This window comes from Pholcus phalangioides, unplaced genomic scaffold (genome assembly GCF_987345545.1).
Source record: "Pholcus phalangioides strain wild (caught in Gottingen) unplaced genomic scaffold, Ppha-v1.0 ptg000042l_1, whole genome shotgun sequence".
Taxonomy (NCBI): Eukaryota; Metazoa; Arthropoda; class Arachnida; order Araneae; family Pholcidae; genus Pholcus; species Pholcus phalangioides.
The window spans coordinates 30,077,987-30,222,165 of NW_028301628.1; the positions used below are offsets into that span (position 1 = coordinate 30,077,987).

General features: G+C 34.9%; 4 protein-coding genes and 1 pseudogene across 9 annotated transcripts; 2 read left to right on the forward strand and 3 right to left on the reverse strand.

Annotated features, from left to right (window-relative positions):
- Nucleotides 1–4,226: 4,226 nt before the first annotated feature.
- Nucleotides 4,227–29,517, reverse strand: LOC149064785 (ER degradation-enhancing alpha-mannosidase-like protein 1). Its single transcript, XM_089254913.1, has 13 exons — nt 29,444–29,517; nt 25,022–25,403; nt 24,751–24,823; nt 20,736–20,839; nt 17,576–17,747; nt 17,122–17,305; nt 14,902–14,993; nt 14,395–14,477; nt 13,316–13,436; nt 7,506–7,750; nt 6,992–7,088; nt 4,967–5,146; nt 4,227–4,512 (listed from the first exon to the last, which is right to left on the reverse strand). Exons 2-13 carry the CDS (start codon nt 25,360–25,362, stop codon nt 4,420–4,422), a joined length of 1,785 nt encoding a protein of 594 aa, XP_089111039.1. The 5' UTR covers nt 25,363–25,403; nt 29,444–29,517; the 3' UTR covers nt 4,227–4,419.
- A 220-nt stretch (nt 29,518–29,737) lies between these two features.
- LOC149064786 (putative ATP-dependent DNA helicase HFM1) lies at nt 29,738–84,237 on the forward strand. Of its 4 annotated transcripts, XM_089255276.1 has the most exons (36): nt 29,738–29,961; nt 32,342–32,442; nt 32,780–32,857; nt 34,810–34,877; nt 36,711–36,852; nt 37,632–37,783; nt 38,047–38,127; nt 38,328–38,489; nt 39,066–39,112; nt 39,200–39,353; nt 41,075–41,207; nt 41,403–41,504; nt 41,634–41,779; nt 46,167–46,214; nt 46,302–46,348; nt 46,463–46,596; nt 50,141–50,188; nt 50,951–51,031; nt 51,147–51,238; nt 51,336–51,439; nt 53,170–53,217; nt 53,774–53,871; nt 58,179–58,310; nt 59,583–59,668; nt 60,410–60,493; nt 61,598–61,752; nt 62,430–62,533; nt 63,115–63,194; nt 66,721–66,787; nt 67,254–67,531; nt 67,745–67,955; nt 71,042–71,219; nt 73,809–73,902; nt 80,689–80,810; nt 82,676–82,821; nt 83,070–84,237. In XM_089255276.1, exons 1-35 carry the CDS (start codon nt 29,906–29,908, stop codon nt 82,785–82,787), a joined length of 3,825 nt encoding a protein of 1,274 aa, XP_089111402.1. In that variant the 5' UTR covers nt 29,738–29,905; the 3' UTR covers nt 82,788–82,821; nt 83,070–84,237. The 4 variants fall into 4 exon arrangements, 3 of the variants coding, with proteins under 3 accessions (XP_089111402.1, XP_089111403.1, XP_089111404.1); XR_016195741.1 differs by lacking the exons at nt 73,809–73,902; nt 83,070–84,237 and having other exon boundaries at nt 82,676–82,726; XM_089255277.1 differs by lacking the exons at nt 73,809–73,902; nt 82,676–82,821; nt 83,070–84,237 and having other exon boundaries at nt 80,689–81,380.
- A 9,470-nt stretch (nt 84,238–93,707) lies between these two features.
- On the forward strand, nt 93,708–114,680 carry LOC149064787 (cyclin-dependent kinase 1-like). Its single transcript, XM_089255009.1, has 7 exons — nt 93,708–93,840; nt 97,299–97,347; nt 99,429–99,585; nt 101,571–101,694; nt 105,799–106,133; nt 112,885–113,026; nt 114,230–114,680. The coding sequence occupies exons 2-7, from the start codon at nt 97,311–97,313 to the stop codon at nt 114,344–114,346; spliced, it is 912 nt and encodes a 303-aa protein (XP_089111135.1). The 5' UTR covers nt 93,708–93,840; nt 97,299–97,310; the 3' UTR covers nt 114,347–114,680.
- Nucleotides 114,681–116,033: 1,353 nt separating this feature from the next.
- On the reverse strand, nt 116,034–127,571 carry LOC149064788 (uncharacterized; annotated as a pseudogene).
- A 9,284-nt stretch (nt 127,572–136,855) lies between these two features.
- On the reverse strand, nt 136,856–142,341 carry LOC149064789 (uncharacterized). Of its 3 annotated transcripts, none has more exons than XM_089254862.1 (2): nt 142,252–142,341; nt 136,856–141,869 (listed from the first exon to the last, which is right to left on the reverse strand). In XM_089254862.1, the coding sequence occupies exons 1-2, from the start codon at nt 142,262–142,264 to the stop codon at nt 141,472–141,474; spliced, it is 411 nt and encodes a 136-aa protein (XP_089110988.1). In that variant the 5' UTR covers nt 142,265–142,341; the 3' UTR covers nt 136,856–141,471. The 3 variants fall into 3 exon arrangements, with proteins under 3 accessions (XP_089110988.1, XP_089110985.1, XP_089110987.1); XM_089254859.1 differs by having other exon boundaries at nt 142,252–142,340; XM_089254861.1 differs by having other exon boundaries at nt 136,856–142,094; nt 142,252–142,296.
- Nucleotides 142,342–144,179: the final 1,838 nt, after the last annotated feature.

Genomic DNA, 144,179 nt, shown 5'->3' on the forward strand with positions numbered 1-144,179 from the left:
GTTGCCATCTATTAACGGAAAACTTGAACTTCATGTATTGATGTGCTGACATCTTGCGACGGACTAAAACACTCGTTTTTCCAACTACGCAGCACATAAATAGATGGCAAAATAAATTCTGATCCAATCAGGAAAAAAAAAAAAACGCCCCAATTTAAAATGGGGGGAAAAAAATTCATGTCAATGACACAGTTCTTATCACAACAGAATTCGTGAGAATTTTCTTTATATCTCATTTATCACCATGCCTAGGGTGACCATACGTCCCGTATTTCCCGGGACAGTCCCGGTATTTTCTCTTTTTTTGGCCATCCCGACTTTTTGGCAAAAGTGTCCCGGTTTTTCCCGTATTTCACACGACGTATTTTTCAACTCATAAATTATTTTATGATAGTTACAACTATATATGATTTTTCCGTAATTTCAACAATATTTGGCAACTTTGTTTGGTTTTGGCATCGTTTTTGGCGACAATTGGCGATGTCCCGTATTTTCCCGTATTTGGAATCCCGATGTCCCGTATTTCTCTCGAGGAATTATGGTCAGCCTAACCATGCCCCATTTGCACCCGAGCAACACCCACTAGAAAACAGAAAATTCTCTATATAGTAGGTGTTGACCCGAGTCCCCAGGGCCGTGCCGTGACAGACTTTATGGTAAGCCCATGCATTAAGGCGGCATTGCCCACATCCTGGAGCGGAGCCTCTACGTTGGGATCTTTGGTAGGGCCCCTCCAAGCCAGACTTTATGGTATAATGGATTTATAGGATGAAAAAAAAATGATGGTAACTGTCTCAGGCCCCAGAGTTGGAGTCACAGGTACAACCTTAGAGAAGCATGGGCACAGATACAGGGGTCAAGTGGCCCAAGGGTAAAGATGGAGCTGACCGATCTAATGTATGTGTATAGATGAATTGACATCCTCATCATCGCCCCCCCCCCCAGACTTTAAAGTCTATGTTGGCCTATGTAGAGGAGGTATGAACAGAATGGCCTCCATTTTCCGCATTACTTTTCACCCCATTTTCGCTTTCTTGCTAAAGGAATTTTTTATCTAACATAAACCCTGCTTCAGCCCCTATGCTCCAGCACCTACGCCCAAGTTTGAACTCCACCGTCACTAGTGGTGGTTGGTTTTCTGTGATTCAAAACTTCAAGGTGCGATTGCGAACCGATCTCCCAGTTAAAAAGTCTCACCAAAGAGAGCAACAGGCCTAAAAAGCAGTACAATTATTCAATCATTGCACTTCACTCATAGTTAGAAAAATTGATGGCATATAGCCACACTACACATAGCATTACACAGTAACAAACTTAGGTCACAACATGTACCAGTGGCGGATTACCGCACAGGCGCATGAGGCGCGCGCCTGGGGCCTCGGCAGAGCGGGGGGCCTCCAAATAGTTGTGTGCTTCATCCTACATATGAATTTACATGCGCATCAACAAATCTCTTGAACTAAGTACAGTATCTGCTCTCCCTTTTTTTTTCAACCGCAATTTTTTTTTTTTTTTTTTGTTATTTTTTGTATACTGTACGTATGAGTTATGGAAGAAAAACGGGAACTGAAAGAAAAGAACAATTTACAAGACGCAGCTCTCAAGGGCCAGTTCTTCCCCGACAAAGAAAGAAGAGACATTGTAAAGCGATCATTCAGGGAGGGTCATTTTCAAACAGTATTTCCCTAAGGGCACAAGCAGGAGGAGGGATGAGAACAGCAGGTCCTAATGTCTGTCCGAAATGAAAATTGTAGTGAAGGCATAAACAGATGTCTCATTCCACAGTATTAAATGCTTTCATGGGCGCCGATAATACGACAGCTTTGGTGTAAGCTTTTGTATACAGTATAATGGATGGCAAGATGGCTATCGGCAAGCGGCGACATCGACAGGAAGAGACAGTCGTACTAATTAAAATGAATGTAGTAGAGCTCTTATTGTGATTTTGTCTCCCACTTGTTTGAATGAAATACTATAAGCTGGTTCAAACAACATATACATTTGCAATCTATGACTGGAACCATACGACCATATGACAAAAGAAAAGTGGGGTTTGAAATGAATGCTGAATGACATGCATTCTGAATCACGTGATTTTTCTGTTGCTCTTTTAACACTCCCTCCCCGGCTGAAAAAAATCAAGGGGGTTTCTTTTCCTTCTTTCTAAAAAAAAGAGCTACATTTTTGGATTGGTCAAGGAGGCTTGGGTAGACAACATCTTTGTGTCAGACCGAAAAGTGTTTATTGTTAATGTAATTGTAATGTGTGTTATTGTAATGAAAAAAATTTTCATGCCGATCCTCAAGATTTCCTTTAGGATTTAGATTGCAGAATCTCCAAAAATAACGGTAAGCAAAACTAAAAATATATAAATTATCTGATAAATTTTTATTTGAGCATTTCAATTCAACTACAGTAGTCTCTCGAGAATTCGGTCGTGCTCTAATCCAGCACGTCCAGTAGTCCAGGATATTTAGGTGGTGTGGTGTCACTTTTCTCCTGATGCCCTAACCCCCTTAACACGTTCTAATATTTCTTAATTGCTGATCAAGTCCTGACTATGTCTTTGCACGAAATTTCATATATTATTTCAATGGGTTTCTTCAAAGTTAATCCAGCAATTTTGGTAAAATCTGGCACACCGTGGTGTAATACGTACCGGATTAGCGAGAGTCTACTGCAGGGGTCTTCAATCTTTGAGGCATAGCAGGCCATATTGAAACATTTTATAAAGTACGCGGGCCACAATGTTATACAGTGGCATTTTTCGTTATTAAACGAAACGGGGGGGGGGGGGCATAATATAGAAGCTTTTTATTCACTCTGAATACAAATAATGCAAAGGCAAAGGCCACAACAGGCAGAGTGCCCAACGAGGTGGCTGAAAGAGAAAATAATAATAATCAATATAATAATAGTAAAAATAAAATAGAATAAACAAATAAAAATAATAATTTCTAAAAAAATTTTTTTAAATAATTTCTTTCATTGACAATAATTTTAATTCATTCTGAAATAATTTCTTCCATTAAAAATATAATTCTTATATTTACTCCGATATAATTTCTTCCCTCTATTCCCTCTATTGAAGAAATGTTTTTCTATTAAATATTATCAGTATCTTTATATCAAATCAAATATATTATATTTGAGATATTATCAAATCTTTATTAATCAGTAATATTAAATTACTAAAACTATGACGGATCTCCATTTTTGCCGTGTGGCTGAAGGCACCAGGACGGACATCTTAGATTACTAAAAATATGATGCAGAATTTTACTGTGATTTTTTTTTTTTAATGGGAGTGTGATTATTTTTCATCTAGTACCAGAGAATATCATTATATTTCCTTATCTTATTTTTGTGTTTATGGTTTTGGTGATGCAAAAATAAAAAAAAAGTTATGATTTTTGATAATATTGTTCATTTTAGTGAACCATCTCGTTCTTATTAGGGCCAAAAGGGTGCAGTGGTGGATAAACGCAAATTTGTGGGTGGGGGCGGTGGTTGTGACCATGTGTTCAATTTTTCAGGACGGTTCTGATTTCTTTTGGAAAAAATTCTGAATTTTCCCCTTTTTTTAAGCAAATTTATTTTCTTGGTTTGTTATTCAGTCAAAAACGTAGAAAACATTTTTCTTTCCATTTAATTTTTCTGATCTCGGGGGGGTGACAGCCCCTACCTTTAATCCGTCCCTGATAGGGGGGCCTCCAGATCAGGTTGCGCCTGGGGCCTCCCAAAATCATGATCCGCCACTGACATGTACATGCACATTCGCACATGTACCAATTCGTTAGAAATTCCACAGAGGAATGTGGACGACGTGCATGTGTGGTTCAATAGTAGTAGTAGTATGCATTCAGCCAATCTAATGGATTTTTATAATAAAGATATGTAAGAATTTTCCAGAATCTGAGATTTGAATTTCATGGCATACTGGGAAATAAGGGTATACTGGCATGCTTGTCTCCCCCAATGTTTCCCAGCATGCCAATTAATGCGAGAGAGAATACAGTATTTCCTTCGTGAATTCTGGAATCAATTCTGGAATTAATGGTTTCTTTAATTCTGGATCCTAATTATATAAAGCCCATGCAAGATATACCTTTATATAATACATAAGTTTCTCTAAATTCTAATAGTAAAACTATTTATTTGTTCTGATAATGGCTGCATTTAATTATCTTGGAGACAAGTGTAAAAGAAATGAGACAAAAAGCCTATTTAAAAAAAATAATTTATTTTAATACTATTAAAACTTCAATCTTATGTACATATAATTTCTATATATTATCTTTTTTATGAATCGGATCGCTTTGTACATTTAATAAATCTATGGAAAAATAAAATATTTCATTTTCTTTTAAATTATAAATTATTTTTAAGTATAAAAAAATACATTCCCGATGATAAAGATCAACTTTCGAGGCCCAGAGCTCTACTTATCTGCAGCATATACTTCGGCTTCAAAGGCAACAAGTACTGTCTCTCTCCTGGGATCTTCTCACACTGCAAAAAAGAGAGAGAGAGATAAAGAAATGATTTGCCAGGTGCTTAATAAAATTTATTGTAAATGTGAGTAATGTATTTGCACTTTTTTACACACACAGGGCCGCAACTAGATGCTTTGTCACCTGGGCCAAACTATTTGGCACCCCTTGCCTTATAAAAGCAGCAGTTAAACGGTGAATTCAGCACCCCTTCTGCTTCTACTCCCCACCCAGTTGCGGCCCTGTTTAACAAAAATAATGAAGATGTGTTACCGAAAAAGACAATTTTTTCTGGTCTCGACAACCACTACATTCATAACAATGACTACTACCATGTACATTGTACTACTACTATATGTGTACCTCATAAACATCAAAATATTGTTGTTAAGACGAAAGTTCAAAGATTTCGACAGCCTAGAGACCTGAGCAGGGCAAAAAGGTGTCAACAGTTGATTCATTTGTTGGATTACCTTATTTTCTGTCACATTTGGAGGAGTCACTGTTACTGGGTTGAGTGGATGTTCAAAATCAAGACCTTTGGGCATCCAAGAACGCTTGCGTGATTGCCATATCAGTGGAAGCACATGGCCTTCTGTGGTGAACACATAATGGCTTGCCATCTTATTGACTGGATTATCTACATCAAACAACTGTAACAGAATGAAGTAACTCAAAAATAAGCAAACAGAAAGAAAATATTTGAGCACTTTCAACACAAAATTTACAATTGCTATTCGAGAAAGTACAGGCATCCCTAGCTTTATAATTAATTGGTTTCACAAAATAATCGTAGAAGACAAAATCATGTAGAGTGAGGAGAATTCAACATGGTTGAGATTGAGATGGAGGGTGTTCCCCTTCAGAAAATTGAAAAATAAATTCAGCTTTCAGCAGCAAAATATACGCAGGGTGCATAGCGAATAAAGGGTATGGCATTTTACTGTGAACAGTGAATCCTAGAGATATACTTATGATTAAAAAAAGTTTCCAAATAACATGTAATATTCAGATATGTCATTCATGTTTGAAAGGGTTGTATAGTTATTAAAATAAAAAAATTAAAAATAATTTCTCAATGCTCCAGAACCCAATTAGAAAGCTGTTGCACTGTCTCCCTTGATGCCAACAAAAAAAATTCCATGTTTCTAAGTGTAATTAATATTCACTGAGATATTCGAATTTAAAAACAGGAGAAAGTTCTTGGGGGGGAAAAAACAACTCTAAATGTGGAAAAATCGTTTCACCCGCATTTAAAAAATGCTGTTTTTCCACCCAAATTTCTTTTGTTTTTCAATTTTGAATATCTCAGTGAATATCACACTTATAAACGTGGAATTTTTTTTACTTTTTTGGCATTAGGAGAGACAGGGCAACAACTTTCTAATTAAGTTTTTGGGTACACGGGACTGTATAAAAAGTTAATTTCTTTAATTTTGCTAACTACAATCCCTTGAAACATGAATGACATATCTGAGTACTACACATTATTTGGAAACTTTTCTAATTAGAAATATGCCTCCAGGATCAACGGTTCACCAGTAGAACACCATACCCGTTTGCTATGCACCCTGTATATTTTTTCAAATGAATTGATTGTCAAACTTTTAAATCAATCTCGGGAATTTAAGCTGTATGAATGAACTTAATTAATACATTTTACTTCTATCCTCTATACTTCTGATTGATTCTAGTGAGTGGGGAAGTTTTCTTTTTTGAAGAGCCTGGTATAATAACTGGCTCATCTTTATGTTACATCTTTAATTTAAAAGCCCATTTTCAGGATTAACAGCAAACTCCAGGCCAAATTTCACAGGTTGCGATTTCTAAAATCATTTCGAAATTGTGCTGTAGTGAAATCGTGTGAAGTAAAACAACATAAAGCAAGGTATACCTTTATCATGAAGAAAAATAATTTCAGGATAAAACAAATAAATCCAATTCTTTTCAACCTTTCGAAATTCAAAGTTGGCATAATTGTGTGTATCTGCTTTATATGTCCTGTTTTGGGCCTGACCGAGATTTTTTGGTTTGCAAGATTTGATTTTTGAGAGGTAATTTAACCCAAGGACTTTAGCCTATTGGTTGGCCGTGATTGGCGATGGCTTGCAATGTGTCACAATTTTTGCAATGGGAAAATATCCCTATTTCCCTTTACAAAAGTTTTCAATTATTTTTGTCCTAGTAAATATGTTTTTCATTTGAGAAACTGAAAAAAATAGGTACAACAACTAATATTCCATAAACATAAAACAGTGAAAATCCTAAGAAATAAATACCCTCGAAAACAATAATTGCCAAGAAATGATATTAGTATTTTGTAGCAATGCACTTTCTTTATAGCGTTAATATATTACATTTTTAATGTTAACTCCTTTATTACGACACATTTCTCCAATCTCTCAACTATAATTATGCAGGCATTTCACAGTATTCTCATATTCACTCGTAATAAAATCTATAATTGATGAAATAGTAAAAGGATATTCAATGCTCACCAGATACAAGTATTTACAGGTTTCACTCAGAAAAAAACTTTCCATTCTGTCCTCTAAACTCTTGTCCTGGACATTATGTATTGTTGCATAGCCACACCTGTGAGGAGGAAAGCATAATCAATAAAATATAACAATATAATTCATAGTAATGTAATTCTCGTAACAACACACTAAGTTATTATAAATGAGGTACACACACATTATACAAAGTGTGATTAAAAAATTTCAAGACTCTCCTTTAACAGAAAATACAGCTGGGATAAGCTGATCTATAATGAAATTGTGAGTCGTGTAAATGTTTTATGAAGATTTGCAAAAAATAAAAAATAAATCAAACTAAATCATGTTTAGATTCAAACTTTACAAATTTAAAAAAAATACCAATTATTTCCCTTTATCTCATGAAGTTTATGGAACAATCTTCGCACTGCAGTCAATCTGCAATCTTCTTCACTACAGCTAACAAGACACAAAAGCATAGTCATAAATAATATGATAAAAAAACAAAACATACTTTGCTTTAGTGTGATTATTAAGACTTTCCATGATCTCTTGCCCAACGTGGAGGTAGAACGGATTCTTAGTTGCTTGATACAACAAGTACGTTGATTCAATAAGCTCAGGACGCAAGGGGTAAAATGCCAAATCTGGACTTATTTTTTGCCAGTTGAATCTCTCTGGTAACGCACCAAATCGCCTCCAAATAGAATAATAAAGGGCATGAGCACAAATGGCTTCTTCAATATCCCCATTGAGCACCTTCATAAATGAAAAAATAAAAGCAAAAAAAAAAAAAAACTTGTATGAATGAATTAAAATATGAAATATATTTTTAAAATACAAAATCAAATACAGGGGAAGTATGAATTTAAATACCAAAAAAGCACTAAGTGAACTAAAGAATATGAAATTTTACATGACTATTATAACAATAAAAGAAATAACCAATAGGTAATATGTCAATAAACTGTAGTTGTTTGTAACTGCATGCTTTTTAAAGAGTTTTGACACAAGCGAATAATGCTAAAGTCATGGCCCCCACATCCTAGAACCGCGCCCCTAGGCTGGGATCTTTGGCAGGCTCCAGGATAGACATTTCACACGGGCTCTACTATATTGAACTTATGGTGTGAAACAGACAAAAAATGGTGAGAATTGTCCCAGGCCCAGAGCCTGTACACCCAACTTTTGGGATGGATATGGTTAAAGTATATATACATGTGCTTACCTGCCTTGACCATGGGGTAATAAATAAATATATAAAACACTTTCATTTTTTCTTTTTTTCTGTCTCTGCATATAAATCGGTTGCAATTGCAAGGGGAAAAAGAAGAAAAAAAAGACAAAAGCAAAAGTGTGGTATATTTATCTACAGTACGAACATGAACATGACCTGTTATGCCAAAATAAAAGGGGTGACAAGCCCAAGTGGAACATGAAACACCCAATCAACCCTGTCCTATCACAAACTGTTTTCAAGTTATGGTGATTGATCAATTATGCGAAAACAATATGACAATTCTGAAAAAACCTGAATTTGTGAAGTTTTTGAAAGACCTGCACACAAACTAAGCACATATTTGAAAGAGCAGAAAAAATTCTTTTTTGAGATTTTGAAAAAAAAGAATCCTTGAATAGTTCTTCACTCATGGACTCCAGCTGCAACTTGTCCTGTTGTTGTGTGATGGAGGAGTTGAGAAAAATAACGATCATGCAAGCTAAAATAAAATATTTATTACTGTATCTATATACAGGGTGATTATAAAAACTATCCCGACATATAGGCCCCTAACTATCATACCATTCACAGTAACTGAATTAAATTTTGGCATAAGGTATTTTGATGTATGCGCTCAAGAATGATATGGAAAACAACAGTGTCACTCTAACAGTTACGGTTACAGTGAGCAAATTTCGAAAATATCAAATGGCAACACCAAGTTTTTTGTATTGGAATGTAATCTCCATTGTGAAAAACCCTAAATAGCGTTCGAACGGCAACTGTAGCATGAAAATCACCGGCGGTAGATAGGCTAAAATTGAGGACAACCAATAAGGACAGAGAAGCAGCATAAAATAAAGCATTTTATTGTGTTTCACAAATTTTCCACATGACCTCCTTCACACACGATGACACTTTATCTGACATGCGGCAGATGGTGGATAGCACTGCAGCACGTACCATGGCAATAGGAATCTCTTGAATCGCAGTTCTGATGGCATCTTTCAAATCAGATGCAGTTTGCGGACAAAACTGATACACTTTGGATTTCAGATATTCCCACAGCCAGAAATCCATTGGTGTGAGATCAGGAGACCTTGGTGGCCACGGAAACGGGAAATGACGAGAGATAACTCTGTCACCAAACTGTTGACTTAAGACACATTTGACTGAAGACCCTTCATGTGGAGGAGCGCCATCTTGCATCCACACAACTTCAGATAGAGCATTTTGCCGTTGCAATGCGGGAATCGCGTAACGAGTTAACATGTCCAGATAGCGAGCACTCGTTACTGTACATGTTTGCATATCACCAGCAGTAACCTCTTCAAAAAAGTAAGAGCCGAGGATGAACGTACTAGTTATACCACACCACACAGTCACTTTTTGCTCGTGTAATGGACATGCAAGCACATCATGTGGATTATTGTCTGCCCAGTGCGCACAATTTTTCGAATTCACGTTACCAGTTAACGAGAAATGCGCCTCATCTGTCCACAGAATGCGTAAAGGCCAGCTGCTATCTTCATCGTACCAGATAAGGAATTGATTCGCAAAATCCAGCCGTAATTGATAGTCTCGCGCTTCCAACATCTGGACACGCTGGAATCGATACAGAAACATGTTTCGAATAGAGCGCAGAATCTTGCGGACAGTTGAATTCGGCAGATTCAGAACATGTGACACACCGCGTGCACTTGCGGGACGAACTGTGTTTATCGTCTGCAACAGCTTCCACGGGAACGGAAGGTCATCCAGACCGAGGTCGATCGTATGTGCAACCAGTTTCTTCAAATTTATGAATCAAGTCCCATACAGCTTTGACAGTGCACGGGCCTCGCCGTAATCCATGGTTTCTGCAGTAAACACGCAATGTCTCTGCGGCATTTTGTCCATTCAGGTAATAAATCTTTACGATTTCCCCACGTTCTTTCCCTGAAAGCGGCATCTTGTTCGGAATGGCAGAAAGCAACATACGTGGCTCGCATTTCGCAGTGCCTTTTCTTTCACCTAGCGTGACGATGTCAGTCAAGACTGTGCCTTACATAGAACCCGAAATTTGCATTTCTTGGTTTCTTCTTCTCATTTTATGGAGGACTAATCAGGCTGGGATCTCAGCCGAAGAAACGGTGTGACGAATGAAACGAACATTAATGCTCTGGTACACGGCAAAGTCCTTTTCACTTTTTCCTTTCCTAGCTCTGGGGATTTTCGTGCTACAGGTGCCATTCCAATGCTATTTAGTGTTTTTCAGTATGGAGATCGCATTTCTATACAAAAAACTTGGTGTTGCCATTTGATATTTTCGAAATTTCTCACTGTAACCGTAACTGTTAGAGTGACACTGTTGTTTTCCATATCATTCTTGAGCGCATACCTCAAAATACCTTATGAAAAAATTTCATTCAGTTTCTGTGAATGGTATGATAGTTATATGGGTCCCATATGTCGGGATAGTTTTTTTATAATCACCCCGTATATAAAATTGATTTTCTGTCTGTCTGTCTGTCTGTGTGTGTGTATGTTCTCTATACAAATCTACAATTTTAGATCAATCGTCGCCAAATTTTGCATATATACCAAATGGGACCCGACTTGAACGATATGCTACTTTAAAATTTCGTCAGAGCAGGGCAAAAAACTGTCGGGCAACAATGGTTTTTGGGCCTCAACTATCACTTTCCGAACGTTTATTTTGGTTACCGTGGTTCCCTAGCAAGTGTTTCAGACGTGTGTATGCCTTTACAACGGGTTGTCACTTCTTTAATTCTGTTAGTATATGCATATTTATAATAGTTTATGCCTTTATAATGGTTTGATACATTTTCAATCCTGCCAGTAACGAGGCTTTTTGAATAGACGTCATAATCAGCATCGCTTTGAGGGTCAAGAAAAGGGTGATCCTCATAGAAATCAGTGTTAAAATTTCCGATCTTACTGTAGAAGTGATGGAATTTTGTGGAGTTTTCTGTCACATCAATAATTTTAAAAATTGTATTGAATTCTAGATTTCTGAAATATTTAATTCGATTAGAGATATACGAAGCCCGGGAAATTAAATATTAAGTAATTAGCTGGACCTACTTTTGAGATGGACATTCATGCAATAACATTGATTTCAACTTTTTATTTATATCTTCTCAAGCATGAAAATTAATGTCTCTGTATTGTCTTTTGATATTCAACTGCATAAATTCATAGTTTAGGATGTTTTAAAATTAATTATGGGCCCGTAAAGTACATCAAAGAAATTCCACAGCTTCAAGTAAGCATTTTTGAAAGCTGAAACAGGCAGATGGATAACTTAAAAGTTCAGGGGGGGGGGGGTCGAAATACCTAGCGTCCCTTAAAAAAAGGAAAAATATATATATTCGTTCCTATGTTTCTTTAAATCTAGATTTGTTTATTTCATGAAGTCACGCAGGAAGTCGACATATTGGTTAACTTAGACACGGTTTGCATGTCCCTCAAAGAAAGACGGAGATATCACGTGATCCAAACAGCCTCATTGAAGAAAACCTGGGCAGCGCCGGGTATTATAGCTAGTAATTCATAAACTTAACAATTTCAGGACAGTTGTTATGCATGTTCATTCTGCAGTGACTGCCAGTGGAAGTGTGTTTGTGTGCGTTAGGTTTCTCGCCAAATATAGGCAGCTCAGCGGCATATGCAACAGAGTATACCTCCAGCGATTTAGTTGTGATTAAGAGAAACATGGAGTAGTACAAAAAAACCGTGCGTTGAATGCTATACATAATATCAGTTGCATTTGAGAATGAATTTGCAAAGCAAAAATAAGAGTAAAATGCATGAATTAGAAGTGAAAAAAAATGTATGAATGCAGATAATATGATTAGCAAATGCAAAAATATGTATACTGAATGCAAAAATATGTATACTGAATGCAAAAATATGTATTCTAAATGCAATATACTGAATGAAAAAAACAGGTATAATGAATGATTTGAAAAATTGAAAGCACACAAAACATTCACTAAATCTTATTAGTAGTGAGTCTTTTAGAAAAATACACTTTTCTTCCTGATCTGGTCACTTTGTTTTTGGGTTTTACAATATTGGTTTCAGTTGTTTTGGAGACAACCATTAAGGGACTAGGCATCGGTGGTCTAATATTCTCATCAATTATATAAGCAGGTTGGTGGCATATGCAACAAACTATAAGCTGTTACTTTGGCACGTACTTAATTAAATTTTTAGACGTTTTTCGTGAATCCTGCTCACGATAGAATAAAATCTAAATATGCTAATAACACTAGGAACTAATGTAAACAAACCATCAAATAGTTTAGGTAAAAATGCTGGTATTTTTTTCTCCAATGAAATAGAAAACAAGTATGATCCCTAATGGAAAAAAAACTTTTACAGGTCAAATTTCACATGACTTATTTCTGTAAGCAAAAGCTAAGAGATGACGTGGCGAAATATTGGTATGATTCATATTTTATCAAGAATTGAAAAATTAAATTTTTATCATTTCAATTTTCTTGAATAATCAGTCAACATGTAATTTTCCCCCCTCTTGCACCCCCCCAGTTAAGAACCACTGCCTTATTGGTTGATTTATGTTCTTTCCAAATATGTGCGCTTAGTTTGCATGTAGGTCTCGCAGAAACTTCACAAATTCAGGTTTTTTTTCAGACTAGGCAACGGTTCTAGATAGGACAGTGTTGGTAGGGTGATTTATGTTTACTTGGGTGTGTCTATTGCCTCTTTTTGTTTGGCAGAACAGGTCACGTTCACCATGTGTAACACAATTATTACTTTATTCATAACACAAGTACATTTGACATACTTGCTGGAATTCAATCCACCCAAGTTTGTCTTATGTACAGTGCTTGGTGTGCAATTAACTATTCTGCGATATCCCTTACATATTGATGAGCAGCAAACCACTCAAGAACAATGCATAGCAAACAGGTATAGACAAGACTTTAACAAGTTTTTTTTAATGATGAGTTACATATTTTGACCACTTTATATTGCACAATTTTTCAACTATTATTAGGCCCAGAATCACTCAAAAATCTTCAGCATTTTATAAATGATTGAAATAAAACTAAAATATTTTTTATTTCGTTTACCTGCACACCAGCAAAAGCAGCTTGTAATGAATCAATCCAAAGAGTTAATGTTGACCCATCAATCATATTGACATTTACATACAAAGGATGACCACCAAAGCCATGATTACAGTGCGGCCTCCTATTTAGGAAAAAAAACAATTTTTCACACACTTCAGTTCTTAATCCTTTAACCGTACCTATTGAACATATATGCTAGGTGAAGTATAGACTGCACACAATATATAATTTTCTATTACATATACCAAGCAATATACAATGGTATCTCAACCAATGAGATGAATTCATCCCCCAATGTTACTGGCATCTTGAAATATTTATAAATTAAAGCAAATTTCTATACACTATTCTCTTTCAGTTTTTAAATGCTCTGTGTTGATTCTTGCATAAAAATTTAATTATCATGACATATCACAAAGATGTGTGTGTTGTTATTTAATTAATATTTAATGTAAAATAAAACTAGAGCAAAGTACAAAACAATATCCAATACAGTCCAATATCAGTATTGGCTGACATTTCTTAAATCTAATTTTCCTAATGTTTTTTGTACACAAATAGAATATTCCCTTACAAGTCAAAGCATTTTTATAAAATATTTTTAAGCATAATTCTGATTACTGACTAGTTAAGATACTCGCGAGTCTCTGTACCATTGCAGTTGGAAAGCGATTTCCTAGTAAATAATATATTTAAATAAATAAAAGTAAATAATAATAAACAAATAAAATAAATTAATATGTACTTTGAATAATAAAACTATTTTTCTTCATAAAAAATAAAAACACGAGGTGAAGAAGACAAAAAAGTGGATGGGTTTTTTTTCCTTTTGTCAGTGAGGAGAGACGTTCTTTTTCATGGGCTTGTTTTTTTGCACACGGTAAATGTAATTTGTCATATACTCTGATGGTGAATTTTATGATTTTTCTATGATTTTTCAGCTTAGAATGAATTATGGTTTACAATAGCTTAAAAGGTAAATAGCTAGTTAGTTTAGGACAAATATTTCATTGTCAAATCTGTCAATAAGTACATCATCATAGCACCCAATTACATAAAATAAATCATATGAAACCTACCCTTTTCTCATGTAACGCTTGATAATATTATATGTTTCATTGAACATTCTGAAATCTTCTTTTTCTCCAAATATGATGTATGCCTGAGAAAACACAACAAGCAATTACTAATGAATAGTTAACAATTAATAAGTAGCTGATTACTCATGTAACTTTGTGGAAGAGGAAATAAACTTTTGCCAATATAGGCCTACCCTCAGAAGGAACCAAAGAAAAAGGAAAATACAATGAAAAATATGGAATTCCCAATACATTTTGACAAAATTGTCTTTTATAAATAAATTATCAAAATGCTTAAGCAATTTCATATTTTTCCTTGTATTTGCTTTTTTTGTTCATTCTGTCTAAGAGGATAACATAACTTAAATTTAAAAGAAATTATATAACAACACTTGATATATCAATCATTTCTTTATATTTACATGCACACTTTTTTTTTTAAACACCAGATGAAAAAACATTAAATTCATTTAAACAATCAGAATAAAAAAACAAAATATTTCTAACTTTTATAAGATATTCATAAAAGGAATCCAATCCAGCACCAACACCGCTCATCTGACCAATCCACTCACCAGTCTGAACATCAATAATGTTTCCTAGGGTGAGAAAAATTACTCTGGATATTGAATTTCAAGACTAAGCTTATTGATTCCAGTATGATATGAATATGTACATAAATGAAACTGAAGCAAATATATATATTAATGAGTTATTCAATGCAATTAAGATTTTTTTAAAAACTTGATATCAGTGGTTAACTGGGAGGGGGGGGGGAGGTCTGTGGAAAGGTTTTGGCAGGTCTGTGATATTAGATGAGAAAACAATCAACTCACTGTTTTTACATTGCTACAAACTAAATAACTGAATCTTGTTGACATTTGTTATAATCTCCCCCCCTTCATTCCAGAAGAAATTAATGCATTTGGAGGTTGTTACATATTAAAAATTTGAAAATAAAATCATCTTAAGAAAATTCATACATTTGAATGGAAAAAAATTTCAATATTTTATAATGCAAGCTGTTGCAGTAAAAATATATCATATCAGAAAATAATTATACAATTATAATGATTGATTACACATGTATGCAGCTATGTACTAAATTCTGCAACATCAAGGGTAAAGGTGAAACTCGATTTTGAAAAATAAACTTTGTTCATTCTTTTTTCGCAAAAAGAAGAGGCAGGTCGGGGCTTGGCCGAGTTCAGACATCACATTGAATTGAATGATCTTTGTAGGTTGCTATATTGGATGAAAAATAACATGGGGAAAATAGGAAAAAAAATTGGGACCTATCAAACCATTCACTATAATGGAACAGTCACAATAATGCATGGTCGTTATAAAGAACATCAACTGTAAAAAAAACACATTAACAAAAAAACCTAACACTAACAAATTCCCTGGACGGATCATGCTGATCCCTTGGGAATACTTGAAGATTACGTTAAAAAAAATTGTAAAGAGGGGTCAATGGAACATGAAGTGTTAAGCACCTCTGCTCTATCTATTTCTTAAAATAATCTAAAAAATCTTTGATATTGAAAAATAGAAATGGCAAGTGTCGTGATTGCCATTCTCTCCTTTAAAATATTTAAACTTTACTTCCAAACTCGCATAGGTAGAATTATTCTCATTTTAACCATAGAGAAACACACTTTGCTTTCACGCCATGTCTTGCTTACCACTTTTTCATACAAATGATTAAAACTGGTGTGCCATGTTTTAGTTTATACTGAATTTGCATCCGGACATTAAAACATAAATGCAGATATCATTTCATTTTCATGGTTCAATTAACCAATTAAATAAAAACTGTTTTTTTGTAACCTAGAAGTATCTCCTAGTTACACTCACTTTTTTGTGGCTTTACATGTGTAAGGGGTTTGAGTATGAATGGGGGTGCTAATAATTCTTGAGCAGGGGAACCAATCAAAAAATATTAAGAATGTAGTCAAAGGGTCATTTGGACTACTACTCAGCCAAAACAAGGACAGTGATGACCAGCCTTTGGCAAGTCCAATTTATTTCTGTATGTGCGTGGCATAGCAATAGTTCATATACCATACTGATAATGTATTCTTTTATGTTTGAGAAACATTTTTTATTAACTGATCAACTGATTTTATGGTTGATTAATGAAATGATGGAAGTCTGACGCTTAAATAAGTGCATTAAAGTTAATATGCAGCACAAACATAATGTTTCCTTTTTTTTAATGTGTCAAGCTAATTTTACTTTAATTTAAAACTTGATCGTGTTACACTATCTCAACATAAGTAAAACTGCATTTAGGCATGATAAAACAAAATAAAGCACACATAGGCCTACATCATTTAATTTATTTAATGAACTGATTGTAAAATTTCTTTCATTGAAATTTTAGAAGTTTTTAAGGAAATGAAATCATTTACCGATTTTGGTTCAAGTGAAAAAATTTCAAACTGGGCCAGGCTATTGATGAAATCGAATTACAGTTTGTCATTCTAAGAATAGCAGAATATTTAAGCAATAAATATATTTAGTATAAGCAATTTGGGTAAGACGACAAAGAAATTCCAACAGGCAAGAGAATAGAAAATCCAAATTTTGGAAATATAAGCAAATTTACTATTCATACATTATCATAAAAATTATCTATGGATATGAATGAATAAAAAAAAAATTTTAATATTAAGAAAATTAAAAAAAATAATGAACTATAAAAAAAGTGTTTTAACCCACCAAGGAGTCCAGTATTATTTGATCTTAATTTCCAAAGTGCTCTAACTGCTCTGCGAGCAACGCCTTCATACACAGGATCACCAAGCAAACGACTAAGCATTCCAAACTCTAGTAACAGAGAACCGGCTCCAGCTGTACAGGTTTCAGTGGAGACATCATCTGGAACTCCTTTTCGCAAATTGACCTGCAAACACGAGATGGAAAAAATTTGTGTAAGAAAAGAATGACAATAATAATGTCACATTATTGAATTATTTCAAAGCCAAAGAAAAAAAATTCCCATTAGAGGGAGTCATATGCTAAATTTCTAGTGTCTGGAACAAAATCTTGTTTTTTCAAGTAAATATAAGCATGTTAGAGTGTAATAAACTCGGAATGTTCCAGTAGAACTTGAATATTCTGAAAGGAAATAGACAAAAATTACGAGTTTAGATGAATCTTTTATGAAACATACCCTAGGATATGGAAGCCCAGTTTTAGTGTTTTCAAATGCTGGAAGCAACCGACTAGCCAGATCATGAGCAAGATGTAGAAGTTCGTTGTTGTAACCTTCTGGTGCCAAATCGCCAAAAGGTTTCTTTGAATCTTCTATTAGCAGGTGAGCAGACAGAAGTGAACCTAATATCCTGAAATCAGTGAGTTTTATTTCAGGGGGGAAAACTGCTTTACATGATGAAAACTTGATGGGGGGGGGGGGGGTTATAATACAATACCTAATTGTTTAGGTATTCTTAAATGTCAATTTTATAATACAATACTGAATGCTCAGAATTGCTTTTTGCCATAAAAATTAACTCGCATATGTAATGGAATGCCATTCTACATCCATCTAATTCACAATACAGTGGTATCTCAATTTAAAAGATTAATGCGTTATGAAAAATCTCATGTTTCGAATCTAAATTTTCCAATACAAAGTAATGATCTTGTTAATTTGTTAACTAATGGGACCTTTACACTTCAAGTAATATCAACAAGCTAGAATCACTATAAAATATATCAGCCTGTTTTTGCACAATTACCTCACCAAATACAAATTTGGGCCATATCGCTATTTTGCAATTTACCGCCCTTAATGAGCTTAATGAAATGGATTGGGAATGAAGGAGCTGTCTATCGTGGTCGCCTCAACATGGTTCATACTCTTTCAAGTTAAAAAAATTCAAGGACTTTTCAAGCACTTTTCCAGGCAAAATTCTAAAATTCAAAGACGTTTATATTACACTCGATAAAAATTAATTTTTTCAAAAAAGTTAAATATATTCTAAATCTAAATTAAAAACTTAGCATTCTTAATTGATAATTAAAAATTAAGTTTTTAAGATATATAACTTCCATATAACAGTTATTTTTCTTGTTTTTATTCATAGACAATAGGCCTACCAAATTCTGAAAGGACTTGCTTTTAAAATAACAATTGAAGTTTAGCATACAAAATGACATTTTATTTTTGAAACGATACTAAACTTTATAAGCAAAAAAAAAATTAGAAAGCACATAGTCAGATACATTCATTAATTTAATATTCCGACATAAGGACATATACAGTTGAATTCCGTTATAACAAACTGCAAGAGACCGAAGAAATAACTTTGTTATAATGAAATTTCATTAAAAATGAATTCCAGGTCTTTTTGCATTGTTCCTACATAAACTTATCTGCGGGATTAGAAAAGCGTTCGTTAAAATGAGATTTTTGCTATAATGGTATTCGTTAAAACAGGATCTGAAAAAAATATTGGAGAGATATTAAACTTTTCACCAAAAAGGAAAACCTTGAATGAAAAGCATTATTACCATTCACACTTCAAGCTATGAAAAACTATGTAACAGCTTAATCAAGACCTCAGGATGGTAGAATTCAGTTTCTCCAGAACATTAGGAGATTGTAGAAAGGTCTTCTAAGAATAATTAAGTTAAATAATTAAATGTTTTTGCATTGTAAAATTTATTTTGCTGGGAGGTGTCAGAGTTTTGCTGACGTAATACTTTAACGGCCCCTTGCCGAAAAAGTTAGCGCAAAAATTCGGGATTTTTGTCCCGTATTTCTATCGAGAAAATATGGTCAGATTGTTTATTACTGAACCACGGTTGAAGAACCCTTTGGCCGCGTGCATTTAATGAAGTCAATCCGCCGCATTTGACAATAAATGAAGGGGGACTGGACCCCGGTATGTATATTGTACCCCGAAGGGGGACCGGACCCCCGCTATATATTCTAGAAACCTTGCTTTTCCAACTGCATTTCCCGCGGCGGTATCGTGTTTTGCTGCCAGATTTTAGGTAACAAGCACTAAGGAAAAAATACCTGCCTATATGTGATCATACGTCCCGCAACTCATTGCTATTGCTTCGCTCTTTTTTGTATGGGTTGAACGTTTGAGAGGAACGGGGAATCGGAAAAAAGAAATTTAAGGCAGAAAAATCTTTTCAAGCACTTCAAAATGCTTTTATTTTTTTTCAAGGACTGCTACGATTTTTCATGCACTTTTGAAGACTTGAAAATTAACTTTTTTTTTCAAGGATTTTCAAGGACTGTACGAACCCTGCTCAAGCTCATTGGGGAAAATACCTTACCTATATCTTTCCTCGGGTTTGAACCCGGTACGGTAACAGCAACCTTTTTTCACGGTGGGGAGACGAGCATCTTACGCCAACCCACTCTGGCAGTTTTTTCCCAACTATTGGTCATCCTTTGTGGCTGTTCCAAACTTAATCTTCTCTCTCAGCCTCTTATTACTCGCGTCTTAATTCCCAATTAAAATATGCTATATAAAATTCTTCATGGACATCTAAACTTCAATACTTCCAGCATTTTATCTAAGCCAACATATTTCTCTAATAGACTTGATCACCCTGGAAAGTTAAATCCCTTGCTTGCTTTTACCGACTGTTTCAAATATAGTTTCTTTCTGCATACCATAGTTGACTAGAACAAACTCCCTTCTGTTGTTGTTGATTCACCAATCAAAACTGCAGACTATTACTACTTAGTCTGCTGCTACTATCAATGACTACTACTAGTTAACCGTACATGCACCTCAGACATGCCTCATTTCTTTTCAGAATTTCTATGAATTGGTACATGCCGGAGCATGCGTATACATGTAGTGAACCTAACGTGAGGTTTTGTTCTTGTTTAATGTTCGTTATGTATGGTGCTGCCATCCATCAATTTTTCTAACTATGAGTAAAGTGCAATGATTGAATAATTCACTAGACTGATGAATTTTTGAAAAAGATGTAAAACAATATTTCTCTCACTATCAAACGTATTCTCATGTGTAGACCTCTGCCATAAAATATTGTTTTAATAAATAACTAAATGATAAGTTATGCATACAGTAGTCAATAATAGAAAATACCAACAAAAAAACTTCTCATTTATCATAAACAAAATATTAAGAATGCTCTCTTTAACTTTGCCCTCTCCTTAAACTCTTTAAGAATGCAAATATCGTTATTTTGGATTCAAACCCAAACTCGCTGAATGATAGGTTAGCCCAATAATTAATGAATTAAGTATCTTTTTAAAATAAAACCAAATCAAAAAAGAAAATACACAAAGAATGACGAAAACCTGATGAAAGATCTAGCTTGAATTTAAATATTACCTTATATTAACTTCAAAAACTTGGACAGTGTTATCTGTATCAAAAGAAACATGATCAACAATCAATCGAACAGCTCTTTTGAACTCTGAGGTGTTACCCATCACCTGAAAGAATATTATTCATAGTTAAACATAAAGAGAGTAATTTTTTGAAAAATATATTTTTCAGTAAACTTGATTAACCAATAACATGCCTCTTTTTTCTAAATCTGTTTTACAATTCTGAGACAAGATAGATTAGTTTCACAAAAAAAGACAACCCTATAAAACATCAGATTATATAATCAATATATATTTTTGGATTACATAAAAAAATTTCATTTACTTCTTAGATGCATTACACTTGCAGAAAAGTAAAACATACATACAGTGAAACCTTCACTAACTAATTTTTTGGCAACTGGAGACTTTGTTTTTGATTTTTCTGCTTCCACAAACAAATACGCATTTAGCTAATTGTAACAGTACCTGTTACGGGTAGGAATCTTGCTTAGCAGTCTGAGGATCGGCCTTAATTTGTTTACAATCAACCATGTGATCGCACCTGATTGGCATTATTACTGTTTAATTATAAGTTGTGATTAATGATATAAATACCTTGTTTCACTGGCGGATGGCTACAGACATCCAGCTGGGGAAATATGGTATTTGTATAGTTTTCGTCATGTAATACTTTTACTCGCACTAGTGGATGTACGTGGCCAGTTTGCCCTGTATTGTTGAGTGCTGCCATTTTGATGTTGTGTAATTGTGATTGCTTGAATGCAAGTGTGTTGCTTGAATATGTAAATTTCTTTGTGACATCATATTTTTCATGTAAAAACGGAAAGGTTCCATTTATCAACAAGTCAAAAATTTCTCTTTTAACTGTGTTTATATATGGCTTGTGATTGAGTTTCTCATATACTCACTGCTGCTAATCTCAAGAATTAACATGAATTCTTAACGTTTAGTGCTTGAGCACTTAATCATCACCGGCTGGTCCGGAAGGTTTTAATTGTCGAATATGTTTTAGTGTATTCTGTAGATGTCTGGTGCATAAGAGGAATGAATCATAAACAGCACAGATCAGGGTATTACAATGAATGTTCCATATTCTGCCATCTATTATCAGGCATTATTTACACTAACAGAATGGACAACCTAGTGTTTAAGGATTTGCTTCTCAATGTGGATTTCTAGACTTGGTCAAGGTCTAATATCAATGGACTCTTTCTCTTAATGACCGGTCATTTCATCGGACATGATAAAAACAAGGTGTATTTCTACTTGCTTGCTCTGACTAGTCAGAGCAACAAGTCTCTTCCCCCAACCTTGATATCATTAACAAGAAATGAGGTCTTGTGTGTCTTAATGTATATCGAGAAACTGAGGAAGTTGTTGTGGTCAACTGAGGGTCATTGGATTGACATCAAACATAAGGATGCAGAACCGGACAGTTGGTGGGAAATTTCTTAACTAATCATGAGCCATATTTTTTTTGTTTATTGTGAATATTGAAGTAATTTAAACTTGGATGTTACATGAACTTTTGAATGACTGTATTTAAAAATTAAGTGTAGAATTTGTTATGAATAGGGCTTGGATTTTTATGACTGATTTTTTAACATCTCAACCCTAATCATGAATAAATCCTTGGCAAAAAATTACATTTTGTTTTCTTTCATTTAATTATCTGAAAATATTCAGATTAACAAAAATGTACCAGAATGCACTAGTATGTTGCATAATGAGGACGCATGCATGTGCTAACATAAAACATCTGTGTTGTCAGCTGAATTTTAGTGCCAATTATTATCAGAATTACTGTCACTCAAACCTGATTTTGACTAGTGTTCACCTCAAAATCGTTTTCTAGATGTTTCTCTACTTCTCTTTCTGAAAGTTTTTGAACTGTTTCATGTAAAATTAAAGATTCAGCCAATAGAAAATATATTGAAAAAAAGAGCATATGCTTTCAGAGCACTACAGTACAAGGCTCTTAGCATCAAACAGAACAGTTTGGAAACTTTGTACAGCAATTTGAGAAAGAGGTTATCTTTTCGATCTGCATGCTTTAAAGAAATGAGCTGATCAAATTACAAATGGATGGAAACACCTACAAACGTAACTGGATTGTGGCAACACCAGCATTAGTAGATTAAAGCTGGTATTGGTGTGTACATAGTGTAAAATAAAATGATCTTCTGTATATATTCAGCATCCCATAAATTCCCATTCATCCAACTTTAAAGCTGTTCAATCAGTGCTTTCAATCAGTTTGTCTTATTTATAGTGCTCCTTGGTGGTTAAAAAAACATTTTAGGCAGCAACTGGAATGAACAAAACTATCTTTACATAGAAACTTATGGGAAATAAAACTTCGGCTATCGAATGCTATTACGGAACAAGTTATCTTTGTTTTCTGCAATACAAATTACTCAAAGACACAGTATCTCTCTGTATATATAAATAAATAATACATATAAATATCAGCATGCCAGTTCAAATGAAGAAATAAATAGGTATGATTCTAAGAAGCCAAATTCCATCGCCATCAAAATTGATAACAATTTGTTATGCAAAAAAACCTTAACTATAGAAATTGAAGTAAGCAAAATCAATGTCAAAACTTGATAAAACATTATAAAAATGTCAAAGGTTTCAATTTTATCACATAAAATACACTGTGTGTTACTGCTATAACTAGGATGCAAGATGAATATTTGATTGAATTTTCTTTATTTTCTATTCATAAATATGCTTCCCATTTACAGAAATTAGGTTAATATTTCCAGTACAGTTGGCCTTCCATATTTGCTGCCTCCTACCCAGTTACTGCGAAAAACACAGCCAATTCTTCTATCAAAACAAAATATAAATTGCATGTATTAAATGTTTTAAAAATCCCTCCAAAAAGTTTTTGCTAGTGCTTAAGTCCTCAATATGCCTTCTAACCCCCACATCTAGCATTCAGTTGCTTGTTTCGATGGCTTGCTATACGCATTACTCAATGATAATTGTGCAGGCACTCGAAGATGATACAAATGCATGAATTTCGCCAATGCCATTAGCATCATCACTAGAACTCTAAAAGCCATAAAGATGGGAACATCTTGTATTGGAAGAACTTTTAGCCACGATGTGTGCCCGAGAACATATTTCTACAGAGCCAGCCAAAAACGTTATGAAAGATATTGTTACGTTAGCAAAGCAGGTGGATTGAGAAATGTCCAATGAAGTGTAAGTAGAAGGAAATTGGAGAATTCAGCAATTCAGAAATCAACAGAGAGAGGGATTAATCAAAGCGATACAGAATGATGATCAAGATTAAGATATGGACAACAAATTCATTTTGAGCAACATGGCTCAAGAGCTTCGTAAGTTTAAATCAGCAATGAATTGCTTCCCCAACATAGACCCATCTATGGAACGTTTTTCACATGTAGAAAAATTGGAAGAGGAAGCCTTGTTACCAGACTCTTTCTTTCTTTCAACCCGGCCAAGGCTATATCAACTTCAGCCAATTTTAGCCATTGTCCGTCAAGGGAAGGGATCGTGTCAGAGGTTACCATACTCTAACAAATTACTTGAAAGGAAGAAAAAAAACAGCTATCAGAAATTATGATGTTCTTTCAAGAAAACATCATCAAGAGTCTCACTGGGTGCCCCTTCTATTTCTGCTGCACAAAGTACATAGAAAAGAGGTGTCTAAAATAACAAAAGTTTATGGTTTGCGTTAGCAGATTTTCCATATTCGCTGTCACCCCCAGAACATAACCCTGTGAATACAGAGAAAGAGACGACTGTACTTTTTAAAAATTATGTTTATATTTTCCAGACCAATATTTTACTCATTGGTAATTAATATTAAATAACATCCATGAAATTCCTGAGGTAGCAAAATCTATTGTTTGTAATTAGAACTATTGTATGTGTTATATATTTATTCAAAAAAATATATATATATATTTATTCAAAAACAAAAGTTTTATATAAAATTACAATGGTCTTAACCAATTTCATGATCTACTTACGGCGAGTGTATCTAAGGCATCTATAAGTGTTAGAGAATAATCTCCCAAAACATCATTAATATTTATGTTGGATCTGAAAGTAAGAAAATATGGCATTGCATTATTTTATAAAGATTGTGAATTCATAGCCAAACCTGTGATCACAATCACATACAACTTGAATTGAAATTCATTTCACTTAGCGACAAGTCCAGATTGATTAAAAAATGTGCGAAGTGAAAATCAAATCACCTGCAACCAAAATTAGCTTTAAAAAAAATGCATGACTTACGGATCATCATAGTCTGGTCCTCTACCTGTACAATCAATTGGATTTAACTCATCTTTTGGAAATGCATACTTCAAATAACTATCGTATCCAAACTCAAACATTTGCTTTGCTTGTTCCAACATCCTAACTCGCTTCTCACAACTGAAGCTACCATATTTTCTACTATATATACCAGGAACCTGTAAAAATATCTCATATGCATTGATTTCCTGTTTCAGCAGTGTTCCGGAATTCTGGCTAGCACTGTAGTCTGAGCTACAAAAATATGAAGCTCGGTAAGATCGCCACAAGCATGAAAAAAGAAAGAACCAAAACACATGTCCCAGCCGTTCTTTCATCATAAATCACCATGGCACATGTCTGTCTCTCACTGCTTTGCCCCCTAATCAAAAGTTAAAAAAATAAAAATAAATCAGAAAATACGCAATAGAAAAAGCATGAGAAAATAAATTTCTATATTGTAAGCTGTACCTTATAAAAATGAAAAAAATGACGAAAAAACAAAATGAAATACATTCAATGAATATCATTATCAACAGATTAAGAATTGAATTTTTCTTTTTTTTAAATGTATTTTGAACTTCGAGAAGTGATTTCTCACAATTTAATGCTTCAATCACTCAGGACTGAGGACGCACATGCATGAAATTACTGAATTCCCTTATACGAAAGCATTGTCCCACATTTCGACATTGGTAGAATAACAAATTTGTGTTGGATACACCACAGTTTTTTCAACCACCGGTCTATAGGGATTTCTTGCCAGTCAACAAAACATTTTGTCCAATTAATCGCTTCATAACTTTTGATCCAGTGAATAAAATATACTACTATGTTCAAAAAGTTCCAAAACTTATTTCTACTTATTAAAGAATAGAGATAGAACCTGCTTATTTGGTGTTTTCTTCAAAGTAACTATGCTGTGCAACAACTTTGACATTATTCATCCAAAGATGTAAATTAAAGATTGCAAGTCTTTTTTTTATCACATCCTCTACACAGCTTCATCACTGTTTGCTGCACTTCTTTTAAACGTGAGAATCATTTCCCCTTAAGCGAATTCTTTAGTTCGAAGTTTTGGAATGTGATGTTTTGACAAGTAATCTGACACAAGGAGGGACCCATGAGTCCTTAAACATCTGCATGATTTGGTGAGATGCAAGCAACCAGATCTTTGTAAGGCCACGTCATGGGTACTGTGCCGGCTCACTATATTTTGAGTTCTAAATTGTTATTTTTAAGTTATAAAATTGATTACAATGCAGATTGTTCATGCCCGTATAGTGGTAGAAATTCATCTTATCTACATAATGTTGGGCACAGACACCAAAACTTGAAGACTCTGGGTGCTTGGTATTATTCCCAATAAACTTTGTAAGAGAGCTTATCCCCCTCCCCCAAGAATTCATGGATTATCAATGTAATTGTGATTTTCAATGTATACAGTGCATGTATCCCATGTGGATGATCCTGCATCTCGTACATATAGGACGTCTAGCAACTATGCCCACAGATGAAAAAGCACATAGAAATCCATTGAATAGAAAGTTATCTCACACAATTATTATTTTAATAGTACCTGCCAAACTAAATATTGGTTTGTCACCTACAACAGTGGTGAGTAAACTTTTTGAAGCACCAACCTCTTTTGACCAAAAAAATTTATCAGTGACTCCCCACGAAGGCCGACCATCTGTCCCAGACAACCAGGACATTCTGACTTTTTGCAGTAAATGTGCTGTCCAGAAAGCAACTTTTCAATTTTATTTAGGCAATATTGGCTTCCAAAGATACTCAATTTTTTTAGTATCATATAAATATTTACTTTGTTTTTTTATGTACTTAGTGTCCCTTATGCAATATGGAAGCGTAGTGGCTCCTTTACTGTCGTATGGTCCTTTATTTTCATATACAGAGTGATTAAGAAGGAATCATCTGATTTAAAAATGATTCTACACTTGAAATCGATCATTAAAAAAAATTATTTATAAAACGTAGATATATTTTCTACAGTATATTCACGTATAACTTATCATTGCATTCTCTGTTTTAATTTTTAACAAATATACAATTTTGAAATCTGGCGATTCCCTCTAAATCACCCGAAATAAGCTGAAAATATCAAGTACTAACTTGATATTTTCAGCCACATGCCAGAAGCACAAATGTATAAATTTTCCTTTTTTTTATCAGGTGTTTGGATACCTTGTTTTGCTATCCAAGGTGTACCTGAAATGCTAATGTGTATCCCTATTGAAACACGTTACAAAACATTTTAGGAAAATAACTTCCATAAAGTAACATGGGTAGAGTAAACATTCAAACATCATTTCCCACGTTCTTTTTTTTGCAAGGACATTGCACATTCCTGATTCTGGCATGATGGAGCCGATATATTCATTATTGTACAAGTAGAATTTGATAAAATTACATTGTATGATACATGGTAATTAGCTCAGCTGAATCAAGGCATTCTTTAGTTTTGACATGCAAGCGGCCCTCGACTTTTGCACAATTCAATATTTCACAAATTTAAAAAATTCAGTTATTTAAAGATTTTTGTCAATAATGCAAAAATGAGTGATTTTATAAATTTGGGAGAAAAACTCCAGAAGCTATCACAGATGAAATAGTTAGCCTAATGAATGAACTAAACTTGGACGTCAACAACAAAGATGTTAATAAGTTTATTGAATCTCACTCAGTACCTCTGTCAAATGAATACTTTAATTGAGCAACAAGAGTTAAATGAAATACACTATGAAAGTGAGGAAGAAGAAGCTGATAAAATCGCCAAGACTTAAACAATCAAAAATATAAATGAAGCTTTAATGCATCTTGACTAGGGTTTACGGTGGATAAAAAAATTCCTTTCACAAAAAAAGCGAAAATGGGAGAAAAGCTTTAGCAAAATGCTACAATGCTAATGTAATGATTGATGGTTGGATTTCTACTCGTTTCTTACCTCCTGTACACATTTTTGCGAAAGTGGCTACTACTTTTTTTGCATTCTACAATTTTCTTTTGCAAAATATGACCATAGCTTAAAACCCTGATCTTGACTATGGTTGAAGAATGTGATCCCAACGGAGAATGTATATCTCAAGTACGTAGGGCGATTGAAAACGATACAGCATGTTATAGAACACATTACCAAGAAAAGAAAAAAAAGGTAGTATTCAACAAACTCTTGACAAATTTATAAAGAAAACATCTGAAAGCAATTAAACACACCTCGTTAATTTAATTATGTATATTGAGCAATAAATATTTTAAAGTACATGTATAATTTCTGATTTTTTTAATATCCCTCTACTTTCGAACGTTCACAGTTTTTCAGGAACCAATTATGTGCAAAACTTGAGGGAAGCCTGTATTTCAAAATGAAAATGAATTTCTTATTTGGAAGTTTTTATTTTTGAGAATCTCTCGCGATCCTCCTAGTTCATTGATGTGACGCACAGTTTTCACACCACTGGCCTACAAGACCATCATTCATAAGAAACGGATTGTTTGAAGCATAGTTTCTCAAACTTTAGTTCCATCGTTGTCATCCCCCTTCAAAAAAATTCTCTTCTATCATCCCTAAATCACAAATCAATGAAATCCATAGGATCTTATACTAAACCCAAAGTTTCTACTGCCCCCTTGAAAATCCCCCCCCCCCAGGGGGCGATATTGCACACTTTGGTAAACAATGGTTTAAAAGTTGGAGAGAATTTCTTTAATTGAAATGAATATCTTTAATTTTTGAAAAGAGTGCCTCCATACACTATTTCCAGGTCACTGTTTCGGTCACTTCACACACTCTTCCGCACTATCCTGGTCACTATTATGGTTGCTCAGTGACCTGGTCCCTGTTTAGGTCTCACACACTGTCGCCTTCTTTCCAGGTGACTTTTGTGAGCGCTCACTGACTTGGTTTCTTTAATCTCTAAGCATAAGTAAATTTGTGACTTTGTACAGTTCTCATTCGACTCTTAAATTCTCTTGACATTCGTTCCTCAAATTTACCGCCTTGGGCTATAGACCGCTTAGCCTATGTAAATACGCATGTGCTTATGAAGTCATTATCATTTAAGCCTTATTGATGACGTTATGCTGAGGTCCGACTGTGAAACGTTTGACTATGAAACCCTTCCCTTAACGGAGAGACTGGTAGGGGCCCGAGTATTAACTTACATACATATTTTTAATATTTACACAATTTATGTAAGAGGGGGTCATTGAAAGATGTGGAGGAATTTCTATTAGAATTCACCATATCGTAATAGAGATATCTCATTCAAAGAGATAGTTTATACCACACAGATATTCAAATAACTTGAAAGATATTTAAAAACTTTATTTTTTAAATGTTCAAATACTATGCGAATATATTAGAGCGAATAAATTAATAACTGTCAATTGAACCCTCCTCACCTCGCTCAGATATAAACAAGTTTACGTAAACAAAAACATTTTTGTTGCGTGGACCACGCAAACCACGCCAATACCTTCCACCAAAATGCCGAAAAGAAAAAAAACTAAATTATTTATTTATATCGAATTCAAAACCTAAAATATGAAAAAATTAAAAATATCAATATTAGCGCATTTCAAGTTCATTGAAATATTTTATTAACTGAAAATTTAAAATTAATTTTCTTCCTCCCCATCTCATTAATCTACAACAACTACAACTCTACGAAGTTTCCGTCTGCTCTAATTCAAAACCATGACAAAACCAAGTTATTTTGCTCATTGTTTTATATGCTTTATTATTTGTACCGGGCACCACAGTGTCACGGAAATAGTGAAGACGGTGGAATGGTTGATAAAATTTATTAATTTACCTTTTAATTTATCTAGGTATGATAGAATAGATGATAAATTTCATTTGAAATGCTTAATCTCGGTGGCTGGGATAAATTATTCGCCCCTAAAGATGATGAACCAAAGTAAGTTATGAGCTATAGGTTGGTTTATTTAGTCGAATTGTTCTAATTCCCTTTAAAAAAACAGTTCTTTTCAACATCAAAGTCTATTTATTTCAAGTTCGAAAATATACAAGCTTTTCAAATCTAGGATCATTCATCAGGGTTTCTATTCCCAAAAAAACTATTGAATCATTGAAATGAAATATGTCGTGAGCAGTCGCGGAACCGGGGGGGGAGGGGTTGATCGCCTCTCCGAAGAGCCTGAAGCGAATTTTAGTCGGTTGAGGCTCCCTGGGTTTAAGAGAAAACATTGGGTCCCCTTAAATTAGTATAAAGTGTGAGGTTTGGGTTTCTCTGGGCCCTTCTGAAGTTGGGGAGCCCCTGGGTGCTGGTGCGCCCGCCATTAAATCCGTCTATGCCAAGAATCGAATAATATTTGTAGATTTGTTTTGAAACATCACTTTTTTTAGATACATGCCTGCTTCCGCTATTTTTGCAGCTGAAAATGTCTGCGTCTGTTTCATTCACAGCTCAAGATGTCTGTCTCGACTTTATTTGCAGCTGAAGATGTCTGCTTAGCTTCATTCGCAGCTGAAAGTGCATGCCTTGGCTTAATTAGTAGCGGAAGTTGCCTGCTTCCACTATTTTTGCAGCTGAAAATGTCTGCCTCGGTTTCATTCGTAGCTAAAGATGTCTGCCTCAGTTTCAGTCATAGCTAAAGATGTCTGCCTCGGTTTCATTCGTAGCTAAAGATGTCTGCTTCGGTTTCATTCGTAGCTCAAGATGTTTGCCTCGGTTTCATTCACAGCTCAAGATGTCTTTCTCGACTTTATGAGCTGAAGATGTCTGCCACTTTATTTGCAGATGAAGGTGTTTGCCCAGCTTAATTAGCAGCAGATGTTGCTTGTACTTCCGTTATTTTTGCAGCCGAAATTGTCTGCTCCAGTTTCATTCGCTGCTGAAGATTAATATCTTCTAGAGATACAGTATCTAGGAGGTAATGGTTAGTGTGAGTTTCAGAGTTTCCTTCAGAAACAAAAGAGGATCCTCCAAGAACTAAGAAGTGGCCACTGCGAATATAATTTTTTTTTTTAAAAAGCCTCTGCTTAATTAGCAGTAGAAGATATATGCTTCGGCTTCATTCACAGCTGAAAATGTGTGCCTTGGCTTCATTTGCAGCTAAAGATGTCTGCCTCTGATGCTTAATTAGTAGCTGAAATTACCTGCTCCTACACCATTCTTATCTGAAGATGTCTATCTTTGTTCAGGCGCAAATCAATAGTAATGGAGGCCAATGGGGGGGGGGGGGGGAGAATCGCTTCTCACAAGAGCAAAACATTTTCCTATAGGAAAATGTGTCTGCTCTATAAAATATGGGATGATTTATGGAGCCTGTGCCGTAAGTCACCCAGGATCCATCGCCTGGTTATGAGAAGAAAATAACTGATTTAGCCCATAACTGGCATTGTGAGAATTCCATGCATAACTGCCATTGTGGTTCCATTTTGTTCTGAGCTAGTATTAATGCATTTGAAAAAAAAAATCAAGAAGAGTTTTAATAAAAAGCAGTGGGTTTTTAACCTAACTTCATTCATCTACCTTTTATGTCACTAAAATAATAATCTATGTCGATAATTTTTCAATTTTCTTTAATTATTTTCTCAAAATGTTAATTTATTAAGAAACATTCTGAAGAAATGGAAAGATACATGACTTTTTGTAATTTTTTTGAAATGGCATTAAATTATTTGAACGCAATTTTCATGATTAAAAAAATGAACAGATATTTGAAATATACTCAGATAATGAAAAAAAAAAAAACACTCCTTTTAAATGAATTTTTTTTAAATATTGAAATTGAAAATTTCCATACTATTATTTGAAATCTGCAGCGGGTCTGGGTTTGTCCATAACTACATTAATTCATCAGAAGTTCCTTAGAGGAATGTTTATGGGGTGCATTTGAGGTTTAACGATCACTTCTACTAATCTACACTTACATCTCATAAACATTCATCTGAGAAAATTATAACGAATTAGAAATAATTGGTTCTATGGTAAAAATCTCCATAATAGCGTTTTCTGCATTTTTTCTTAAAATTCTTCCAGATTGTTATGCAATTACACTAATTTTTCTCCAACGTACATCACAGATTTCGGCATATTGTGCTTTGGGGCTGGTGAGTATTGCATATATGCAGAGACGACATTTATGGGGGGTGTTTAGCGACCAAATATTCAATGAGTGTAAGAAAATTAAGGAATTGCATTTGAACAGTTTTCCAGAATGTATTTAGATAGATTCTAATACACAAAATTTTTGTATATTACACTACTATTTCAGTATTTCAGTCTATATCTAGTGATTATATGAGTTGAAGTTTAGAAATTGTTTATACAGGTGTTCGAAAGTTTTGGGAGTCTCTCAAGTTGCCCCTGGAAACATTTTCAATGATAACAGAGATTTTATAAGTCAAAATGATTATCTTCCAGGACTGCCCTGTGAGTATATATTCATATTTTCACGTTTTATGCACTTGACATAGAAAATTTTAATTGTTGTAAATTCTTAAGAAACATTCATATGTATAGATATCACTCTGCTTTCTTATCTTGCATACCCAAGGTATAATAGCTAAATTGACAGATTTTTTTTGTGGAAAATATTATTACAGCACTGATGGGATGGATGTGTTTATATAAGATTTTGTGTTGATATTTAATGAAATGAAAATAAAAATTATTGCAACAATCTATTTTTCTCAAACAGTTTATGCTATGTCTCTTGTTTAAATTTTTATTCTTCAAGGATAATCAATTTATATTTTTTAATTATTAGTATCAGCTGTGGAGAAAGCACCACATCACAATGGAAGAATATCTAATGAGAAATCCTTAATATCAGTTTCTGAGATACGTATCCTTCTATATTCTGCTATCTGTTACAAATTACATGTCAGAAGCGAATTTTATACTTTGATATCGTGTGAATTTGTGTTTTAAAAATTTGTACAAGTTACAGGAGGATGGGGGGTAAAAAAAATGATTTATAATAATAAAATTTTTTACGTTAAAAATTCATTTGTCAAAGATCTCGGCCCAGGAACCTAGAGCTAAGATGTGAGGGCTATGAGTCGTGTTGTGTAATCTGCACCAACTTCTTATAAAAATAAATACTGAATCATTTGTCAGCCTTCATCTATTGTTTTTATAAATATTGTGTTTTGCACTCAGCCCTTACCTGAGGACCCTTTGATCAAATATTTAGGAAAACAAGGCCATCTCTTCATGCTATGTCATAGCTCTTCTCTAGATTTTCAATCTTCAGCTTTGTTCTGAAACTATGGATTTTGATCAATCCATAGTTTTTAATGGAAACCCATGGATTTCTTAGTAACCTCTTATGGATCCTCAGAAATCTTTCCAAAACCATTATTATACACTTTTTAATAATATTGTTTCATTAAAATATTAATATTGTATTTGTTAAATCCAAATTTAATTCACAATTCTTTGAGGGTTTAAAAATCAAATTTGTGATAAAAATCAAATACAGTTGAGCCCAAATATTGAAACCAGATGTTACAAAGCATCATTTATAATAAATTTTTTTCCATCTCATACAGCCTCCAATACCAAAATAATATTTAAAATATTGTTTATAACAAATTGTCCTATTCATGGATATCAGATATTATGAAATTTTTGTCAAGAATGGCTGAATTCTGGTTGAATTATGTAGTACTGTACCATTTTGAGAAAAGCTATGTGCGTTTGTTCTGTCAGTTCCATCTGCAGCTATAGATAGTGCTGGTTCTGTGGATTCCCAGAACTGAATGTATTTAGAGGAATCTGCATGACCCCAATGTCGTTTATGTCAGTTTCTCAGTCTTTGTGAACCCCAGGACATTTTAAAAGTAAAAATTTGACAGACCATTTACATCTATGATTTTTAATTTTCCACAGCTCCCCTACCTCAGTCAACTTTTATCCACTGTTCTCCAAAATAGTCTGATAAAGAACTTAACCCTCCATCGGGCGCAACTGGCCTGGCAGGCACACTTCGGGCGTTTTTGTTCCCACCTCTACTTGTAGGAGGGGTAGAAGTTGGTCTCTTATCTTTACTGGATGTTTGGATGGTTTTTTTTTGTCTAAACATCCCCACCAAGGCCAGTGATTACTTCTAGAATACTGAAATTAAAATTAATGGGTATAAATTTGCAATTGTTTTACTTGCGGCGGGATCCACCAGTTCCAATATTTGTTAACGTCGAAAGATTAAAAGCACCAAATAGGCACACAACAATATTGAGGGCAGCTAGGCTCTAGCAATATACAGCTAGGCTCCAACACACACAAAGGGTGGTGATGCCTCTAATAGCCCGATGCACATTTTGAGAACCACTGACTTACAGTAGTCCTTCATGATGGCAGCACCAACAAGAGCAAGGCTTACAACATAAATACTTTAGGGTCATGCATTTACACACACGTATTTTTGTATGTACCAATTTTTAAGAAATTCCAGAGGAATGTGCAGAGGTGTATGTAGTAGGCCTATATGGTCTAAAATCGATGTGAATATCGTTAAAGTTTGTGACATGTTAATAATTTTTATTTTAATTATAATCAACTTCTTTCAAATCTGCCGGTGGATCACCTGTCCCATCATTGTAGACCATGATTTGAGAAACGCTGCTTTGTGGATTTTTCTCATTAAACTAGAGTATCTATGGTATACCAGTTCTAATGAATATCGGATATAAAAAATGTTTTCCATGTTCCTGTGTGACTTCGTTATATCTGGGCTCAACTGTAGTAATCACAAATTTCTTTATTGTTGATGAATACCTTTACTCTATTTGAAAGCTCAGAAATTCCAGTCAGTTTTTTCTTTTCCGTATTTCAACTATGTCCAGACAGCAGTTTTTGATGATGTAAGTTATATTATGGATGTATGAAATGATTATTGTATATGATTAAGGAATTTGTATAAACATTGCTTTTGTTTTAATGAGATATATGTGCAAATTTAATTTATGAAAATAAAGTAGCAACAGGTTTCATGATTGTAATGATTGTCCCAGTGTTCTCATAAACCTAGTTAGAAAATTATTGCCCTTTCTCATTTGTGATGCCAACTAAAAAAAATTACACTTTATAAGTGCAACATTCACTGAAATATTCAAATTCAAAAAATGGAGGATATTTGGGGAAAAAACAGCATTAAATGGGGGTGAAACAGTTTACCCGTATTTAACACTGTTTTCCCCCCAACTTTCCTCCATTTTTTGAATTCAAATATCTCTGGGAATATATCACTTAGAGACAGAATTGTTTAGTTGGCATTAGGAGAGACAGGGTAACAACTCTTTCTAATTAGTAGGGCTGGAATTTTTATGACATGTCATATTTTTTTTATGAAAGTTATATTTTATGCATTTTCAAGCTATAGGTTATATTTTGAGCACTTTCGATCATATTTTTGTAATTTTCAAGCAATAGATATTTTTTCTTGGTCATTTATCACTAAAAATTTTTATATGTACTGTAGGTATTTTTTCCAGTGATATAGTATGTACTTACCATGAATTCTTTTTTCTTTTTCTTTGGAAAAAAAACTTATATTCCCAATAGTCTTTTCTTAGTTCTCAGAGGATCCTCTTTTGTTTCTGAAGGAAACAAACTCGTGCTAACCATTACCTCCTAGATATTGTATCTCTAGAAGATATTGACCAAGTATATGCGAAAGTAGTTTTTGCAAATATCTCTTAGAAGAAACTATACAATAGCATTTTTTTAAACATTGTCTCAAAAAATTCAGTGCGATTCTAGAAACTACTAAAAAACAGTTACTGTGCATGAAATAGGCATGGTTTTCATTTGAGTTTGGTAAGAGAATTTTAATTAAGACCTTGACTGTTAAACGTTATACAGAGCACTGAGCCTCAAAAAGAGCCCTATTCTACATCTTGGAGTAGCACAGTATTACATTAGCATAAAATATGGCATTAAAAAATAAATTTTAATCTAGAAGGTTTTTGCGTAATTTTTTTTATCTTAAATGCTAAAAGAAACAATATCTAAAAAAGGGGGATATAATGGGGAAATTATAGGGTCATATTTTATGTTTTAGGTCATGAATGCTTACATATTTTCAAGATTTTTAGGTCATAAAAGTCTGGGCCCCACTGAATTAGGTTTATGGGCACACCAGGGGCATAGCCAGAAATTTCGTTCGTAGGGGACCAAAGTGATAGAACAACAGATTTTCGGGGGGGGGGGGACCAGACCCCCCTACCTCGCTATGCTCTTGGGGCACATGGATACAAAAAGTACTCCGGGTATAAAATTTTTTATTTTTTATTTTAATAACTATACACCCTTTGCAACATGAATGACATATCTGAGTACTACATGTTATTTGGATACTTTTCTAATTGTAAGTATGCGTCTAGGACCAACGGTTTGCCAGTGAAATGTGGTATGCCCTATTATCTATGCACCCTGTATATACATCTAAGTAAATTTTTTTTCATTTTAACCTTAATATATTATTATTTTTTCCACCTTGTTGGACAGTTTGCCTGTTCTGCCTTTTAAAATTTGTTTTTTTAACTCCAATCCGATATCCCTTTAATATATATTGATTCTTTCCAATAATTTTTTTTTGTATATTTATGTAATGTTTTTCATTGAAATATAATTTATAACACCTGCAATCACACACACTGCTAATTTAGTTTCAAAAAATAATGTTTTTTGTGCAGGTTTTCTACACAGATAAAAGTGTTGTAGTATGTGCTCCAACTGGATCTGGAAAAACAGCTGTTTTCGAAATTGCAATTTTAAGGTTGCTGATGAAAATAGAAGAAATGGGAAACAATTACCATGATTACAAAGTCATTTACAGTAAGTGTTTTTTAATTTGAAAATTATTTGTGAAATATGATACTATCAAATTTTTGTGGAGAGTGGTTAAGGTTTTGATTTCTGAGGTAATTTAATTCAAAATAGGTTGTGCTGGTAGAAAAGTTTTATTGAAATACAAAGATATACCGTGGCTTACAAATTTTTCAGCTAACATTTTTTTTTTGTTTTGTTTTGGCTAATGAATATGGATTTGAATAACAAACGTTTTAGTTAATATGGATGAAGGCATAAATATAGCCACATTGGGAACTGAAATTTTGTACCAATTATCATCAAAATTACTTATTTGAGCCCTATTAATTTATGTCGACCTCGAAATCACTTTTTAGATTTTTTTTTGCTAGAAAGCTTTTCAGCCATTTCATGTAGAATGAAAAATTAAGCTAAGAAGGAAAAGGATCTCAGACGTGAATGTTTTCATTGCACATGTGCAAGATTCTTAGCATAAAAAACTGAAGTCTGAACATATTAGGATCTTATCTTTCTTATCTCTACCTTTTGCAGGTATGAGACAGAAAAATAAGCTGACCACATTACATGGGGGCATGATTTCAGAACAAATTATCTTTATTAGCCGAGGTGTTATTGTATATCCTTTGTTTTACTTCTCACAATATAAGTTTATCAACATATTTGTTACAGTTGGCTCATTATATCGATCAGTTCAAAATCTGCTATTTAGAATTTTGTAGAAATGCATCAATGTTGAAATTTGTGTGACTAAGTCTTTTTCATTCTGATTTTATTCTAATTTTTAGTGGCACCAGTGAAAGCTCTCTGTAATGAACGTTATGAAGATTGGAGGAAAAAGTTCCACCCACTTGGTGTATATTGTGTTCAGCTAACAGGAGATAGTGAAGCAGATGATTATTTTCAACTTCAAAAGTTTACTGTCATCTTAACGACGCCTGTGTGATTTTAAAGTTTTAAGAATTTCTGTCTTTCAATATTATTAATACATTTTTCATATGTTTTGAAAAAAAAAAGTTATCTCAAATAATGTGCTCCAAAAAACATTTTTTAATTGATTGAAACACACAAATATTGCTGCATATTTTAGAAATTTTAAGCTGAATGTGAATATTTTATACATAACCAAACTTATAGATTGTTATACTATATACAGAAATGAATTATTATATTTTTGTGAACACAGTATTTATTATGCTTTAGGAAAAGTGGGATGGCATGACTCGTAGATGGAGGAGCAACAATAAATTGATGGAGATGGTGAAATTAATGGTTATAGATGAGGTACAGAGATACTTTTTTTAAAACCTAAAAAAATATTTCTTATATGATAGTTGTGATAAAAATTACAGGGTGTTAATTAATTACTTGAAAATAAGTTAAAAGAATGTAAAGAAATATATCCCTGATTAGCCGTATGCATCTATTCAAAACAGGATGCATAAAATTCATATATGTGGAATGTCTTTCTGTTCTATGCTTAGATTCATTTGTTGAATGAAGACGAGCGAGGTGCAACCCTGGAAGCAACCCTCAGCAGAATGAAAACAATCCAGACTGCACTGAACAGTGAAACTAACTTGAGTATTAAGAACTGGAATCTTCGATTCATATCAGCATCAGCAACATTTCCTAATTGTGATGATGTATGAATTATTTTTTCACGTTTCTCAAACACTTTTATACAATTAGACAGCTCACTTTAAATAATATTTCAATCACTGATGAATTTTTTGTATAATGTGAATGCCATTTTATTTTCCTTCATTTTGCATTTGTTTCCTCTTTTTATTGTGTTTTTTCTCTTATATTAACAAAGATAACAAATTAGATTGATTTCATTGGTTTAATATATAGAGTGATTATTGCAATTTCAACAGGTTGTAAAATAACAACCTGAAATGAAATATCAACCTCAGTGAAATATTTTCACTGAGGTTTTGTTCCATCGCACCCTCATCTCTTCTGAGAAATTTTTTCATCGCCCTCAAAACTTGAGAAAACCCATGGGATTCTGTATTATGCCCATAGCTTCTACTGTGCTTCAGGGGGTGATATTCCCACTTTGGGAAACATTGCTCTATTGTTTTGATTATTTGGTTTTCTAAAAAATGTCTGAATCTAATAATGTGGTTGCAGTGCAACAATAGCTACTACAGAATTATTGAAATTTGAAATCTGAGTAAATTTAACTAAGCCACAAAAATAAATGATTTTTTTAGGTTGCTGAATGGCTGTCTTTTAATAATTCCAAAGGTGTGGTGTATAAGTAAGTGTTTTAACATATATTTGAGGATTTTTAATATAAATTTTTGTTTTGAATTCTCCTTATGTGATGATTTCTTTCCTTCCTTAGGATGAGTGACGATGTACGTCCAGTCACACTAAAGAGAATTGTTCTTGGATATCCTTTCCGCAGCGAATGGTCAGAGTATCGTTTTGAACTATCACTGAACTACAAATTGCCAAACATCATCCACATGCATTCAGACAACAAGCCTACTCTTATTGTGAGTAACATATACTTATTGGAATCAACGCCACAGTTTTGTAAACTTGATTTTAGAAGCTCAGCACTCATAATGCAGCCTATGCGCATACTAGTCAAATCTTGATAAGTCGAATGTGCAGCAGCCTACAAAAAACATTGAGTTATCATTATTTTGAGTTATCAGTCATTCCTATTTCAGAGTGGGAAAAAAAAAAGATTTATTAAAATAACAGCACTATTTATGAATATCATATTAGTAAAACATGTCAAACTACTGGAGATGGAAAAATTCGAAACAATTAATTATTCTAATTTATTCATATTTAATTACTGAATGAGAATATTGAGAAATCAACAGACATACATATTGTATCATGGAAATGAATGCATATCTGATACTCATATATAAAAATAACACTGAATCACATAAATAAAATGTATACAAGATTATTTGCAGTCAAAAAAATGCAGTGATATTTGAATATCTTTTTTTTTTGTCCTTCTTTCATGAGAAAGTCATTCACTTTTTTGCCAGCAGGCAAATGAATCTGCTAAATTCTATTGCTAAATGCTATTTTCTAAATTTCTCTCATTCCTGCACACTTTGACTTGAAGGAAGAATCTTCGAGTTAATGTAAAATTTTAACTCTGAAATATGGAAAAAGTTTTGGGGCTGAATGAAAATTTTGACTTAAACAGATATTCGATTTATAAGAGTTCGACTTATCGCAAATTTACTGTATTAAAGAAAAAATACAACACATTAAAGGTACATACATAGTAACGACATGTGTTGAGCAAGTTTGGAACTTACACTTTTCAATAAGGTGTCACTTTTAATATATTAGAATAGGAGGAAAGTGAGGGTTACAAGTTCTAATTTCAGTATTTTTTTTTTTTTCAAATATTTATTTCACATATCTGAATGACAACAATCAAGCTGCTGTCATTAATCACAAAAAGTAAGCCATTCCTGATTATTAGGGAAAAAGACAAAAATTAGTTTTTTACCCTAAAAAGAATGATTTTTTGTTTGTTTGAATGATTTGAAATATTAAGTTTCTTTACATTGATAAAGATACTACTAATTTGTGTGCTTGGAATATTGTACTTTTCATAAATCTCAGTTTAATTTTCTGGGGTCTAATGGGGGATGCTGCACAAGTATAGAGAGTAGTGCTTAACAAATTGTTTTCTTCCCAAGTGAGAGAAGAATTTGAATATTCAGCAATAGCATCACAAAGCTACACCATGACTTAACAACAATTGAAACTAAGAAGCTTCCATTTCAATATACTTTAGCTTTAGGCTAAAAAAATTCCTGAATAAAGATCTATTGGTATATAAAAGTTCGTATATAGAGTATATGCCAACTCACTCTCTCTTCAATGAACTCTATTGGTATAAAAATTATGCATAAAATTCATCATCACTGCATAAGCAACTGAAATTATTTGTTTTGAATATATTTTATTGCATAACAAATGTGTATGCTTATCAGTAAAACAAAAAAAATATTTAAATTTTTAAATTTTACTTTGAAAAAATCAAAAACTAAAATTTGCCCTTGTAGCCAATATTTTCCCCCATATGAATGTACGTTTCAGATCTCAACTGGAATGGTTTACTTTTAAGTCTTTTCACTTGAAGTTTAATCTATTAGCTCACTCTAAAAGTAGCTTACTGTTGCTACTTTATTGCTTTACTGATCGAAAAGTTTAATTTTTTTTCTTTTTCAAGTTTTGTTCATCCAGAAAGAGTGTAACTCAAACGGCAATTGTTATAGCTGAGAATGCAAAATTTGTTTTCGGAAGGAGTCACAAAGAACAGCTCATCAATTTGTGTGCTTCAGTGAAAGATGCTAAACTCAAAAGTTGGTTCAATTTAGTTCAATTGAAAATAGATTTATAATATGAAAAGTGTGAATTCTCTGCAAATTGATCAAGTTTTTTCAGATAAAATAAGTGTATGTTCATTCCGTCTTTTTAATACCAATATGATTTATTTCTACAGAATTTAATGTTTTAACAATTTTAACTTTGTATTTATTCACCCATTTCTATGAAAGGTACTCTGCTTTGTGGAATTGGTTATCATCATGCTGGTCTGGAATTATCTGATAGGAGAATAATAGAAAATATGTTCTTAAACAATAAACTTCCAGTTTTAGGTGATGTATTGTTTTCAGTTTTTGTTTTGATTTTATGCTGATAAATGTTTCCAGTCCTTCCTTTAAAATGTTTAAAAAAAACTGAAGTTGATGATTAACGGTATAATGAATAGATGAACTTATTTATAGTATCTACAAGTACTCTAGCAATGGGAGTGAACTTTCCAGCACACTTGGTGGTGATCAAGTCTACTTCACAGTATGTTTCAGGTTGTGCTAAAGAATATTCAGCCACACAGATATTGCAGATGATTGGTAGAGCTGGTAGACCTCAAGTAAGACATCATCATCATATGATCAGTGATATGAAGAGATTTATTAAATCACATAGGGATTAAAGTAAAACTCACTTAACCAGCCATCTGAGTATTTCATTCTTGAAGTGCAACCCATGGTGGGTATTTAAAGGAATAATAAGCATGGTTCATTACTCTATTTTCTCTTAAAAAAATGTAAATTTTTGAAATTAATTTTGGAATAGTATTTTTTTCATGAATTACAACAAAATTTTATTTTAGTATAAACCACTACTCTATATTAAACATCCATAAAAAAAAATTGTAATTAAAAATATGCACGATGACTATAGCTGTCATATCAACCCATTGGATATGATGTGCACTCATGTGCAAAATTAAATGAATTAGCATATGTCGAATTTCTGAAAAACTAGTGGGCAGATTTTAATGAAATTTGGTACAAATACACAGTTATAACAAAGAGATGTACCATACAAAAGTCATAGTACGCATGCATGATTGTTAGTAAAGCTCATCATTGCAGGAATGTCCAATATCCATATTGCGAGATGGAACTGAAAATGAGTCTAATATGGGGTATGGTCCCCTCTCACATTCAGACAGGTCGCACAGCATGACAACATACTGGTCATGAGGCAGTTGAGGAGTCCCTGACGTAATCGGTCCCACTCCTGCAGCAATGCGGTTTTCAGTTCTGAGGTGGTTCTTGGAGGGGGGGATGGCGAGATGCAATTGCCCTCCTAAGAGCGTCCCAGACATGTTCTATAGGGTTTAGGTCAGGAGATCTGGCTGGCCAATCCATACACAGAATATCCTCATTATATTTCCAGATAATTGTTGACCAGGTGAGCCCGATGTGGACAAGCGTTGTCATCCATGAACAGGAATCGAGGGCCAACTGTGCCCCTGAAAAGGTGGACATAGAGCTCTAAGATCCCCTCTCTATACCTCCTAGCAGTCACGGACCCTCTGCCAAACACATGGAGGGTTGTGCGGCTGTCCAACATGATGAACTGATATTATATTATTATTATTATTATTACCATGGCACCTCCACTACCATAGTGGTCCATTTCCCTGATGTGGGAGGGATGGTATCCGGCACCAGGCTCTCTCCGGATGAGTGTATGTCGACAATCAGTGTCCAGGCTGAATCTCGACTCATCTGTGAAAAGCATGATGCTCCACTGAAGTCTGGTACAAGGCTGATGTTGTTTGCACCATGCTAAATACGCTCTCTCATGTGCTGCAGTTACGCAAACAGCGGGTCCTCTGGCATAAAGCCCTCTCTCATGAAGCCTTCGGGCAACAATAAACCGTGAAACTCGAGTTCCAGTGGCAGCATGTAGCTCACGTGGGAGCTGTGATGCTGTAGCAGTCCTGTGGCGCCGTGCTGAAAGTGCCAAATAATGATCCTCATTGCTCGACATGGCTCTTTGACGACCTTGTCCAGGTCTTCTCGATATGGATCCAGTGTCCTGAAACTGTTTCCACAAATTGCAGACGACACTGAATGTAACATCACGCTCTATAGCCACCTGCACTTGTGATTGCCCTGCCTCTAATATACCGACGATTCTCCATCTCATTCTGTCATCCATACATTTGTGGTTACTCATTTTACCTGATAGCTTATAAAATTTACCAAACTCTTGCGTGAAACACAGTGATTGTCGCCGAGGAGTGCGAGCACACGAATCGTGGAAAACGCCTTGTGCCCTTATCATCCCCTCTATGGTCATAGATCCATCCACACGCATGTGTACGCTTACGTATTCGCCACTGAATATTTGCATACTTCTTCGGTGGCATTATTAGTACCTTTGGTTCAGTACTTTTTGTGAAAATTTACCACTAATGTGCAAATTCCCTTAATTTTACACGAGTGAATATAGGCCTACACATCATGCTCAGAAGAATGCTTAATATGAATAAAACACTTATATTGTCAAATAATAATCATTTTAAATGAAATTCGTGAATATTCATTTTAAATGAAATTCGTGAATATTCATTTTAAATGAAATTCGTGAATATTCATTTTAAATGAAATTCGTGAATATTCATTTTAAATGAAATTCGTGAATATTCATTTTAAATGAAATTCGTGAATATTCATTTTAAATGAAATTCGTGAATATTCATTTTAAATGAAATTTGTGATTGACATTTTCTTGTTGAATGAAACTTTTAATGAAAATAATTATTAAAAGTTTCATTCAACAAGAAAATGTCAACCACAAATTTCATTTAAAATGAAATGTCAATCACCTCAAATAAAGGGGGAAAAAACTTTTTTTTCTAATTTCTCCCTAAAAGCAAATCCAGGATTCAAAACTTATTAGTAATAAATGACACTTCCCATGTTCTTCATAGTGTCAATTTCTTATAATTCACAATGCCCTTACAATTTTGTAATTCACACTTTTTGTTCTATCTTGCTTAATTTTCGAGTTAGATTCTTTAATTTTCTCATTTTGCCAAGAGGGACACTGCAGATTTTTTTGGAGTGAAATTTCTTTAGCTAGGAGAGTGAATTTTTATGAAGGAAAGGAACTTCATCACAGAAAGTGGAACACTTTCTTTTTTTCCCTTAAAACCCATACCATAGAATAACATTGTGTGAATGACGTTTCGAGAAGCAGATGTGAGTGGGAGTGGAAGTTAAAGAGCCATTTAAGAGAGGAGAGAGAAAATAAAGTTGGGTGGGAGGAGGAGGTATATTTTGCATGCGAATGCAAGTTTTGTAGCATCGCAGTGCCAGCTCTTAATTGGCTGTATTGTCATAATTCAGAATACATCCAGCACGCTTCACTTTTTTCTTCACTCTTGTACTAGACCAGCACCACTGTGTAATTAACTGTTTTTACTAAAATAACATACAATAATAATACATACTAATAAACATACAATAATAAATACCATTTCAGGTGATAGAAAAGCAGTTATAACATGTGCAGGAACTGTGGGATCACTTTAATGATTGCTTTTGCTCTTCTCATGGATCTGTGCCTGAGCAAAACCATTCTATCCACAATGACAATATAACTAAATAAAACCATGTCATTTGATATTTGTTTATTAAGCTATTATTTTGGTGATTTTGTAATAAAAAATTTCAATTTTCTTTGTGTGTAACATTCATTTGTAGACATATAATCATCATATAAAAATTAGTCTTGATAAAAAGCCCCCTAATTTAGAGCCAACCCTGATTATCATCAGAAGTTTATAATGAACAAATCTGCTTCACATGGGATTCACAGCCGGTTCAATCATGATTACATACGATGCCAAACTTGTTAGAATTCTACGGGGTGGATGGGGGGGGGGGTTAATGGGTCAGTTAGATCAAGTGAGTCAAGTTTAAGAAAATTAATGGGTCAACAAGATTAGTCATATTTAAAATTCCTAAATTCAGTTTTAAATAATTAAAATTAAATTTTTATTTAATTACATTGATGTTGGTACTTTTATCATGCATGCAAGCTGTTTTTAAACTTAATTTACATAGGATCACATACATGGCATATACCATAAAAAATATGGGTAAAAAATTTGAAATAAATCAGTGGTTAAATAGTATTTTTGATGATATTTCTACTACAGCATAGTTTTTACCAGCATCGTTTTATGAAAAGCGGAGAGTGACATCATTTCTCTCTACAATCTCTTGTTGTTAATTTTTTCTGCAGTTATTTCCCTCTCCTACTTCATGCCTGTGTGTATGTATCCTTAGTTTGAAAATTGCTATGTGCATCAGTGATGCACAGAGTTTGGAAGAAAAAAGAATAGTTTTAGGATGGAGTGCGAATTTTTTAGTGTGTGTTCCCATGCTTCAATATCTTGTTACCAGATGAAAGATATATATGCGAAGCAAGCTGAATCTAGTCATGTTAAACCTAGAAGTTTCACTTCTATTGTGCAAAATTTTCACATAGATTTTTTTTAAATATATCTAAGCATGTTCACTAGAGATAGACAAGGTTTTTGCTCAGAGACCCCTTCCCCAGTAGTTGAAAGAGGATACACACCAACCCTCTTTTCTTTTTCAATTTATAGATTTCGTAATGATGAATTTGATTATTCAAACTTTTACGCAGGGACCTTGAACTCAAAATTATATAAGTTAGACTGCAGGTTCCATGTATCACAAATGTCAAAAGGAAAAAAATCGAACTGAAAAGCCAGAGAAAATTGCATTAGGGAAGAAAAAAATTGTATTGGGCTGATTATGTTATTTTACTTCAAAGCGAATGTCGTTATTAAAACCCCTTGCAAAAATATAAAAAGTGCCATACATCATACAATTATCAGTCTCAATAATTTATCACTTTTTAGAGATATGTTCTGTAAATTTTCCATTGTGAGGTTATAAAAATTTCTATTTTTTCATTTCTAGTTTGATAAAACAGCTACTGCAGTTATAATGACGAAGGAAAAACTCAAAGTAAGAATAATAGAAAAAATATACATATTGTTGAAAAATATTTTTGTCTGTTCGTGAATGTTTTTCAAAGTAGTTCTTCTTTTTTAGAGAAAGTACGAGTTATTTTTGAATGATGCTGGAAGTATTGAGAGCAGGTAATTTCTTTGGCCAGCAAATGTGTTAATATTATTCGTTCTCACTATAAAATGTTATTTCCAAGCATTTCTTCCCTGCAAAATGCATACATATTTGTTTTGATTATTTTATAGTTTGCACAAATATATGGCAGAACATCTGAATGCGGAGATCGTGCTTGGGTCCATCACTAGTATTGGAGTAGCTACAGAATGGTTGAAATCAACATTTCTGTATATTCGAGCATTCAAGAATCCAGTATATTATGGTAAGTTACTCCCCCCTCCCCAACCATGAGTTTTTATTTTCATCCTCACCTCATTTTGAGATCAATTTTATAATCTTGGTTTTATCTCAAATGTATAGCAATGGGGATAATAAAATTAATCATCCTAGTTTTTTCGGAAAAATATTTTCGTACTATCACATTTCATTACATATACTGTGAGAATTCCTTTCTTAACTCTTTAAACAGTTTTTAAAATTTCCCTAATACGCATTATAACTTGCCACAGGAAATCACTAAACCTTCTAGAAATTGCCACTTATTTTCAAAAATAATATATATTTTTTCGATTTTGTGTGATGGTATTGCTTTCACTCTGACACCGAGAATATAATAATAATAAGAAGAAGAAAAATAGAAATGCTCCATCTTTTCTCTCTTACTTATTCTGTATGCATATTCCTATACTACTCTGAAAAGGGGAGGGGGAACACTGGCTCTTTTCGTTTATCAAGCTTTGAATAGAAGATGACTTTGCCCACTGGCAAATGATCGACTGATTGGGGGGTGTAGCAAACATGTTTGATTGTAAAAACAACATTAACACAGTAGCTGTGCTCATTGCCAAAATAAGAGGGTTTTAAGGAGGGAAGATGTTTCGTGATTGTTAAAATAAAAGGCGTCAAGTTATGGGAGATATCTCGTCACTGCTGCTGTAAGAGTTAAATCCTCTCTTTTTTTGTTGTATAAAATATTCTATGGTATAAATGTCTATTGCTGATTTGCAGGGATACATGTTAAAATTCCAAAATTTATTTTTTTAATATATATATATATATATTATATATATATATATATATATATATATATATATATATATATAAACTATAGAAACTTCTCATTTAAATCTTTTTTTGTGGACCTGGAAAAATTTCTTGCTTTGTCAGTTTCTAGCATCTGATAGAAATTTTAACCAATCATAGCAATGAATGAATGAACGCCAGAACTTTGCCACTGGACTTATCCCATTGCCAAGATCTCTTCCAGCCCAGCTTCGTGGCAGAGTCTGGAACAGACCAATTATAGCAAGTTAAGATGCGTTTGATTTTTTAAACTTGGAAATGCATCTGTTGAAAGTAGTTTTCCCATCAATAAATCTTTGCTTATGTACATAAAAATACATTCCTAAACTGAAGATTTATTTATGATACCATTTTAATGAATTTATTTTTCAGTATTTCTTATCATTTATCTTGTGTGCATTTCATAAAAATTATGCTAAAAAATAGCAATATTTAAAAATTTAATTATAGCATAAGCCAGAGTGAATCCAGAGCTATGTGTTGAGTTGGTCAAATTAGTGTGAGTGAAGACCAGTATTATGATAAAAGGGGAGGGGGAGGTGCTTGCAAACTCTCATTATTTTTCAGCATGGGTCTGAGCACCCACCAGAATTAGGTTTATAAATCAAAATTTTCTGCATTAAACTCGAATTAATCACCCACATGTCAGACACCCCTGGATTGTATGGGGACTGTGTGTTACATATTTTATGGGACAAAACATTATCTTTCCTATTATGGAAGGGAGAAGACATTTCTTGGATCAGTACTTGATCAAATTGCATATTTTGGTCAGGGAGAGTGGGGAAAAAGATCAAGCTGATTTTGCTAGGAACCCTGAATAAAGAACTTGCCTTACTATGAGTAAATTTAAATTAAATGGTTAGTAACAGGTTTTTATCTTGAACATTATGTTAATAAAGAGGAGACATTCGTGTTGTGGTTTGCTATTTATTGGAGGAATTTTGTCCCTCAAATAAGCAATTTCACAGGCGAAGAATATATACTGCTGTGTGTATTATAGAATGAAGAGTGAAGGTAGGCTTCCACTGCCAGAGTTTGTAGAATTATAGAAACTTTCTGAGTTGTTATGGAGTGATCAAGTCATTTTTACAGCAAACATTTCATCCACTACTGTGGTGGACATCATTAGTGTAGGTGTTAGGAGACAATACGTTGGTTTAATATAGTTGTAGTTCACAGTTTCTTAGCAGAGAGCAGACAGATACAATAGTGTCTGTCTGGTGCATAGGTAACACAATAGCTACAGAAGACAAAAATTCAGGCTTTAGCTACATAAAATTTGAAAGAGAGGTGACAGCACCACTAGAACACAAAACATACATAACTCTGATATCATACATATGTTAGGGCCACACATGTCCTAAGAACACACAGTCTGGCATGTACTGATTCCAGTAGCAACAATAGTAGTCATCATAGGTCAGTCAATAGTAGACTGTTCATCCTCTTCTGAGGAGGTCATTTGTCTCCTTGTCTGCCATCTCCTGCACGATGATGTTCAATGCAGTCACGGACGGAATGTTTGCTGTAAAAATAACTCAACCACAACATAACCCAGAAAGTTTCAATAGTTCTATGAAAGGATGACTTTTGTGTGACTGGGTGGATTACATGCAGGAAATTACAGCAGGTGCATACAGGGTGCATAGGTAACAGGGCATATGACATTTTACTGGTAAATCATTGATCCTGGGGGCATACTTCCAAATAACATGTAGTACTCAGATATGTCATTCATGTTGCAAGGGATTGTATAGTTATTAAACTTAAAAAATAACTTTTTATATAGACAACCTGTGCCTAAAACCCAATTAGAAAGTTGTTGCCTTGTCTCTTCTGATGCCAACAAAAAAGTTCCATATTTCTGAGTGGAACTTTCAATATTTACTGAGATATTTGAATTTGAAAAATGGAGTAAAGTTACAAAAAACAGCGTTAAATAGAGAAAAAACGATTTTCCCACATTTAATGCTTCTTTTTTTTTTTCCAAACCGAGCACAACTCAGGTCTATCGCCATAGGCAATTTACTACCTAGTGAGTTGTGACGGAATTGTAAGTGTGTGTACCTAACAGTCTGAGTGCATATCTAGTGTTGTGTATGATTTTTCAGTGCTGCCATCTATATCTCAGAAGTGAAGTGAGTGATGTATAGTGACTGAATATTTGTACTGTTTGTAGGCCTGCTGCTCTCTGCGGCGAGACTTTTTAACGGGGAGATCGGCTCGCATTTGCGCCTCGAAGTTGGGAACCACAGAAAACCAACTTCAGCCGACCACCACTGTGGCGACGGTGGGGCTCGAACCCGCGTGATGCGAGTCCGTCACTATGACCACTCGACCACCACAGCGGCCACATTTAATGCGGTTTTTCTTCCACCTTTCCGTCATTTTTCGAATTCGAATGTCTCAGTGAATATCGAACTTAAAAACGTGGAATTTTTTTTTGTTGGCATCAGGAGAGACAGGGTAACAACTTTCTAGATGTGTTTTTGGGCACAAAGTGTCCATATAGAAAGTGAATTTTTTTTTTTTAATAACTATACAATCTTTAGTAACATGAATGACATATCTGAGTACTACATGTTATTTGGACACTTTTTCTAATTGGAAATATGCCTCTAGAATGAACAGTTTGCCAGTAAAATACCATATGCCGTGTTACCTATGCACTCTGTATGCAATATTCAGTAATGTTGAATGGATATTTTATTCAATTTCAGGAGTACCTGAAGGAACTTCTAAAGAAGCCATCGAGCAGATGCTTCAGGGTAAAAATATTTACTTTTATTGCTCAAGCTACAATATTATTGTTCAAGCATTTATAGATTCAATTCCATCAGTGCATAAATGAAATAAAACCAAACTTTTTTTCCTGAATAAACAGAGGAAAAACTCAGAAAACTCAGAATTTACATCACATCTGTAAATAGTAATTAAAAATTTGGTGTGATAGCCTAGGTCAAAAAATAAGCGACTCATCTGATGTAGGCTACAGAAGGATGACCTGCAGTGTTATAATTTCGACATATGATTTGTTCTTGTTTGAACCTTTCCTGACACAGAGATACAACAGAAACAGTGATTAGATGACCATTGAACACATTGCTCCCCCTCCTCTGAGATTAGCACACCAACCTCTAGATGAGACACGCTTTCAAATCTAATTAGCCCTTGTGGTGCAAAAAATGATTGTGATATGACAAAAAATGATCAAACAATTATTCAAAAAAAATTTTGTAGTATCTTATTAAATACTTTCTTTTTTTAAAATCTATTATTAATTTTACAAGATGGTTTCGGTAAATAGTATGCTATTTTTTTGTTTTTATCCAAATTGTAAAAAGAAATGTTTTAAGCTGCATTATTACTAGAGAACATATCAACTTTTCTTTTTCACCAGAGGGTTAAATAGTTTATAATGATCATTTGGTGAATAGCAAAGACATGTACCAGGTATCTTAAACATTTTTTTAAATTTTGATAAATTGATAAATATCAATTGAAAAAAATAAATTGAATTTTTCCCATAGGTATGTTTAACAAACAAATTGATGAACTATCAAAATGTGGGATAATCAAGATTGATGATCAAACAAATGTGAAACCTACTGGTATGATTTTGGCATTAATGTGTGAATTTACTTGGTTATGAATTTATCCAGAAAAAAATTTCATTCATGATTTTATGATATATTTTTCAATTATTTTTAATCAAATGTTTTCTAGAGTCTGGACGCTTGATGGCAAAATTTTACCTTGCCTTTGAGACAATGAAGCAGTTTTCGACTTTAACTGGCTCTGAAACACTCCCAGAACTTGTAAGTATCAAATATAAGTATCCTAAAACTTCTGAAGTATCTCAGTTACTTTATTATGATTATTATTATGTTATTTACTTTAAATACTTTTTTGTAGTTGTGTCTTGTATCTGGATGCAAAGAGCTCGAAGACATACAGCTTAGAGTGAATGAAAAAAAAATTCTGAATCAGTTAAACAAAAATAAAACTCAATCTATAAGGTATGTGATTGCTCATAAAAATGCTATATTATTATTTAACCAAATTATTATTTGGTTTCAAAACAGTTACGAGCTAAAATTGTGATTGTGCTATACACATACATACACACTTATAATTCTAGATTATTTTTATTTTCTTATTCATATAGAAAAGCAAATATAGTAGGACTCAAATTATCTGAGTGGGGCTGGCCGCTCTCGGATAATATAGCAATTAAGTGCAAAATTTCATTGCTGATTTATCTTTATTATCTCTATCTTTTTTCCTATATTTGTTAGATGACTACTTGTCAAAAACTAATGCTGTGTGCATAGTGGGATGTTACAAAATAATGATTACATCATGGAGCCAGGGCCATATCGAGCATCATGCCTCCCAGTCCAACTGATTTTTCTGAAACCCCACCTGGCTAATTCTTGAGAATTTCTACCAGTTCTCATTTTTGTGGGGCTCCCTCTTCTCTTAATGTGCCTGGGCCATGCGTTAAGACAGCATTGCATGTAGCCTTTAAAGTCTTGTATAGAGTTCTGTTATTTATTCAACATACCAGAATCACTTATGCATAGAACTGAATCTTTGTACTAGAGTAAGCTTGAAAAATCAGATTATGTTGCTTGAAAATCACAAAATGACTCATTCAAAGTATTTTACTTCGAAAAGCCAAAATAATGCCCTATTTAAGTTAGTCTGAAGAATTTTGGATTTTTACTTTGTGATATTTTTTGAGTCATACAAATATTACATATAATTTTTTTTTTTGCTTCAGTGGTTTGATGCAATAATTCAGTATGCAAATAATGTATGTAAGTTACAGTATGTGATAAACTTTTTTAGAAGAGAGCTCACTTTCCTCTGAAGCCAGGGTCGTCTCATTAGAGATAAAACATCATATTCATGCAGTGTTCGCCAATATGCATCAGTTCAGTGAGGAGTGAAAAAACACTCCAAATTTTAGATAATTTTTTTTATAGTGTTATTAGTCGCTGTTAATTTGTCTCACTGTTAAAAAAAAATACCCCTTATTTCACAAAATACCCCTTAAAACTTTTCCTTATAACACTATATCCATGTATATTACATGGTGAAATATTTTGTAATACTCTATGCAATAAAAAAATAAGTTACAATTATGTTTCCGTTCAACAAAGTCACTTTGTTCCATCAAAAATTTATTTACAGAAATTTATAGAAAAAGTTTTTTCAATGTTAAAGTAAATTAAAAATTACTTACTTCAGTGATCCAGTGAAAATTCTGTTTCATAGAAAAATTGAATAATGAAGTTCAATAAATTACTATTTCTAAAAAACTACTGTATTTTATTTCACTTAACTCGTACAAGAATAATATTTACTTTTTATTTACAGGATGTCTATAATTTAAGTTCACCAGTTCTGCACTGTTTATTCAGATATTCATGAAAAGCAATGGGAAATTAATTGAGAAAAATTGAATTCTGTTCTAAAATTAACCACCTAGAGGGTGGAAGATGTCAGCGGGTCAAAGTTTTTGTCTCATTACTCTAGCCTTAGATCAGCTAGTGATAGTGATCTGGTTCTGTGAAACATATTGAACTATTATCCCTAAGAACCTTTGCTTACCTACTGATTAAAATGCATTTCAGACATTCTTGCTATGATTCTTTGTTCGCTGTGAGGTTGAGTTTCTGTTTTACAAAATGTTATTTTTTTCTTGATTTGCTATCATTACATAAGGTATCTATCTTTTCAGATATCCATTTTCTGAACGAGTCAAAACCAGACAAATGAAAATAAATTGGTAAGCTGTTGCTGAGGTGTGCATGATATAACATTATTTTACTAGTAATACCACTGTGGTGGTCGAGTGATCATAGTGATGGACTCACGTTGCAAGATCCCGGGTTTGAACCCTACTGTCGCCATAGTGGTGGTTGGCTGGAATTGGTTTTCTGTGGTTCTCCCAACTTCAAGGCGCAAATGTGAGCTGATCTTCTCTTTAAAAAGTCTCGCCACACAGAGCAACAGACCTACAAACAGTACAAATATAATTCAATCATTACACTTCACTTCTGAAATATAGATGGCAACACTGAAAAATCAAACACAACACTATATACATACTCAGATTGTAAGGTGTACACACACACACACTTCCGTCACAACTCACTAGGTAGTAAATTGCCCATTGATGTTGATAGACCTGAGTTGTGCTCGGATTGAAAGAAAGAAAAATAGTTTCTAGTGAGAGGTTTCCAAAATTTTAGTTCACTGTATTCTCGAGATAGGTACAAAACTGTTTTTTCTTTATTGAATATTTCATACATGTATTTGTCTTACATTTGTCTTATTTTCAGCCTTGCTCAAGCAGTCTTTGGATGCATACCAGTTTTTGATTCAGCTCTAAATCATGATGTCAATAGGATATGTACTATTGGCTCAAGAATTTCCCAATGTATGTATTTTCCGTATAAATTAGCTAAAGAAGATATTTGTGTTTCTTATTGATAATGTATTATTATTTGGTTTCAAAACAGTTACGAGCTAAAATTGTGATTGTGCTATACACATACATACACACTTATAATTCTAGATTATTTTTATTTTCTTATTCATATAGAAAAGCAAATATAGTAGGACTCAAATTATCTGAGTGGGGCTGGCCGCTCTCGGATAATATAGCAATTATGAAAAAAATATTTTTTACGAAATCAAAGTTTTATCTGTTGATACCATTAACACTTAGGTTTTAAGATATAGTAAATTAACTACAATTATAAACACTTTTTGTTATTCCATGTGTAATCGAATTAAAAATGTATGCTGTAGAAAAAAAATGTATTTTTCCTATGCACAAAGGTTATTTCAAATTACCATGCAATGCAATAAAAATATCAAACGAATACAGTACGATATTACATTGAAATAAAATAGTATTATACTTGAAATTTTTACAACATTTTTCATATTACTATGCACATTTTAAGAACAGTGCCTTCATATATACTTAATGTAGTATAACTTTTGCTGTGTTCCGAGTCTGCTGGGAACCAATTGTTGTGATGCAAAGCAAATTGTGTGAAGTTTTACATCATTTTTTAAAAACCATATGTGAAAAGCACCTTGGTTAATCAAGGCTTCAATGATCAATATCCTACTAGTTAGTAGTAGAATAACTATAGCTCCATAACGTTATGTTATAATTAACATTTTCCTTCAATGAATTACCAAAAAGGGAAATTGTTAAAATAAAAGAAGTTATATATGTATACATATTTCTTTCTTGGAAACTTTTGTCGAGTTTTTGCCTTTAAATGAACAATGTACAAGGCTGAAAAAGTAAATTATATTATTCAGTATGATATAAGTAAAACATCAAACAACTTGTTGCTTTACAAAACAACAAAATAAGATAAGAAATTTATTTATACGAAGATGGTACGACCTTGTTGAGTGTGGGAAGCAAGACCAATGAATTCTTTTTCTTCCCGGAAGCGCATACTTTCTCTTAATGATATCCAGTACCCCCTTCAGTGTGGATTGCACAAACTAATTATTGACAACAAAAGAAAAAATAGATACACATACACACACAAGGACGGAATTATACAGGCACTTATAAAATGAGGTGGTTCGGGGGATGACTTGCTCTACCATAACGAGTCACAATCAATTCACTGTTTGTACTGTCACTGTTAGTGGCAATGTGCACTAGTTCACTCGTGCAATGTTCACACATACGTTTTTTCCTTTGCATCTGATGGTGATAGTGTTATTCCGCCTTGCGATCACTTCATAGGGGCCATCATATGGGCACTGCAATGGCTTCTTGACAGCGTCATTGCGAAGGAAAACATGAGTGGAATGATCAAGTTCTTTATGGATGAATGATTTGGATTTATGGTGAGATGCTGGGACAGGTCAAATTTTTGAAAAGTGTTGTCGTAACTCAGTGAGCAACTGTTTCTCATTGACATCTGTGTTGGAAGCTGAGAAGAACTCACCAGGGAGTTTGATAGGCTACTTCACCAAACACCAACTCTGGCTATATCGCTATATTGCAATTTACTGCCATTAGTGAGATGGGTTGGAAGTGAAGGCGCTGTCTATCAGTGGTCGCCTCGAGTTCGTTAGGGAAAATATCTTATCTATATCCTCCCTTGGGTTCGAACCCGAGACCCTGACAACAAACTTCACGATGGTAAACGAGCATCTTACCACCATGCCACTCGGGCACTAGTTTGATAGGCTCACCATATACCAGTTCAGATGTGGAGCATTCCAGTTCTGGATTGTATGCCGCTCTTAGTCCTAGAAGAACAATTGGCAATACTGCCACCCAATCTGTTGAGGAATGGCACTTGATCGCTGCTTTAAGGATGCTATGGCACCTTTCAACGGCACCATTTGCTTCCAGATAGTATGGAGTGGTACGATTTTGTTTGATCCCCAGTAGTTTGCCGAGAGATCGGAATAGATCACTGTGAAATTGTTGTCAGCCTTGATCAGTAACGATCACTTCTGGTGCTCCAAACCATGCAACCCAAGTAGTATGAAAGCCTTAGCCACAGTCTCAGCAGTAATATCTGCTATAGGAATGGCTTCGGCCATCTTGAAAAGCAATCTATGCAAGTCAGGCAGTATCAAAAACCTTCTGATAATGGAAGCGGGCCAACTAAGTCTATTTGCACATGACTAAATCGTCGGGATAGAATAAGAACTGTTCAATATGAGGGCTGATATGATGATGAATTTTTGACCTGACAGGCTATGCACATTTCAGAGTGCAACTCCTGCTCATGAGAGAGCATCTGCTACCACATTTCTTTTTCTCTCGATATGACGAATATCAGTTGTAAACTGAGAAATTTGATTTAATTGATTAATTTGTCTAGAAGAAAGCTTGTCGGCTTTCTGATTGAAAACGAACACCAACGGCCTATGATCTGTGAAAACCGTGAAAAGTTTACCCTCCAATAAATATCGGAAGTGAATGATCGATGCAAAAATTGCCAAGAGTTTGCGGTCATAAGCAAAGTCTTGAAACGTCTGTCCACACAGACGTTTCAAGACCTCACGCACATGAGAGATGTGCTCTTCAAGATTTGAAGATACAATTAACATGTCATCTAGATAAGGGAAACAGAATGGAAGTCCTTGCAATATTTGGTCTATATAGCGCTGAAACATTTGCACTGCGTTTTGCAACCCGAAACTGAGGACGTTAAATTCAAAGAGTCCGAAAGGGGTGACAATAGCAGTTTTTGGTACATCGGAAGCAGACAATTGTATTTGATGATAAGCGCATTTCAAGTCTATGGTAGAGAAGATGCACTTGCCGTGCAGATCCATAGTTAAATCCATAATATTCTGAATGCTATATTTGTCACGAATCGTCTTCGCGTTGAGAGCTCTATAATCGCCACAGCATCTCCACGAACCGTCGGATTTTTTCACCATGTGGTGGGGACTGGACTGTTGACTGTTTGAAGGGCAACATATATCCATGATAATCATTTTATCGAACTCAGCTTTGGCAGCTCGCAGCATCTCTGGGCCTAATCGACAGGCTCTCGCGTAAACTGGTACTCCTGTAGTTTCGATGTGATGCACCGTTTCGTGAGTTGCTTACACTGGACTTGATGTTTCTTCCATGAGCTCTTTATATTCTTGTAATAGATTGTGAAAAATTTTATGTCCACATGTCACAGTTACTACAGGGGTCGCAGTTGGAGAAACAGTTGTTCCGGTTTGTTGTTGTTCCGTTCACCCCCGTTGTTGACCAAAACTTGGTTTCCCAAATCCACTGTGAGTCAGAATCTTTTGAGAAAGTCAGCACTGATTATTGGTCGAGATACATCAGCAATGGTAAAGACCCATGAAAAAGTTTTTGCTAATGCGAGACTTACTTTTATTATTTTTCTGTCAGCTGGTGCATGTCAAGTTGTTGTGGGTGGTCGAGATTTGGTGAAATATTCTGTATTTCTGCCTTCCCGCTGACGCTAATGATCTTGTCTGCCATCTCTGATAACTTTTCCAAAGTTTCTGAACTTGTGGAGAAGATTGCTTGAACTTGATATGGTAAGCGTTGTATCCATAGACTTTGAAGTATTTCATCTCTGAGATGGCCACTGGATAGATCCCGCATTTCTCAGAGTAATGCTGAAGGTCGACGATTGCCCAGCTCGACTTCATACATCAAACAATGTTAGCGTCGCTCATCTGGTACAGCAAATTCAGCTTGGAGGCGTCTTTTTAGTGCATCGTACATGTTTGCTGCCGGTGGATTCATGATGATGCCACTCACATGTGCCAAAACACTCCTATTTATGGTTGCAACGGCTGTGTGGTATTTAGTGGCATCAGAGGTAATTCCACTTGCCAGGAACTGAGAATCCAATTGTTTGAACCATAGATGTGGTTGTTTGGCGCAAAACAGTGGGGCTTTGACAACGACCCGGAACATTGCCGGTGGTTGCTCGGGTGGATTGGGCATCGTTAGTTGCAGGGTCACCAACTGTTGCTTCATAAAACAACAAAATAAGATAACAAGAAATTTATTTATACGAACATGGTACAACCTTGTTAAGCCCTGGTAGCAAGATCAATGAATTCTTTTTCTCCTCCCCAAAAGCTTGCGCTTTCTCTTAACAATCGCAGTGCCACAAACTTTTTATAAACATGTTCTTCACAGCTTAATTGACTGTTAAGCTCTGAATCATAAGATGCAATTATTCTGTTCATGTATTTTTTTTTTCATAGGTCTTTCTGATTTCTTATGCATTGAGAAGAAAGGATTTGCTGCTGTGTATAATGTTTTAATTTTAGCTAAATGCTTCAAGACACGACTCTGGGAAAACTCCAAACATGTATCTCGCCAAATCGAAAGAATTGGTAACTGTCTGTTTACATAAAGTTTCATTAGAGATTTTATTTACACTGAAGGTTTCAATTAAGATATAGTCAGATGAAAAATAACTACATAAGATGCGTGTAAAGAATAAATGAGTACACAGGGAGAGATAATGGTTTAATATTAAACCACAGCTAATATAAGGAATTCTAAATCCTTTTAAAAGGCCATGGCTCACAAATATTACTTAACTGTACATGCAACTCGTACACATTCCTCTGCAGAATTTCTAAAAGGAGCAAAGCGAGTAGAAAGTAGAGTAGCCAAACTGGTTTTGCTTCCGGAATGCAATAAAAAACAGCGGCGAGTAGCGAAAAAAGGAGCTCAACCTTAACTTTATTCTCATTACCAGAGCAAGCTGTGAGTTTACTAGTTAATGTTATTACACAGAGCGATTTTAGTAGCAGCAGGGGACACCAAACGAGTAGCTAGTAAACCCACTCAGTGTCATCAGTACATGCCAGAATGTGTATTTTGAGTGTATGTGTGGCCTAATGTATTTACAATGTCAGAGCAAGGGCTCACTACTGCTAAACCATACATGTACCTCTTCCACGTTCTCCTATGGAACCTTTAATGAATTAGTAGTCAAACATCATTAGTACATCCCCCATGTAAAGCGTCACTGCTCACCAGATCACTTTTTGGAAATTCCCTATTGTTCTCTATGAGTTCTAATGTTATTAAACTCATGCTATTGTATCATCCTACTCTGCTTAAGGATTTGCTTTTTTTTGAGAAAGCGCTCTTTACCATTCAAATCGGAAACCTTCGTACAATATACATAATAAGTTCAATGTTCACTTTTATCACGTCAAAGATCTGCCTAGCATTTCAAGCAAAAGCCACTCCCCCCCCCCACACACACACACACACCTTTCACTACATTCTTGTTGACAGATTCTTTCAACATTAGGCTATTTCTTATTTGGGAATGATTCAGCTGGATTTTTTTTCATGTGAGTTGCGGTTCTTGGTCAGTTTTTACTGAAAAGCTGTCCATGGCAGAAATTCACAGTTTTTTTAGAGAGGAAAAAAACCAGTTTAGTTTAAGCTGCTCAATATTTTGTCAGCTTTTTGACTTTTTAAAGTAATCAGTTTGCCATCAATATATTTTTTCAATTGCTGGTGCAAATTAAACTCACAATTTTCATGTTCATTTCTTATGTTCTGCACATTTTTTTTTTTTTAATTTTGAAAACGTTTTAGCAATAAAAGGAAACTAATTTCTCTAGTTAATTTTATTTTCCTAGGACTGACATTATCAAATATTTTAGTCAATGCTGGTTTGACAACATTCCAATCAATTAAAGAATGTAATCCCAGAGAAATGGAAATGGTGAGAAATTTAAAGAGAGAATTTTGACATGTATAAGACAGTATTACTGCCTTATTCTTTTACATAGTTTAGAATTATTTATATATTTTGCTTCTTTTGATTTTTTTATAATTTAATTTATGTTTTTGCTAACATTTTTCTTGTATTTTTTTATGAAATCTATCAAGTTATTCATGTTTACAAATTTCTCACAGTGAAATCTACCAAAGACAAGCACTGTATGAGACAGTAGCCTGTTTGGCACCAGATCAAAAGATAGTCCCATTGAGGATTAGTTATTTGATGTGCACCTTTAAAACAGAACATCTAAAATGGAATATTATTTCTGATCTCTTGACATTTCGTTTCATAAAGGCGCTCTGCTGTTTGTATTTTAGTATTTTTTTGCAGAAATCGCAGTACCATAAAGGGATGACACAATTAGATTGTAATTAATGCTATGTAACATGAATATTACAGTTGAATCCCATTATAACAAACTCCAAGAGACACAAGAAAACACTTTGTTATAACGAAATTTTGTTACAAAGGAATGCTATATTTTACATTATTTCTATGTAAACTTTTTTGAGGATTAGAAAAGTTTTCATTTAAATGAGATTTTTGCTATAACTGTATTCATTAAAACTGGAATCGCTGTATACACTATTAAATTTCGAGACAATGTAACATAAACCCAATAAAATGCATAATAGTTCTTATGGTATTTTATGAAGAAATTTAGTTTCAATTATCATTCAGATTCTGAATAGAAATCCGCCATTTGGATCAAACGTTGTAGATTCTGCCATCCACTTGCCTATGTACAGCGTATCTATTCAACAGGTACACAATTATTTTATCCTGTTAAACATAAGATCTTTTTTTTCCTAGAAGCCAAATTCTTTAGCTTTGTGGAAAAAATATGTTAGTTTTTCTAATGTGGGTTTTTATTAACTTATATTCATTCATTACAAAAATATTTAGCTGAGAATGTATCTTGTTCACATGTTATTTTTATTGGCTGAAAGAAACAAGTATTTGGTTGACGAATGATTAAATATTGTGTCAAAAATTTATTTTAATGATTCTCTCTATTAAAATAATTGTTAATAAAAATGTTTTGATGGTTCAATTTATCTGACGTTGAATGGTTTTATGGTGCAGTGTGAAAAAAGATGGTATAAAAACCTGCTTTTATTATAAATGAAATGAATTATAATCATGAAAGCAATGGATTACTTTAATGTTCATTTGCAAATGAAACATTTTTTAACATGTCTTGAAATCAGTTCCTTATCTCAAACTTCATAGCCAAGTATACTGTAGCTAAGTTCAAGCAATTTGTTTGATACAATTTCCAGAAATATGGAAAGAGTGTTTCTAATAAGCGAAGGAAAAATAAAGATTGAATTGTTAAATTGAACATTAACCCTTTAAATGGCATTGAGGAGATATCTTGCTTCCTTAAATGCATCTTATTTTGATATTGACAGCCCAGATATTTTACAAAGTTAATTTCTCAATGAAACACTCTTCCTTATACCCCTTACTTCGCACTTGCTGAAAATCAGAAGAAAGCCTACTTAATTAAAAAAGATGTGGCTTTTTTTAATATGGGTTTGGGAATTTCTGCTATGCCGCTTAAAGGGTTAAATTTGTATAAGTATGTTTATATAAGTATTAGAATTTTTTCCTAAACAAGGTTTAGTCAACTACAGTGTAACTCTGCTTCTGCAAACTCTGCTCATAATTGATATCCAGATATAACAAACAAAATTTTTGGACCCATCCTACAGAATGTTATCTTAGATTGGCTATTGCAAGTACATTTGTGGATTCTTGAAGTTCATCACAACAGTGTTTGATTGAGTCTTGAGTATTTTTAACATCACTGAAAGTTAATGAAAAATTCAGTTTGAAAATAAAAATTTTGTTTTCTTTATAAAGATTGACCCATGCAGCAGGGATGTGGCAAATATTATTTTGTCCGTTTGCATCAGAAATTATGAATGTCTCAAACGAAAATGTACTTCACCAGATCATCACTCTACAGTCATTATTGGAGATACAGATAACAAAGTTATTTTATGTCAACAAGTATTGTAAGTGCTATTTTAACTGAAGGAAAGCGGAATTAAATTTTATCCAATTCTTTTCAGTTTTAACTTTTTTTCTCACAATTTTCACTCTATATGATACAAGGGGTCTAAAGCACAAGGGTATAAGTGCAGTGTTAAGTACAGGTGTTTTATACCCTTTGTGCTTTAAAACTCTGATGTGCTACATATTAGTCTTAAAAGCGATAATTTTTAATTGGTATTTACAGTATATTGTTGTGTGACAAAAGTGTATGAATACAGTCAACGCTCTTGATAAGAACCTGACGTTATAGTGACCATTCCATTAGTACGACCAGTAGGGTTAGTCTCAAATTTTTTCATAAGAGGACTATCATATATGTTTTCTTTTTGATATCATGATCCTCCGAATATAATCTCTGTCTGTTTTCGATGGGATGAAGGGGGGTCACTATATCAAGCCTTGACTGTATTAATCACATTTGAAAATGAATTTAATTCTATTCAATAACTTAATTCTATTAAAAAATATTAAATTCTTGTGCTATTAAAATTTTATAAGAATACGAAGAACACAGATTTTACATAGACTTATATTAGTTTGAAGAAATACATGCTTGAATAATTTTGTATTCAATTCAAAAAATTTAATTGATGCTCATTCATATGGTAAAATGTTCCAAAATATCTGTATTTCAAAGCGATAAGCAGATATTGAAGAATGAGAAATGGACTAAGAGAATGGACATAGTTCGTGCAACAAAAGGAGATACTATTGATGTTCATGTGATAAGCAGTTCATATGGTATGTTTTTACACATTCACGTTTCAATATAAATAATCCCATAATATGTATATATAGCAATTTCAAAGAAAAAAATAGAAATGGAACTGTAATTATTATTGTTGCTGATGTTGTTGTTATCATTGCTGCTTCAATGATTTCATAATCGGCTCTTATCTCGTATAAAAAATTGTTTTGTTAATGTTTCTATAACTGATTATCATCATAGTAGTTTTTTTTTTAATCACACTTTTTTGAAATCACAGATAGTAATGTGGTGCATATAACAATTTTCAAAGTGTAGAACTTATTAAATAACATAATATATCCTGCAGTTTATGAATTATACAATTGTGTTTTAGATGCTGTATTCAAATGTGGGATTGATTGTTATGAAGCTATATTGTGTTTTAGTTTTTTAACTCTTTCATATCCAACTTTAAATTAATGTAAGGGGATCACAGTTTATAAAAAAAAGTTAGCATTCTATTTTTTGGTTTTAAGCAATTTCTCTTCCATTTGATCAATATTAATTTATGATTTCAGTTATTTTTCTACTTTGAGCCCAATGAAAAAAACTTTTATTTTTGTATTCTTTACAGTTGGACTGGATGTATCTGATTCATATAAACTTAAATACATTGGAGCAAGAAAACCTGTTGCAGTAATACAAGCTACAGAGGTATGACTAATTTAAGCTTGAAGTGCTCTTTTGAATTTTGGTCATGAAAAAAAAAATATATATACAGTATTCTCTTCTACCCTTATATTCACTATGATAAACAAATTAACAATTGTGAGACGTTTAAAATTTTTTTTTAAATAAATGAAGCTTTTTTTGTAAGGCAACTCAATTTTTATATCATCTCATAAACATTTTTATTTTCTTTAATTTTTTCTCTACTTTCGCATGAAGACTTTTGAGTAAATTGGTCTTATGATGTATCTATAGAAAGGTTAAAACATAAGAATTTTAAAAGTTTTTGATAATTTTGAAGGTAAAAATGTGTTAATAACTGAAACACAATCTAGTTTTAGGTGTAAAATTGCAAGACCAAGACCACAACAAGCAAAATGCCCAATGAGGTAGCTAAAAAAAAAGATTCCCATAACAAATGTGTATGCCATATATTTCTAAAATACAGCGACCCAATTAAAAATTCAATTATGAAACTAAAAACTATGTATACGTGATAAAATATATTACAATGCCCATAAAAATATTTATGGTTGTCTTATCTAAGAAGGGATAGCTTCTCGATTTACATTTACCCCAATATGTTTATCGTATTTCTTTTCAACAAGTATTTCTTTTCTTACCCACCAGGGTAATTCCATTTATTAAAAATTCCTATTAGAGAAAAATTCTCTACGTCACCACAACCTAGAATTGTCCCTTTTCAATCAATACTGGTGTTTCCTTGTCAAAGCAGTCGATTTAAGGCATATTAATAATTCATGGTCCATCGTATCCATCATTCCAAAACCTTACGTGGCATACTCCAGTCCAGGGTGAATTAAACCTTGGAAAAGGGGAAGAATAACTTTATGAGAACGCAGAGACTTTTTTGAAAATGAAAACGAGCATTCTATTTGCTTTTTTTCACTATCGCTGAACAATGTTCAGAAAACCTTAGCCACTCATCCAAAAATCGGTTACTCTAGTTCATCCGGGATAGATTTAACTCATGAGAGAAACGTGGATTGCTCAAACCAAAATGAGCGACCATGCACTTGCCAACGTTAAACATCGTGCTCCATTCATTTGCCCATGCTGCAATCCTGTTTAAGTTGATCTAGAACAACTCTCTACCCGAGTAGCACACTATATCGTTAGTGCATTGAACCTTTTACCAGTATCGTCCAATATACCACTACTAAACCAGACATGCACTTCGTCCATATTCCTCAGCGGAACTTCTAACGAATTGGTACATGTTGGAATGTGTGTGTACGTGCAGTGAACCTTCTGTGAAGTTTGTTTCTGTGTAATGCTTGTTATATGTGTAGTGCTGCCATCTACAATCAATTTTTTTAACTATGAGTTTTTCTCAACTCGTTTACTTTTTTCTCCTCACTATTCTATGAGACTTAGACTTGTATTTTGGGTTTCTACCTCTGACGAGATATTTAATTTTCTTCCTCATCCTTTACAAGTCCCATAATCCCTGTCTGGGCCGACTTCTGGTGTTTTATACTTTATAGAGTTAACAAGCTTCCAATCTACTTGGTAGGATACCTTCAGCAGCATTCCTGAAAATCTGTCCCAACAGTTCATTAGCAAATTCCCTGATGACTCTAGGATAGATATCATCTGATCCTGGTGCTTTACTTTCACATAAATTTTTTAGAAAAATTAGGAAACTCCTCATCTTCCACTTGAATATCATTGAGAATTTTATTACCCCAATTCATTAATACCTGTACATTGAATATCGTTTTTTGTATTAAAAACTGACGTGAAAAAATCATTGAATGCACTAAACATGCTTGCAATTACTTTCTACTCTAAACCCTTCTCAAGAGAGGGACCACTGCCCCTTACATCCACTATTGACATACCTGAAAAATGATTTGGGTCAGTGCCAACATTATCTGCCAACCTGGATTCAACATTTTTTTTGCTGTTCCTTATCCCTTTCTTCGACACCCTTCTTTTATAATTAAAAACTGACAGGTCACTGTGTCCACTTTTATACTCTCTGAATGCTCTTTTCTTTTCAAGATGAAGATTATGTATGCTCTCTCTGTGAACTAGAAGGGGGCACAATGTACAAACATGTTTTTTATGAACAAAGGATATGACCTCATGCAAAACAGAGGACAGCTTTGTACTAAATTCTTCCCATTAGCTTACTACTCTGACTGACGCTAACTGGTCTTTGAAAATTTCCGCTATCCTTTCTCTCAAAAGATCGAATTTGGTTCTCTGAAAACAAGGAACCATTCTTTTGTTATTAATCTCGCCCGAAGAAATGTTACCAAGAAAACTAACAACACAATGATCACTAGAAGAAAATTTGTCCCTCACCGAAACATGTTCAACAAGATCCTCGGAACTAATGAGAACTAAATCCAAAATAGAAGTACCCCTAATAGCTTCTGACAACTGCTGGTACAAAAAATTATTGAGCACCAATTTAAGAAAGTCTCTTTCATATTGATCTCTAGCTGAAAGTTTCTCCCAATCAATACCTGGATTGCTGAAATCGCCTAATATAAGAACCCTCTTATGCTTACACATGTAGGAAATTTTATCATTAAGTTTGGTGATATGGTTTGGATCCCTATTTGGTGGATTATAACAAACCCCTGATAAGCTTATGGCACATTTTATTTTCAAACTCAACCCATGTAGTTTCACACTGTACTCTATAGCCTTCAAACATGATTTCATATATATATCATGACTTCCTACCAGATATATTTGTTAAAAAAGTGTTGTATCCTGAGATATGTGTAAAAATAATTCATCCTATGATAGTTTTTGCCGGGGATTCTGTATAAGGGTTATGAGATTTAGGCCCTCCACAGCTATCATAGTTTCTGAGAAATCTTTCTTATTACCCAAGCTTCAGGCATTTATTAGAACACATTTTAATTTGCCCCATGATTTAGTGTTAATCGAGAAGCCATCCAAGTCAGAAGTGGGTAATTACTCGTCAATACTGTTATTATCATCATTAACTTACCCCCATTCCCATCTACGTAGTCCGGGAGTAAAAAGCTTAACCTATGCCTATCGTAAACCTTCCAGACCCTCGCCTATTTAGGTGAATCCCATCCCAACGAAGCCACCTATCGGTTGTAAACGCCAATTAAAATAAGCCGAAGAAACAAAAGCCCCAAAAATGAAATTCTATATTTGTTTAAAAAAAACCCCAAAAATCACAAATACAGAAAAAAAAAAGTATAGAAAAATAAGACCTTTTCACTTCTCAGACAAAACTGTGGTGATACCAGATCCTTTATCTCCCTGGATGCACAGCTGATAACCCCGTAATAAGAAATTTTACTCGGAATGCAAAAAAAGTGTTTCTGATCTGCACTAAAGCACAGATAAGAACATCTAGTTTAATAATTTTTTTTCCAGAACCGATAAAAAAATTTAAAAAGTAATGGTTATGGATATTGATTTTTCTTTTTTTTTAATGATGATTGTATCCCCTAGCTATGATATGAACTTTTTTTTCAATTTAAATATTTAGAAAACTGTCAAGATGGGTCATGGCGACGAGAAAGCTGCTGCCCAGAACAAGAGTTTTTCTAGCATTGGTAACCTCTGTTTGATATATTAATTGCTGATGCCCTCTGCAGTTCATTATCTTTATGATGTTCATTACATAAGAAGTTCATACTGTATTTCAAAAATTTGTTGCTCCAATTTTTTCAGCTATACATGTTGCTACAAGACAAAGTATGACCATACAAATGTTTTTGCATAACATGCTTTTCTAACTTTTTTTTTTTATAGAAGGTGTAGAAATCCTTTTCGTTTATCATCTTGCCACCTTTTATCCTCAGAGTGCTGACAACAGTTTCTCCAATCACTATTCTTAATATTCATGTGTGATCAGATGTACAATATAATGAGCAAAGTTAGCTTTTAGTTACATTTTGACATAGATTTAAAAATACCCATATTTACTATCAGTTATATTAATTTATTATTTTCTTTTGTAAGTCATTCTATTTCCTTATATCTATGTGATTTGTTTGTAGAATTATTTTTTAATTACAGTGGCATCTGCGAAAAAAAAATCTTCTGCTCCTATGGGATGCAAAAATTCTTTTCAAAGTAAAAGAGGAAAACAAGGCAGTCACTGCAATCAGGGTGAAGAAAGTTCAGCTGCAGTCACAGACTATGCTGAAGAAATCAGTACACATCATCCTCAACTTCGCTTCAATGAGCCAAACCATTTTATGGGTCAAAGAAAATCTGTGGTTCCAGGAAAATCTGTGGTTAAAAGTCATATGGATCTATTGAATGAAATGAACTCAACTGATGCACCAGTTAGAGTTAGTGTTCACTTTCCTTATTAGATTTTGATTTAACCTTTTTCTATATAAATTGCATTACAAGTCAGAAAATTTATATTTCGAGATAATCGAATATGAATCAATTTAACATTCTGATGGTGGTGCCTCTAGAATAACACCAATGGTGGTTGTAACCTTTGTATTTGATTTAATTTATATTTGTTATTTTATCAGTTATTTTGTGGCTTTCAGATCAGGAGTCCGGGTAAATTCAACTTTTCTTTGGGATTAAACCAACTTGTTGAAAAATTCAGTTATCAACCTGCAAAGTATAAATCTGCACCATGTAAGAATGACTCTGAAGAGTTTCATGCAGTAAACTCCGAGCAAATTGATGGAGATTTGGCTGAGATATTTAGAGATGAATGGGGACAAGATTTAGATGAGAACAATAAAAATAAAAGTAATTTGTTTCACTAATTACTAACAATTTATGCATTTTCTAACTTTGTGGTCTTTGTGAAATATTTATATTACATACATAGTAAAACAATGGTTTGCAGATGTTGTTCTGTGAGAGCTTCTGTATTGTTCTGCATTCTCAAAAGCTGAAGAGTTTTTCATTACTGTTGTTATAAAAATACAATAACCTCTCATTATATTGTGCCTGTCATGAGACAAAGAAAAAGCTTGGCATAACCAATGACTTTATTCTGGGTCCTAATGTCAAATTTTAAGCAATACTTTTAATAAAAGACACAAAAAAAGCTGAAAGTGTGTTATAATGAGTGACTACTGCATTTATATTTGAGAGGCATGTTTTTTTTTTTTTTGGTTCTGTGGGACAATCTTGTAATCTTGAAGGCCAAAGGATTCCATGTGAATCTAAACATATGAAAATATGAAGGGTTCTCTGCAAACCTAAAAATTTGACATTATTAAGGATTCCACACAAATTTAAATATTTGAAACCTCTATAGTAGAGACTCAAACATTCCAGGTTCCAGACGATTCAAGGCACTGAAATATTTCTAATTCTCATCTTAACACCCACAGTTTCTTTCCAAAAACATTATTTTTTCCATGAATGCAAATTATTTCAGTAAATTGAATTAGCAGCAAAACTGATGAGATTTAGTTCCAAGAAAGCAACTTTGTAAAGTCCAACCAACTCCCATCACAACTGGTCTGTTTCCCCCTTTCCCTTCCTGCATGTTATGTGGCCTAGCCATGGGCAGTTCATAGGGCTCCATATCTCTTTGGGGCAATCATCAGATCAACTTCACCTACTATTAAGGTTGATCTAGAATGCATGCCCCCCCCCACATACTGAAGCAAGGCCCCTAGGCCAGACTTTCTGCAGGTCCCTATCAGTGCTTGACTAGTCTCTGAAAATTTTATTACAGCAGAAACCCTTCTTCAACGGAAAAAATCATTGTCCTGTAATTTCAATGTCAAAATATACGTTAAATAACCTGGATTAAATGGAACCTGTCTAACGTGGAAACAAAAGGAAAAATTGTAACCTTTAATGGAAAATTTCACACAAACATTGTGAGTGTTTGGCAACCAATAGACCAAAGAATCATAAAAATGTTAAAGTGCTCCATTGAAATATTTTACGCAATCTATGCTTGCAAATGTGAGCTCTACATCATCCACCCCTAGATTGACGAAAACCATTTCTGTACTTGATGCCAAAGTTTTGCTAAGCCATTTATAGTAAAGCAGTTGCTTTCTGAAATTGTAGAAAAAATTTTCAGAAAATCAGGCTTTTCCACAAAAGAAATCAATGTGAGGGTTGAATTGACAAATGATATGCAAGACTTTTTATTTATTTTTGGACTATCGATGCTGATCCTCATGAGATTAATAGTCACTTACTGAAAATGTAAAATCAGTCAATTATAATTTTCCATACTATTGGTGTCTCTGAAAAGAAGTTAATAAGTTACAGTTCATAAATAGCCGATTTACATTCCAGAACCAGACTTTGGCAGGTGCGAGAGACTCAGTAGCATCTGCTGCACAAGGCTACAAAATATAAAGGGTCGTAAAAATAAAATAGATTAAAATACATTGGCGACATAATCCATTTCAACTGCCTAACAAAATCCTAGCCGGAAATTAAATAATAATAACTAGTAGCTTTCCTAAATAATAATTAATTAGGAGCTACCATCAACAAACCTTTTTATAACCGGAAAGTCCTTACTCAAACCTTTTTATTCTTAACCGGTTATGGAAACATATTTTAACCATTTCACATATATCATTTATTTACTAGGAAATCCCATAGTAAACTTTCTGAACATGCTGTATTATATGTCATAAAAACTCATATTTGCCATACTAACTGCACCCATGCAGTTATTGTGGCGAGTTGCAAAATGACTGCCCGGAGTTGCAAATGACAGCCTTGTGGTAATTTCAGTAAAAATTTGTCTTTTAAGGTTTTTTTTCTCAGATGCCACAAGGGTGGGATGTTGGACTTGCATCGCTGCTGTTAATCATAATCATAAAAATCCAAAAGTGTTTTATTTTTCAGCCTTAACTCACCATTTAGTTTGGGTTTTGCTTGGTACGTATTCGAAATGTTGTCTTAACTGTCAAGATATTTGGCTTCACTTTCATGCTAATCTTTTAAAATATCTAGGAGTACTCAAAAATAACTGAAATGGTTTTCTGGTGGGGCTGGTCCATTGTAGTACATGCTTCTGGAGCTAGATGTCTGTTGTAGGAAACATTCGGCATTAAAATATATCAAATGAATTTCTTAATTTTTACTTTTTAATATTTCTTGATTTTTACTTCAACTAAACATGAACCTTGAATAAAAATTTAAATGCTATATATTTCAACCAAAGAAAGATAAATATTTCAAGTAATAGTTGCTGTCTTGCTTTGTCTTTCTTTTGAAATGTTTAAGTTATTCAAAGTAATTCAGTCTTTTTGAAGAGCTACACATGTCTTTATTGGTACACAAGGCTCAAGTTATGAAGAAAGACTTCATTTCTTGAATATGTTTACATTGGATGAACGCAGGTGTCGGGGAGATATGATTGAAGTTTTCAAAATTTTCAACGGAATGGATAAGATGGACCATGAATTATTAGTACACCGTCAATTGACTGCTTTTACAAGGGGACACCAGTATCCATTGGTAAGGGTCAATTCTAGGTTATGGTGTGGCAGAGAATTTTTCTCTAATAGGGTTGTTAATAAATGCAATAGCTTACCCCCGGAGGTAGTAAATTCTAATACAATTAACATGTTTAAAAAGAAATATGATAAACATGTTGGGGTAGATCGAGAAGTTATCCATACTTGGAATAAGACAACCATAAGTATTATTTATGAGCATTGTATAATATTTTATCATGTATATATATATATATATTGTTTGTAATTGCATTTTTAATTGGGTTGCTGTATTTTTTTGAAATATAGACATCCATATTTGTTATGGGCATCTTTTCTCAACCATCTTGTTGGGCATTTTGCCTGTTGTGGCATTGTTTTTGTATTTGTAAGTAATTATTGATTCAGTTCCAGAAGAATGCATATCTCCACCTATGAGTCCCATGCCTGAGGAGGATTTCTACTCATACATGCATTATAGTACAAACAATGTTACAAATGATGATGGATCTGACATTCTAGAGGTATCTGAATCAAAAACAAAATCTCATCAAAATGAAAGCTCTTTCTTTTCCTCTGATAAGATGTGAGTTTTTAATCGTTAATTTGTAATATTGATGTTCTATAAATACTTATAACAGTAAATGTTAATCTATGTACCTAAATAGTTTTTCCTGATAATACCTATATCGTATTTTTGTAAACTGTTTAGAAAAATTGAAAGGGGGGGAATGGTGACCATCAAAATGAACAATATTTACAGTGGGACGTATGATCCAATCTATTCAGAGTGTAATCAAAGTATTGGTGTACGAGATACTTGTAGATTCTGCTGAAGATCCCGTCGCAAGAATTCCCTTGTTGCAGAGAACAAGATCGATATGACACCAGGAGCATAAGCAGATGATGCAGGCTCTTTGAATGCAGAGATCTAGTAAATAGGGGGGGGGGGGCAGATTTTCCATCTCTCACCTAAGCTAATAATACAAATTTTTGGGAAAAGTGGGCAGTCACTCTCCCCATATCCACATATAACTAAGAGTCTACGAGAGGGTGTGCTAGTCATTCATTCGTCGCCATAGTCATGGTCAGCTGAACTTTGTTTTCTGTGGTTTCCAACTTCGAGGTGTGAATGGGAGCCAATCTCATCTTTAAAACGTCTCGCCGCAGAGATTAACAAGCCTGCAATGGTACAATTATTCAATCATTACACTTCACTCATAGTTAGAAAAATTGATGGCAGATGGCAGCACTACACATAACAAGCATTTCACAGTAACAAACTTCACATTAGGATCACAACATGTACACACACACATTCCAACATGCACCAATTTGTTAGAAATTCCACGGAGGAATGTGGACAAGGTACATGCAAAATGAAGTAGTTGTCATTCATTTGCCGATGTGTACCGTGCAAAATATACTTGGACACCACTTTCAGCATTTTTTTTTTTGAGTCTTTCGCTGATCTGCCCAGGATTGTGCAACTTGTGATTAAGTCTTTTCTTTTTCCACTGTTGAAACCGAAATATAGACAATTTACTTTACTCTTTTCTAATACTCTGAGTGGATTGCAACCATAGGTTTTATTGTAAATATTATGTTTGTCTTGATGGGTAATATCACTGAGTACTATGACCCTCTAATTTTTTCTAAACTGTTTATGAACATCCCGCCTATGTTTTATCACATAATTCTGGTATATTATGAATATTAGAATTTATGGATTAATATCTTGTTCTGAATAACATTCTGTACACCATGGTAGTATATTACCATTCCTACATGAGTATTTGTTTGAAAACTTTCAATATGGTGGAAAATATTAACGAAAGTTTTGTGTACTTTGTAAAAGAGAAAGTATGATTATAAATGGGGAGGAGACTCATCTTCCGTGGTTAATCTGTTGTATAGGAGCTTACAGTATATTTATTGACAACTTCTGGTATATACAGTAGAACCTCAATAACGCGACATTTATAATTCTCATGGCTGACGTAATACTAAATTCAATGGAGATAGATCTTTTATTTTGATACAAGATAGCTAAACCCCAAAACCCAGCGTATGTCTACTATGTTCGAATTGTGTTATCACAACTTTTTTTTTTAATTTCTCATGCAGGGGACAAGATCAATACGACACCACACCAGGAGCATAAGCAGATAATACAAGCATACAATACATAAGCTTGACTAGATTAAAATTGTGTTAGCACAACTAATTTTTTGAAATTTTCCGTGAATTGACCAGTTAATAAATTTTCATGACATTTCTCTCATGTATTTCAACAATTATTTTTTTCTTTGTTTTTGGTCGAAAATAATTTCTCATATCTTGGGGGGGGGGGGTCATTTTCCATTTTTTAGAAACTGGGAACTCCACCTGTGGACTACGAAAATCACAGATAAGTGCATAGGAGATCTGAAATTTTTGAGCGAGAGATGGTTGAATAAGCTAAAAAAATAGGTTTTTTAGATCAAATTAAAAATTTCAATTTAAGAAAATGAAAGTTTTTCCAACTTTTGGAAATTACACTGCTCATTTGCCAGTAACAGATATTTTGATAAACTTATACTTTTTCACCATAATTTGAGATTATTCAGAAACTTTTCATACAAAATTGTAGTTTTTTGTTAATTTATAAATGATGGAATTGTTCAACTATAAATACATGTATGTGATATAAATAATGTTAAAAAATTGGGAAGGTGAGATCAAATTAAACTTTGCAAACTTGACATCCTTTCTTAAGGTTGGCATGTTAATCAATACTTTTGGAGTATCGAGGTTCCACTGTATTCCCATGTAATAAATGCGTGACCATGTTCCAAGTCCTCACAAAATTTTAAAAACCAATTTTAAAAAGAAACAGAGGTTACATTTTTTTTTTAAATTTTATGAAAAATTATCTACATATTGTATGTTTGGCAACACAGAATAGAAGAAATTTTAACAAATTAATGGCAGTTGAAAAAAATTTGAATGTTTGAGAGTGATGCACATTAGATTTTGTGATCTTGATATTACCACTAGTTAGAAAATGTTGGCTGCCGTGGTTCTAGATACTTTTAGAATAATCAACTAAGCACACTCATAAATTCTTGTATATTAGTAGATATTATACCAATTTAATTTTTTTTCCTACAGTATTTTGTGTTTTGTTTGACAGGAATGATACTTTTGGGCTTTTCAAAGATTTGATAATGAACAAAATAGAACCTATATCTCATGAAAGAAAAAGTTTCCCTAAAAACTCTCCTGAGGTATGGATCTAAATATGATTTATAAAATATGTACTGATTCCCATGGGCAGATATGGGGGGGGGGGGCAGGGATGCCCCCCATCAGAGGTGAAGCTGATTGATCTATTGTATATGCGTAATACATGAATTTACATCATTATGTCCCTCCCCCCAGCAATGATCATCCTGCCCCCCCCCCGACTTTCAAGTTTATCTCTGCCTATGCATATTCCCCTGTATTAGCTGGCATGCCATTAAAGTCGAGGGACACCAGATTTTTCAATGATGAGTTCTCTGGTCCGTTCTGGGCAAGGGAGGATTAGTAAGGGTTACAGTATGCATTCAGCCAATTACTAACCAATTCAATGGATTTTTATGATGAAGATATGCAAGAATTTTCTAGAATTTGTTATTCAAATTTCCTGGCATGTCTGAAAGTACAGGTATTTCTGGCATGCTGGATTTTCTCAATGTTTCCCGACATGCCAGTTAATGTGGGAGAATGCAGTAACATTTTCTTTTTTTAATTTTTTTCTACGCATGTGTTAACTTGAACTGTTGAGAGCCATTTAAAATTAAATCTTGACATGGAAAAACAATCCACAGCAGATATCATAATGACCTCTTGTCTAGCTGTGTCTACAAAACAGCATATTCAATACATTTATTAATAAACATAACCCTCTTCCTGGAAATGGGAAGATTCTTGCACACACACACACCAGCCAGGGTTGGGTTTCTTTTGAGACAGTGGAAGAAACTTAAAGAATGTGCACTAATTATTGTTTAGTTAAAGTACACATAAGTAATGCTTGTTATTTCACCTTGTTGGTTGTGAAATAATATCAAATATGTTTTAAAAACAATGTTTTTTAACATGTAATTATCTCTCACCAATATGTGTAATATTTAATTTTCCAATAAATCACTATTAAAACAAATTATTTCAGTCACCACAAAAAACGTATCTTAGTTTAAAGAAAAGGTATTATACAATTTTTTTTAAGTACAATTAATACATGTTTGTAGAAAATGATTGTATTGCATAAAGATTTCAGATAATTCAGATAATTTTTCTAATTACTTGACAATATTTAACAATAAGGAGTATTATGTCTCATGTAACAAAAGTGTAAAAGTATTTTAGGAATCATCATCATAGGACCGGTGTATGATCGACAGACATTCCTCTATGCAATAAGACCAAAGCTGCTGGGAGACATAACAGCCGATGGAAATGCATTGAAACATTTTTAATTGTAATGTTTCTAATCATTGTGAGTGACTGTCTCCATGAGGTGGATAGAAGCATACTTGACATAATTAAAAATTTTTAATTGCATAAAGAGTTCAAAGATATAATGAAGCAACCCTAACCCATTTCTATAGCATTCAACATAACAGCTACTGAGAGACTGTGCAAATAATGCTGATTCTTGTCACGAATGAATGTTGCTTTTACCAAAATGCTGATTGATCCCTTATTTCTAAGTCATAAAATTAGGATATGAAGAGACCATTCTTCCTTATCATTTGTTCACATGTCTTATCGATTCTGAATATTTGGGTAAAGATTTAATTCTGAACAGAAACTGTGGCAAAGTATAGTAACTTGTGATTTTTTTTAAAACTACAAGTGCAAAACCTACTTCACTCATACCATTCAAAGTACTTTTAATATAGTAATATGGTGGGGAAGAATGTGTTAAATATCTGAAATTCTCAAAAGCTGCAATCGTGTTGAAATGCTTCTAAGTTGTTCCTCAAATTAAGCAGATTTAAAAAGAATTTTATTTATATTTACCCACTCTTTGTTACTTAAAAAAGTTAAAAATGACTGTCTAATTTTAATTAGATTGAAATTAATTGAATGGATTTTAAACTTTCAATGATTCTCCAGGTGTAATGAAAAGCTTCAGCTAGATATGTGACCTTGGTCCAAAGACTGATATAATTTTTATAATTCACTAGCTATAATACCCGGCGCTGCCCGGGTTTTCTTCAATGAGGCTGTTTGGATCACGTGATATCTCCGTCTTTCTTTGAGGGACATGCAAACCGTGTCTAAGTTAACCAATATGTCAACTTCCTGCGTGACTTCATGAAATAAACAAATCTAGATTTAAAGAAACATAGGAACGAATATATTTTTTTTTCCTTTTTTTAAGGGACGCTAGGTATTTCGATCCCCCCCCCCCCTGAACTTTTAAGTTATCCATCTGCCTGTTTCAGCTTTCAAAAATGCTTACTTGAAGCTGTGGAATTTCTTTGATGTACTTTACGGGCCCATAATTAATTTTAAAACATCCTAAACTATGAATTTATGCAGTTGAATATCAAAAGACAATAAGGAGACATTAATTTTCATGCTTGAGAAGATATAAATAAAAAGTTGAAATCAATTTATTGCATGAATGTCCAACTCAAAAGTAGGTCCAGCTAATTACTTAATATTTAATCTTCCGGGCTTCATATATCTCTAATCGAACTCAATATTTCAGAAATCTAGAATTCAATACAATTTTTAAAATTATTGATGTGACAGAAAACTCCACAAAATTTCAGCATTTCTACAGTAAAATCGGAAATTTTAACACTGATTTCTATGAGGATCACCCTTTTCTTGAGCTTCAAAGCGATGCTGATGATGATTATGACGTCTATTCAAAAAGCCTCGTTACTGGCAGGATTGAAAATGTATCAAACCATTATAAAGGCATAAACTATTATACATATGCATCTACTAACAGAATTAAAGAAGTGACAAATCGTTGTAAAGGTATACACACGTCTGAAACGCATTGCTAGGGAACCACGGTAACCAAAGTAAACGTTCGGAAAGTGATTGTTATGGCCCAAAAACCATTGTTGCCCGACAGTTTTTTGCCCCCCTGACGAAATTTTAAAGTAGCCTATCGTTCAAGTCGGGTCCCATTTGGTATATATGCAAAATTTGGCGACGATTGATCTAAAATTGTAGATTTGTATAGAGAACATACACACACACACAGAGACACAGACAGACAGACAGAAAATCAATTTTATATATATAGATTTTACATGTGCATAGTTAAATTGTCATAGGCCTAAATCAAATTTGTCAAAGATGTTAAAATGGATTTGCCATATCTTGCATTGTAGTGCAAATGATAATTATCAAAGAAAAACTGGTTTCTTCCGCTTGGAAAAAGCAGGGTCGGCAGTTTTCTCCAAGCAGAAGAAACTGTCCACCTCTTTGAAACACTGATGCAGTTATTAATTTGCATACATATTTAAATTAGTGAAATTAAATTCACTTTATGTTATAAAAAATATATATATATTTGCTATATCTAAAGCATACATTTTAACTTATATGATAAATTATTGAAGGAAGACTAGTTTCTTCCAGCCAGTTTTTTCCGCTTCGGAAGAAACTATCCAACCCTGTCATTAGCTTATCAATACAAAGTGGATGTGACACAGATAATTTTTGGAAAAAAAAAAATGATACAGACTTCTGTGGGAAATTGATCGACTTGTATAACCAGTAGAAGTTATCCTATCCTCCAAAGTATAATACCAGGGATCTGGTATTATACTTAAGTAAAAGACAAATAACTTTAAGTAAAAGACAAATAACTTCAAGTAAAAGACAAATAACTTCAAGTAAAAGACAAATAACTTCAAGTAAAAGACAAATAACTTTAAGTAAAAGACAAATGCCACAGAAATTAAAAGAATATCTTAAGCATAGTAGAAAATTGAAAAATTAAACTTTTCTTCAACTCCCATTATAAGACTTAAATCAGCCCATATATTGTTTAAATGCTTTCATAAATTTTTCATGAAAGTAGTAACTCTAAATATATGAACCATGGAAAGGGATTTTAAGTTATAAGTATAATACCAGGGATCTGATGGAGTTGAATAATGGGAGTTGAAGAAAAGTTTAATTTTTCAATTTTCAACTGTGTTTAAGATATTCTTTTAATTTCTGTGGCATTTGTCTTTTACTTAAAGTTTCAAAATCAATGTTCTCAGATGTCTGGCAAATTTTTTAAAATTGAATCGCTGAGAAAAATAAAATCTGTCCATGTTGTTTATGTATAAGTAATCAATAAATGTATGCACAATTGGTGTTTGAGTGTTATTTCATAAATTTGATTGACTCATGATTTGATATGTACTATGTTCACGTAATGCAGGAATGTAAAATCATTTCATTTGGCCAGATGTAGGAGATGACTACTGTTCGCAGTTCACAAACTGGTGTATTTATTGTATTAGGTCAGTGGTTCCCAACATTTTTCAGTCCGTGTACCCCCAGCTAGCTCGGTTCCTTTCCTCGTACCCCCCCTCCCAATCTTTTTCACCTATTACAGTTTTCGAAAAACTTTAAAAAAAAAGCGCATGTTGAATTAAATTAAATAAATTCATTATTTAGCTTTTTTTATTTTTCAAGTAAGCAAACAAATTAACACAAAGATTGGGGAAAAAATAATGTGATGTTTGGGACTGTAAATTGAATTACAAAGTTTTGAAAAATTAAGCTCAAAAGAGGATAACTGCAAACTCAAATCCGGAGCTTCGTTCAATTTGCTTTAGTATACAAAGAAAACGCCTATTCAACAAGCCCCGTGCTAACAGACAGCAACAAAAACATCATTATGGCTTTTCTAGAAAGTTCAACGTATTCTCACCGCGGCAAGCCCAAAAACTGACTAGGTTCACCATTCCGTTATTGAAGAGGATCTTCAGATGGGTATCTGATGCGAGCTCTAGCAATTTCTCCTTTTCTGGAGTCACCAATGAAGCCGGTTTAAAATACTCTTCTTTGAAAGGATTAGATATCCACCATGATCACCCATTTCCGGCTATGAAAAATATTTTTCAAACGAGGATTTTAATTCTTCCATGTGGCCAACTGTTAAATTTAGCTCAGCTTGTGGCAAGAAATCGTAAAGTGTTTCAAATACTTCCCAAAAAAGGGCTACCTCGTGCCGAAGTTCGAACAGCAACGTCAGGACTTAATCCCGAGACAACCACCTAACTTCGGTGTGCAAAAGCAAAGCGTTGTGAAGGATGTTCATGCCTTCACACAATTTAAACATCCCATAGTTGGTAGGATTCTCCTTGACAAAGTTGACAACCTTGATCGCTTCATCAAGAACGTTTCGCAAATTTGGAGGCAGCAGTTTCGATTCAAGGCTCTGTCTGTGAATATAGTAGTGAGTCCATTTCATTTTGGGAGAGACTTCTGCCACGCGTGTATGACGGCTTGAGTAGCAGCAACCTTCCGTGGATTTTCTTCTATCTGTTGTGAGTCCAATGCATTTGAATTCTTTTTCAACGAAATAGTGATTAATTGCTTCAAATAAGTCTTTAACAGTCGTACGACCCCCTTCAACGGGTGGTAAAAAGATTTACTTCAAATTCTCTTTCAAGTACTTAGTAATTACAAGTAGCACAGAATATTGCACAAATTGCACAACGTCGGTACTTTCGTCGACTTGGATAGACAAAAAAATCACAACCTTTGACGTGACTTATGACTGTGCTCTAAACATTGTCTGGCACGTCCTGTATTCTTCAAGTTACCGTATTATTTGACAGAGATATTAAACTCATAATAAGAGCACTTTGCTCTGCAAACATGCATCTGACAGCATCTTTTCACCAATAGTGTGATTTTTTCCTTGTCTCGCAATACAATAGCTAATGTAGTAGGAGGTTTCGGCAGCTTTCGCAGAACCACTTTTGGAAGATTCAAAATATGTTTTCACGTTCACAGGTCCATGGTATTTCATTTTGGTGTTTCAGTCTGCTTCCGCACAGATCTAGTTTTTAGCCGCTGAACCATAGCGCAAATCACGAGCAGTAGGTTCTTGGTAGAAAAGTTGACGTAGAAAATTATGGGAATAACACACACCCGCCTCAATACAAACGCCCACAACAAAAGTTAAATACAACACAAATTAATTCTTCACTTTTATGTGCGGCCCGGCATGTGTCAACAATCAAATCTAAAACGCCGAAGAAAAGTGAGTCGAGAGGAAGGAGTTCACGAATTCCGATCATAGGCTGGGCACGGGCTGGAGGAGGGAAGGCCGAACCCCTTTCAGCGGACGCAACCCCTCTGTTATAGAAGATTTTATTGATAGGGAAAGTCAATATATTACAACTGACAATATTAGTAAAAACCTCTGCCTACATTAAAAATTCTTTTTAATGTTTTTAAATTATTTTTTCTTTTTTAGATGGATGGCCGCCATTACCATTTTCTTTTCGCGTACCCTTGGTTGGGAACCGCTGTATTAAGTGGATTAATATTTCCCTTTAAGAATGTCTTTTGTTGGCTGCATCAGACCTACAATTTAGAGGTTGTGCATTCCTATTGTTCTGTACCACCAAATGATTTTTTTTTTATAAGTTAGGATGAGAGACAGACCAATGTACTGAGAAAAGTTATTTAGAAAGATTCATGTTTTCGTGTAAATTTAATTTATAGTATAAACACAATTTTTTATGAGGTAGATTCACAAAATTTGCTTACAGGCAGATAATTTTAAAAAACTTTCCAGGCAGTATAAGTGCTTCAATTTCTAAACAAAAGTGCAGCAAAAAAATATAGATTCACCAACATAGCTATATTTCTTCACATTAGAAATTTTGCGGAACTTATACTGAAAAATTGTGATGCATTTACTCATGAATATTTACTATCCTTGACATTGAAAATATAATTTGTTTTATTACTTCTATAGTAAATTACATTTATTCGATTCATTAAAGTTTAATGTTGAAGTTTTTCTTTCTTTCTTGCAGAGCTGTTCTTCATTTGGTTCTGAAAGTGTTTGGTCACAGCAATATAAGCCTAAACGAATTTCTCTGAAGCGAAATTTTTCGCAGTGTTCCCAGAAATCATTGCCTTCAGTCAAAGACAAAAAGTGAATTTTTATTTAGCTTCGGATTTTTTATTTATTGAAAGGTGGAATGATATCATATTCAAGCGTTTTATGGATCTTTTTTTGTCAAAAAAACCACATGCTGCTGCTGTGTGCTACTATGATATATATCAAAACTAATTAATAAAAAAGAACATTTTTTTGGTTTGTGCTACAGGTTTAAAATGTGCTGCCATAAATTTTAACTATAATAGCACACAACCATAGATGCGAGTTTTCATAGGTTGATGATTAAATTTAAGTTTCTCTTCCTATTCTGAATAAATATTTCAATTGAACTTTTACACTATATTACTTTTTGGTCACTGTAAAGGTGAAAGTGAAATCAGCACTGAGTGTTTCTTGGATATTTAAATTTTTGTTATTGTCAGTCAGTGTATTGAATATTTATTTAATAAAAAATTTTTCCCCCAAAACTGGCTGATCATTTTTTTCCCACCTGTGATCAGATATCATCATTCCTTATATGCTTCTCTGCTCTCCAAGTCAATGAAAGGCCCAGTTCTACTTTACATATGCATCTTTTTGATTTCTTATTCAGATTTCCTTCAAGTTTTTTGGACACTATTACTTGTGGTGAAATTTTATAGTATACTTTGTTGTGGTAATATATGATTGATAATGATTTCAAAATTTTTTCATGATGTAAAAGCTTTTTTTAACAGCGTGTCTCTATTATATTGGATATCTATGTATTAAACGAAATGGATGTCATCAAACAATCTATTAGTTTTGTTGGTGCATGTATTTGATAAGAACTTCTATCATTTGTTGTTCAAACATTCTGAATGAATGAACTTTTAAGTACGAAGAAAATGGAATTTTCATTAATGTGTATGGAAATTTTAACGTCACATGGATACCAATTAGCTGCCATGTACACAATGTTATTTGGAGCAAAGCTGTAGCCAGAATTTTTTTTCTGGGGAGGAAGCTGAACATATTGAACAATCATGAATTAGATAAAGATGCCATCAAGGGATTGGGTAAAGAGCACTCATTTTTTTTCCTATCTTGGATCAATTACTGTGACAGATTCACTTTTGGAATGGTTAATTAAGGGATCACTTCGGATTTTTAACCCTTTAAGCAGTTTTTAAAATTTTCCTGATCCGCATTGGAAATAAAAGCGTGTTAATTACCTGAGATATATTTCAGTGTGACCGAAATAAATCAGAATGAGTTTGATGAGATATCTCAGGATTGCTGCTGTAAGATTTATAAAGTGCTCTAATTAGCTTGTCTTTTATTCCTGCATTGTGGCCCAGAAAACCCAAAATGTTAGACACTCCTGAACTGTATCAGTCTCATGCAAGACAATGCTATTATTTTTATTGATTTACCAGACGAGGGGTGTTGAAAATTTGCAGAACTGCAATTAAGCTGGTCTGATACATGTGGGAGGGGGTTCTTAAATTCATCCTTTGCTTTCTTTAACTATATAGTATATGAGCATGTGTAGTTTAGTAAAAAAAAAATTGTAAATTTTTTACAACCATGTTGGTCCTTTATGGCAAGTGAAATTTGAAAATGTTTGGTGCCAATTTTCATTTTCAAGGTCACAAGGTTAAATGAAAGGTCAAATTGGTTAATTGTTATAGATTTTGACTTTTGGGATGTATAATTTAGTAAAAATTTCTGTTTTGTTACACCAATGCTATATTGGTTCTTTAGGGCAAGAGGAAGTTTAAAATGCTTGGTGTAAATTTTCAATTTCATTTTCCAGGTCTCAAGGTAAAATTAAATAAAAGAATTGGTTAATTTTTAAAGCTTTTGACAATGTTTATTTTCTACCCAACCAATATTTTTAAAATTTTGATAACACAAGATATATTTTGTTGAGATAGTTACTGTAAGGTTTTCTTCACCTCCGTTCTTCCTGTGGAACTTACTTGTGGTGGTGCTACTGTAGTAGGAGGAAGTCATGCATGTGTTTTCCAGCCAGTAGTTGCTCGTTAGTAGCTTTAGTGTGGTACTAGGATTGCGTTCACATGTAAGTTATGTTAATATCCCTGTCTTACATTAAATAATGATTTCTTTATTGTTTATGATGAGTAGTTGATGCTTTCAAACAATATCTCTGCTTAAATTCCCATCATATTTTTTACCGACTCTTATCTTTACTTTGAAATTTGAAATATTAAGTAGTGTTTTATGTATGACAGTGGTATAGATATGCTAGTTTTGAAATGCCTATAGTGTAATAATGTAAGATAATACATAGACAATTTTGCATTATAGGTGCAGGTGATTGAAAAGTGATGCAACATGGCTGAGCAAACGTCTAAAGTTAGATGAACTAACCAACTTTGAAATGTGTGTTGTGTGCCAAAAACCGGGAGATGACATAGTTAAGTGTCCAGCATCTGCATCATATCAGAAGTTGAAGGATTGTGTTACAACAGGACAAGCTATCTGGAGCCTGACTTTGTGATTATTAACAAGAGACTGGCATTCACTGCTGCAGAACTTGAAGAACTTGGGGCTAGCTGGCACAGAAAGTGTTATCAACATGTAGTGCACAGTGTTAAGATTGAACGTGCTGGAAGAAGGTACGAAAAGGGATTAGTGGAGTGTGATACAAAAACAATTACTACCCTAAATGGTTGGGAGACCAAGAAAAGTTACTGATGAAAAGAAGCCTGGCACTAGTGATAATACGCTATCAAGTAACAGGTCATTTACAAAAGGTTTTTGTAAATGGTTTTTTCCGTGACACATTAGCAGATGGGATGAATGAATAAATGCCAGAACTTTGCCACTGGACTGGAGAAAGGTTCACTACATGAATTTCATCATTTGATGTTGGGGGCTAAGATTAAGAAAGCAGTTGATGCAAGCATCAATGACAAGTGGAAAGTATTGCATCCAAGGCACCAAAATCAAGGTTTTTCAAACTTTAGGAGATCACGGGCCACTTCATTGGTTTGAGAACGTGCCCCGGCCACTCAAGTGATCTGAACTGTGCTGCGAATCACTGGGGTGATCTGGGACTGTGTTGTGGGTAACTTGAAAGATGTGGAACTGCTCCGCGGGCCACTTATGTGCTCTTGAACTGTGTCACATGTCTCTTAAGTGATCTGCAAATGTACTGCGGGAGGTTTAAGTGCTCTGGAACTGTGCCTTGGGTCACTCAAGTGATCTGTAAATCTCCCAAGGGTGACATAAGTGATTTGGGAATGTGTTGCGAGCCACTTAAGTCATGCGCCGTGGAAAGAAAGAAATGTGAAAAGATTATGAAATGTGTCGTGTAAGTCGCTTGTGTGAACCGGAACTGTGCCGCGTGTAACTTGAGTGATGTGGAACTGCATTGCTGGCCACTTAAGTGCTCTGGAACTAAGCCCACACATCACTCAAGCAGAGATGCCGATGTACTCTATTTCAAAAAATCTAGGTCCCTCTTAAGTGAAAGTGGGTCCCTTTCAAAAAAAAATTATATTGAAAAAAGTATGGTTCCTCCCTCTCCCATAATTCACTGTTATTTTTATGAATTTTTTCTAGCATGCTAGGTCTTTCATCACCTGCTTATATCTCTTCATTGAGACAGAGCGGCGAGCCATGTTCTGGGTAGGAGAAGGAGGTATCTCTGTGAATCTCAAATAAATAATTCATTTCTAAAAACATGTTCTATCCAAAGGTTCATTTACTTTCATTGTCTACTAGTAGGAAAGGCAAAGCCCATTAACATTGAGAATTGAACATGTGTAATTTAGCACATGTAACAAATCTATTGCAAACATGCAGTCGATCCCGCTTATAACGTTCCCATTTAGAACATTTTTCCGCTTAGTCTGACTTATTTCCGTTGTCCCAACTCTATAAATAATTCTCTTCCTGCTTACATTTTTTATGACAGTTTTTTGAAAAACGTTATAAGCAGGATCCACTGTAATTAAAAGTTAGAAGTACACATTTATATGTTTACTAATAAATCAATCGATAAATTCCCTTTCATTGGTTTTTTATTTCTTAAAAAAAATCTTAGCTCTTTAGTAATATCTTTTGATTTAAAGCAAAAATGAGATTCTCTCTCTCAGTACACTCTCCAGGGGTGGAACTCCTGGAGAGTGCTCTGCACTGCTCCAAAACTAACATCTTGCGGTTGCGCCATCCTGCTCCAATTGTGTATTTTCGTATAGTTTTCTGCGCTAAATAGCGAATTTTGCTTCACTATACCCGGAATTTCGGAAAGGACGTCAGAAATTTTTTTGCTCCCGCTAGCCACGAAACGATTCTTTTCGAGAAGAGCGTGTTTTATTCCCTGTACTTAAGTACAGTCGAATTACTATTGTACGATCGCCTTAGTTAAACTATCGGCCCCTCATCGGGCTTTCCATCCCGAAACATCTATATTATCCGTGATCGTGGAACCGAAGATGGTTTGTAATGTCGTTCCGCTTTAAAGCGCAAATGAGTGTGTTTTCGTTTTAAAAAAAAAAAGTCGCCACTGGAAGCAGCAGAAATTACTGTAGCCGATCGTCATTGCGTCAAATCCCGATGTTTCGTGAAAAAAAAATTCATTCCGGGAGTAAAAACCGCATGTTCGCCGAATTACGAATGAATTAGAAACTTTGGCGATTTAATGCTCATTATTCGCCTAACAATGAGTGTCAGATCGCCAATCTCGCCAAATAACGAGTCAGATCGCCAAACATTGTGTTGATTCTTCCGAAATTCCCCCATTTTGCAACAATTTCTTTCCGAGTATAAAAAACTTAAAATGAGCTAAAAATTTTCTATAAGTTTTCAAGTGCTGCTGTTCAAGACAGCAAATAGTGCCCTGAGTAAGCAAAAATCATCTTAAATAGACTGGTGCGAAAAATTTTATGACAGCCGCTCTTTCAAACAAGGTGTCAAAATCCTGAAACACCAAAAACAAAAAACGAGCTGATGAAAAGATGGTTGATAACAAAAGAGTGCAGTTGTTTTATTTTGAAAAGGGGTGAAGGTTAACGAAAATATTCTTGCTAATTTCGCTGCTCCAATTCATAAATATCTGCTCCAAATCCTATATTTTGCTGCTCCAAAACTGCTCCGAATCCTGAATTTTGCTGCTCCGCAGTGGACTTTGTCACTTCCCACCCCTGACTCTCTCTCAGACACTTTCTTCGGATTCCCTATTCATATAAATCATTGCTGAGCAATTTCCTGGTAGAATGATTTTGTTTTCCCTCTCTGATGGTCCACCACTCTGATCTGTTGCCATTTAACTGCCACACACAATTTTCACATCTGAATATGGGAGCTATGTTAGATTTGTATTAGTGAAAATTAAATGTGTGTGTTTTGTGTTTAATAAGTGGTGCCATATATTTATGGCCGCAATTAGATATTTTCTCAAACGGAGCAAGCACATGTTTTGGCACCCCGTGTAATGTAGAAGAAGCAATTATAAACGGTGAATTTGGCGCCCCCTCTAGTCCAGAGCCCGGGGGGCACTAGACCCCCTGCTTCTCCCCACCCTAGTTTCGGACCTTCATCTATCCTCCAAATTGGTAATGCATTGGTCAAAAGAATAATTAAAGAGCAGACAATAGTGGAATGGCGGAAGCAATGGAATGATCCAAAAACAAACCGACGATTATTCATAGAGTCATCCCAAGAGTCCAGTGGAAAGAACAATCTTCTCGGGCCATGGACCGTTTCCCACCAACTTCAAGCGTTTCAAAATTTCCGACAACGAGCAGTGTATATGCGGAGAAGTGGGAAGTCCAATTCACTTTGCCACAGAATGGGTCCACGCCATTCGTTTCCACTTAGTAAAGCCACGGCCGCAATTGGAGAGCGAGTGGTTTAAAAGAATGGCCAAGAATGATAAAGCACTCAGAAACATCAAGGAACTGGTCGGCTTTTTGGAAGAGAACATGGAGTGGCTCCATAAGGACGGGAGTGAGAGGATCAGGAGATAGGACGACAGGGAGAAGAAGAATGGAGTAAGGAGGAAAACGACGATCAAGAGGCAGACGATCCAGGCTCCGACTTCCAATGAGGACGAGGCGAAGAAGGAGAAAGGCAGGAAGTCACGAATTAGACTCTAATAAAATAAGGGCAAAAGATGTTCCTTGTAGGCAACGGTCGCGAGGCAGCTCCCTTGAAACCATGCCGGTTGGGCGGCTGGATTTTGAGGGCTGGGTGTTAGGCAGTTGAACGTATTTTGTGTAATGTACATTTAGTATACAGTCGCTTTCGTGGCCTTGGGGGGGGGCACAACTGAATCGGTAGTAAATTGCCTATGGTGATAGACCAGAGTTGTGCTCGGTTAATAATAATAATAACCCCTACTTTATTAGGAATAAGTTATTATCCCTTATTAATAAGCACTTATTCTAGTGGCTATACCCCAGATAAGGTTACACAGGATAAGTGCAAATACCTGGAATTTCTTTAAAACGAAGTGTGTGTTTGTGAATGAATTTCCCCGGTCCCTTCTCCCAGGTAGTCGCCTGACGTGAAAATTTGATCATATTCTCTGAATGACGTCAGTCAAAAAATAACACGTCATTTCAAAGTCATTTAATGACCACGAACAATAAAGGTCAGGAAATAATGTGATATTAAATGGCGTAAATGATTTTGCGTCATAAAAATCACGAATTTCTTTTGAACTGACAAAAATTCTGTTCCGGTTGAAAATATCAAAATTATCCAAAATGTTTGTTAATGAACCTTCAGTTTCAAAATTACCCTTAGGCTATTGAGAAGAAATATTGTTACGAACTATCGACGATAGATGGCGCTATTCTTTCGATGGCTCTCAGAAATATCGAAATCGGTTGATGCCGGTTTCTGTTTATCGGATAGGGATGCTATTGGCGGGAACATTCTAGAAAGTCCCGCTCCTCCAGACATTGGTTCAATTCCTCCGTACGGTAGCGCCACCGACTAGGAAACTGTAAAAATAGAATTTTGTGGAATGTTCTTTTTCTCGAAGTTTCTATCCGGGTTATAAATACCGTGGCGCTCACAAGATGGCAGACAGAGAGAGGCACAGGGAGATTCAGTCAGATGTGTTTGAACGTTGAGAGAAAGTTGTTAGCTCTCTGATTAGCCTGTAAATTGCTGTTCTGTAAATAAATCTGTGTTTGTCCGTCGAACCGCTTCTTGTTTTGCAACCTCGAGGTCTTGTGGAAAATTATCCGCAACAATATAATATTTTCCCTATTTCTCCTGTAAGCCCTAGGCCTATTCGTTACTGGTTCTCATAAGATAAATGAAGTACTCTTAATTGCAATTGTGTTTGAATGGAAATGTAAAGCTTTTTAATCAGTAATTGTTCATATAAATTTATCAACACGTTATATAAATTATAATTCCATCGATATGTTTTTTACGGAAGATCAGAGGATCTGTGAAATCTGTCAACAATTGAAAAAGATGCAATGGATTCTTTGCCGTGTACATTGAACTAAAAAATGAATTTTAAAATGTTTTCTTTCCGATAATTATATTTGTTATATCATATTTTTGAAGAAAAAATAAAATAACTGTCATCGGCTAAACTCAACAAGAGATAACTTAACGGAAATTGTGATACAACTCATCAATACTTGTTATAAAATAACACCCATTTCGGTACCGCTACTATAGCGCGATAGGTAGAGTCATGGTGTGAGATATATAGGGACAATCTCCGACTAGGGTTCGAATCGGAGTTGCGTCATAGCTTTCTGTACTTTCCGTCTCTTCGAATGGCGCCATCTATCTTCCGAAAGTCCAACTATTTGGTAGTGGTCATTTTATTGACGTTTCCAAAATGGACGTAATGACCATTTTATCACATCATGTTTGAGACATTTTATGACTTCAGAAAAACGTTTTTATTGACGTCAGGCGACAACTTGGGTTGGAGTTCGTTATAACGGGACTCGACTGTACACTCCTCCTGTAATAAGAAACCCACTCAAAAAAAATACTGTCCACCTATCAAAAGCGATTCTGTTTTAGTTGAAAACAAATAAAATTGTTGGCACAGTGGCGCCATCTGTTGTGAATATGTGCACGTGAACTTGCCTGGGATGCATGCGCATGTGTCTTCGTTTCGGAATCTGATAACCGCGTTTACATCATCAGCCAACCATCAATTGTGCCGCCGTTGGGTTCAAATCCGGGTCCTCGCGATGTGAATCACTGAGCGCGTAACTGCAAATTGTCTGGAACAGCAGCTCGTGATCTGTAAATATGCTGTCAGTCCCTTAAGTCATCTGGAACTGTGCCGCTTAGCTCATTTTTACAAAATTAGGTTTGAGGTAGCTAGCCACAACAGATGACTCCAAGGGATTTTTTTTTCTTTTTTACCAGGTAGGGATATAAGCAATTTACTCAGCTGAGTTGGTCCGTGCTGAATGTGCCCCACCGGGGCGCCCCGCTCCGGCATATCCAACCCTCTATCCTCCCCTGTCCCGTCCCATCAGGCTGGCAAAGAAGCAGCGAAGCCCCACCTCTCCATGATTTATTCATCAAGTTGTATTTTTTACAATTATATACAAAAGCCGATGGCACCCATTGGGCCTATTAGCGAGTCTCGTGAGGTATTTTGCTGCCTTTCGATCGTTCGTCTTCCCGGGATGCTGACATTGCATGTGCAGTTTGTTTTCTGCCCCGCGATAGCATGCCACCTCAGGGAGCAGAAAAGATCGTATTCCATACCAATGTTGTTTTAAATAGTCAGATCTGGCCCTTCCGAGGCCCGCTGGAGAAGTCTCCAAAATGTCATAAACTGCCTCGCGAGCATTCGCCACCCCAGGGAGCAGTTTTTCGTATGTGCAGTCAGCCCTCCACCTCGGAGGCCACTTGGGGTCGCAGATGATGTTGTACATGGTCACCCCACAGCTCCTCCACCACAAGTCCTCTCTTTGTTCCGGTTGTCCCATGTATCAATCATATATATTGCTGTCCCGCCCTTAGAGGCATACAGCGGGTTGCCCCATGTATTGCGTTATTTTTTCTGGTTGGATGTTGTTTCTGAAGTGAAAGTTGAAAAAGTTTCCTTCGGATGAGTTGGAGGGCGGTTCACTGCCAATGGTGAGCGTCCTTTTACCACGTTATTCCTCCACCTCGTCTGAATCTTCCTCTAACGAAGCAGCCATCGAGGGTCTTCTCCGGTTAGTTTGCGGACGAGCTTCTATAGGCATGAAATTGTATGTTACCTTCGAGATTAGACGTACAAGTTTTTCAATTTTCTCTGTACGGTCTGCCCTTTTCAGGAGTTCAGCTCTCCATAAAGGTGTTCTCTTCTGAAGGCGCACCGAAATGTAGCTCCTTCGTGAGGGGACATTTTGTTGAGTAGTGAATTGGGGTGCCTCTTTGGCCGCACCTACAGCTGTCGGTTGATATAATGTGGAATCTCTTGAGATAGGCTGGAAAGAGCCCATGCTCTGTAAAGTAAAGGGTCATTCGCCCCTTGTCCAACCGTTGTCACCCATTTTGACCTTTGGTAAGATCTGATAGATCTTTTTCTTCCTGTTGTGGTGTTGGAGTCCAACTAGTGTTGCCACTTTCTTAGCATTGTTTGTTTTAACTTGCTTTTTACCCATGCTCTGGGGAACGGGAGGTGGTGATCCACGGCCTTCTTCTTGGTGACCTGTTTAACCAGTATGTCTGCCTCCTCGTTTCCCCAGTTGCCGTCGTGCGCCTTGACTCAGGATAGCCTGATGTTTGGGCTATTAATTGTAGGATGCCTCTGATGGTTCTAGCTGCTTCCGTTTTGGAGAGTGGGTCATCGATCGAATAAAGTGATGAGAGAGAGAGTCCGTTATTATTTTCACTGGCCGATTTATCACTTGGGCCTTTCTGACTGCCTCCAGAATCGCATACATCTCTGCTTGGAAAACCGAGGTATCGTTATTGGGTTTATGGGCTCATTTGTGTATAATTTCCTGTTTCTCGATGATGACAAGTGCTGCCGACGTGCCCTCGTCCATTCTAGATCCGTCTGTGTAAATCACTGTTTGCGCTGTTGGTTGCTCCCGTTTCAGAGAGATTTGTCCCTGCTGGGTACTGGCAGCTGGGTGGGCCGACCATCCTGTTGCCTTTTGCTCGATTTGTGAGGCGTGACTTTTTCTCTTCTCTCCAGTCTGGTGGGTGTTTTAAGCCTGGTCAGCAGTCCCACCTTGGCTTCATACTCTGTCCAGAGACTTAGAGGAGGGAGACCCGTGATCGTCTGAAGGGCGTTGGTAGGTGTCGTGGAATATCCTTTCGTAATGTAGAGTAAGAAGCCCCTTTGTGTAGAATCCAGCTTCTTTTTAGCTTGATGGGACAATTTTTTCCTCCAGACTGGTGCCGCGTATGTTAGGATTCTTTGGATGACTGTGATGTATAATATTCTCCGCATTCTGCTGTTTATTCCCCCAGTTGCTGCCCGCACAGCTGAGTAGAGTGGGGAGAATTCTGTTGGCCTTGTCTCCTTGTTGCTGGATGTGGTCCACAAACGACGTCTTTCCATCGATGTGGACACCGAGGTATTTAAGTACCTTAGTTCTCTTTATTGATGAGCCATTCATTCTGAGCGATATGGGGTTTTTGGAGGAGATCCATAAAAATTTAGATTTTTCTGCCACCTCTAATCCACCTCTAATCCGTGTGCCTCCATCCAGTTATGGATCGTGTCGAGAACCCCCATTGCCCTCTCCCTTGTCTTTTTTTTGGTGTGATCGGATACCAACACTGCGATGTCATCAGCGAATGCTTGTACTCGTGTGTTGTTTCGCCACTTTGTTTTAAGTAGGCTGTCTATGACCGGGTTCCAAAGTGTTGGCCCAGAGCAGGAGCCTTGCGGGCAGCCCTTAGAAAGGTCGTCCGTCCTGTGTCTGTATCGCAATTTTTCTTCCTTTGAATGTGTTACATGTGATTTTGAATAGTTGGTTTGAGATTGGCATATCGTTGAGTTTTACTATGATTGTGCTGTGCTTGATCGAGTTGAACGCGTCTTTGATATGTAATGAAGCTTCAGTCCCACGAAAGTGGGCTGGAGCACTCTTGGTAAGATAATTAAAGTTAATAAAAGTCTAAAGATAATAAAAGTCTTTGTTGAACATAACCGCAAAAACCACAGCCGGCGTGAAGCAATCCCTACTTGTTCGGTTATTCACAAAGGAAGACGCTCGTTCCGCTGCCTTTGTATTGAAAGCCATAAAAATTATTGCTTGCCCGAGACGACCGCGAATCCTGACAAAGACTTTTATTATCTTTAACTTTAATTATCTTACCAATAGTGCTCCAGCCCACTCTCGTGGGACCCCCCCGCATGAGATTGAGCACTGTGTCGAGCAGCATTTTTTCGTTTGCCGAATTCTTTTATTTCAAGCAGTGCGTGTTCTGTTGAGCGTCCCTGGCGGAATCAAAATTGTTTGTCACTCCACCAGTTTTCTTTTTCGGTGTGGTATATGATACGTTGTGTTATGATCTTCTTCAGTGTTTTTCCGATAGTTGGAAGATGTATTGCATGGAATGAGTGTATGTCCCTTGGATCCTTATCTTTCTTGAGGATTAGGAAAATTTTCCCCTACTTGAAACGCTGAAGGAATACACTCAGTTGTAGACATTTGTTGAACATAGCGTGCAGGAATCGGGGGAACGTTCGGTTAATGAATTTGAGAAGCTTATTATTGATTTCGTGTGCCCCGGTGCTTTCTTGTCATTAAAGCAATTAATAATTCCAGAGATTTCTGGTTTCGAAATCGCCTTTCCCTCATTGTATTGTTCCTGGGGGCATTCAAAAGTTGTTCGAGATCGGGTTTCCCGGATGTGTTGCTTGACTCCAAGGGCTGTATACAGGCCCGGACTTAGGCAGGTGCGAAAGGTGCGGTCGCACCGGGCCGCAAAATTTAGGGGGGGGGGCGAAATTTTCCCTGAAAGAAACTCTTTTCTTCTGGAATGGGAAATATTTGTGAAAAAAATTTAATTTTTTCCCGTGAAACTTACATTTGTTGGGAAAAGAAACAGCTTCCAGTTTCAACCCCAATAACATCAAAGCGCTGATAGCCATTACAATTAGTGGAGGAATTCCGAAGAGCATATGCGTAAACTTGTATTGGGATCAAACCCCTCACCTTAATATATAATATTTTTGAACCCTCCCAATATTTCCAATGAGGGCCCCAACTAGATGTTTGGCCAGCTGGGGGAAGCTCGCATTTTGGCTCTCCTCTCTAATATTGAGAGGTTAAAGGGTGAAATTTGTGGTCTCTCTGATCTGGCACCCGGGACACCAGATCCGCCTTCCCCCCCTCCAGTTGCAGCCCCGTTTCTAGTACACAATGAAAATGAATATAATGATAAAAATAAAAAGTTCTTTATCAACATTGTTTTCCCTTCAACATCCTGATTTTGATCTCCATCACACTGGCTGTACAATTTTCGTTGCATGCTGTAACACCAAGACTGCCAAAATACTTCGGTTCACAACTCGGGAAGTTCTTAAATCGGGGAGTAATTATATATTTCTTTTAAAGGAGCCGCAATTTTTTTCTTTTTTTTGCACCGGGCCGCGATATTCCCAAGCCCGGCCCTAGCTGTATATAGTACGCGAGACATGGCTGCAGAGGAAGGGTTTCTTAACCGGTGGGTGCGAGATGGGAAAACATTACATGTTGACATGTTCGTTCAGGAAAAATTGAAATAAAAATAAAAGTTGAATTTTTCGATTCACAAAAAAATATGAATCACACCGATATTTTGAGACCAAAATATGGTGGTTTCCAGGAGCCATACTTACCGCCAAAGCAATTCCCAATTTAATATCCAATTTGGTACAATTAAATTCCATCAAAAAGTCCGAATTCAATCCAATTCAATCTGCTATTTTTGTTATAAATATTACGAAAAAAAAAATAGATAGGTTTTTCTAAAAAAAAAAGGGAAAAAACTATCCGTTGTAAAGCCCGTACGCAACGAGGGTTTTATAGCGCGGGATTTGTTGCTTTGCAGCCTGTTTGAACTCTCACGGTTGAAATTTCGTCGTTTCTCGAGAAATCTAGTCGAAGTTGAGGCCCTGGAGAGTTTTTAGTGACAACGTGTAAGTTAATTGCTTTTCAATTCCTCTTTGAATCATTCATGAATGTTTATAGAAATTATTTCGAATATTTGCTTAATCTTTTGTCTCGCTGTCCTTGTAACGTTCGAATTTATAAATTGTTATTGATAAAAACTAATCATTATAACTGTTTTGTATATGCCCGCGTTTTTGTATGTTTAATGCTAACTGAAAAATGAGATTTTTTTTTTTTTTTTTCCCTGTGAATAATAAGGTATTAATGGTTAACCCGTTAACGTTCATTCCCGGTTTGAAATTGAAATATAGGCCTATTTGGTCTACTCGGAATGCGCTTCTCGGCCACAAGTTTAAAAAAAAACTCACTGAAATTTTGTTTGGATGAGAGTGGTTCTCCTTTTGACCCTGGGGGGGGGGGGGGAAAGATAGGGGAGTCTAGGTGAAAAGCAAGTCAGAGGGAGGCCCTCATGGGGGGGGGGGGGCAAAAGAAGTGGGCATGGAGAGCTGTGACAGAAATACTGAAGCAAAGCAATTGTGCATTCTTGAAAGCATTAAAGAACAGGGCCGTAACGGGGGGGGGGGCAGAAATACTGAAGCAAAGCATCAAGCAATCGTGTGTTCTTGAAAGCATTAAAGAACAGGGCTGTAACGGGGGGCTGCATGTGGGTCTGGTGCTCCAGGTGCCGAATCAGAGAGGAAGGAGGTGCAAATTCCTCTCTTTAATCCCTGCTGCAGCATTACGGGGGGGGGGGGGATGTCAAAATGCATTCTTGTCAAAACAACTAGAAACTGGGCTTAACAATCAGAATTTCAGTCATTGTAATAGATTACTGAGCTAAAACTGGAGCCAGGAGGCACCCAGACCGCATTGCTCTACAGCGATATCGGACAAATAATAGACTATTAAATATTAGACTAGTTAGGAGAAATAGATTACAGGGGAAAATTTTTTTGAAGAAAACTATAGGACAACTAGATCATATTTTTTATTAATTAAGTGGCCACAAAAAAGAAATCGGATCTAATTGGGAAATAACCAAATTGGCAACTCTGCCATGGCGACTAAAGAAATCGAATTTGCACCTTATATTTTTTATGCATGAAGCTTGATCGAAGTCAAAGATCAAAATTATTCCAGCGTGTCTGCTAGCATGTAAAGGTCTCAAGTCCTGAACAAGCCAACGAAGTAGACTAACTTGGACAGATTTTGTCGGAAAAGAAGTTGGCTGGTGTTTTAATTTTCTTTTTGGTTTGTCAAGCCTTAATCACAAAGCTTTCCAGCTGTTGGGTAAACCCCCCAAAGCAGAATATGCCAAAAAAAACTTCAATGTAAGTCACAGAACAATTTTAAGAAAGCTGTTGAAAATGTTATTACAGCAATTTTTACCAGTCGGCTGAGGGCTCATTGTGAAACATTCTGCTTTGCGGAGGGGTAGGCCGACAAGTTGAGGCGGCACTGAAGTAAAGAAAATAAAGTATTTGAGTTAAATAATGTGGTAAAAAAGTGCAACTATATTTTTTTAATCCCATAGAACTTGCCATGTATTCCCTCACCTAGAATAGTGTTTCCAACTTTTCTTATCTATATCGTGGTCACACTTGAAATTATACTTGAACTTTTGTAGCTTTTTTTTTTAAGTACACTTTTGATGATTTAAGTCATTTTATTGAGACAAAACAATTTATTGTTAAATTTTAATGAAAAGACAACATTCCTGAAAGAAAATTATTATGAAATGATTAATTTCATGATTGAAAATTATTGTTATAAAAATGAAGGGCTCATTTAAAAATAATTTAGGCTGGTAGATCTCTTTAAAAAAATTGTATTTCTTTTTTTTTGCTGTTGCTCCCACTTTGGACCACACTTAGTTATGTCACACAAAGAGTGCTCCCCGTCCTGTTACAAGTCGTGAGAAAAATTCTTACATTGGTACATGCATGCCTTGAACCACATTTTTTTAAAAACTAATATGCTTGCAGAGAACCATCACAAATTACCACAACTATAGCTCTTTGTATTCATGTTTAGAGATGTAAAATTCCCGAGAATAATCTTTAGGAGAATATTCTTAAGTATATTCTCTTCGAGGAGAATATTTGAGAATTGTTCTGGAAGGAATATACCAGGTGTACAAGTATGAAATGCGGATTTCAGAAAACAGATGGTGCACCAATGCAGTTTGTGCTATAAAGATTTGACACAGCACCATCTTGTTGTGTCATCAACAAGTGTCAGATGCGCATGAGTGATAAATTGGAAAAGTGGGTGCATAGTGTTGTATTGTTGTGTTCAATATGTCGAAAGTTATACTGAACAAAGAGCATTCGCGGACAGCATTAATTTTTTTGTTTTCGTTTGAAGAAAACTGCTGCTGAATCATACCGATTACTTCGAGAAGCTTATGGTGAACATGCTCCATCACAAGATACGTGTGAATGATGGTTTCGGTGTTTCAAAAATGGCGACTTTGATGTTGCAGACAAGGAACATGGAAAACTGTAAAAAAAAAAAGATGTGGAATTGGAAGCATTGTTGGACAAAGATTATACTACACAGACACAAAAACAACTCGCAGAGCAATTGGGCGTTAGTCAACAAGCTGTTTCCAATGGCAATGCCCCATAACAATGTGAAATGCTCCTTGACAATGGTCAATGTGCAATGAATGCTCCATCACATACGGCAAAAGCAGTTCGCGGCACGTTGGAAGCACTCAGCTGGAAGTTCTACCCTATGCGGCTTACTCACCAGACTTGGCTCCTTCCGATTACCACTTGTTTGCATTGATGGGTCACACACTTTCTGAGCAGCGCTTTGGTTCGTACGAAGATGTGAAAAAATAGCTCTATGAATAGTTCGCAGCAAAAGGACGATTTTTACTGGCGTGGTATTCACAAATTTCAGAAAAGATGGGGGAAATGTATAACAAGCAATAGAGCATACTTTGAATGAAGCACTTTTTATCATTCTTCCGAATTGAACGTGTTTTTTTTGAAAAAAAATCTGCATTTCATACTTGTACACCTGGTATATACTATTATAAATAACTTGAGAATATTCTTATTCTTGATGAAAATATTCTCCTGTTATTTATAATATAAATATATATAATATCCTTGTAAATATTCTCTGGAAGGAGTACTTTTACAAATAACAAGGGAATATTCTTATCGAAAATAATAAGAATTATTCTCAAGTTACTAATAGTAGTCCTTCCAGAAAATATTCTCACCTCACATCTCTATTCATGTGACTGATTCACACTCAGGACAGTGATAAAAAGAGATGTGAACTTAAGTACTCTGAATTTCATTATGAATTCTGATATTTTTACTTTGTATAGGCTGTTCTTTTGCATTTTTAAGCATGCTGCTAGTAGTGCTGTAGAATCTTGGCTGATTTTATTTCATGTTTTTTTTGTTGCATATTAGGGGAAGTCATTTTTTCTCCTCTAATGTTTTATGCACTTGTATTTCAGTGTTGACTTAAGATGGAAGATTATGTGAAGACAGAAAAAATTGGAGAAGGTAATGTTTATTATAATTTCTTCTGTATGGAAAGGGGAAGTAAAGAAACTAGAAATTTTCATTTTTTATACACTTCATATTGAACAGCTGTTGAATCCATAATAATAGATTTTTTATTCACAGTAGAACCTCTTATCCCATTCTTGTCGATGCATATCATCTTAACAGACCTAAAATATCCATTTGTTTTGATATTGTAAGTACATTTCCGAATTGTTTGAGTGACCCATGGCATACCTCCATACATGCTCAAACCATGGCTCACGAGAAATAACCAAACCAATCCAAGTGACGTACAAAAGATTATCAAATCACTTCCAAGACTGTGTCTCACGTTTCTGGATTATTTCTGTGCCTCGTGACACATCTATAGATTATTGAGCGGCAAACAGCGCACATCCAGATTGCTTAAGCAACCCAAAGTACATTTCCGAATCGACTGAGTGACCCACTGCACACCTGTAGTTCACTTAAGTTGCCCCACTGTCTTGTTATAGTTCACTTAAATGGCTCTTGGCATATTTCCAGATAATTTAAATTACCTGCTACACATTTTCAGATTTTGTGAGAGTGGCATTAAACATATTTCCATACAACTCAAGTGGCCCAGTTGCATGTTTCCGAACCAAAGTGGCCCACACTATCCAAAAGGTTGAACACCCTTGTTGTAAGTGATCTTGTAATGTAAATATGGCATATACATCATCTCTCTCAGGACTTAAAAAGTAACAAATAATTTTGGTAGCACTTGAATTTCATGTTGCATCAATTGATATTGATCAATTTCATATTGAATCGAATTTCAGATCACAACCCCAGCCTTATGCAAAAGAAACTTACTAGTTACCTCAAATAAAGCAGGTTTGTGTCAAAACCCAAATTTCATAGGAGCCAAACATTTTTTTTAGGAAAATCAAATATTTTCCCCCACTTGTCCAGGACTTGGCAACCCCCTTTACTGCAGGATTTTTCAACTGCTGTGCTGTGAAACGATCATAAGTGTGCTGCAACAATTTTTAAAAGAAATTGATTAAATTATTTCTAAAGGAGTCCAAACATAATTTTATAGCTTACAATTTTGTTTCAGGAACATTAACTATATTTTTTATTAATATTTAACAAATTGTTTTGTCTGTGTGGTAATTAATACAGTAAAAGAGTGTGTTACAATGAGTGTGGCTTATAACGAGAATCTCTATAATGAATTATTTGTGCAGGGGAGATTGCTATCCAGGTCCAAATCCCATTGGCAGCACAGTTGTGGCCGACTAAATTTAGTTTTCTGTGGTTTTTCCTAATTTGAGGCGTGAATGTGAGCTGGCCTCCCATGTATAAAGTCTCTCCACGGAGAGTAGGACACCTACAACATGATACCGACATAACATGAAAATTCAAACATTTATCGCCTTTACTTCAAAATATGGAATGTAGATGGTGGCATTAGCAAGTACATGAAACAAGCAAAGGTCAGACAACATACATGTGTTAGGGCCATGCATATACATGCTCATACAACACGTTCTGACATGTACTGATTCGTTAGAAATTCTGCAGCTGAACGTGTATGAAGTACATGTTTGGTTTTTTAATAGGGGATTGTCAAAGAGCTAATGTTACAAAAAACATTTGCTTGCAACAAGAAGTTCGTTATAATGAGAATTTTTCTTGTAATTGTGAGCTGTCGTTATAACAGAATTGTACTGTAATTAAAACTATACTTTTTGAAATTTCAATTCCAGTGTGCCATGAAAGTTTAACCATAGCTTCTAGTGTGCTGCGAGATAAAGGGGGGAAAACACTGCCTTAATTAATGTGTTGGTAGACATGCTGACATGATTTCCAAAAATGTATTTTGAGACTTTGATGTAGTAATAAAACCTAGTCCTTTTGTCATTTCTTATTTTATGCACTATTGATAAATGATCAAATACATGCGCAAGAAAAGTGTACATTTCCGTACACTTTTCATGGCTAAAATGAGTTTTTTTTAAAAACGAAATTTCACTATCACTACCTTTGTGATGGTAGTTTACCCTGAAGATTTGTGGTCCTGTACGATTTTGTTTTTGGTGTACTTTCAGGAACTTATGGTGTTGTGTATAAAGGAAGGCATAAGAAGACTAATCGCATAGTTGCTCTGAAGAAAATACGTATAGAGAATGATGATGAGGGAATACCTTCCACTGCCATTCGTGAGATATCTACTTTGAAAGAACTTGATCACCCAAACATTGTTGCGTAAGTTGTGAATTTCTGTTCATGATATCTTGTCTAAGTTTGATTCTTCAATGTTTCTGCATTGACAGTTTCTTACGTTCTTACAATGACAGTTTCTTACGTTCTTACAATGACAGTTTCTTACGTTCTTACAATGACAGTTTTGAATTCGTATGCTTATTCATATCACATTTTTTGAATGAACATTTTTTACCTCTTAGACCAGCTCATATCTCTAAGTTAAATCACTATAATCTATTTCCTTCTAATTCTGCATCTCTTTTTAATGTGCTAAAATCCAAAAAATGCTATTGCATTTTAAGATTCGTGGAGGGCGTACTCATTGCAATTCACATTATTCCTCTGGAAGAATAGTATTTTATATTTCTTTGTTTTTTGATTTTGTATTTCAACTAAATTTTTTTTCCCCCCCATGATGAGTATTGTCTGCTACATATTTCTGCTGTACTGATTGATATTTGCAGTCCAAAGACTACTTTACCATACATCAAGTTTGGTCATATAGCAATTTACTTAAAAAAAAATTTCTGTGTGGAAATATGACCATAGCTGACGTACAATAAAGTACAGGTTTCCCAGCAACCTAGAAAGTCAGGAAACTGAAAAATGGTCAGGGAAAACGTAAAATGTTTGGCAAAAATCAGGGAAATGTACAATTAGTCTATGCAGTTTATTAAAGTCACAGATAATGTTATCATTTGGGTATCGTTATCACTTTTGCAAAGAATGGAATGGACCAATATCATAACACAAAGTTATCAGGACTTTGGATAAGGCTATCATTTTTTTCCCCTAAAGCTAAAGTTTAACCAAATTTATTTTTTTCTCAGTCAGTTATCGTTATCAGGCTGTAAAACTGTATAGAAGGCTAGAAGATATTCTTTCACTGTACTTATGTCGTAATTGGTCCTTAGTATTTGCTGTGATCCATTTACGTATGGAGCTGCTTTGCAATGGCCTTCCTATAGTGGAGGCAAATATATGACAAAAAAGTTCTTGATCAGTTTCCTTCAATTGATAAGATTCAAATTTCTTTTTCCGAGAAACTTTCTCGAGAGATCTATGAAGCATGTTTTACATTGGAAGTATCGTAATTTGTAATATACATTGTACAGTTCATTTTAATGCCTCATAATGGCTGAATTAAAAAAAATCATTTCGGGGGAAGAAGTCCTGTTCTCTCTAAAGTAAAATTAAAAAAAAAAAGGAATGATTGAACATTTTACAACCAATAGTGTAGGAAAGAATAACAGTTGTCCTGTTTCAGACATAGTTATTATTTTCTTATTTTTATCAGACCTGTTATGATCACATTAAGCGGTGTGGATTGTATTTGATAATGGTCAGGGAAAAGTTCTGTGAAAAGAAAGGAGCTTTGAAAAAAAAATTGAAATTTGGTAAGTTTAGCTTTTAAATTATATTTCTTTTGGTCAGGGAAATAATTATGCAGGTTTTGCTGGGAACCCTGTAAGTAGTCTCTCATGATGGCAAATTTCAATCAGTACAATAGATAAACTAATTGAAATACGAATGAAAAGAACATGCGCCGTCCTGACTGGTACTAAAGCGCATGCATAAACAATTTTTTCTTCAGATTCCCTAATGATTCACATTAATCTAGCCTCCAAAGTAGAATGTTTTGCATTGTTCTACAGTAAAAACTCAGTTTTTTCTACACTTTTCTTTAAATTCTTTCATATTGTTCTGCAGTTGCACTGATTGTTCTAGGACATATATCACGGATTTGGGCATATTCTGCTTTAGGAATTGTAGCTTATCGTAACTCTAATAATTTTGTTCAAGTGTAATGTGCAACTCAATGTTTGATTCCTGCTTTGCATTGATGACCAACATGGAGCTCTATATGCCAAAAAAGACATTTCATAACGAATGTCTGACTTTTATCTACTCATCTGAAGATGGATCTGATATCTCCAGCACTTTTTATTTTCTCTTATTCAGAATTTCTCCCCTTATCTTTATAGTCTTCAAGATGTGTTGATGCAAGAAAAGCGTCTTTATATTGTTTTCGAATTCCTTTCAATGGATTTGAAGAAATACCTTGACAACATTCCAGACGGACAGTTTTTGGATAAGAATCTTGTCAGGGTAAGTAGATGCTGAATTGCGTTCTATATTTTTTTGTTCTCTGACTATCTGACAAAATATCATTGCTTACTTTAGTGAGACAAGTTGTTATTGTGCAGCTAAACCTCTCTAAGTGGTGGATAGGGTACTGTTGGGCTGGGCTTAACCTTTTAAGCAGGCAGTTTTTAAAAATTACCTGATCCGCATTATAACGTAACTGCCACAGCGGAAATCACTAAACCCTCTGCAAAATGCCACATCTTTTTTTAGGAATAATACTTCCTTCCGATTACTACCCCAAAAGGAAGGGAAAAAAAAGTCCATTTGTATTGTAAAACTTTGAACAAAAGCTGACTCCATCTGGTCTGACAGGTTGGGGGGGGGGGGGTGGAAAATATGTTCTTGGTGAAGCATCATTATAAATGTGCTTGACAGGGCTGCACAAATCTGTTGCCTTGCATGCCTGCGGCATGTAGAAATTACGATCAGGCATGTATTTTTTTAAGCCACATGCCCGACCCTAGCATATAAAACATGGGTTCCTGCATCATATGACAAGTGACATAATATTTTTCAATTTCAGGGCCTGTAGAAAACTCTGTATTTTTCGTATTAGGTTGATGACAATTAAATTAGAATGATATGTAGATGTTTAATCTTCATTATCATTACTAATATTGTAAGTTTTTTGAGATTTTGACCAGTCCTGGTGTTTGGACTCTGCATTGCCAAAATTAAATTGCCTAAGTTAGCAAGGTATCTTGTCAATGCCGCTGGGTCAACAAGTCAAATTTTTTTTGTAGACACCAGTCGAATTTCGTAGGAACCACATACTTTTTTGTTTTCAAGAAAAATTGGGCCTAAATAACTTTTTTCTACTTTTATAATGATTAAATGACCCCTTTCGGTGTTATTAGGTGTTTAGACAACCCAGCACTTGAGATTTGTCTTACTCTTTCGATGGGTCAGAAGCGCAATATCAATTTTTTCAGTCATTCAAAATTCAGTTAAATAAGTTCGTTGAATTTTTCTAATTCATTTGCCACTTGATTTTAAGAATTGATACATTTTTATGAACTAGTTCCTGGTCTCGTACAACATGCCATTTCTTTGAATGTCATTCCCATTCATGAACTCTCAGTTTTACTAACTAATTATTAAAGTCTGCTCAAGTTCGAGACTAACAAGTGTTGACTGAATGAACATTTTACAAAAAAAACAATATTTGATGACAAGTGGATATGTATATCTTGAGAAACACAGTTCTCTTCTGATAGGCAACAAGGTGCATAGTTCTAATGATGAAGTGGCCTCTTCTCCCTAAATTTTGTTGTTTGAATATTTCTTGAACAAACTCTTCTATGAATCCCTCTTTGAAAGTGCTGGGATTCATCCATGGAGATTCCTGGTGAGCGTAGATAATGGGTAATGATGCAAAAGTGGCATATATGAAAGTTATTCCCACCACCCAGCTTCACTGATTACACTGCACAACAATGAAATTGCATCCTACATGATAATATACAATTCGTAATGGTCTTGACCTGCTGAACCACAATGAAGAAGCTTTATTAGCGCTGGTTTTGGAGATATTACCATGTTAACAGTTAAAAGTGCTTTACATGCATTATTATACAGTGAAAAGGTGGTAAGGACCCACTAGAATAATGTTATTAGGGAAAAAGGTCAACCTTGATGCTGACTGACTGCTGTTGAACAATTGTAAGAAATGCTCATGCTGGTGTATAAGTTCAATGCACAGAACAAAGTAATGTGTCAGACCTCAATAAATGAATTGTGATTATAATATATTTGTTTTTATATGTATTTGTGTTGTGTTTTAATCAAGGTTGGACATCCCAGATTGCCATAGCGACTAAAAAATTGGTATTAGCAGCACCTGAAATTATCATTGTGTAGTTATTAAATTGCCGGCTGAGAACAGCACAAAATTTTTGAGATTTATAGCAGCATATCTGCCACCATAAAAGAGCGGCCCCATGTCCCAAAAACAATCAAAAGAAGCATTATTGTAGATCTTTTTCTTGTGGGTAAAATTTTTGTTGGTGCCTAAATTTTTTTTCTAGTGCCTTGATTTCTTTGTGATTTACCCAGCTCTGGTTTTAATGTATATTAATGTTTTGCCTCTATATATTGGTGAAATTTCTATACATTTAGTTTTCCTGTATTATTTATTGTTTTCTGTGTACTTATGTTGTGTATCAATGTTAAAAGTATTGAATTATTATACATATATTAAATGTGTAATTTTTCTCATAAAACTAGTCAATCCAGCTTTTTTTATGGTTAAATTTCATATTTAGCATACCATATTACACAAGAAATGACCATTTGTGTTTCAGATGCAGAAAGTTTGCCAACATTTTTTGTTCAGTATTATCTGGTGAGAAACAGTTCTTCCCTCCATTAATTAGCATTTCCATAGCTAAAAATTTTGTTCTGCCAGATAGAGAGACTTTGCCATGTGTTTCAAGTGATCAAGGTTTTACTGCTGGGGGAGGGGGGGAACACAACTTCCTTCCCATGACCAAATACAAAAGGGGGGGGGGGTGTTCTATTTGTATCGCAAAATGCTTCTACCATATTATATACATTATTAAAAATATATAAATTGAAAAACTGAATTTTCTTCTATGAATATTCTGCTTCGGGGGTGCGGTGTAATGCTTCACACACCTTCTGACCCAGCCGTTTGGCCATACAGTGTAATCCATAAATCAGACGTTGCCATCCCGCTCAGCACTCATTTGGACCGATGGGCGAGACGGGAAATAATTCCCTGAATCAAGGGCCAGGGAGAATCTGATTCGAGGGGTGGTGCCAACCCTCTTAATGTCAGTCACATGGTTTTTGACTATGGCTGCAGAGCCAAAGTCGCTGACCCCAGGGCTTCGTGCAACGTGCATCAAGCTGAAGCTTCACCCCACTATCGATCTGGAAAGCCCAGCCTGTCAACAATAGGATAAAATTAACCTGTCTCACGACGGGGGTGCGGTGTAGTCATCTTACATATCTAACACTCCAACTAAACAAGGTGCAGAGGTGCAAAATCTTTTTGGTCTGCAGGGCAGAAATGTGATGTGGATATCACTTTATGGCAAAATAAAACTGGTGTATCTGCTGATTTGTTTGTACTCCTCTGATGCTGTTCTTCAGGAACACTTTATAGGCTGGATGTAACCCTTGATGGAAGCCGTATTTGGCCTGTGGGGCAGAAAGGTTGTGCACTTGTGCTCTTGTGTATTTGAAAAATGGTATATCTTTTAGCTGCCAAGTTTTTTATTGTCTCCCAGAAAATTCTTACATCTCCCGAATTTCGCCCTTTGATTGTAAGAAAATCTACTTTTGTGGAAAAAAGTTATTCCCAAATTTACTTGGAAAGAAGACAGTTGCTCTCGAGTTTTTATCTCCTAAAATGATGTCACTAGCCTAATGTATATTGTTGCCACTGTGTCAAATCACAAAAAAGTAATTTTTTTTGGGGGGGGGGGGGCGGGGGAGAGACAAAATTTGCTAAACAGTCAGCGTAAATTGCACATTACAACATCAAAAATTAGTGAGATGACTTTTATCTGCTTTGACCATATGTCCCATTGCCTTCGTTTGTCCTGTTTTCGGCCCGATAATGATTGTTTTGTTCGCTAGATTTGATTTGAGAGTAGTAATGGCAGGTAATTTAACTTACTGGTTGGCAGTGATTGACAACTTGGCACTAATCAGTGATGGCTTGCAGGATGTCATGTTTTTGAAAAAATGTTGGGGGGGGGGAAATCCCCTCAATTTTACTTACAAAAATTAAAAATCCTCACATTGTTTTCTAAAAATCTCTTATATTCATTTTTGTATGGAATTCGGATCTGTGTAAAAACCTCCGTAATTCTCATTCTCCAAAGTTGGCAGCTATGATGTATCTGAATTTAACTTGATAATTATTGTTGATATATGAATATATTTTGATAATTGTGTGTGAATGCTGAGAAAGGTAAATATATTTTGTTTTGTGACAATGAACTTGATAGTTTTTTTCCCGCGGTGTTACCATGTTCTGTTTTTCTAGAGTAATTTTTCAGAATATAAAACTGATTTCAATTTTATTATTTCTAGAGCTACCTATATCAAATTCTGGAAGCTGTCTTGTTCTTCCACCAGCGGCGCATCATGCATCGCGATTTGAAGCCTCAGAATCTCCTCATCGATGACAAAGGTGCTATCAAGATAGCAGACTTTGGATTGGCTCGTGCTTTTGGTATCCCTGTCCGTGTCTACACTCACGAAGTCGTGACCTTGTGGTACAGAGCGCCAGAGATTTTGTTGGGTGCTCAACGCTATTCGACACCCGTTGATATGTGGAGCATTGGATGCATATTTGCAGAGTTGTCAAACAAGACCCCTCTCTTCCGTGGAGATTCTGAAATTGATCAACTTTACCGTATCTTCAGGTGAGCATTATCAATTGACCAAATCTATTTCAGTTGTTTGCATTTATGTGAGGGAACTGAAAAAGGTGACTCTTCATAATATTATGATTGATTGTATTTAGGATTTTAAACAAGTTTCCCAAACTATAAGAATGTGTGACATGAATGTCGCTCTCCACTTGTTAATACAAGATATACGGAAGACTGGATGTTGTGAAGATATTTATTATTTCAGATGTTTATTTTTTAAGGAAGGAAAAAACTCATCTCTGCCTCCACCGGGAGTCGAACCCGGGTCCCTCGATTGCCGGACGAGTGCTCTGACCACTAAGCTACAGAGGAGATAGAGATTTTCCTTCGCTAGAGCGTATATATGCCGAACGGAACCGTGCAATGGACGGTGAAACCGATCAGCTAATAGCTCATTGACGACGAGCCACCAGAGGGCTATATATATGACATGAATGTCGCTCTCCACTTGTTAATACAAGATATACGGAAGACTGGATGTTGTGAAGATATTTATTATTTCAGATGTTTATTTTTTAAGGAAGGAAAAAACTCATCTCTGCCTCCACCGGGAGTCGAACCCGGGTCCCTCGATTGCTTTTTCCTTCCTTAAAAAATAAACATCTGAAATAATAAATATCTTCACAACATCCAGTCTTCCGTATATCTTGTATTAACAAGTGGAGAGCGACATTCATGTCATATATATAGCCCTCTGGTGGCTCGTCGTCAATGAGCTATTAGCTGATCGGTTTCACCGTCCATTGCACGGTTCCGTTCGGCATATATACGCTCTAGCGAAGGAAAATCTCTATCTCCTCTGTAGCTTAGTGGTCAGAGCACTCGTCCGGCAATCGAGGGACCCGGGTTCGACTCCCGGTGGAGGCAGAGATGAGTTTTTTCCTTCCTTAAAAAATAAACATCTGAAATAATAAATATCTTCACAACATCCAGTCTTCCGTATATCTTGTATAAGAATGTGACCTTATTTGTCTCTTGGACAAATTTCTTGGACATCAAACGTACATCTTTTAGAACTGTGTAAAATGTTTTTTTTCTCAACTTTGATACGTGGACCTCTTTTCACGTCAGTTGACATGTTGGCATGAGTTTCGAAAATATTCTGCTGTCTATAACCTCCAGATTCAATAGTTATCACTGCATCTCGGAAGAATAATTATTACCTCCAAAATCACAAATGGTGCTGCAATTCAAGTGGATATAACATTTGAACACTTAACCAAAGGGTGTTTAGAGGTTTGAAACTCCCAAGAGGATCATACTAGAGATGTAAAATTCTTGAGAATATTCTCTGCTAGGACTACTATTATAAATAACTTCAGAATATTTTTATAAGTTCTTGATGAGAATATTCTCCTTGTATTTATAATATGGTTACATATATAATATCCTTGAGAATATTCTCTGGAAGGACTACTTTCATAAATTACTGGGGAATTTTCTTATAGAAAATAAGAATTATTCTTATTCATTATTAGGTTATTAATAATGGTCACTCCAGAGAATATTCTCCTCGATGAGAATATTCTCCAGTTACCAAAATCTTTCCAGAGAGTATCATCAAGAATATATGTAATAACATGTATTATAATAAATAATCTCGATAAATAACTTAAGAATAATAATTATTTTTGATAAGAATATTCTCTAGTAATTTATAATAGTAGTCCCTGTCTCTCTTCCAGTCAAGAAGATGGGTATATTGAAGTTTGTAGACCACAATATTAAAGTTTGAATGCAAGAAAATTAAACCAACATGGCTGAATTATGCAACTTTTAAAAAAAAGGGAGATCAAGACATAATGCAGAAGTCGAGTAGCCGTAAACACTGGTAGACCTTTCTTCGAGCTGAATATTGCTACCAAAGGCTTGTGATCTGTTATGAGAGTAAATCTTCGGCCTTTCAAGTAAAGCATAAATTTCTTTACTGCCCAGATAATTGCCAAAGCTTCTTTGTCAATCTGGGAGTATCTCGGTTCCGTTTTTGTCAGCGTACGAGAAGCGAAGGCAATTGGTTTTTCTGTTCCATCAGGTAAGACATGTGATAGAACTGTTCCTATTCCACTGGAGAAGCATCCGAAGCAAGAGTAAGAGGTAGTGTAGCATCATAGTGCATCAAGATTCGCTTTGAGCAAATTTCCTTTTTGATCTTGAATGCAGCCCCACACTTTTTAGACCAACGCCATGGAACGTCCTTTTTTGTCAGCTCATTGAGAGGATAGGTAATGGTCGCCAGATTAGGACAAAATTTCCCGTAGAAATTTACCATGCCCAGAAAACTTTTTATTTCCTGAACGTTTTTCGGTGTGGGAACTTTCAAAATTGCTTCCGTTTTCTCATTCGTTTCACTTAGGCCATTTTCGTCAATTTTGTGACCTAAGAAATTTATTTCTTTTTGAAAAAATGTGCTCTTTTTCAAATTTAACTTCAGCCCATGCTCCTGACATTTTTTGAAAATTTTTTCCAAAGCCCTGAGATGTGACTCGTCATTTGTTCCGGTCACTCTGGCATCATCCATAAAAACTTTTACACCATCTATTCCTTGGAATAACCCATCAATGCACCTCTGCCATATTGCTGGAGCTGCATTTAGGCCGTACATTAATCTTTTACAGGCGTATAACCCCTTATGAGTGTTTATGGTTAGAAGTCGTTGACTGTCAGGGTGCACTTTCATTTGCAAATACGCATGACTGAAATCCAATTTTGAAAATCGTTTACCCCTATTTAAACATGAAAATATTTCCTCAAACGTTGGTAAGGGATGCTGAGGCACCTCTAGCTTAGGATTTAATGTGACAGAATAATCTGCACATAACCTTATGGATCCATCTGGTTTCACCATGGAAACAACTGGTGTAGCCCAATCTGAAGTTTCAACTCGCTCGATAATGCCTTCTCTTTCAAGCTGGTCTATTTCTTCTTCAACCCTGTCTTTTAATGCGAAGGGCACAGTTCTCGCTCTACGAAACTCTGGGGTAACATCTGGTTTTAGCTTTAGTTCCACTTCATGGTTATTTATCTCACCCAATTTGTTGTCGAAAATCTCTTTATAATCATCCAACAATTTTTTGAGATCCATGTCATTAGCGGTCCTCACAGCTTTAGGAGAGTTCCAGTCTAGATTGATTTTGTATAGCCATTCACGGCCAAAAATAGTGTCTAAATTTTCCCTCACCAAATCGTGTGCAGTACGGAAGCAAAAGTGCAACTTTCAAGTGCAACTTTTGCTTTCCGTACTCCACTTTCACAGTGACATATCCTGCTGGGACAATTTTTTCTCCATTGTATGTCTGGAATACTAAGTTCGTAGGTGGAACTTTTTTCTTCTAGATTTTTCTGAATCTCTGTAAGCTCATTACTGATACTGTTCCACCCGTATCAACTTCCATACTCACTGGTTTATTGTCTATGTTGACAGTAACCATCATCAGAGGCTTTTTCGGCTCTTCACTCAATACCCTCTCTAACCCAAACATGGAAACATCATTTTCATTTTCCTCAACTGAAATCTGTTTCTGTTTGTTAGGTGTCGATTGAGTCTTCTTTGCCGCGTAGCAGGCTTTTTCTATATGCCCGAATTTTTACAGAAGCGACATTTGCTAGCAATAAATCTGCAGGAGTCTTTATTGTGATTTGTCCCTGTGCATCGTACACAAGACGGATATTTGACAGCCGCGGCAGAGTAGTTTCTGTTTTGCGCGGGCAGTTTCGTTTTCCTCTTTTCCGCTTTCACTACCTTCAGATCTGCCAGCTTCCCGATAATCTCATTCGCCCCCTGAACAGCTTTCTTCATCACCAGCGCAATCTTTATTGTTTTGTCTAGCTCGATGTCGTCTTCCTCAAATAAACAATCGAGGATCGCTCTATCTCGGAGCCCACTAACGAAAACATCCCGAAGCATGGTGTTCAACATCTCTTGTTTATAATCGCACTCGATTGCGAGATGTCGCAATTCGGCTATATATGAATTGATGCTTTCACCTTCGTTCTGCTTTCTGTTTATAAACATGTGCCTACTTGGTATAATCAATGCTTTAGAATTCAAATATCTTCAAAACATTCTTTAAAATGGCGAATTCTTTTTCCGATGGATTGTCCGGAGACAATAAATTTAACAAGTTGTAGAGCTTTGCAGAAATGCTCGAAATTAAGACTTTAGCACGTTTTTCTTCTGGGACATTTTGAATGTCTAAAAACGCCTCGAAACGTTCTATAAACGAATCGAAAGTCTCTGAAGCTTCATCGTATTTATCAAACGAAACCGTCACTTTTTGGTTTGTTGACGTTGAGCCTCGTTGCTCTTTGACTGCTTCCATTAGAGCTTGATTCTGTCTTATTAACTCTTCAACTAAATTTTCCATCGTCAGAGATGTATGAAAAACTTTTTCTCCTACCTTTTGCAGTCTTCGAGTAAATACTCTATCCAACTTTTAAGATGGGCCTCGTCGCTACTTGTTGTGTTTCCTTTAACACTTTTGTGAGCCGAGTGGATAACACATGGGTAATTATTTTGATGAGTATTTATTATTACGTTAGACTTAGATAGATTACATACATATAGATAGGAAGAACTTATAAAGCGGAAAAAGCAGAACATTTAGACATCTTGTCTACTTGATGTCAGAGGTGGGACTCACTAGTTCCCCTTACACAACACTAGGTGGCTTGTATGTTCTTATCACTTTAGTTCTTTTAGTCATTTCTTATAAACACCACTGGGGGGGGGGGGAAATTCTACAATAAGAAGCAACCAACACATTTGTGGTGCCAAAAATGATTTTTTTTTTCTATTATGTTATGTTGTCTAAGGGGACTACCCTCCCCGTTTTACTTTTTAGTCCTGCGTTTTCCTACTTTTTCTAATTTTTTGAGTGGGAGCCTCAGTTTTCCTTCTGCCCTGTATCTAGGGATTAAGTCCAAGTCTCTTATATTTACCCCTAAAGATCTGTACTACTTTTAATCAGGAAGTTTGCCATATATCAATAACATGCCTGCCATACCAGGTTACTTTTACTTCAATATCATTAAAGTTATATGAAGAAAAAACGAAATTTAAAGTTTTTTAATTAACAAAATCAAGTGATGTAAATTGGCGTGCCCTGATAATTATACTGTAATTCACAGCATATAAAACACTTTAATCTGCATAAAAGTAAGTTTTTGTTATTCAACATATGCCAGGTTAAAATAAAACTAGTTTTTGACGGTTTTAATACTAAGGTCAAAAACCTAACTCTAATTTTTTTTGTCAAGCCATGCTTATATATACGGATTGCACAGGTTCAAACATGATTTGATATAAAACATCAGAATGTCATGATTGATTGCAGTGGGATTGATTGAATCTTGTATTGACTCGTTATAGTATTACAATTTTACAAAATAAATCATTGTTCAAATGTACTCTCAATTCGAATACCATTTCCATAGTTGCAAGTCTCCCTGATTGTCTGGTAGCTTCCCAAATTTCTACCCTAATCTCCCAAGCTCTTCAAATGTTCTTATCTCCCAAATTTCTGCTGCGATTGCTAGAAATCTTTAATTTTTTTTGGAAAAAATTATTCCCAAAGAATTTAGCAGAAATTAGACTGTTGCTTGTTTTTCCCCCCTCTAAAATGTTGCAAGTGTAATGTAAATTGCTGCCATTCAAATCAAGGGAAAATGTTTCATTTTCGCAGGAGGAAAAAAGACAATTTGCTAAGCAGCTAGGGTTCGTTCCAGGGTTGGGAAAATATATTGCCGAACATGTCCAGGACATGTAAATAAAATTAAATGCTTTCATTTATTTTTTCATGCAAGTGTTCCTATGCATATATATGAAATTTCACAGAATTTGTTAGGCAATCATTATGAAACCTATAGTCGGTGTATGGTGATCTATTTTTACTGCCCTAATATTTTGGGCCCTATGTGAGAATGTCCTCAAATCCTGCTTTGGGGCAGACTTCCTTCTCCTCCAAACCCAGGATTTTTCATAGTCCTTCATAGTAAATATATTTAAGTAAAAAAATGATAATGAAATTCTGCTTGGTCTGGGACCTTTTCTAATTTTTGAAGTAATTCCATTATATATATATAATGATATTTCGTAATGTTTTTTGGGCATGTAAAATGTCAATTTGGACATCTTTATTTTGAGTCACATGCCTGACTGTGTGTGTAAAATTTTCAAGACTTTTTTTTAAGTCCAGCCTTTTAGACATTTGAATTGGTGAGATAACTTGTATCTGTTATGACTACATTCTATTCAGTCTGTACATCCTGTTTTCAGGCCCAAAGACACATTTTGTCAGCGTAATTTGATTTGAATTCAGTAATGACAGGTAATTTGACCTTTTGTTTGGTGACTTTGTACCAATTGGCAATGCCATTTTTTTAAGTGAAAAATAAACAAACCCTACCATTTTATTTTCACTTATGAATATCCTTACTTTGTTTTTCAAAATCTCTTTTATATTTGTTTTGTATAGAGTTTGGATCTGTGCGAAAATCTCCCTGATTCTTATTCTTCAAAGATGGCAATTATGCTTTTGTGTAAAGTTAGAATATAAATAAAAGTTTTGATTTTTCGTGTTTTAATGGACTATAGTTTCACTTGTAATCTATTATGAACCCCCCCCCCCCCAAAAAAAAAAAGAAAAAGAAACATTATAATCTCATTTTTTTTTAAAGTTTTTTTTACAAGATCTATTTACTTGCCATATTTTATTCAATATGAAATATTTTTCTAACTACACAGGAGCTTAGGTACACCAACGGACGGAAGTTGGCCCGGAGTTTCTGAACTGAAGCTGTATAAAACTACTTTCCCCAATTGGAAAGATAATTTGCTGGCGAAGTTGGTTCCTCAGCTGAATACAGCTGGTCTAGATCTTTTGCAGGTAATATCTGATGTTATGATTTCCTCTTGGTTTTTGAGTGCTGCCGCCACCTGCATTAAATGTTTCTGTTTTGAGTATGGGTCTTATTTACTTCCTAGCATAACATATGCTTTTCCTGGGAGAATTTTTTGGCATTATATTATTGCAAAGGGAAGAATCTACGAGTAATCAAAGTCTAAAAATGCTGCGTGCTTCATAAAATGTATTTTTAGATTTTTATTTCATTTGAACCTTTTTTTGTAAAGCTTAATGTGTTAATACAATAAATACAATGTACAATAAAGCCTTTCTTTTGCTGCAAAAGAGGGGTGACCTTATCAGAGGGGGTCCCGTATAAAATGTATAGTAGTAACAATAACTGAAATGGTTCTTTATTTGAATATGAATCGAATTCTGTCGAAATGAGATGCGGTTCAAGTCGTGAAAGTACATAATTATTGTATAAATACACAATTAAAATTAAAATGAAATACTGTATTGTACAAAGTTACTGAATCTACATGTTTTGGAAAAACTGATCATTTGATGTTTGGTGGATTTTGCCAAGTGTTTCAACTCCTTCAGAATTGGAAGACTAAAGACTAAATCCAATCACTTTCCGTCATTATTCCGTTTACAGCAAAATGTATTTAATCAATGCACATTGAATTGATTTGCAAAAGCACGAACTTCAATTTTACATTTTCATTCTATTTGAGACATCAGATTTTTCTCTTGGTGACAGAGAGTGATGATTATATTAGAGCTGGCAATATTAAACAGAGTGGGCTAATATATGAGCATAAAATATACAAGCACAACCAGTAACTCGTGATTTCAGTCTAAACGGACATCAGAATTGCCAAATGTCAACAAATTTCATTAAAAAGTAGTCATATTAAAACTTTTGCTCTGCCATTTAGTGAGCATAATTTGAAACAAAATCGTAACTATTTGTGTCCATACAGGGGCTTTAGTCAAATGGAATGAATGACGAAAACAGTATCTGTGACAGCATCTGAAGGTGACCAATAAACAGATGTTTGATATAGGGCCTACGTTATTTAAATAGGCTTTTTGCTGGGAAATTTTTATTTGTTTGTAAAACAGGAGTGACTGCAACTGAGGGGTGACCATTATAAGGGGTTTTACTGTATTGCAACTTCAATATTGATGTTAGTAACTTTACCCCTTTTAAGCTAACGAACATGGTTTATTTTTCAGGCTATGCTCATATATGATCCAGCCGATCGACTTCCAGCCATCGATGCCATTGAGCATGAATACTTCAGTGACTTCGGCAAATCTTGTCTTCCAACGCGCAAGACTCTGAACCAATAGTCCATCTTATTTGTAAAGATATTCGGCATATTGTAAAGCTTGTCATAGACTATTTTTCCCCTCATGCTTCCGCCGTTAAGGTCCTTTTCTTTTCTCTTACGTGGTATATGTAACATCTTTTTCTTGCAGAACTGCATATATTTTAATAATGTATTTTAATGATGGAAATTATTAGTTTTAGTAGTGAAAAAAGAAAAAAAGCAATGAAGCTTTTTTATGTGTTTATTTTTTTATTAGATATGCAAGAAAGGGTATTCTTTGATGTTGATGCGATTTGTTTCTTCTTTCTTTTTTGTTGTGATACATGGTTGTAATAAAATTTTATTTGTGGTGATCCAACTATAGCCAATATCTGTGAATGATGGAATAGGTAGCTGAGGTTATCTTATAGAAGGGGCTCTTAACCTATGGGTCCAGACCTAAACTTGGGTCCCAGGAGGCTTCTGAGATATATTGTTCAAATCCATTAACAGCCAGGGGCTCTTGAGCTATGGGTTTCAACTCAGACTTGATTTTCAAGGGCTTCTAGACCTAAAGCTAGTACAAATCCACTTACAACCAGGGATTCTTGAGCTTGAGAAGCATGCACACTCCCACATTAGCATTCCAACCGGAACCTCTAGCCACTGAGCTATAAGTAAAGTGGAGTGAGGACTGCGCGAGCCGCCGTGCTACGCGACCGCATCGCCCTTTTGGAGCGAACCGGGCAAAACATTTCCTGACCATGTTAATTCAATGGGGCAATTCCAAATACGAGACAATGTACATTCCGTTTTTTTTCACTTCTCTGCCAATAATTATGTATTCTTTATCTACAAAAAAAAAGTATAAAAATGAATACTTACTATCATACACGAAATACCCTTTCTTTTCCAAAACTTAAGAGGAACTATTTTTTTTTATAAAAAAAACAACATACATTTCTAATATTGTGTTTTTCATTTTGGTGAAGGCTTGCACTTCGAAAATTCGTATCAGTGAATATTTCCGCGAATTAACTGCTGAAAAAAGAACTTTCAATGCAAAAAATGAAATAAAAATTACAGAGAAAAAAGTGTTTAATATATTTTTTCAAACATATATACAACAATGTGCACATACAAGTTTTTTTTCCAATAAACAATTTACAAACAGGTCCACAGAGAATAATTTGGAATATTGAAATCGCAATTCACAAGAGCACTCTGTTTGCTATCAAATAATTACTTAGTTACAATGCAAACCTTTGTCTAGTATTTTACACAGACAAACTCTAAATTTGAAGGGATTTTTCCCTTTCCAACATATGCAATTATTCACAGCATATATAAGACAACATTCTTTAACATTTTCATTAGATTTATTTTCATCATGACTACAACTGCCATGTTTTCTCACATTGCAAGGGTACCAGAAACTAACCCTTTTTCCTCTAATAAAGACTTTGTAATAATTATTGCATACATAGCTCAGCAGTAATCAACACATTAAGGAAGATGACCAGGTGATGGCCCAAAATTTCATTGAAAGATATTTCACAGGCAATACATTAGAATTTAAATGAACTTGAAACTGTACAAAAAAAAACTGCATTAAATTGGCATTTTCACAATTATGCAATCGAAGCTCAAGGGGGGACCAGAGGTGCCAACATGAAGAAAGCAGGGCATTGTGTATTCATTAATTGGGGAGTTGACATGGAAGAACATGAAGTCACACAAATCAAATCTTACAGGACCTATCCTAATAGACAGTCAATTATTAGAGCACAATCCAGAGGAGTGCTTCCTTGTGCTGTAACATTTTCAACATATGAGAAAGCTGCGCTCATGAAACCTGGGTAACATTCGGTAGAGCTCACCCATGATCTCAGCATCGCTGGGTGGAGAAGAGTAAACTTTCTTCACAAATTTATATATAATTATGTGAACAAGGAGAATAAAAATATAAAGTGCAAATTCTTTCATACAAGATGTGTATCGTCTCCGACTCGGTTTCACATTTTTATTTTTTAGCTGATATACTAGGAGTTCAAATGGGACAACTCCAAAAGTGTCTTTTAACAAGGTAACAGTTTGCATGAGCATTCCACATACTTTTTGCACCATTGTTAACACTGACGTAAGATCTGATATTTTTTTGTCCCTCCGTTTCAATTTTTACTGGAGCAGTTTTATTTTGCGCCTCAGTTCAGCTTTGGTGGGACTATCTGACTTCGTCACTTCAGAACTGATCTGGCCTGGAAAATTAGGGGGCAATCCTCTCTTAACAAAGTGACTGTAGCCAGTAGACTGTTGACAAAGGATAATGCTGTAGTAGCTGCTTCAAATTCATTTTTAGCATCTGATTCATCAGTGTTCGCCATGTTGTCATGATTGTGAACAGCAGTTTTCAACCTTTTAAAAATCTGCAAAAAAAAAAAACCTAATTAAAATATTAATTTCACATACAGTAAACCTCTTATAATGGCCACCTCCGAACTACTGCCCTATTTTGTTGAAACCAAAGGATTCCGTCTCAGACTTAACATTACACGTAACCTCTGATCAACTATTTCCGAACGAACACTTGACACAGAGTTGAAAAAATATAATTAGCACAATGAGAAAAATTAAAAAAAAAAATTCAAGTTGATTTTCAAGGCAGTTTTTTCACAAGAACATCTTCAGCTATCGGACTAAACATGAAAATGCCCTGGAAAGAAGGCTTAAATTATTTTTGGATGTAATTTTCCATTATAGAGTTTGCAAATAAAATTGTTTCTAATTTTTACGCGAAACACAGAAGTTGCCAAAGATTTTGAAAATTATATAAATATATTTATAACTATATAAAATAATATACAGGGTGATTATAAAAAACTATCCCGACATATGGGCTCCTAACTATCATACCATTCACAGAAATTGAATGAAATTTTGGCATAAGGTATTTTGAGGTATGCGCTCAAGAATGATATGGAAAACAACAGTGTCACTGTAACAGTTACGGTTACAGTGAGAAAATATCAAATGGCAACACCAAGTTTTTTGTATTGGAATGTGATCTCCATTGTGAAAAACTCTAAATAGCATTCGAACGGCAACTGTAGCATGAAAATCACCGGCGGTAGATAGGCTAAAAGTGAGGACAACCAATAAGGACAGAGAAGCAGCAAAAAATAAAGCATTTTATTGTGTTTCACAAATTTTCCACATGACTTTGTGGAGGACTAATCAGGCTGGGATCTCAGCCGAAGAAACGGTGTGACGAATGAAACGAACATTAATTCTCTGGTGCACGGCAAAGTCCTTTTTACTTTTTCCTTGCCTAGCTCTGGGGATTTTCGTGCTACAGGTGCCATTCCAATGCTATTTAGTGTTTTTCAGTATGAAGATCACATTCCAATACAAAAAACTTGGTGTTGCCATTTGATATTTTCGAAATTTTCTCACTCTAACCGTAACTGTTAGAGTGACACTGTTGTTTTCCATATCATTCTTGAGCGCATACCTCAAAATACCTTATGCCAAAATTTCATTCAGTTTCTGTGAATGGTATGATAGTTAGAGGCCCATATGTCGGGATAGTTTTTTTATAATCACCATGTATATATATATATACATATTGCAATATAAAAGCTGTGTACTATGGTGCACAATGGTAATGTGATTGTTCGCTGCATAATTGAATACACTGGTTAATCCAATATTATGTGCCAGAACTGTTGATAACTATTTAAGTGGGGCCGATTGTACTTAAAGTTTGAAGCCACTTAAACAAGGAAAAATAACTTAATATCTTACCAGTGGAGGGCGTTTAATAAGTGATCAGCGTCGCTTCTGCAAAGGTTGAGGGCGATGTGGAAAATTGAATATAGTAGAAACAGCATGTTCTTTCAAATAGCGTTGAGAAGAGGACTTATAGCTGTCAGCTGCGAAATACCAAACTCAAATAGCAAATGTTTTAGCAGGTTGTCAAGACCTTCCTTTCACAGCTTCCACCCATTGTTTAAGAACTTCTGGGTTTCGAAGAGGGAACCTTTATTTAAAAAAAAAAAGTATATTCATTACCAGGCTTCTCAAGAAAGCAATAGTATCAATCAATCATTGTTCATAATAGCAGCTTAACAATGATAATTGTTTGATGATTATAATACATTAACAATATAATTAGATGTGAATATGATTATAACACTTTGATGATTATGATTTTTCATATTTAGTCAAAACTGATGATGTATATAATATTAATTGCATTTTACTACTCCTCATTCTCACATTATTTTTCCAAAATTATTTTTACCAGAAATAGAAAATTTTAGGTAATTTGTTTCTTTGATATTTACACGGGATAATTTTAGTTCTTTAAGGCATTATCAGTTTTTTCAGACATAAATGCATATGAAGCATATTTCGTCAGTATTTCTGTAATAAAAATTCTAACCCCAACAGTAATAAGCAATTTCTACACGGTTTCAAAAAATATTTTTGAAGTTTAAAATTCATGCGATATTAATTTGTTATTTTGAATTATGCTCATTAAACAGAAATTGAACGTGAAATGAAAACTACATGCGTTTAATTTTACAATTATAGTATAAAAATTAATGCATCTTTCAATATAAAACCATGTGTACTCACCTATGAAACCGAAGTTTATTTCCCTCTTTCTTCAGTTTTCTCCGTCGGTTGGTACAATTATAGGCAGAACATGATATCAGCATTTGTGTAAGTACAGATGGACGACTATATTAATGAAATAATATGAAAACAACTGAAAAAAACACCCGAAATGGAAGTTTCCCCTATTGTTTACATGCTAAAATAGCAATGTTTTGCCCGTCACGCCCACTTTTGTATTCCTCCGCGTCGGCTCACGCACGTCTGTGTTATTGTATAGGCAGTCTTCACTCCAGTTTACTTATAGCTCAGTGCCTCTAACATGTAATGGAGCATGCAGGAAAGCAGTCAAACCTCCCACGAAGGTGCAGAAATCCAACGCATTTCCCTATCGCATCTGCCACAAAGTCCACTTGAAAAGTACGAGAAAGGAACCAGGTTCCAGATGTATAGAGGACTCACACTCGTCTTACTTTTCCAATTTTTTTGGTAAAATGTCCTACTTTTGTCCTATTTTCTCGGTTTTGTCTTACTTTCTAGTTTTTGTCCCACTTTTCCTACATTTTTCATCAAATCCTATCGACAAAATTTGTGTAATTGAATTTATTTGAGCAGGAAATCATTGACATATTGCCAAATATTATGAATGTTGGAGAATGCATTGTAGCGTTTTATGGTTATTTGGGGGGGGGGGGGGAGATATGTGGACCATTTGGTTGATTAATTTTTCATTTGCTTAGTTTGAGGGTTCAACAAGTATAGTGGTCATTAAAACTTCTGTCTGGATGGAAAAAATAATTTTGTATTTATTACTTCATGGTCTTGGACAGTAATTAACATTCATCATTCAAAATTATGGTGCAAATAGGTGAAACAACAGTTTGCATTTCTCAAAGCAGTTGGATACATAGGCCTATTCTAGGTTTGGTGATTCTGATGCTACCCAATAGCATTCAGTGGCCTTCTGTAATTTTAAGGAAGAAGCATAAACAATATTTACAATGTGCTCAGGAAAGAGCTAGAAATGGAAGTGCTTCATTTGTCAAAAATAATTACACTGGCATTGAACAGTAAAATGTGAACAAATCCCTTTAAAAAATGATGGACAACACAGTAAAACTATCTGGTTCACCTTGCTTTATTTACATCAGATCTGGTAATCTACACATTGTGCTTTTGAAAGTAGTCTCGAAGGAGCATCATTCTTAAAAAGCGTACATCTTAAAAATTTGCTGTGCATTGTCGAAGAGAGGTGACAAGCTCTGCACTTTCGAAGACTCCAGAAAAAGAATGTAATATATATGAGGAGAGACAGAAAAAAGAATTATCTGTAGTTGCTAGTACACTGTTTTGGCCGAAAATTGGCTTTGTAACCGTCATTTGCAGGCCCGTCGCCCCCCCCTGGCTTTTGAACTAAATACACTAAAAATGGTAAATATATATATACATACATTGAGTACATGTGCTTTGCCCCCCCCCCCTCCCTCCCGGAAAAAGTTGAAATGACGGTCCTGGTCATATTTTGCTTTGGCTTGAGTCAATCTTATAGGAAACTGAAATAGTGCTATGAAAAAAAAAAAAAAATCAAAAAAAATTTCCCCCCCCATTATGCTATGATTATGTTGTCTAAGGGGGGTTACCCTCCCCGTCCTACTTTTTTGTCCTGCGTTTTCTTACTTTTTCTCATTTTTTGAGTGGTAGCCCTGTGTATAGCAATCGGGGGAATAGCTGTAGGGTCTGGACTTGCATCTTGCAGACCCTTTCCCAAATAAAAAAAGTGTATAAAATATGAACATGCAAAATATTATGAACATGCAAAATATTATGAACATGCAAAATATTATGAACATGCAAAATATTATGAACATGCAAAATATTATGAACATGAGCAAACAGCATCTTGGATGATAAGACACTGCGATACTCAAGAGAAATGGCATTATAAACAGAATAACCAATAAAAAAAAATGTACAAATCAATTGGGGTAAATAAAAGGTTGCTGCAGTATGCACAATAAGAAAATGTTAATTTGAAGGTGGAACAAAATAAAGCGTAAGACAGTTACATAACAAAAAGTGAAACACACAGGGGTGGACAAAATAATATGAACACCTGTGAAATGAGAAAATCTTTATTAATAGGCTGTTGGGCCCTCTTTTTTTTATTAATTACAGCTTGTATCCGTCGTGGGATGGACAAATACAAGTCATGCACAACAGTCACAGCGATATGTAGCCGCCACTCCGGCAAAAAAGCCACTAATTCAGAATGTGTCTTTGGAGGGGAAACCTACTGCACATTTTGGCTTGCAAAATACCCCACAAAGGTTCAATTATATTAAGATAAGGGGACCGAGCGGGCCACACGAGGTATTGAAGTTCATCATGGTGTTCAAGTCAGTCTCCGACAATTCCAGCAGTGTGAACGGGCGAATTATCTTCTTGGAACACAGGTCGAGAATCGGGGAACAAATATTGCACCATTTGATGAAGATGGTCGGCCAGAATACTGACATAAACCACTGCATTAACCCGCCCATCCAGGACAAGCGGGCCGAGACCACGGTGAGACATCGCGCCTCACAGCATCACTGATCCCCCTCCATCTTAATAGTATGAAGCAGACAATCAACGTCATAGGCTTGTGCTGGCATTCTCCAAACGTAAACACGTCCGTCAGTCTGGAATAATGTGAACGCCGATTCGTCTGACCAGGTGAGATTCTCCCATTGTAGTGGTGTCCAATTCTTATGTTCGTGACACCATGTTCTTCATTTCAAGGCATTACATGGTGTCACCAATGATTTTGTAACAGTCGCTCTACCTTGTATGTTTGCTGCATGCAGTTCACGGCAGATAGTTTTTGTGGATACACCTTCCTGTAGATGTGTGTTCATCTCAGATGTTATCTGGGATGCTGTTATCTTGTGCTTTTTGGGCACAATCCACTTCAAAACCCTTCTGGGTCTGTCAGCCGTCTTCGACTTTCAGCCACTGTTATGCTTGGTACATGTCATTACCATCGATACAGTACTTCTCCCGACGCCAACAAGGGTGGACGTTTTCATTACTGTGGCCCCGGCAAGACGGACTCCAACAATCATGCCTCTTTCGAAATCTGTAAGGTCAGCCATAACGAAGTTTTAACGCCCCAATATACATCGCATCCGAATGCTATCATTGCTGCGACTAGACTGATGTGTGCACATTATCGCCCACTAAGTGGAACTCTTCCACACTAGAGGGCGGGCATATATGACAAGTTCCCTTGACTTGTTTTTTGCACAGGTGTTCACATTTTGTCCAACCCCTGTATGTGGTAATATGGCGAAAAATGAGTGTATTTGCTGGCTGAAGAAAGCGGAGCGCATTAAAGCCAAAGCATAGACATTAGCTTAACTTTTTATTAATTCATCAAAATTAAATACTAAAAGCACATCACAGCACACAAAAATAAAACTTGTGTCAGGAATTCAAGAATATTTTCAAATGCACTATATGCAGCTGTTCCAGACTCTGCCACGAAGCTGGGCTGGAAGAGATCTCGGCAATGGGATAAGTCCGACGGCGAGTTCTGGCGTTCATTCATTCAATTTTCTTCCCGATGGCGGCAGTAGAGATGGATGAGACTGCTGCCATCTGTAGGCCGCTGATCAAATTATATCGATTTGCGATCCTCAATTTTTTACACTTGATTACTGGAGATGTGCATGAACGTACTACGCACCTGCCCATGTATATATATATATATTTTGTTCAAGCTACAATAAATGGTTAGGTTTCCCGGAGGTACTCGAGTACCCTGGGAGTGCTTACATTAGATAAATAGAGAACCGTTCACAACCACGGAATGATGCCAAGCAACTTTCTCCCGTTACCTCAAAAGAGGCAGGGTTGTATCGGAAAAAGTTAGGAAAGATTTGTAGTGATGGCTTCCACCCTTGCCCCGTGCTCGCAAGTATCGAATCACTCGCGTCGTTCTCCCCATGAACACAGCCATCAAGTCGATGTAACGAAAAAGCCATTTGACTAACAATGGATAGCTGAACCCAATGACCAGAGCGAAAATTTGCACGTGCGCCCAGTGGCACATAAGGGCTGGAAACCGTAGCGTGGGATTTCAAAAGAAGTGAGGAGAAAACTTTTGCGGGGCAAGTAAGAAGAAGAAAAAGTTGGCATGTTGAAGTGGGAAAGACTCGATAATGATCTAAGTACACAATATATACAAGGAACTCCACTGTGACATTAAACGAGGAAACAAAGCCTCCGTCCACAGTGCTGGACAGTTTTGCTTTTCTTTCTTTTTACAGAATATGCAATACGCACACACACATGTGTGTTTATATTACCTAGAGTGACTCTAACCTGTGTGTCTCTCGGTTCCTATCACTATCGCTATCACCTGGAGGCCAATGTCTCTACTTAGCAAGTCACGCTACTGTGCATGCTTTAAGAGAAGTAAGGTCATTTCTCTGTGGTATTCGGTGCACTTTCTCAATTTGCAAGTGGTCCTGGGTTTGATTCCCGGTGAAGACAACAACTTTCCTTTCTAAATTCATCTCCACATAATATCCAGAAAGCCTCTTTATTTAATTTAACATGAGTTGTTTGACAATCATTTGCAAATCCCTCGTTATAAGCCATACTGGTTATATCGAGCTTTTACGATATTCATGCGTAGTAGTCGACTTATGACGATTTCGCTAAATTAGTGACGTTGTATAACGCCAATTCACCGATTGTCACCAATCTTCGTAGGTGACATAATACGGCAAGCAAGAAACAGTCTCTCCTCCCATTAATAATGAATTCCCCCTCGGGATATATATTCCTGTCTAAGAATACAGTAGTTGCGTCGTTTCATGGTAAATTCATTCTCACCCACTCGCTCATCGGCAGAACACTTTGTACACGGCACCGACACGCAAACGTAATAGATTTTCCATATCCGTGCGAGAGGAGCATCCTAGAAAATATGATACATATACATTAATGTTGTAGAAAACATCGCCGTATATCAAATCGAAAATGAGGATCGGTGTGTCGAGGAGAACGTGGCGTCAATGTACGTGAACGACGTACAAAACTGATGAAATTGTCCAGAACATCTGGTGATTGTGTGAGCACCCCGAGACAAATTGAACATGACGCGATGCTTCCTCGACATCGTAAATGGTATTATCTGCGAGATTCTGCAGCACGAGGAGAGAGAGAGAGAGAGAGAGAGCGAGAGACGATGATCATGGATGTCGGGAATCGCCTGTTTGAAAGAGAAAGGGGGAGAGAGAGAAACGATATTACCAGATGGAGCAATTTGCTGCCACCATACTGTAAGCTGGTTTATTACTTCATCTTTTCCATGGACACTATCGATGGATAACTCGGAAAAGAACTTCGACGTCGATTTCTAAGCATTTTTCTATATTATTTGAAGTATATTAAATACAGGTAGACCCAAATTATTGTACAGCAGATATCTCTGCAACCGTTGACTTTGGAAACATACTCTCAATTACAAAAAGTTTGCGAATAACGTGCAGTTACTCAAAATATCATAATACGTACTTTTGAGGGGTTGTGCACATAAAAAAATAAAGAAATTAACTTTTCATATAGTGCCGTGTTGTTGTGAAGGGTTAAGCCCTCCATTAAAAAGGGTGGGGGGGGGCAATGATTTGTGATTGTATATAAGTTTACCAAAGAAAAAATCTACTTAAAACACCATTGAAACATTCAATATGAGAGTCGGGAGAGAAAGTAGTTTTAACACACTGTGTATTATGCCACATAATTATAATCAATATTAAATGCTTATTTCACATACCAGGCCTGGTAACGGAGGTGGTTGATTATTAAGTTGAAGATATATATATCGTAGTCCTGGAGGTGGTGGGCTGAGTTCTGTGACCTGGAGAACAGTTCGGAGGGGCGAACGATTGCAGGTTCGCCACAGAAAAAGAGTCGCCCCAAGGCTGCTCCAAAAAGGTTTTTCTCTCGCTGGCTTGTGTTGGCACGGCCACTAGGCGTCATCGATCATTTGGCTCCACGGTCTACAACAGTGTACCAAAACTTCTAATTATTGATATGTAGATCCCGCTCTGAAAAGTCATTTACAAAAAATTTCGTATTTTTAAATGCAATATTTATCGAGGTATCAAATATATAATATTATGTTTCGGCGACTTATCACTATGTTGGGAAGTTTTTGTTTACAACTTTGAATTAAGTTTACGTTTTGCTATTTTTGAACCACGCTCAATCATTGGCGATAAATGTTGAAAACTTCAGTCAAATATACCAGTTATTATTGCATATAAAATTATGAATTTTTTGTGATACTTCAGAGCCGTATTTACATTTCACTAATTGGAAGATTAGTTTACACACAGGGTTTACATAAAAAGTTGCTTTTTCTATTTTTTTTACTATTTTTTTATGTATACGGCTTCGTGGAAGTTCGAGACAGTTTGAGTAACCAAATGTCTCGAATTAGTATCATATGAAATCTTTTTATAATTGAAAGTGTTTCTAAGTCAAAGTTTCTAAAGTCAACAGTTGCAGAGATATTCGCTCTTCTAGAACGACAATATACTGAATACATATTAGCTTTTGTATATTTCATTTAAATACGAAAATGACTGCAAATTTTCGGAGTGCCCTTCATATCATCAATTTTCGTCGTAGAGGTGGGGTTCCAATTTAAGGGGTGCTCAGGATGCGTTGAGGAATCGCTTGTACCAGTTTTGGCAGTGAAAATTAGGATGTGTCACAAGGTGGGGAATCTAAATTTTTGTACGGTTCTTTTTTTTTCTAACTTCTAATTGGAGGCTTACTGCCATTTGTCTCCTGAAGCCAACGGAAGGGATTCCGCGTTTTTAAGAGCAATCTTTCGGAAGATACGGCATCTTGGATTTGAGGTAATCAAGTAAAAGAACTGCTGAATGTCATTAAAGAAATCAAAAATCATATGTAAAAAATTATTCTCAATTTCGTTAATAAGTTAGAAGAGCTGTCAAAAATGTGTTTTGCATGTTCCAAAGAAATATTTTTACTTACATCCTCTGCTGTTGATTTAACACCTTAATTTCTGAATTGATGCACATCATAGAAATATTTTTCTCTCTATTTTTTGGAAAAATTTGTGTTGTAAAGTATTATTTAAATAAAATTTATTATAGAAATTTAATCATAGAGAAATTTGATACAGACAAATATCCGTTAATATATTTTTACATTATTTTGTTGTGGCGGACGAAATTTATCTTAACACATTTTGACTATAGGGATCCGCAAAGTAACGGTGAAGGGGATTTGATGGGTTAATACAAAGCTTGTGTTAAGAAATAAGTAATTTTTTTAATATAGCTTTGGGTTGAAACTACCCATTAGAACCCCGAATCTCCAAATACGGTTTCAGTTTTTGACTTTAAATATCATTTCCTGATTTTACAAGTTTTGTCCATATTTTTTCACTTTCCGTCGCTTCTTTTATCCGAAAAATCAATTTCTTAATAATTTACTGAATACTTGATTGTTTAAATAGGTTGTTCCTACTTACAAAATAATCAGATACAGTGAAACATCGGTTAATACATGTTTCCTCTGCCTTAGTGATCCAGAACCAATGAAAAAAATTTGTTTTAACTTGACGCTCATTGCAATATATGCGTATTTCGTAGTTTATTATATGTGTTATTAGTATTTCTTTATTATGTTTGAATGTATGAACCAATGGAAGGGGAGGGAACAAATTTATTGCCACATGTAAAAATATTGACGGGGCATATATAAATTTTTTTATATGCCTATACGTTCGCATCGTTCGGTACATAAATTTTCAATTGTGCATTCCCGATCTTTAAGAGCGAATAGCTCTTAACGATGTTAGGCCCCCCCAAATGGCAACAAGAACTGTTAGTTGAGCTAGTAAGCTGTCCATGCGCAGTCCAATTCAGGGTTCAACCATATGCTCTAAGAAAAGAAAATATCTGTCCTCTGTAGCTTAATGGGCGAGCACTCGCGCAGACAGTGAGACGTTGGTGGTTCGATTCCCCACAGCGGAATGTGAATTTTCTTTCCGAACTTCATTTCCGCTTGGTTGTGCAGGCTTTCGTATTTCGTATGAACAGAGGAGAGTGACATCGTGCGTGAGGTGCGTTTTTCCCCCTTAATTTCCTTTTTTTCCCCATTAGTCATAAATGCCCTTCTTGAAAAGGGAGAAGTTAAAACTGGAGTTTTTTTTAGAATTTATTTGACATTATAGTGAGAATGCTTCCTAATTTTCAACTCGCTATTGCTGAATATTTTTTTGTACCTTTAAAATTAGTTTTTCCTCTGTCCACGGCACATTAAATCAACAGACCTACTGTTTTTTGTGCTGAAGTAAACTTGGGAAGGCAAGTTTTTTTTTGTCTCCACCGGGAATCGAACCCGGACCTCTTACAAACTCAGCAAGCGCATTGACCATTAAGCCACAGTGTCTTAATTAAGCCACAGGAACAGGTCTTGTCCATCACGAATGAATGTCCGAAATTGAGCTGGAAGGGATCTCGGTAAAAAGATAAGTCTGGCGGCAGAGTTCTGGCGTTCATTCATTCACCTTTCTTCCAGCTGTCGGCACTAATAGGTGCTTTATTAGTACCCATTTAAGGAATTTTTAATGCTTTTTTCCCCTTGCGTATTTTGGCCAATTTTGATGCCTAAACTTGCGAGCTCTAATGTTGAATACTCTAATGGCGGTATATGATGAATATTGTTCTTCGATATCGAGGAGAATGAATGTTGAATAATGTCACATTCTAAAATCGTCGTTACTGTTATAATATGTTGATTGTTACCTTTCTTCTCTGAATATTAGCGTTATATGACCGATATTGCCTTTCTGCATTGTATGTTGGCGTTATGTGACTGATATTGCCTTTCTGCACTGAATGGTGATGTCATATACATAAACAAAGACATTATGTGTTCGATGATGCATCTAGTCCTCTGTTTGATGCGGTACCGTTTTGTTTGCTAAATACTGCCTCACTATTCTGATTGGTTTGGCTATATACTGGATGTTGCTTTCCTGCATATAATGTCTTTAAATATAAATTGTTGACTTTCTCTGATGAATAGCATCTTTACGCACACGAATAGATATCTATAGGATTGAGATGTCATATGTGCAAACTATAAATACATACTTTTCGTTTCCTCGAGTCTTATCAATGCAAGAAATTATTGATCCCCAACTCAAGTTGTCATTCCCGGTCCTTTTTTCCCCCCAGACGAAAAAGTCGGTGGTAAATAAGAGCAAGTAGCAGCACGATTGAACAAGACATAAAACAAGTTTTATAATGCTATAAACATTTCCAGGCTCACTTTTGTGTCACTATAAAAGTGTTTTATTCATTCTTGCCTTTTATATCCTCCACGTTATCTTCTCTGAATGTCTAAGAGCCTCAGTGCCCCCCCACCTTCGCAGAATATACAGAGATAGATAGATACTGTGTATGTCCGTATATATATACATGTATTACTCTTTATCCCTTGAGGCTTGAACTCGGTTGCATTCCCACCAAAAGAAATAAATATGGCAGCATGTGAGGATTTTTTTTCTCTCTCTTTCGTTCCAATGATTCCAGTTGTTTCGCCTTTTTTACTCTGGTATTTATAGTTGTTGTTGTATCTTTTCTGTCTTTCTCGGGAGTGACATTCCGAAAATACCGAATAAATAGCGGTTAACATATTCTTACGCAAAGGAACAGGATAATATATATGCTACTCTGTAAATATGATGATTATTATATGATTATGATGATTATATATATTATATTATGATGATTATTATTATGCATAATCGCCGAACATTTTGTATAAATTTCCCTAAATTTATCACTTTTACCGGTGATTGTGCACAGTACTCAAGTGTTGTTGGTAAATTTGATAAATTTCCCTAAATTATACAAATACAACGCCACAATAGGCAAAATGCCCCACGAGGTGACTGAGAAAAAGATGCCTATAACAAATATGGATGTCATATAAGTAGTATATACATGATCATATCTGGGCCCGGGGGCCCAGATATGATCATGTAATAGAGGGGTGGGGCCCAGATATGATCATGTAGCAGGTGGTTGTCTCCCAGATATGATCATGTCTCCTCGTTTTATTAATGATAATAAACAAACTTCAAGTTTATAAGCAGTAATTCTATCAACTCTGCGGTAGTGTAGTGGTTATAGTCATAAACATTAACCTACACTGCTGTAGAGTTTTTAGGAAAATCAGAAAAAGAGATGTAAGAGTTCAAAATAAGCGAGAAACAGTTTTATATATTTATTTTTATTTTTTGCAATATTCTGTTCTATCATGATTGTAAAACTTATTAGAATAGATTTATTTAATTCCACCTACCAAAAATCTATTTATCTCAGAAGGAGCTAACTTCTAACACTTATTCAAGAACCACAGCTCAAGAAAGTTAACTCGTGTTCACGCATGAGGTGGAGTTTTGAATAAAAATGAATTTTCCAAATTTTTTTACACAGGACGTGATAGAGAATGATCTTTTTCATTTTAGATTTCCATCTACGACTGTGGTTTCTGGACCTACGTTAAGTGGAAAAACTACTTTAGTTAGGAAGTTATTGAAGTGTAACATTTATGGAAAAGACATAAAAAGTATAATGTGGTGTTATTCAACATTTCAACAATGGTTTTTGGAAGAAAGAAATATAAATTTCCATCAGGGGCTACCTCAAGCGTTTGAAAATAATGCCGATATAATTGTAATTGATGATTTATTAGAATCTCTGAATGAAGAGGTCTCTCGCTTATTTACAGTTACTTCTCATCATGGAAATAAAAGTGTAATACTTTTGACTCAAAATTTGTTTCCTAAAAATAAGATATTTAGAAACATCACTCTTAACACTCATTATCTTATTTTATTCGGAAACAACAGAGATTCGAGTCAAATTCAATGTTTGTCGCGACAAATGTTTCCAAGTAAATCTAAGTACTTTATTGATGCTTATAAAAAAGCGACAGAGAATCCATATGGGCATTTGTTGATCGATTGTCATCCGTTAAGCAACAAAACCTTTCGTTTAAGAGATTCATGCTTTCCCGATTTTGATGGTGTTTATTGGGTGTATGTTCCTTCAGCATGAAGTCAATACGTAAGAATTATCATATGTTGGCATTTTTACAAAAAGCAAATCCATCTCAACGTCGCGCTATACTGAAAACGCTCACTGGATCACAGTTAAATTGTATATGTGAAATATGTTTAAATACCCTGAACGGGAATGTTGGAAAAGCAAATATCTCAAAGCTTAAGAAATATAAGACGGTGATTAGAAAGCTCGCTGACAAAAAAGTTTCAGACACTGTCAAGAAACAGTTGCTAACAAATCAGACCGGAGGTGCATTTTTACCATATTTGATTCCAACTGTAATCAGCGCATTAGGAAGTCTTTTCCAACGATAAAAAATGGCTCAAAAAATGGCTTTAGTCCCAGAACAATATTTGTTACCTCGACGTATGCAAATTTCTGAAGAATCACGAACGGAAGATGAAATCGAATCTCTTTTGAATACTAATCACATGGCAGATGATGTTAAGGTTAAGATACTTAATAACATGGTATCAAAATACAAAAGACTTGTTCACACGCCGTATGAGCCCGTTAAAGTTTCTATTGAAAAGTCATCTGATGAATCGAAGGAAGAAGCTATTCCAATAAGCAATTCTGCCGAATTAGTTGATGAAGATCCAATGGTACAACAAATATTGCTTTCAATTCCACAAACAACCAGAAAATTCGTTCCGGCTCTTATAGATAAAATGAAGCAAGCTAATCTATTTTGGAACAAACAGGGTCAGTTGATTATAAATGGAGATTTGCTACCAGGAAGTCATGTGATTGATATATTTTCATTTATGTTGAGAAACCGAAAGAACATAAATTGGCCCCCGGGCTTTAATTTGTTTTTTCAAGAACTGATCAAGACTGGAATTCCTTTGGAATGGATACAAAATGAAGTACTAAAAAGAAGTTTCGCACATACGTCTCCTATACAGATTCAGGGGAAAAGCCTGGTGACACTATCAAAAAAGACCTCCCCTGAAGGCCATGTAAGTTCAGTAAATTTTCCTGAAGGTTATTTCACACCCTCACGGGAAAGTAAATTTAAGAAAAAAGAACATAAATTGGTAAGCCGCAGAGAACGGAGTAGAAGTCACGAACCTGCTGGTGCACAATGGTCAAACTATTAGAAAAAATCTACTATAATTTCGAAAGCCCGGCGTCATTTGGAGGTGTAAGAAAATTAGCTGAGCAAGCAAGAATTTCTCAACGGAAAGCGAAAGATTGGTTGATGAGTCAGGATGTGTATACACTCCATAAACCAGTGAGATATCGGTTTCCCACAAGACGAACTATAGCTCTAGGACCGAATGAGTTATGGCAAGCTGATTTGATGGATATGAAAAAATATTCACGTGAAAACAAAGGAATAAAATATTTGTTAGTCGTTGTTGATGTGTTTCGAAGAAAACTTTTTGTTCATGCGCTCAAAAATAAAACACAAGAACAGGTTTTAGAAGGATTCAAAACACTTTTTAAACGAGAGAAGTGTCAGAAACTTCATACTGATCACGGAACGGAATTTTTTAATCGAAAATTGCAAAGTTTTTTTAAAAGTTATGGTGTTCATCATTATGGAACTCAATCTCCGAATAAATCTTCTTTAGCAGAAAGAAAAATCCGCCAAATTAAGGAAAAAATATATCGGATTTTCACTCACACTTCAAAATATAAATACATTGACTTTTTACCCGCCTTAGTCAAATCTATCAATGATTCTATAAATCGCAGCACAGGTTTTGCTCCGTCAAAAATTAAAAAAATTCATCATTCGACAATATTTAAGAAATTATATGGTTCTAATGCAAACACTAAATTTAAGTTGAATATAAACGATCAGGTTAGAATATCGAAAACGCGGAAAGTTTTTCATAAATCTTATCTACCCCATTGGACACATGAAATTTTTCTAATCAAATCACGATATAAAACTCAACCACCGACGTATGATTTAATAGATTTGAAAGGTGAACCATTGATTGGACGCTTCTATGAGTTCGAATTACAAAGAGTGACAAAACCTTCAAATGCATTTTGGAAAATTGAAAAAATATTAAAATCACGTGAAGTTGGTAAACGCAAACAGTATCTCGTCCAGTGGCATGGTTTCGGACCTAAGTTCAATTCTTGGATTGAAGCAACGGCTTTGAAAAAATGAAAAATCAATTTTTTGTGACACTTGCAAGCAATGCTAATGATGATTTGTTTCCACAAAATACACAGAGTCATTTTGTGACAAAATTGTTCACTCCGTTACATTTAGAAGGTGATTGGAAATGTGCGCTCACTGATGCCATTTTTCCAAAATCATGGCACAATATTACTGAAAGTAATTCAAAATATCAGGTTTCGTTCACAGAGGAGATAGATGAACCTGATGTTAGAGAATATCAAATATTCATTTCTCCTGATGTGGACACTATTAATCAACGAATTTTGCATACAGCTAATACTAATCTGGTATCGTTTCAAATTAAAGATACTGAAGTAATTGTGACTATTCCAAAAGACTATGAGATAAAGATTACTGTTGAGCATGCCGATAAACTGCTATACATGTTGCATTTACCTGTGAAAGACGCAATCATAAATTCCACATCAACGTTCAAGTTTAGGTCTACGGGGAGTGATGTTAGTGAGCAATATTTCACCCTAGTGGACAAACGTAGTTTTCTGGTTCCAAATTTCATGATTCCGGTTAAGTACGTCAAAGAAGAATTCTCAAAATTATCATTTTTTGAAGCTTTAAATGAAAATATCAAGTTGATTACGAATAGAAATGCAGTCGAATTTTCACTCGATAAAACTGAAAAATATGTGCAAATAAAAGTTTCAAATGGCTTTGAATTGATCGTCAACAAGAATGATGCTGCATCTTTTGCTGCCTTAATGAATTTGAATAAAGAAGTTACAAAATTTTCCCATGGCTTGACTGCTCGTGTATATAACAAAGAGAGTGTTAAAATTAACAATTCGGATTTCTTTGAAATAGCAGAGGTTGCCTTTAGGCGTAAAATAGAAATTGAAAAAACAGAAAAATTTTCCCTGCCTCAAGGGCTATATTCTAGAGGTGAGCAACTGACGCACAGTTTCGAAAAAATTACTTTTCACATGCTAAAAAAAAATATGTCGAGAATAATGGTACCAGAAAACCATAAATTAACTCTATCAAGGGAATTAGCTGATTTTTTGGGTTTTGAGAGGCTGCAATTTCCACATGGCATATATTTTTCAAAATATCCGTTGCAATTGCATACAGCTATTTCTGAAATATTCATTTATACAGATGTGATAACTAGTCAGATCATAGGAAATGTTATGGCCCCCTTGTTGAAAATTATACCTGTTCTAAATGAGGGGGAAAACCAACAGATAGTTAGATCTTATAATAATCCTTTGTATTATTCTGTAAGTAAGAATTTCATCGAGTCTATTGAAATTCAAATTTGTTCAACATCTGGTGAACTTTTGAATTTTTCTGAGGGGAAAGTATTTCTTACCCTTTCTTTCATAGAGATGTAAAAAGAGAACTTTTCTCCAGCGCTTCTCATAATAGATATTATTTAGAAGCAGGTGTACTTTCATGGATATACATATGTATATAAGAGAATTATATGTTTACTTCTCATCATAATAGATAATATTTCACCAAAAGAATGTTATGTGCTCGACAATGTTGCAATTATTACATCAGTCAGCAAACTGGCAATGGTTTGCCCTATTTTCAAGGAAGATTAATTCAGCGGGGAAATGGTTTTTTTTCCAATATATTTCGTAGTGCTGTACCATTATTATCCCAAGTAGGTCATTACTTAGGTAAACAATTTTTGAAGTCGGGAATCCAGGTAGCATCTGATGTTATACAAGGCCAGAACTTTAAAACAGCTGCTAAATCTAGATTGATGCAAATGCGAGATAAAATTGCAGGTGATGTAGTTGACAAGATGCAGTCAGGTTCGGGCAGAAAGCGACGTGCAAATACTAAAAAAAAGATTAAAAAAAGACGGAAAGATATTTTTTCCTAAAATTATAAAAAGATATGTTCATGTATTTTTTTTCACTTCTCTTTCAACATGGAGGACAAAGGTTGTATCTGTCTCAAGTCAGAATTAGATGTTTTTGAAAAACAATTAATTCAAGTCGCTGTGGAAGGTTCAACATTTGTTGAAGTGAAGCCAGTTGCCAGCATCACCCAAAAAGGCCCAATTGAATTTTTGATAAATAACACAAATAGTGAAAAATATATAGATCCGTCTCAAATTTATCTTCACTTGAAAGCTAAGATCGTTAAACAAGACGGATCCGATTTGCCCGAAACAAGTAAATCTACACCAATAAACTATATTTTAAATACTTGTTTTTCTTCTTTGCAAGTATTTTTGAATGATAAGCCCATCAACAACTACGCTAACTATGCTTACAAAGCATACATAGAATCATTATTATTCACATCAGAAGCTGCTCAAAACAGTTATCTTACCAGTTCCCTCTATATCAAAGATACTGCTGGAAAACTGGACAATTTTGACCCCCAGACAAGTCTTAATAAGGGATTGAAAAAAAGACATGAACGTTGTAAGGCATCGCAAGAAATGGATCTTTTCGGATTGCTTCATTTCGATTTGGCTCAACAACCAAAACTTCTGATAAATGGTGTAGACGTCAGAATTAAACTAGAAAGAAATAAAGATTCGTTTGTGTTGATGAGCGATGTAACAGACACTAAATTACAAATAACAGACGCTAGTTTGTACGTGCGAAAAGTACAAATAGCTCCTTCTGTTCTTTTAGGCCATGCCAAAGCATTAGAAATAGGGAATATACAAATTCCGATACGAAAATCGGATTTGAAAACTTTTACTGTTCCAAATGGGACGCAAACTCACTCTATTGCAAATGCATTTTTAAGTGAGATTCCTAGTAGAATTGTTCTTGGTTTAGTTCCAAACAAAAATTTCAGCGGTGATGAAAGAAAAAATCCGTTTAATTTCGGACATTCGAATATAAATTATATATGTTTGAGAAAAGACGGTGTCACATATCCATCAAATCCCTACACCCCTTCTGCTAAATCATACGCTCGAAGTTATATGTCACTTTTCACAGATTTAAATAAATTTGCTAGTACTACAGATATTCCGATACTTTACGAGGACTATCCTCAGGGATTCATGCTATTTGGTTTCGACCTCACGCCTGACTATTCATCAGATAAACAAGATTACATCAGCACTATAGAAACCTCAAATCTTTCTATTGAAATGAAATTTTCAGAAGCTCTAACTGAGACGATGACTTTGATTGTTTATTCTCAAGTTCCAAAAACTGTGCAAATTGATAAATCTAGAAACGTTTACACAGATTTCTAAACATGAATTCCATTGACTTGTTTCAAATAGCACATAGCGATGGTTTACTATCACCAGTGTTCGCCGGAGTTTTTGCATGTGACCAACTCCCCCAACAAAAACGAAGAAAGCATAAGGCCTTTATTGTGAATTTAGATACAAAACATAAACCAGGTTCACATTGGATTGCTATGTATTTCGATGATAATAAATGTTATTATTTTGATAGTTATGGAATAATATGCAAAAACATACATATCTTACGATTCATGCATAAAAACTCGAGAGTAATTGAATACAATGTAACGGTGTATCAATCCCCATTCTCACGAACATGTGGTATTTTCTGTTTATATTTCCTTGCGCATATTGTGCGAGGTAAAAGACTGGACAAGCTAACAAGAAATAAAGAAGAAAATGAGAAAAAAATGCATGCTTTTGCTTCGAAACAAGTACTGAACTATCCTGATATACCTCAAAGCGATGTCATACAGTACTGTGAGAGTTTGCTTTAAACCAATTAGTGGTCCTAATTCATTTTTAATAAAAAAATTCGATCTTGTTATTCGTCATTCCATAATTTTGTAGGAGGAGTTATATGAACGTTGGTTTAGATGTTATATAAAAAGATATAGTAATGATAAAAAAATCTATTCTAAAAGTATGGAGCGATATGGTTACATCTACGTTTCTTCGGAAGCAAAGCCTATTTTTTGCTCTCCAAATTTATATTCTGATTTGATTGATGCTCTCAAAGATGGTGTAGCACAGGATCTCGATTATCTGGAATGTTGTTCTCTCCATCTACGCTATTTTAAAATTTTAAGTAATAAAAGCATTTTAGATTCCCTTCATAATCAATGGTTGCCTAACTGTTCACTAGTGAATGAAGAGTATGGTTTCATCATCCTTCGTGAAGAAGAATCCCATTTCGTTCCCCAAATATATGGCAGTCTATTTTACAACAATCTTTTTGATTGTTTAAAAGATGCTGTTGAATGCAATATCCAAGATGGGAATAACTCTAGTAAGATTGGTTATTTTAAAATGCTGAAAAGTGAAAAAGAAGTTATTGAAGAAATCCATCGACATTTGAGGAAAAAAACTTGAAATTGTTCGGCACAGTATCTACAAATTGTGAAAAATACCCAATGAACACTTTTGGGAAAACATATTGTAACCGCAAACATATGTAATTTGTATTGCTGTGATTTTTTTAAAACTGATTTGTTGAAAAAAAAATGTACAAAATGTCTGAAATGTTCAAACAATAAAAGTTATTTCACAAAATATTTTGTACGCATATTTTTTTTTTCTTGTCATTTCTTTATGAAGAGAAACTGAAGTAGATGATTTCTAAGTTCATTAACTTGGAGAGAGAGTAAGTATTAATATAGTAAAACATACAACTGAACAAAAAAATAGACACACAACAAAAACTGCAATCATTCAAGTTCTTTATTCTGAAGACCGGGAACAAGTAGAAATACAAGACCATTTATCCCAATAAATACAATCAGAAATTGCTTCAGTATTTCCAAATAATAAATAATTATTCATACGAGCAACAGTTCTGCAATTTATATGATAACTCACAATGAATACGATAAACTTGAAATATAATCCAGACTAATTTTTCTCTGATTATTTTTTTATGAAAAATGTAATATTGCTTTCATTTTACAGTAGACTCCCGATAATCTGACACAAATGAGGAGCCCTACCACAGGGAAATGCATGTAACACAGTAGATTCTAGAATCCCCATACAGGTGAAACTAGGATTTGGATTGGACATCGTCAACCCAACCTCTGGTTTCCGTTCTCATCCAACAGCCGAGGACCCCAACTGCTAGACTTATCGAACCAATACTGGTCTGAGTCGGTACTCCCGCGAGATCCCCGGTGGTTTCCTGGGGTCTAAAATTAACAATTAATGAAAAAGATGGAAATTATAAGGGATCCTAGGTTATCGTGTCGCATAAACTTCTATGCAAAGACAAGCAGCGACATGTTTTCCTCTTCTATGCTCGAAGGATCCCCCCACCCCCAAAAAAAACAACAAAAGAACGTCAGATTAGGAACAGGCAGACTATTGAGAATCTACTGTAATAACAAAACAGTTGCATGTGCTGAAACATTGTTCAGACGTTGTTTCACCTCCATTTTCTTTAAAAGATTATAAATAGTAATAATAACATTTGGCACAAAATGTTCTCATTATTCACTCGTCGCTCGATTTTATAAACCTCAAATTTCATTCCAGCATTGACTTGGTGCAAAGAAGATGAATTAATAGAAAATAAGTATACTCAAACCATGATTTTTTTTGTTGGGTATATTGTATCACGTTTTAAGTAATATTCGAATTTTTTATCTTCTATTCCATCCCCCCCCCCCCCTTCCCCCGAAGTTAATAGAAACGAGCAACGACTGTAATATAAAGATAAAATAAATAAAAGATATTAACAACATAGTTATACTCAAAATGTGGTACAAATACACCCAAACCACTACATTTTGGGTAATATCTACGTTGTTCATCTTCCATTTTTTCACCTCCATATCATGAAGAATATAATACTTTCTTCACTCGAGGGTAATGGATACAGAAAACAAGAATTAAGAGTCTCGTAGTAAGTAATGACCAAATGACTTAACGGTTATTCCATTGTCATCGATAAATTTTTTATCATAGTAAGGAGTTAAGGAAATTTTATTTTGAATTATCGTTGACAGTTTATGTTTCCGACTTCTGATAAGAGTTTGTGAATGATGCAACAATAAATCTGAGAATAATACATCTTTGTACATCTGATGCGAAATGTTTTCAACAACGTTTTTTTTTATGCCTTTTGCAGTCTTTTTATTTGTGTTCCCAAAAATGTATGAGTACATCTTGGGTTTGATAGCGCACACTTCTTTAATTGGTACTGATTTTGTTTCGTCTTTGAAACATCCTAATTTTCCTGTATTAGTCTTGCTGTACAATTGATGATTGGTAGGATAGTTGCTAGTATCCATAAAGTGACTGAAATGATTCTTCAAATCAGTATAAAGATCACGCGTATGGATGTGTAATAAAAGTGAATCGGTGTCAGTGTAAATTAGAGAACATTTTTCGTCATAAAAGTTTTTGAAATAGTCGTAATATGCTTTATACATATGCAATTTGCTAAGTTCTAATACACTAAAACCGACATATATGGGTTTATTTAACAAAAGATTAGTTTTCTTCAACTTAAAAACTACGAAATTGTCATTTATGCTTTCAAAATATTCTAAAGCAGGATTTGACATATATCTCTGACACTGAGCTTTGGTTACCGCGGTCTTTACATTAACACGTTTTCTGACATTTTCACACGATTTACCAAAAAAAGAATTGTTAAGAAGTTTGAAAAAAGATCTATCAAATTCGTTATTTGCTTCTATACGTTTATCATTATTGAATAAAATGTAATCCTTTAACCATGGAGTTTGTCTAAAAGACAAAGCTCTATGTATTTTTTTGATTTTCAACCCCTGTTGAAGGTAGTACTTTAGATTACGATAGTGAACAACGTATTTTTGTTTGTCGAACAAATTAGGTATTAACTTTTTCACCCCCTTATTAAATTTAAGACCCAACTGTTTCATGATTCGTTTTTGATAGGGGGAAATCATATCATAACTTATCACTAAATGTTCTGCAGCTAATGGAAAGTCGTCAGTTTTCTTATGAATAGAATCGGGATAAATAAGATCAACCTCAAGAAAATAGCCAGTTTCACAGTTATCTGAAATCTTCGTTACATCCAGTTTTTGAATTTCACGGTTAGAAAGCCATTTAAAATTATCTATTGGAAGAAAATCAGTCATAACTACTCCGTATAAGTTATTCGCGTCGATGGACATGATATAACTGTTAGGTTTTTTGTCATCATAACCATCAATGTATGGATTATTGGCTTTTGCAAACCGTTTGTTAACGTAGCTGATTCCTCCACGTATGCCCGATTCAATGAAAAGATACATATCAACGTCCGTTAGAAGTTCTAATTTCACTTCAGTTTTTTTTAATCCTGCATTAAATGACAAATCCGCTGCTGTAAGAAAATATATGGGATCGATTTCATAATATTTATATGACAATTTTCTGAAACTATTAAAAACATCAGCTAACAGTAAAACATCAGTCATTTGATACAGACGTAGATAGTCCTCAAAAGTTTTACATTGGTAGTATTTCCATATTAGATGAGCATGTTTATATTCATCATCAGTTACTGATTTTCTAGTCAAAATATTATAAAACTTATTTTTTTCTGGCAACTGTTTTTCATTTAAAACTTCTTGTGAGTCAAAGTAACTGTATGGAAATATCCCCTTTTGCCTTAAAAGATGGCAATATGCACTTTCACCAAAAAACATATTGAATATAGGGAATTCATAATTACTTATATTTAAATTATGAACAAGAGTAGATAATGATGCGCTGAGAAAATTGAAACTATCGAGAAATTTTATTCTATCCAGAGAAAATGTTGTGAATTTTTCCATATTAACAGGTATAACTCGTATAACATTTGCTACTTTCCTAGACAAATGTTTTAGTATTAAGTGTGAATCATAACCAGATCCGTTATGCATTATCACTGGAACAAAATATTTATTTCGAAATTGGAGGTTGCATGTTTGGTGGGCGAGCCCACGAAACTCCCCTGTAAAATGATTATGGTCCCTAACTCTCATTTCTCCACGAATGAATGTATTTTTACATATGTGACATTCGTTCAGATTTGTATGCATTAAAGTTGATTCATTGATAGGAACATTTTTTAAAAGCTTTTTTAAAACGATTTCTGCAATTTTATTGAGTAAAACAAGAAAATGCTGGACAGCATCCTTTCCTACATAGTCTGCATGATAGAGAATTTTATTTTTGTTATTTACTACTACTAGAGCATATGAAATCGGACAGTGGGTTTCTATTTCTTGCGTAGAGCTCACAGTCAGATCCTGTTTTTTATCATCATATAGACTTTTTTGCGTGTAACATTCAAAGTCGGCAAATACGGAAAACTCGTGCTCGACCATTTTTTCAGTTGATTTGAAAAAAAGTTTAGAATCGTTTTTGCTTGGCATGGAGAGTTTTTGAAACTTTCTGTTTAAACAAATTTCTCTATGGCTAAACAACGTTTTCTTTCTTTGGAAGCCGATAAGACAGTTTTTGCAAAAATGGTGAATACCATTTTTTGTGTTCATTAATCGATTAAAATTTTTTATTAAGTAGTAGTGGTTTTCAAAATACAGTAAATCAACTACATTTGCTGTCTCCTTCTTACTTATATAAATAGGAAAAATCTCACTATCATAAGCGAAAACATTTATAGAAAAATTATTTTTATTTTCAAAATAAGGAATTTTGTCAATTGCCATAGGAAAAACTATATTATTTGTATTTAAGAGTTTGATATACTTCTTATACGAATTCACATCATTTTTATGAGAAGAAACAGGAAACAGCTTTGCTAAAATGCAGTAAATGAAGCAAAGATCATCTTCACATTTTATGTTGAGTATGCATTTTTTATTTTGTAGTTTTTTTGGCAATTTTACTTTATAGCATCCACCACTAGTACTATTATATTTTCCTGTATGTATGTCAATATGTTTGATAGTCTTTATAACCCACCCACTTCCAAACCTTGTAAAGTTCTCTATTGAGTTTATGATTTTGTTATAAGCGGAATCTAATTTTTCATCAATTTCGAAAGAAGATGTCAAACGTTCTGCGAAAGAGCAAAAATAAAAATCTCGCTGTCTTAGTTCATCGCCAATGTATTTCATAAAAGTAATGGATAAGCAAATAATAAAACGAAGTCTTAATGATAATGAATTTTTAGAGAATAGATCATGAAGAGAACTTCGTACATTATTCAAAGAAAATAAAGGATCGATGATACTATTGCCAGTGATTTTGTATGTATATGTCTTACTCCAACCCTTAAATGCTGATGATTTTTCCACAAACTCCACCATTATGCACCACACCAAGAGTCAGATGCTATGTCATCAATCTTTCAAATGATGGTAAACAGTATCTACTCCCTTTTTTAACAGGGGGACTTGATCAATTGCAATATTGAAATGCTTCAAAGCAGCATTATCACTCGTAACACGACAGAAGCACATATACCACGTACCTCGAAATTCTTTTACTTCAATTGAAATTCCCTTTCCGCAATACACAGCAAAAGGCGTGATCAACTTCTGTTCATCATATCCATCATCTACCAAAATCACATCGTATGTCGGCGATGGTTTCTTTTTTGAGGTTTTCTTCGGTTCTTCACTCGAGGTTCTCTTTTTAGCTCCGGCTTTTTTCGGTTTTGATGTTGTGGCGATGAGTTCTTCACCGTCATCATCAGTTAGATTAGCTGTACGTTTCTTTCGTAACTCTAAATCTAAGTCTGATTTGGAAAAATGGAAAAAAACTATACGCAGATATATTTTTCAATTAAAAAAATCATAAAATTTTGAATAAATGGTATAGTACAGTAATATCGGAGTTGAACGCGAGTTTGATGTGATATATATTGAACTAAAAATTATTCAGTCCGAACAATGAGGATTTTTGAGAAAAACTTAAAAAGTAGAACACCGATGAATCTACTAAAAATAAAGACTACTTACTACTGAAACCTCAAAAAGAAAATTAATATATGGTATATTATAGAAAAAGAGAAAGATCCATATTATTATAGATGGATACACTATGAAAATTTCATCGAACCAGAGTATAGTATCATTACATTAGATTTTCACAGTATTTACAAGAAAAAAATTTCTTACCCGAAAAAGACATCCTCGGAATATGATCTTGTAAACTACTTGTTCCCAGTCTTCTAAAACGCTAGTAAAAATGTCTTTATATATATTCATGCACTCGCAATTATCTGCTTTGCAAAAATAAGAAATATTTTTCCATCTAAATGAAAAATAAATACATGAAGGCACACAAAACATTTCAAGAATCCGTCTAATGATTTTCGAGAAATAAGCATCCGTATAAATATAGCGATTTAATTCCCATTTTCTCTATTTGCCAACCTGCCTTTTTTCTCTAAGAATGTTCCATTGCATGGATAAAGAATTCATAATCCATAAAAGTTACCTTTTCTTTCATAATTTCGTTCAAGTAAAAAGTTTGTAAGCTTTAATAAATTATTTTCTCTTACGTCCTACATACATCTTAAGAAAAATATGAGAATATTAAAGAATCAAAATATAATTGTGTTTGTACAGACTCCATGTATCATTCTTTCAGTACATTTAAAAGGGATAATAATGAACAAATGAAGGTCCAAATAAGATAATTTATGAAGCGAGAGCATAAATATGATCATTATCATATCTGAAACCCCTCTATTACATGATCATATCTGGGCCCCCCGGGCCCAGATATGATCATGTATATACTACTCATATATTCCATGCTCTAAAAAGCCAATGTCATAACAGGGCCCGACTTTGATTCCATGGGACCCTGGGTAAAAAATGTAGTAGGGTTCCCCTTGACTACGGTCGAAAAGGTTTGGTACGTCAGCAAATACAGTACATGTTTGTAAACACATCAAAAAAGGATATGCATTATTTTAAATGAAAAATGTAATGTAAAATTCTCTGTGGAATATCTTACAATAAATGCTTTTCTCGCGCTCTCGTATGAGCAAAATCATTGATAATGTCATCAAAATTTAATTTTTTAATTATCTCAGCTTCAATACGCAATAATGTTAAAAAGATGACAGTTTTTCTAGTAAAACGCATGAACGAACTGATAATTTTATCCTTATTAATGAGAAGAATGATCTATTTCTAGAACATTTTGATAAAAATAGTGATGTTGTCAGGGATGATTCAATGCTGTCTCAATACTTGGAAACATCTCTTCTAAATCTCTAGTGTTATTTAGCATTTGTGTCATCGGGTCACCAACCTCTTCCTCCTCCTAACCAGAATATGGCCCGCTGCTCTGTGTCACCAACCCTGAACCAAGGAGAAATTGTTGCAGTTCGTCTGCAAAAAGTGTTTGCAAGATCAAATGCATAAAGTTTTGCGTTGCAAATATGAAGAAGCTTCATGAAGATTTGAGGATTCCATGTTGATCGAACGCGCAAACGTTCTTGTCATCGTCATAAATCATTTTAAGGTAAAAAATATATGAAACCGAGGAATCGAACAAAACAATGTGTCGACTGTGACACATTGACACATACTTTTGTCGTCGAGTTAATATTGCAATAGGTGCATTTTGTACATGATGTATAAAGTCTATTACTGATTGGTATAATTTTAACCCTTTAAGCGGTTTTTAAAATATTCCTGATGCGCATTTTATAACTTCTATGTTTGAAATAGCAAAATCTTCACAAATTGCCACCTATTTTTAAGAAATTTTTTTTTCCTATTGCGAACTGATATAACTGTTTCCGCCCCCCCCCCCAAACAAGAAAATTAATTCTCTCATTGCGTTTATTTTCCTCACTATGATACAAAAACCCCTGATATGACGTACTTGTATGTCGCTTTCTAGGAAGAGAAATACTTTTTTCAGAAAAAAAAAATCTTTTCGTATTATTTTTTATACTGAGTGTATCAGTGTATCTTTCCAGTGCTGAAAGAAAGGGTGGGGGGGGGGGGGTACACCACACAAGTCTTTTTTTCCTGGCTCCTTCCCTTATCTAACCTTGAACAAGACCTGACTCCGCCTTGGTTGG

Bases quoted from the DNA above. Each gene is read 5' to 3' on its own strand.
- LOC149064785 (XM_089254913.1), bottom strand. From the start codon at position 25,362: ATGATGAAAGAACGGCTGGGACATGTGTTTTGGTTCTTTCTTTTTTCA. The intron at 17,306-17,575 runs GTATGTTTCATA...TCGTGTTTGCAG, and splicing joins CTGGGCTTCCATATCCTAGG to GTCAATTTGCGAAAAGGAGT. The intron at 14,994-17,121 runs GTGGGTTAAAAC...TTCTCACCCTAG, and splicing joins AAATAATACTGGACTCCTTG to GAAACATTATTGATGTTCAG.
- LOC149064789 (XM_089254859.1), bottom strand. From the start codon at position 141,438: ATGGTGGAGTTTGTGGAAAAATCATCAGCATTTAAGGGTTGGAGTAAG.
- LOC149064786 (XM_089255276.1), top strand. From the start codon at position 29,906: ATGCTTAATCTCGGTGGCTGGGATAAATTATTCGCCCCTAAAGATGAT. The intron at 53,218-53,773 runs GTAAGCTGTTGC...TCTTATTTTCAG, and splicing joins AGACAAATGAAAATAAATTG to CCTTGCTCAAGCAGTCTTTG. The intron at 73,903-80,688 runs GTATGGATCTAA...TCTTTCTTGCAG, and splicing joins TCCCTAAAAACTCTCCTGAG to AGCTGTTCTTCATTTGGTTC.
- LOC149064787 (XM_089255009.1), top strand. From the start codon at position 97,311: ATGGAAGATTATGTGAAGACAGAAAAAATTGGAGAAG. The intron at 97,348-99,428 runs GTAATGTTTATT...GTGTACTTTCAG, and splicing joins GACAGAAAAAATTGGAGAAG to GAACTTATGGTGTTGTGTAT. The intron at 106,134-112,884 runs GTGAGCATTATC...CTAACTACACAG, and splicing joins CAACTTTACCGTATCTTCAG to GAGCTTAGGTACACCAACGG.